Below are 144179 nucleotides of genomic sequence, written 5' to 3'. Positions count from 1 at the left end.
CGATCAATTGCAAATATTCTGTTTCAATTTTACAATTGATAGATCAAAGTTAGCTGTAGCAAATCAGATTAATCTTCTTGTTTAAAGGAGCAGATGAGCAATCAATCACATTTTGCAATTAACTACAAGACATATGATTGATTTAGGGACCAAAAATAGACTTGCAATTGATCGCAAGTTTCTTGCAACACCCCATTAGTCTCACAAATGTTGATCATTCATTTCTAGTCATCCATGACCAAGTCGAATGGGAAATTTCATAAAATATGTACGTCCGACCCCATGTATGTGAGACCATGAAATTTTCTGTCTATGATTTCTGGTTCTTTTGAGAAAAATGGGGGTCGGATGTACAAAAAGGTTGATTACTTTTCGGAACTGCCCTAATAATAACAGTCAAAATCAAGTTAAAGAGCAGACAAAGAATAAGCAAGCATCTGCATTAAAATGTGATGTCAACATTGAAATCCAGTTTACTTTCTTCTTAATGTTTGTAGTTTGCTTTGTGGAATGGAAGAAACTTGGTCATGGATAAGTCGTGGGAGAGGCAATTGCAATCTGCAATCACCCTGTCTGTGTTGTGGTTATGCAAGTCAGTGAAACTGTGCAACACAACATCTGGCACACACTCCAGATAGTCAAACAAATATCATTATTGTATACTATTAATCTCATTCTTTTATAATGCGTATTTTCATAAAATTTAATCTTATTTTTTTATTAATTGGCCTATTCAGGGGTGTTTGTTGTGAGTACAGTGAGTTCCCTATTCTCTTTTAAAAATTTTTCTTATTCAGATCTTCAGAATGAAATTGGTATTCTGAGATCACTTTTGAACTCGTAGATAAAGTTTCTTATTTTATCTGAGATTAATTTTTATCTTGTGCATCTAAACGTGATGTGGAGCAGAGCAGTGCCTGCGTAGACATATCCTGGCAAAATTAACCATTGCGATGCAGATGATGTACATGTATATTTGAATGCAAGCAGATGTGTGTTAATCACATATGTATACGTGTATGAATATTTACGTCTGGGACCAACATTTAATATCACAAAAGGAATAGCAGATGATAAGCTTGTGCCCATGTTACTTGAAGAAAAAAAAATTGAAATAGGATGGGGCTATTTTATCTCTGTGTCGTCAATTTTAGAAATATTTCTAGGTGAATTTGCTCCAGATGTTGGAATGAAAAATTATGTATTCACAGACATTTAAAACTCTAACGTAATTCCTGTAGAATGATGAAATATTTCAAAAGACTTTTGGTGACTAAAAAAAACAACAACAATTGCTTCTTTGCCCTGCCTCCTGGTGGGAAGGATTTTCATTGGTTGAATGATATGAGAGTGTTATTAATCAGCCTTTTTCACTAAAAATCTGTAATTTTTACTTTATGGTTATGAGGCCCTTTAGTGCTTGAAAGTAAAAAAAAAAATGAATCACACTGTTTTTGTCTCACCTGTGAAGCAGAGTGAGACTATAGGCACCACTTTTCCGATGGTGGTGTCGTCAACACCAAATGTTAACCGAAGGTTGAGTTTTTGAAATGACAGCATAACTTAGAAAATATATCTACCTAGTTCATGAAACTTGGACATAAGGTTAATCAAGTATTATTGAACACCCTGCCTGAGTTTCAGGTCACATGACCAAGGTCAAAGGTAATTTAGGGTCAATGAACTTTGGCCAAGTTGGGGGTATCTGTTGAATTACATGTACCATCATAACTTTGAATGTTTATAGATCTGATTCATGAAACTTGGACATAAGAGTAATCAAGTATCACTGAACATCCTGTGCGAGTTTCAAGTCACATGACCAAGGTCAAAGGTCAATGAACTTTGGCCATTTTGGGGGTATCTGTTGAATTACCATCATAACTTTGAAAGTTTATGGATCTGATTCATGAAACTTGGACATGAGAGTAATCAAGTATCACTGAACATCCTGTGGGAGTTTCAGGTCACATGACTAAGGTCATTTAAGGTCAATAAACTTTGGCCATGTTGGGGGTATTTGTTGAATTACCATCATAACTCTGTAAGTGTATTGGTCTAGTTCATAAAACTTGGACATTTATACCCCTTTCATAAACCCAATAAAACATATCCTCCAATTAGCCGCCTAAGAGTAATGCGGATAATTCAATAAAAATTGCGTTTACAAACTCCATAAATTATTTTTACGAGCGCCCGTCCTGAAAAAGGCGGATAATCGTCATGACAACTGGACACGCCCCCTCCAATGCGGTTGTGTTGGAAAAGGGTGACCTTGTGACCGCACCATGGCAATTATCCGCATTATTTGGAAATACGTTCATAAACTCAAAATCTTGTCCCGATGCCGCTATTATGCGGATAATAGCAGCATCAGAATAATGCGGATAACTCTTGTCCTCCTCTGATTTTACGACCAAATTATGCTGCTATTAGCCGCATAATTGTGTTTTATTGGGTTTATGAAAGGGGTATCAGAGTATTATAGTAATCAAGTACTGTGCAAGTTTCAGGTCACATGACCAAGGTCAATGGACTTTGGCCATGTTGGGGGTATTTGTTGAATAACCATCATAACTATGAAAGTGTATGGATCTACCGGGTAGTTTATAAAACTTGGACATAAGAGTAATCAAGTATCACTGAACATCTCATGCGAGTTTCAGGTCACATGACCAAAGTCAAAGGTAAGGTCATTGAACTTTGGCCATTTTGGAGGTAATTATTAGATTGCTGTCATAACTTTCAAAGTTTATAGACATTTAGTTTATAAAATGTGGATATAGGGGCAATGAAGTATCACTGACAAGTCTTAGGTCGCATGATCAAGGTCAAATGTCATTTATTGTCAATGGACGTAGTATTGTATCATTATATGAATGGTGTTTTTTTAAAATAATTATTTTATAACTAGTAGTTTTCAAAGTCAGCACTGCTGCTATATTGAATTGGGATGCAGGTGAGACTGCCAGAGGCGCTCCACTTGTTATATAACTTTAAAGGGAATAATAAGTCTTGGGCCAAGATGTATGATGAATTTAGGAACTGTTTGTGCCAAAAAGTCATATGAAGAAAAATATGCAAAAAATCACAAAATAAATTGTCCAAACATTGTCAGACAGACACATTTTTTTAGGTTCTTAAATATATAAAAAATACATCACTTTTTTTTACTGCAAGCAGTACAGGTGTACATGTAGTTTTCTTATATTCTGATACCACATTATGATGGGCTAAACCTATTTGATCTACCGGGTACTATCTATTGTATAGTCTAATTTCGGTTTACTAATCATTTTGCACTTCGTCAAATGGAAATTTGAATCATATACATTTAATTTAATAGTATAAAATTAGTGGTGTATATTTAATAGTCGAAATGGGTATAGCCTTTAAAATGAAGAATTGAAAAAAAAATGGTATACAATGTATAGCGGGATGGTATTTAGGTTTAACAGTAGTAGACAAAATGGTTGTAGAGGCACTAGGATAAGACAATAGGTGGTTTCAAACCGCCTCGATCACAAGAATCCCCGTTAAATTACGAGAACTTTTTTCAGGCAAGTAAATACCCGTTAATTATTCCCACATTCACACCCCCCCCGTAACATACCCTTCGGGATAAGTTCCTGAAGTTATGAGCATGCGCAGTATGGTCTGATAAGCAAGCGAGGCACGAGATTCAAAATCACTAGCTCAGCAGCCACCCAAGGGGCCCGCGCCCAACTACACGCTGGGCTAAAACTTCCTGTAAAAAATTGCTTTCACATTGCCAAAATACCTGCGACCTTGGAAAAATCCCTGCGAAAGTTCTCGTAATTTTGACAAGTACCTACTTTTTAGTGGGTATTTTCTTTCGGGGAGATTACGCGTAATTTGCTTTCACATTGCCAATATTACCTGGTATTTTCTGATCGGGGTAAATTTCCCGATCAGAAAATACCTGGAACTGACGAACTTCGAGGCAGTCTGAAACCACCTAATGTAGGACTAGACCAAACAGAAAGTACAGGAATGGGATTAGTGCTGTTGTCGATAGGCCTCATATCGACATTGATGTCGACATATGAAGGATTTTCAATGTTTCCGACATGTGGACATGCACGCACCCACATCGACATGTAAACATAAAATAAAAAGGGGTCTAGCCTAAAGTCACGAGTGTAAAGCTTACCTGAAAAGTTAGAAGCATTTATCCACAGATTGGCGCAATTAAAAGGTTCATTCAGCTTAGCAGCGCATTAAATTAAAAAAGAATACCTGCGAGCTGCGCGGCAGCAGAAATACGTCAGTGTGCGCGGGGACGGCCTGCCCTAGCCACCCTGACGATCGCTCAAGATCGATCTAGCTCTATATGCAGCGCGCTCGATCTATGTCTAGCACTATATATAGCGAGCGTAGCGTAGCAGCATTCACCGTACCCATCAACGGAAATGTGTACCCATCGCTATTCACTGTGCTTGATAATACGCTGCTCCTCAATGCATTACTTTTCACATGAACGTGAGCAGCAGCGAACACGTGTTTTTGTCAAAATTGTGACCGCCGTAATTGAGCGCTTACTTCATTTCACGAATTCACAGAAAACTTCCCGTCCTTCGTTTGGAGATCGTTGCACGGATCGCTGCGGAAGTGATACTGAAATTATCGATCGATTTTTATTTATTATTTTTTTCATATTATTATTGTCAATTTGAGGAGCTTGCGTTTGCAGCACATGTGTACCAGCGTATAATACGCAATGATCACTGTTGTAATTGGTGATTCTCAAATTGGCTCCGAGTGTTATTGCGCAATGCTTTCGAGACCGGATCATGGTACAAAAACTTGATTCTCCAGAAAAAAATGTGGATTAAATCTGTGATTTTGGAAGTGAATTCACTCTAGCTTAGTGAATATATGTTTTCCCGAAATTATATAAATCTAGATCTAGTGTGGGGATATCACTCGTGTCAAGGTGAATACATTTGATTGAGTGTTATGTGCCATGATCGAATTATTCTTTTTTATGTTAGGGAGCCTAGGCTAAATTACCGTCCCTTTTTCATGTCGACATTGTCGATGTCAGGATTGATTTTTAAGCGACATGTCGACATGGATTTTTGTTCCCGACAACAGCACTAAATGGGATTGTGGGCAAGTTAAAATTTACTTAAAATTCTTAAAATTGGAATGAAATTAATTGGTGTACATGTATTTGAACTTGGTACAAATACTACATTTATGTGAATGTACATGTATGTTACATTGAATGTGTATGGTAGGTAAAATGGCATTGTCCAAACATGGCTCACCGAAAGAAGTACTTTATAGCGCTGTCTATATTTGGCCAGCACTTGAACACTATAGCTGTCCTGTCAAAGCAGTGAAGGGAAAGGAACTTGTTGGTTAATTGTTTGAATTAACAGGAAGTAGGTTAGATCAAATAGACTTGACCTGAAAAAAGGATCGGAATAAACAGCACTTCCTTGGTCAGTATACACTTTCTTGTACTATTAATGTACAAATGATAGGCATCTGAGTGAGTCAAGAGTTAAAAGCAGCTTAATAAGATTAATCCTTGCTTAATTAGATTATGATGTTGAAACTTATGTCCAATTCTTTACAATGATTTTGGGGTAGGTAATATTCATGTAAACTACATGTAATGTTTCAAGGCACTAATTCTGCATGTTATGTGGGATGAATCAATCTGAATATGGTCATGTATTTAAAGAATTTATGTATCCCAATCTGGTAAAATAACCCCGATCTGATTATTATTTGTTCTCAACAGTTGAATTTATTTAAAGTAGAATGCAAGATCATATCATAAAACATATGTTGCTTAAAAGATGAGGTCTGAAATTGATTATTGATTATTGCAGTGTCCAAATAAAAAAGAATGGAATACCCATTATTTCGGTTTTATTTCAGTTATCAGGATACATTATACATACATGTACAGCTTCTTGAATATAAATGGCAGATTGAAAACATACATGTACATGTAAGTTTGAAAAAGGTCCTTCCACAAAAACCACATAATGTTACTGAGAGATGGCACGATTCATTTTACTGTCCAACTCAAATTTTCTCAATGAATTAGTAGATGAAAAAGGGATGTTACGTTTATTAAAGTTTGCCGATACTTTGAAGAGATTTGAATGGTGAAAAAGTAGCCCAGTATCATTCAAGCCTTGTTTTTAACACCTTTACTCTTGCAAAGTAGATTTCTCTAGCTCTTTCAATATTGCAACTGTGTCAAGTTGAAACTGTCTGATACTAGGCACAGGACTGAGCACTGCCAGGCAGGCAGGCACATAACACGTTAGCACATAGTTGACTGTCTTCCTCTGAAATTTCCTGCAACTCCCGGCAGGTTTCCTGCTTTCATATGATCACCTTGTGACCTCTCTGTCTGTAGAAGGTCCATCCCAGGTTTCTATTCCCTCCTCTCACTTTATAACCCTTCCATATATTGGGGGAAGATTAGGGTCTATTATTAAGGGATGGTACAGGCTGGAGATATTTATATCTCAATAAATAGAGTAAAATTCACAAAGTAAAATGCTGAAAATTTTATCAAAATTGGAAGTTATTGAATTTTAAAGATTTGCATAGTTCCGGTGAAACAGTTCTAGGCACGTCTTTATGAATATTAATGAGGTGGGCTGATGATGTCATATCCCCACTTGTTCTTTTGTATTTTATTATATAAAATTAGGTTTATTCAAATATTTTCTACCAAGAACTAGAAAAATTGGATTGACAACTGATTTAGTGCATTAGATATTCATTGCTGCAACTTATTTCATTATAAGGGAGCATATTATTCACACAAGTATGAAATAATGAAAAAATTATGATTTTATGTAATAACATAAGAAAACGGTAAGTGGAGATGTGACATCATCAGCCCGCCTAATGAATATTCATGACGACTGTTTTCACAAAATATTGCTAAACTTTAAACTTCAATAACTTTATTATTTGTTATCCGATTTTGATGAAATTTTCGGCATTTTGTTCAGTGAATTCGACTATGTATTAAGATATATTATAAATATTTTCAGCCCGGACCGTCCCTTTAAGCTGAATCTGATCTGGACTGGACTGTTGATGGTAGAAAGAGAGGTTTATTTCCAATTCGTCTAATGCCAATTCATCCAATTGCCAATTCGTCTACTATCATTTAGTCTCCCATCAGTTCGTCCACTCACCACATGGTCTACTTTCATTTAGTCTAATGCCATTCTGTCTAATAACCAGTTTGTCCAATAGCCATTTAGTCCATATACCATGTGGTCTAATTAGACTAGTGTTAATTGTGCAAAATGAATGAAAAGAAAATGGGTATTAGACCAACTGGTCATTAGACGAAATGATAATAGACGAGCTGGTGATTAGACGAAGTGATGATTGGACCAAATGGTTGTTTGACGAAATGTTGATGGACGGAATGACTTTAGACTATAAAATGAAGGTAGACCATGTGGTGAGTGGATGAGTTGGCAGTGGACGAATTGGCAATTTACCGAAAGAGATGGCTCTACATTCACGGACCAAACTGCTTGCAAAAAATCTGAAACTTGAGATGGGTTCCGGCATCTGCTGTCCAGGAGAAGTTGTTCTACGATTCTAATTCTGAAGATGCACTTTAAAAACATCACACTTGATATACATTACCACTATGTAAATTGTTAAGAGTACAAGTATGTGTAACAAAGGAGTAGGCAGTTTAGTTTGTCTGAGGATTCAAGTACATGCAATTTGTCTATTCATGTACTTGTAAAACTTCCTTTGAATTTATACACAAATACCAGAGTATTGTTATTGTGAAAGTGCTGGTGCTGCCAGTCTAATATGAGGAACTATGTGTGTAGGATACATTTTATAACTTCAGGTTCCTTTTTAGAGAGCACTATTTAAGTTCTACCACTATACATGTACATGTAGGCCTATTGGGAGTAAAATCTTTCTAGCTGTACTTCCTGATCAAGTATAAAACCGGTACAACACAAAATCATGGATCCTACTATTGAGGAAGTGTACTACATTGTATATAGGTTTGATTAAAAATATATGGATGTGTCGTGTAGGCCTTCTCATTGTTGTTCATGTACTATATGTACAGTATGTGCATGCCTACTGTAGGAAATCGGATATTTCATGAATGTTGGTTGATACATAAAATCTGGAGAGGACTGCACAGGCATTGTTAGAGTAGATGTATGCCTGCATACATGTACAGTATATGAAGATTATTATTGTACTTGTTCCGGTCAACATATTTAGGTTATACAACAAGTTCGTTTATGTGGAAAGTGGAAACCTACCATGCATTATATTGGGTGCCTTTACCTAAAGTTGTAGCATAATTAAGGTTTCAAAACATGTTTTAGGGTATTTTCCAGTTGTTGGACATCCATGTAAACATGTTTCGGAAAGGCTTTTTATAATAAAGCAGCATTTGTGTGATCCGTGACATGTTTCAGCTACATACAGAAACATCCATGTACATTCTGCAGGGGAGATGTTTTAATGGGATGCTCCGGGCTGAAAATAATGTGATTGAAACAGATAAAGAAAAATCAGACAAACAAAACACTGAAAATTTGATCAAAATCGGACAAGGAATAACAAGTTATGGCATTTTAGAGATTTGCATTATTCCGGTGAAACAGTTTGAGGCATATCTTCATAAATATTCAATGAGCAAATTGATGATGTCATACATGTATCCCCACTTGTTCTTTTGTATTTTGTCATATGAAGTTGAGTTTATTCAAATTTTTTCTACCAAGAACTTAAATTGGATTGAGAACTGATTTTACATTAGATATTCATTGCTGCAACTTATTTCAATATAAAGGAGACACATTATTCACGCATGTATGAAAAAGTGGGGTTGTGACATCATCAGCTCACCTAATGAATATTCATGATGATGTGCATATAACTATTTTCACAAAATATTTCTAGACTTTAAAATTCAGTATTAAAACTTTCTTATTTGTTATCTGATTTTTATGAAATTTTCAGCATTGTGCGCTGTGAATTTTACTTTATTTATTTAGATACAAATATTTTCAGCCCGGAGTACCCCTTTAAGCTCTAAGTTATTTTGAAAACATACTTGTACATCTTAAAGCTGGATACTCAGGCTTTTTGTCAGGGCCAGATGTAGCTAGCAGTATGCAGTGGAATTAATTTTAATGTGGCAGGGGGGAGGGGAGGGCTTGGCAGGGGCGGGCTGTCTAAACACCTACATGTAAAACCACAATTAATGGTTAATTTCAAGGTTTTGCAAGGTTACTGAGAAAATTTTTTTTGGGGGGCGTCCCACTTTCGTGACCTTTCGATATTATACTATTTTCTGAAACCAAAATGGGCTAAGCTTTACCCTGGGTAATTACTTAAAGGACAAGTCCACCTCAACAAAAAGTTGATTTGAAAAAGAGGAGAAAAATCCAACTAGCAAAACACTGAAAATTTCATCAAAATCGGATGTAAAATAAGAAAGTTATGACATTTTAAAGTTTCGCTTAATTTCACAAAACAGTTATATGCACATCCTGGTCGGTATGCGAATTGGCAGACTGATGACGTCACCCACTCACTATTTCTTTTGTATTTTATTATATGAAATGTGAAATATTATAATTTTCTCCTCCTTTTCAAGTGAAACAAACTATTATTTTTTCCCTGAACATGTGGAATTACCATTATTTTAACAGTTTATGGCTAAGTTAAGTTGGTGCTTATTGTCAAATCTGTAAAAATTGCAAAATTGTATTATTCAAACAATTTTAAAACAAAAGAAATAGTGAGTGATGGACATCATTGACTCTCTTACCCCTTTCATAAACCCAATAAAACCTATCCTCCAATTAGCCGCCTAAGAGTAATGCGGATAATTCAATAAAAATTGCGTTCACAAACTCAGAAAATTATCCGCATTATTTTTAAGAGCGCCCGTCCTGAAAAAGGCGGATAATCGTCATGACAACTGGACACGCCCCCTCCGATGCGGTTGTGTTGGAAAAGGGTGACCTTGTGACCGCACCATGGCAATTATCCGCATTATTTGGAAATACGTTCATGAACTCAAAATCTTGTCCCGATGCTGCTATTATGCGGATAAAAGCAGCATCAGAATAATGCGGATAACTCTTGTCCTCCTCTGATTTTACAACCAAATTATACTGCTTTTAGCCGCATAATTGGGTTTTATTGGGTTTATGAAAGGGGTATCTGTCTCTCATTTGCATATCGCTGAGTTGTGCATTTAACTGTTTTGTGAAAAATAAGCGAAACTTAAAAATGTCATAACTTTCTTATTTTACATCCGATTTCGATGAAATTTGCAACGTTATGTTTGTTTGATTATTCTCTATCGATTCAAATCAACAATTTTCTTGGGTGGACTTGACCTTTAAAGTATGGCTATTAAAGGAGTGTAGGAGACCAGACCATGTGCCTGGATTAAGGAAAATGAGAGTATAAATCTGAATAAGGTATTTAGAGAGGGTCGGCACCATATATATATGTACAAAAAGGAGACTTACATTATTTCAGACTTCTCAGCAGTACAGGGGGATGCTGGCTACATGTAGGCTACAGTACATGCTGTACATAGCTTGTTTTTGCCTGATTTGTCACAATTTGTTGTCCCAAGTTGTAGCGCGGTGAATTATAAAACAATCCCAAGCCAGGTACAGTACATGTAAAGCCTATGAGTCACCCTTAACTGAGGGAGTTTCTAGGAGGCCAATAGCAAGCTTGATTGCATGAATTATTTACTGATGAATGCCTTCTATCTGTACAATGATCCAAGGTTCTTCATCTTAGAATTCTCTTTCAAGAAAAAGAGTAGTGTACATGTAGATGATATGTAGGCTTTGATGAACATGTCGTCACTTGTTACCGTATAGAATCTACCACAGATAATATGCTTTTTTTATTCTTGAAGTGTGTTAAACTTGTTTGCAATAGATATTTTTTTTCAATAAAAATATGCCTAGAATGTACCCATGTGTATATTAAAATGTGAACTAGTCAACCCCTCAATCTGTGTTGTTGACGTCTTCTATGTAGTTGTGCAGTTTTTGCATCTCTTGCCTTTGTGTGTAAAAAGTATAGCCTTTATTATGACTTTTCTTTCTAATATCAAGTCTGGAGTTCAAGTGTATTGTGCATTTAATTCAATATATTTGGAATCTACAAGGGAGAGGGGGAGGATCTAATAGATGGGTTGAAAATGGAATTCCCTTCTGCAATGTAAAGTACAACGCTGTGCAAATACTTCTTTCATCAAACTAAAGGAGGGAGTCTGGATTCCAGATTACATTTCCCCTTCCTATCTTAAAATGGAAGTGTACAGTGTAATATGATTTCTCCAGAGGCATTCAATTTCTGCACTCCCATGAGTAACTAGTTCATGTATGAGGTCTAAAACTGTAAGTCTTCAAATCCATGAAATCCCACGAGGGAACTACATGCCTGGCAAGGTGAAATCTCATGTGAAGATGCTCACAAATTCTATTTTATTTCTAATTCCCTTTGGCAGCTCCACCCTTGTATACCGTAGTGTAAATGTAGTATTGGAAACAATTTGTCTGATTACCCTTTTCTAAATAGAGCACCGGTAGCAATATTACCCATCCCACCCTCATCTGCTTCTCACAGGAAAGGGGGTTTGACTGTAGATTTACCTTTTCTATTCGCTTCCCATGAACAGCCACACCCACATCAAAGTCAATGTACTGCTCAATCACTGCTTTTAAAAATGTTTCCTGACATTATTAAGGCCCTACAGTAATCACCTGGGCGTTCTGGCGTGCGCCTGTAATCCAAGCTATGTGGGGAAGTTACAAATTGATGCAGAGATTCGAGGTTTGATCCCTGGTCACGTCTTTCGGATGGTGACGTTAAAGGTCGGTCCCAGACGTAAATAATCATATCTGATTGATACACGTCTGACAAAACTCAAATACACACACCTGATTGAAACACGTCTGACAAAACTCAAATACACACACCTGCAACTTATCTGCCACAAGTGTTGAGCATGTTTAAAACTTTTCTGCGTGCAAATCAGACTTGCGTGCGCTTCTTCGGGCAAGTGTGTGCAAGATATGTGCGAGATACGGTCGAACTACAAGTGACCTGCAGTGTAAAAAATAGTCACCTGCAAGTTACATGCGAGCGTTGCACGGAACGATGTGACAGGGCCTTTACCTCCCTCCACCTTATCTCACAATTCTGGCAATGCCAAAGTTGTAGAAGTACAGTTTTTACAATCTTGGATTTTTTTTTCCCCTTCATGATATTGTTAGAATCAGTTCAAGGGTTAGAGTTAGATTTCAGGTACTGGGGTCTATGCTTGCTGTTATATAGATTTCCATAGGAGCAGTCGTTGCCAGAGAAAGATGAATCCTACATGTATACATGATATAAATGATTCACCCCAGTAACCCCACCCACATCATCATCCTATACATTGTAGATCAAAAAGGAGTCAGTTTGTTCCACATATCCCATCAACATTAGATCCTCACTGGGAAATCAATTACAGATGGCTGACTCTGCCCTGAATCTATCTTTAATGGAGTCTAGGCCCTAATGAAGACTAGTCTGCTGGATAATGAGCTTGGGATCTCTCTCTAATTACATGCCGAATCCAATTAAAAAACAAAGCCAGCTTGGAGCTGATTGGGGATTTGCTGTGCTAGCTGGACTCTATATTTGATGAGGATTTATTGAAGGGTCTTTTGAGGACTGTTGACATTGATATTATTGCTTTATTCATGCAATGGTATGAATACATTTAGGCATGAATGACAGTTCATTAACTTTTACAGACATAAATGTGACATTACTATACATGTAAAAGACACATAAAAACATTATTGAGGCCTTTAAATGTATATGTCAGCCTACATGCAAATGACATTCTTTGGGGGAGGGAAGTCAATAAACTAAGTAAAAAAAAATTTAAGGAACGAAGGTATTCTTATATTGGATTTTGTCATTATGATAATAAAGATGATTTATCAGTACAGTACAGTACATGTACCTTGTTTCATGAATTATGACTCATATGTGTACATGACCTAAAAAATGTACTTTATGATATTCAGTACTTGTACATGTACATGCTAAATGAAATAGTCCTCTCCATTCTGAAACGCCATTTGTAATGGTAATCATAGCATTTAGCCTTAAAAATGAAGAAAACATTAACTACATGTATGAATTCATGCATTTTAGAACTACAATGTACGTACACAGGACACACGGCAAGAGCACACAAAAGAAAAAGCAGTAATCCAATATCTTTATGACATGGAAGCTGCAGTGATATCATACCGATGATATGATTCAATCCGGCATATGTCCTGGTCTACCTACCACCTTTTGTTATCATATTTACCAATGCATCAATAGCTTCTCTCTATCATTGGGTGTATTAACACCAGCCCAATCAGGAATATAGTTGTGCAGTATGGGAATTGATCAGTTCATGACCTTAAGTACCAAAACAAGGGGTGCAATTAAAAAATCATAACTCAAATCAGGATTCAAATCATGATTCTGCAGAATCACGATTGTGTTTAGTCAGAAGTTAAAATAAACATCTTTCAAATCACAAACATGAAACACAGAAAATGGGGCGTTTTTCTGTAGAATCATGAATGAGAAAGGTCGTAGAAACGCAATCGTGATTGAATCACGTTTCTATGATGTCATTGTGTCGGGCTAGGGGCCTTTTCCCACGTGAATCTTGAATCATCATTGTAAAGAAGATTGCAATTCGTCTTTAGAGTCATCGGAACCTTTCACACGGAAAATTTGTACTGTAATTTGAGTGAAACTTAATTGGAATTCACCTCCAGAGTAGAATTTGAATTTGTGATTGTGACTAGTGTTCGTGATTCTAGTTTGGTTTCACACGTGCTTAAAATTCGTCATGAGCCTGATTTTTCACTGGAATCATCATTCAAATTACGATTTTTTTTACTGTGTGAAAGGGCGGCAGTTTTTGTTTGACTCTTGTGTTTTGAATCATGATTCTGGATTGAGTTCACATAAACCCAGCCCAAGTTTATTTTGCACATTTACACCATTCAGTTTTATGTATTTTATATTTCACAGTATTCACATTGTAGGCAACTTAGGCCCTATAGATATAAACAATACAATTTATTTTAGATAGACCCTACACTACATTATTCACACAATTGAATTCACACAATTTAATAATATCTATTATGTATGCAACTTTCCTAGAGCATTCCTCAGTCAAAGGATGCAAATCCATCTTGCCTCAAATGGTCTTTTGAATAATTTCCACACTAAATATTCAGTGACTTCAAGAATTCCATGCAAAATTTATTTTGATTTGGAAAAATAAGTACCTAATAATATGCAGGATTGTTATTTATGGAAATATTTTCGAGTACTTTGCTTCACATTTGCAAAATAAATATTTATAGTTTTTTGGCATGTGTGAAAGCCCCTATTGTTAGCCCTCCTGTGTGCCGTTTGTATGGCTTCTCATTGATGAGTAGTGTCCATCTGGACTGTTTTCATGTTGAAAGAAGCCGTGTGTAGATGGTTTGCATACTTTTCATTGATATAAAGATAAATGTATCCATGGAAATATTAATTATCTCCACAATGTAACATGATAGCACCTTTTGCCCTTCTCTCAAATTCAAATTATTTTTATTCTCATACAGTATAAATTTTAGTTTCTAAAATGTATGCACTTTTGTTGCATTGTACATGTACTGTAGGCCCTGCTTTTAAATATAGGCTGCAAAGATTATTGTGATGACAGGGGTGGGAGGTAGTCTGCTGTGCAAACCCCGTCACTCGAGTTAAGGGTCTGAATGTGCAGCCTACTCATACCTTGTGTACTGAAGGCCCTCTCGATGAAATAGCAAGTCTTGTATGTGCTAGTCTTTGCGTGGAGACACACTTGCTGATCAAAGTTTCAATTAGGGTCTGTGCCTGCAGACTAGATGGGAGGGTAGATTGCTTCCCATGCATAATATCTAGGCATTCATGTTTTCTGAATTATGAAATACACAATTTACGACATGTAGCCCACATGTAGGCCTCGGAGTAAACAAAAAAAAACCAAAACAATAAAATGAAAATGACAGCATTACACATTGGCTCTAAGTACACAATATTGTCAAGTGCTATATTTCAAAAAATGATTGCCATCAAAAATTAATTGTCAGCTTTTATCAGAGCACACACATGTAACTACATGTAGGTGTAACTAACCCCTTGTAAATCATGTACACTGTACGTACTAAGAGTCTGGATAGAGCCAATAAACCTGGGGGTGTTTCACATGACAGTGACACTCAAAGTCAAATACATGTAGTATTTAACGTGTAATCTCATTGATTGATACACAATAGTGCATGTCCCCTGAGCTTTATTTGACCAATGAGGTGATAGCTTTTATACCGGGTGCAACTGGGAATTTAAGTGCGACTTCAAGTCACATCTATTCTGAACCTTTGTTAAAGGACAAGTCCACCCCAACAACAAGTTGATTTGAATAAAAAGAGAAAAATCAAAGAAGCATAACGCTGAAAATTTCATCAAAATCGGATGTAAAATAAGAATGTTATGACATTTTAAAATTTTGCTTAATTTCACCAAACGGTTATATGCACATCCCGGTCGGTATGCAAATGAGGGAACTGATGACATCACATACTCACTATTTCTTTTGTAATGTATTATATGAAATATGCTAATTTTCTCCCCATTGTCCTGTGGAACAAAGTTTCATTTCTCCCTGAACATGAGGAATTACCATTGTTTAACATTTTATGGTTCAGTCAAGTTGGTCCTTATTGTCAAATCTGTAAAAAATGAAAGTTTGTATAAATCAAACAATAAAAAACGAAGGAAATAGTGAGTGAGTGACATCATCGATCCTCTCATTTGCATGTGACTAAATTGTGCATATATAACTATTTTAAGAAAAATAAGCGAAACTTTAAAGTGTAATAACTTTCTTATTTTACATCCAATTTTGATGAAATTTTCAGCATTTGTCTGATTTTTCTCTACTGATTCAAATCAACATTTTTCTGAGGTGGACTTGTCCTTTAAACAACCCCATGCTTTCCTTCTTTTAAGTGTTTCACATGAAATAGGCTCGTATCTCTTTACCATGTGCCATGCCCTTACCATGGTAGACTATGGAGCAATAGGAATTCATCGTTCCATTTGATTGCAAGGTTACTACAGCCTTTGATTTGCTTGTACACATGTAATTAACACTCTCCATATGTGAGATGACCTTGGTAATACCTATCAAATGTACCTCTAGCTGTGAAGTTGCCAATTTCATGACCTGTGTTCAAGTTCCCATTCACTGTCAAATATTTGTTTTAGGCTTGAACAATGCATTGAGCATGAGCCCGAGAATGGAAAATGAACAGGCCATCATGATCAAAAATTGAATTCATCATACGATGATGATTTTTTAAATTATCTTAATACTACACAGTATTGTTATTTTTTCTATTGCTCTTTATCATCAATATTATTATTATTATCATCATCACCATTATTATTATTATAATTATTATTATTGTTATATTGTTAATAATATTTATTAATATTTTTATTGATCTTACTATCATCATCGTCATCATCATCACCATCATCATCATCCTCATCACTATTATTATATCATTGCTTCATGTATACATGTATTACCACTATTTTTCAAACAACATAAGTGGTCGTATCAGCAGCAGTGCATTAAGAAAGCTTGATTACATAACATGTAGGCATCAATACATACATTGCAGAGAGGGCTGGGAGGTTGTAAATATTTGATGGCTTGTGCATTGTAGTACACTGTCCATGTATGTGCTAATTAGACCTGAATGTTGATTGGAAATTGCAACTAATAGGACCAAAATGGCAACTCTCATATCATGGACCTCCACGCTCATATAAAACATTGGTATCAATATAATCAAGAATTGCTTTCACACCTGCCTGATCAAAAAAAGATTTTTATGGGAAATAGCAACTAATAGGACCATACATGTAAATGTCAACTCTTATATCATGGACCTCCATGCTCATATCAAACATTGGTGTCAATATGATCAAGAATTGCTTTCACACCTCCCTGATAAAAAAGTGCTCCAAGTCACAAGACCTTGTATTAAAATTCATTCCTCAAAATACCTTATCTCATGCATTTACTCTTTCTGTTGGAACCAGATAAAGATCCCATAAGGTGGTGCTGCACCATCCCGAGTTTGCTCAATCTCGAGATTTTAGCCCGATCGGCCCACTTCGCGATTAATCTCGAGATTCAAGAAACCCCGTCTCCACCATCGCAAGAAGAGCGATTCCTGCTCGAGCGAGGCAACAAGCCCGATGTTACGAGCATGCGCACTTTCGGATCTTGGAGTTTCAACGGCCCGCGCTTTTGAATAACTTCCTGCGATATGCAAGCAATGTACTCCTTTCACCAGCACTTTCGCCGAATTCGACCGGTGTTATGCAACAATCCTCTCAGCTCAGCGAGTGAAGAAGTGATGTATTCTTCGTTAAATATGATGGCGGAGTAGGAGGCAACGACAGAGAGAGAGAGAGAGGGAGAGAAGGAGGAAAGAAATGCTATTTGCTCACATTTTGCGAAGGAATAAGACAACACTGCTGTCAGTGTTGTTATTGAATATGACCATCGTCGATGAGCGCCTCCCCCTTCGGTCTGGTCTCTCCCAAAATCCATTCACTGGTGGGACACCATCGTTGCTTATTAGGCAATTGATGAACGCTATTCGCATGTATAAAGTTGACTTTCGCACGTGTTTATGTTTTGACCAAGGCGGAAGTGGAACGCGAATTGCATTATGGACTGACGTCATGAATAAATTACCCCGAGTCCAATCTCGAGTGCGTCTGCACCGACGAATTAGCGGGATAATTCGTAAAATAGCGCGCTATTTTGCAAATAAACCCGAGTTGACTTGGGATTGCAATCTCGAGATTAATCCTACGAACCAGCGCGATAATTGCGTCTCCACCGCCAACTATCTCGAGATTTTTCAGATCGGGATAATTTGCCGGATCAGAAATAGCGCGCTAATTTGAAAACTCGGGATGGTGCAGACGGCCCTATATAGAAGTTTTCATTATCTTCTTTCATATCCCTACAAAGATCTCACAACTTGAAGTGTGCATGATTGTTTTCTGGTTTTCATCATAAAATACCTGGTACTTTGTGATCTGGGTAGAGTTCCCAATAAGGAAATGCCAGATATTTTTGTGACCAGGAGGGTGTAAAAGTATCTACAGTTGGATCAAGGATATTTTTACATGTACATCAGTCCTGTCGGCCTAACTTCTGCATTTGCACTGCTCGAAATTATGTACCGCTATATGGTGTTTTTGCTGCAGTATTTATTCATGTGCATTTGAAAATAAAAAATTGAAAATAAAGACATTTAGAATTAGTTTCATATGTTTACATAAGTGTAAAGTGAGCCTGGTAGTGAGAGTACAAACATGAAGGCTAAAGTTCTCTGCTAGCAATCAAATATGAGGCTGTTCTCACTACGTTCCTAAAACTAGTTTACTGGGAACCGGTTCAGAAAGCCAGTTTGGAAGATCGCTTTGCTAGCGTTCTCACTTGATCACACGAAAGTGGTTTTCAAAATCACTTCACGTAAAGCGCTCTTGTTGCTATGGAAATGCTCTCAGTGGGGTGACACGTTTCGCGCGAAATTCGAAACCGCAGCATAGGCATTCTACACCTGTCGTGTGGAGTAGCGCGCTCAAAATGTACGAAGATCGCTTCCCGAAGAACGGTTGTGTCCTCACTTACGCTAAAACCAGTTTAACGAGGCAAAGCGATCTTGAAAACTACATCGCGAGGTGGTTTTCCAAACTGGTTTGGAAGATCGCTTCCAAGACCGCTTTGACCGTTCTCACTACGCGTTAAACTAGTTTCCACTAAACTAGTTTCCAGTAAACTAGTTTTAGGAACGTAGTGAGAACAGCCTCTATGTTTCAAATAGCCTACATGGATTTATGAATAGTCAATGGGTTTAAAGTTGAGAATTTGATGAAGATTTATTATCCCGAAAGCTCTTTGTTCCTATAATAAAGTGCACATATTTAGAAAAGATATGGCAGACATTATTCTGCTGATCCATCTACATGAACATGTAGCTATCAATTTGGGTGTGTTTATGCTTCTATTGCGAAGACAGAATCAGCGTTTTCAAACGTTGTTTCAAAACACTGATTGTAAACGTGGTTCTGGGAATGCTGTTTATGCTTAACTTTTCAGAGGCGAAATCACGAACTCCAGCTGGCATCGCATCGTAATTCTCGTTGAGCAGGAAAGCGAGATCAAACTGGGCGCGCCCTTTTTCGAAAGTTTTTTTTCCGAGTGTTATTATGGGGAAGGTACATCGACTGTTATTTAAACATCGTATAATTTCTGAGTCATTGCATGGAGCTTCTTGACATAGCCATATAATTTCCACCATGGTGAGGATAATAGTGAGAAAAAAATAAAGAATATTTAAATATACATAATATAATAATAAAACATCTATTTGTTTATGCTACTGGCCGGGGCATCTGGCGATACGTCTCCTCATTATAACTAATGTTCCAGGTTTTTTTTGTGTAAATCCCTCAACATTCATCGTGGTGACAAATTGGAAGAGTATAGTGATAGTACTTTAATCAATTATCACACATGCAAATGTAACAAGGGAGATGAGAGGTTATTCCGTGGAGGTAACATGCGACCATGGAGCAATATGACTGTATTTGCCCGCGGATTTTCATCTCACCAGAAGCATGTACCAAATGACGTCATTTAAACACGTTTACGATCGTGGTTCTGTTTATACTTCCCCAGAAAGCCTGATTCTGGTCAAACGACGTTTACAAACGCACCTTTTTGTGAGTTTACGATCGGCGTTTTGAAACGTCGTTTAAATGAAAGTAAGCATGGACGCAACCGTGTTTTGGACTAATCACGTATGGAAACGCTTATTCTGGCCTGAAAAGTGGAAGCATAAACACGGCCTTTGATAGGTCACTTGGTGTAGAACCCATCTGTGTTTATACACTTTCCCCAAATCATGGTCTCAAATAACTGTACAGTGTTATCCATGCAAAAAGGGTACAATCAATTGACATTCAAAATGTTTCATGCTTATTTAGTTTGCAGATATCTTCTTTCTATGTTTGTAATCACTTCATTAATCTATTAGGCCTAATCCATTTAATCATTCTTTCAGGGAACATTCATGTTTTTCTTGATTTTTAATATGTTACAGTCATGTTAGGTCACATATACATGTATTACATGCACATGATTTCTTTTATGTAGAATTGTTGACAATTTACTATAACCCATCAGCCTACTGAATAATGTGTCATTGAAGCTCTTATTATTAAAAAGGCGTATGTATGTGCGTTGTGAAATATATAGATTTCAGTGGTTATGATGCCTTCTCTCTTCCATTTAAATGCTTCAATTATTGCACTACACTACAATGTGATCAGATAAAAAAACCCTAAGAAAATGCAAACAGCAAACAATAAGTGGATATTAAACTTGGTAATGGTACATGTGCATTAGAAACAGACTTATATCATTATCACTTGGTCCATAGATCTGATAAAACACACTTCGGGGTGTTGGTCAGGAGGGGGAGATAAATGGCAAGAATATAGCTTCCTTTCATGTGACATTAGGCAGAGCGTCACATAAATGATTTACGCTTCTCAGTCCCTCGCCCATCTCAGTCCCTTGCCTGGTATCTCGCGTTTATTACAGAGAGGATGAAAGAAATCATCAGCGGAGAGCTTTGTTTTCAACATCTACCGGTACTCTACCCATTCAAGCATGCAAAGGACAACCTATTTTGAAGAAATAGGTGGATAATAGCTCGGTATCATGATGATGGTCTGTCTTTGGAAAGCGAGATGGAAGATTTACCTTGTATTCCTTATTGTATAAGATTTGGGAAGTTATTGCAGCTCCTATGATCATTGATTATCAGGGTGTATTTATTTTTATTTTGTGTAATAATAATAATAATGACAATGGTGACAACAACAACAATGATAATAATAATAATGATAATAGTAATAGTGATAGTAATAGTACTAATAATAATAATAAAAGAAGTAATGATAAAGATAAATGTGACTTGTATAGTGCCAAATCCACTCTCTCGAGTGCTTAATTTTTGTAATTTCATTATAAATTAATGAACATGAATGTTTATAGGAATTAAGTCAATTTTGAATAAAATTTTGTTAAGTGAGGATCAGAAAATTGTAGAAAATTCTAAAAAGAAAGAAAGAAAGAATTCCTCTATTTAACAAGAGTTCAGGGGTCTGCTTCACAAAGGACATACAAAAAATACAAAATGTGGTAACTTTGCCATAATTGAAGTAGGGCTCAGGAGCCAATCAGGCTGCGTTTATGCGACCTCAAGCCAGAATCATGATTTGAATCATGATTTAAAACACAAACATGAATCACAATACCACAGAATCAGCGTTCAGACGACCTTCATTTTAAAGCTGTTTTTCCTCGGATTCGGACCGATCCAGTGCGCATCACAGTGCGCAGTTTGACAGAGGAAGTTGGGTCAACTTTTTCGCACGTGTTTTGGCTCTCGAAAAATCAATCCTGTACCTTCCGAATTCAGTCTATTATACCACAATTTGTTTACTTATTATTCTTCTTGTCGGTTTATCGAAAATTGTGTTCGGATGTAAATTTTAGCGTAGATCCAATTTCATATTGACACTTGTTAACTCAACAACAATTGATATCATCGTCTGTTCAGTTAGTTCATTTACTAGTTCACTTGAAGTTGAAGACATGACCAAAAAGAAGATGAAAAGAAGTGGACGATGCGATGCCCAACACAGAATGCATGCATATCATATTATGTATAAATACACTGAGCACAGCGCGTCTTAAGCTTGGCAAGAGTCAAACCTAAAGTAGCCCGACACAATGACGTCATAGAATCATGATTGTAATCACGATATCGTTTATTCGAACATTTTCGTATGTGATTCTGTAGAAACATCTTTCCAAACGCCCCTTTTTTCGTGTTTCATGTTTGTGATTCTAATCATGATTATATTCAATTTCGACTAAACGCAATCGTGATTCTGCAGAATCATGATTTGAATCATGATTCAGATCATGATTCTAGGGTAAAAAAGTGGCGGATAAACGCACCCTCAAAATGAAGGTTTCCGTGGTAGTTATCATAAATAAATCTTCATGAAACAGGCCTCTTTGTATAGGTACATGTATCAACAGCAAATAACAAGTAGCTTTTTTAGCAAATGTTGATCCTCATTTTATTATTGATAGCAATTTCATGAATGAAGGGACCTCGGGTGCATCAAGAGTCTTTCCAACTCTAAGGTGAAATCATTTCCATTGAAATGAAGATGAAAATAGTCTGTCCTGTTCCTCCATCTGTTAAAGTCATTGGATGTAAGCAACAACCTCCACCTGCTGACATTCACACTTTACTTGCTTTTATGAAGACCCCTCATTCAGACTAATAAAAATTATTGTATTGTGGTTGATTGGATCAACACAACTGCTGAGAAAGTGTAAACTTGATTTAGACTGACAGCTAGAATTCCTGTCAGAGGGACTTGGTAATGGTGGTAAATGCACTCACTTGGTTTCATATTGAAGACCGATGCTTTGTGATATGGTTTTAATGCTTTCATTCTGAGCCTTGTTAAAACCAATATCTTGTATTAGCTACAAGTACATGTACAAATAAATGATGAGTGTGTTCATGTGTATGAACATTTGATTAAAAAGCTTTATATTAGTATATTAAAATTGATAATGAACACCCCCATTTACATGTATGTGTGTGGATTGGATTATTAAAAGGCTTCTACTTGTTATCACAGTTGCTTTCAACAATGCTGGAGTAAAACCATGATAATGTTATTGGAGGAAAAATGAAATATTTGATATTTTCATATACATGTAGTCCTTATATTGTACAAATGAACAGGTAATAATGTGTTGTCATTGACCCTAGTGTGTACCACCAATTCGTGTTGTACATAATCATTGTGTTTTGAAACCTAATGAAACTGGATTCATTAATTTAAATTAAATGTGTTTCATTTTCCTTTCTGGAAATAATAAAATTTCTGTGTTATGCCTGTTTGATTATTCCCTTTTTGTAAAAATAATAAACTTACATGTATGTGGGTGGTTGTTTTGTAAAATACCTTGTCATCTGAACAGGCCATACTAGTTCACCACCAATGATCATCATCATCTTCTTCAATTCAAATGATGTCTTTACCAGCTGCAGGTATCGCCCACTTCAATTGAACTTGAATCTAGTCTTTCAGGTTTCAAGGAAGTGATTTGTCCCTGTGTTGTTGTCTCAGTACTTCATTCCAGGTGCTCGAACCTACATGTTTCATGTACATGTATATTGTTTAGAATGTATGATTACATAAAAACATGTACAATGTGGCAACAGAAATACTTGATAGTTTATTGAAAACTAGAACTAAATTTTGACTATACATTTTTCATGGTCTTTCCCTCAGACCACAAAATCAGACCACCCCAAAATAGAGAAAAGGCAAACAATCATACATGTAGCATTACATATTTCATAAAATTTGATGTTCATGTAAAAAGCACATTTATATAATATAGCATATTGATATTGATGGTATGATGTCTTTTTGAATGTGGCATTTCATGTGTTTTGAGCTACTCTCCCAATCCCAAAGGGCTTTGCATTATTAATGATCTGTCATGGAAGATTTGAGCTTTAGCGATCTGTATAATTTTTGTGAGCAAATGATGATATGCACCCACTGCACTAACTTGCAAACATCTATTTTCATGCAATCACAGTATCTTCTTCATTTGAACCTGGATTCATTATTAATGGATGCCGAGGCAGTCGCCTGTAAAGATCCACTGTAGATTTATATTGACAGATCTTCCTGTCTCATCTCAGCTCAGCCAGAGATAATTAGATAAAATATTCATGCTCCTTGCATGCAAAAAAGAATTAGGGCACAAATAGAGGGGTCATTCACTCACTATATATCAGGGGAAATTTACCTGGGGGGCTATATAAGGGCAACCCCCCTCTCAAATGCTATAGTGTCATCAAGGGTTTTAAATAGCCCCTGTAAATAATTATTGGAAACTTTTCTGCAAAGATGTAGAAAGAGCTCTCATTCAGAATTATTGTATATTATCTGTATCTGTATACCTTTTTTGAGAATTCGTTGTCCATCTGGGATGAATATCGGGATGGGGATGGAAATATCAAACAGTGCAAAGATTTTGCACAAGGTGAAATAGTCGACCTTCTATTCATTGAGGCAAAGCAGAATTGAATAGAAGTCAATGATTTTATTTCACCAAATCATGTTCCTTTGAAGCTCCTTTGCACTCTAAAAGACTGACCCGTATGTCGCAATGATTTATATTAAATTTGATTATAATATGACTATTTAAGTTCGTCTTGCATTTAACATTTTTTTTAGAATTAAAAAAAATATATCCCCTTGAGGAATTTGCTGAACTAGGCCTACATGTATGTGTATATGCAGAGGCAGGTCAGCAGAGGTGTAGTGCAGGGTCACCGGTATTAGTAATGACAATAGATTGCTTTTTAATTTATCTTTATTTAATCCTGGAATAGGGAAGTCTTCACTCAGGATTTGTACACAGTACAATACATAGGCATATCCAGTATACAACATTGCTGCATTAAACTCTTCTTTGATTGTTCACATTTCCTGGTTGTAAAACAAGGCAGGTTATTAGCAAGATAAATGACACCCTGAAACTGTATTCCGAAGTTTATTCTTTTTAATGCAGTATATTAAAAATGTGCCATTAGACTGACAGCTATCACATTCAATGACCTCTCATAATATGCTTTATATCTTGATAAAGATATTATAAATAATGTTTATTTTCCGACTTTGCCAGGAGGGATGTGCATGCACCATCCTGCTATAAACTTGGGTGACTTCTGAATTGTAGACAAAAAGAAATCAATGAATTATAATCTTGTGTGATATTAGTAGGAGGTAGAACTTGACCATTCTCATTATACATTCTAAAACTAGTTTACTGGAAAACGGTTCAGGAAACTAAGAAGATCACATTCAATGACCTCTCATCATATGCTTTATATCTTGACAAAGATATTGTAAATAATGTTTATTTTCCGACTTTGCCAGGAGGGATGTGCATGCACCATCCTGCTATAAACTTGGGTGACTTCTGAATTGTAGACAAAAAGAAATCAATGAATTATAATCTTGTGTGATATTAGTAGGAGGTAGAACTTGACCATTCTCATTATACATTCTAAAGCTAGTTTACTGGAAAACGGTTCAGGAAACTAAGAAGATGGCTTTGCCAGCGTTCCCATTTGATCATACGAAAGTGGTTTTCAAAACCATTTCACGTAAAGTGGCCTTGTTGCTATGGGAACGCTCTCAGTGGGGTGACATGTTTCGCGCAAAATTCGAAACCGCAGCGTAGACATTCTACTCATAGTTTGTGGAATAGCACGCTCAAAATGTGCGAAGATCCCTTCCTGAAGAATGGTTGTGTCCTCGCTTATGCTAAAACCTGTTTAACGAGGCGAAGCGATCATGAAAACTACATAGCAAGGTGGTTTTCAAACTGGTTTGGAAGATCGCTTCCAAGACCGCTTCCACCATTCTCATTACACGTTAAACTACATGTACATGTAGTTTCCAATATACAAGTTTTAGGGCGGTAATAAGAAGGGGGTCCTTGAGTAGTAATAGCAGTAAAAGGTGTCATTCGGGGAAAGTGGGATACACATTCTTGTACTTTTTCCAGAAGTGTATCCATTTATATTTCAAAATGCGATTCCCAATTACAAAGTACTGTACATGAAAGGTCTATTAAAAAATAATAGTAATATATTTTATATGTTTCTATTTTTCTTATCTTTGCAGACCCTGGACTCAGACAGGAGTGGGCTAAATAAGATGAGAAAAAGTATAAAGGCAATATACAATACAGGGAACAGTAAGTATAGTCCTAACACTTTGATATTAGAACAGGCTCTGGCCAGTTGTACAGCATACTTCTGTAATAAATCTCTTCAACCCTTTAAATCCCTGCAAAAAGTCCTTGTTATTTTGAAGTGTGCATGTATCTTCTAGCTTGTAGGTGTTGTCTTTTTTCAAGGGTTATTAAAAACATTTTCACTGGAATAAATTCCAATAATTTTTTCTTACGTTGTGGGTATGCAAGCACCAATTGTACCCGCTTTGCAAAAAACTGCCAGAAATCCTTCACGTCACCCACCCTTGTCAATTTACGCCCAAAAGGATGTTCATTACCATTTCTTTTCATTGTGTAAATTGATCATTGTCGTATCCCTGACTTGAATACCTTTTTCACTCTACTGCCATATGTATGGAGTGTGATTTTGATACCCGAGAAGCTTGCACATGACTTGCATTGCATACACTTGCATGAAGGCATAATATGTTACTTGAGATTCATCAGCTAAAATGGCATTGTTTACACATACAGTAAAGCAGTGCTTCTCACCCTTTTGAACTCGAGACCCACTTTCACACTTTACAAATTTCTGAATGATAGAACACTGACACAAGTGAGGGAGCGTAGCCACCAAATCGAAACATTATCCATTGCAGGCATGGAAGTTGAATGGTCTGGCCACACTTCAGTAGGACTTTTATATGAAATTTTCAAACAAAATGCATAAGAGAAAATATTGAGTTAAGGTTAGAGTTACAGTTTTTACATGTAGGCTTGCCGATCCTATGTGCGTCTGGCCATATTGAACTAAGCTGATTAATGTTTATTAGAGTACTAATGTCTACATGTGGGACATACATTGTATTGTATGTCATATTCTTACGAAGCCAACAAAAATCTGTCTTTCTTTACCTCATAACTTAACATAATGACATGAGAGATACATGTGCATTTAATACCAAGGGATAATCCAAGAAGAAACTTTTAGAGAAGGTTATTTTCCCCGCCAGTTCACCCCGTCCGCCTGTTTATTAAAAAGCATAATGGGTCATGGTGCTATGAACATATGGATGTGTAGGCCTATTAATATACTATCATTTTTATGCTCCAGAGCTTGCAATATTGTAATCCCCCATCTCTTGGTTGATTAAAATATAATTCATGTTATTTTCTGGGTATCTGGATGCAATTTTTTTTTCATACTTCACAACTACACAGTGTATGTAAAAAAGGAATTCCAACTTGCATACTGTTTGAAAAGAAAAATATTCAATCAGTGACAATGAAATGATTTTACTTTAAAGTACAACTAATTATCATTTGGAATTTTGAAAGATATCTTCATGTTTCTTTGAACACCATTGTTCTGAAAATCATTTTTAAAATTTGCTGAACAACTTTGAAAATGTGTTTTAAAAATCAAAGGAAAGAAAAAAAAGAGAAAGGAAGATACAATCTCTGAAACTGTCTGATTATGCAGTCACTAAATTTGTATTTTTAAGTGTTCAAAGGGCTTGTTTTGATTAAAAAAATTAAAAATGAAAATAAAAAAAGGCGTGACATCCTCAAATGCAAAATTCACAATTTCACAAAGAGGCAATGTCTATTCAGGGGATGAAAATATATTGAACAGTCATAACACTTAATTGATTGGAATGTTACTATAGGCCTACATAAAGATGATAATTAGCAAAATTCACATTATTGAGCCTTTACCATGTACATGTAGCTGTATGCAGGCTTTGCAGGAAATACTGCATTGTAAACTTTGTTGATGGTTGTAAGTTGTCATGACAACCCTTTTCATAATAATAAAAAAAGAACAGAGGAAGGAGTCTGTCTACATTGTTTTTATGTGAATGAATATTTGATCTTTTGTCAAGATCGTACTGACAAGTTTGATAAGTAAGATCTTATTATAAATCAAGATGAGTGTGCAATGTATTGGTCTTGTTTTTCCAGCACTTTCATGTAAAATTTTCACAGTAAAAAGTGTAACCTCAATAAATTCATCCTAATTTTAGGCATTGTACATGTAGGTTGCGTGAAAATCCAGACCAATATCCATGTATGCATTTACTTGTAGGCCTACCCTAAACATTTATAAATAAAAAAAAACATATAAACTTTTCCTGATTTTTTCCCCAACTGTAGAAACTTAGTCTTTAAGAACTGATTTTTTGTTCTTTTGACACAAGTTATAAAGATTGGTTTTTCACAAAATGTAAAAAATCGGCAGGTTCAAATCTTTATATTTTATTTGCCATAAGTGCCCCAAACATGTAAAACATGTGTTTAAGGTATAGAAGCTTTGCTAATTGTTAGGAGGAATCGCTTATCATTCACAAGTAGTTTTTACTATCCATTAAAGTCACTACAGAAAGAAATTATAAAATGCTTTCAATCCGCTAGCTTTCATCATGATTGGTATATATTCTTTCCCAGGGATGGAATATTATCTGAATATGGAGCCTCTTTTCACGTGATAACTTTCCAGTATTGATTTTTCTGTTGAAATTGCATTTGCGGTGAAGCATACCACGGATGGGGGCCCCTTTGAAATCAAAACAAAAGTGTGCTATCCAGGGCTAGGTGGCAAGAGAGATATGGGATTATTCATTATCCTTGCAAGCATGCATGCCTTGATGAAAGCCAAGAGAAGCAGGTCAAAGTCCATATTAGGGTTGATTTAATTTTTCATTATTTTAAAATCTTATTTCACATTTATGTTTTAAGAAAAAAAACATTACTGAGAGAGAGAGAGAGAGATTACCAAACATCCTTTAATATTAAATTATACAAAGAATCGACGGATGAAAAAATATTGAACGGTCATCTCATGTACCAATGCTTATGTAAATGAGTTTTAACAGATTGTCCCCCCAAAATGTAGTACTATTAATCAAACATTTTCTTTTCACTTTTCTGAAATTTTGAAAATTGTAATTGATTTTTAATACTAGCTTTGATATAGACAAATAATAATGATGATGTTAAAGGACAAGTCCACCCCAGCAAAAAGTTGATTTGGATAATAAAAGAAAAATCCAACACTCATAACACCGAAAATTTCATCAAAATCGGATGTAAAATAAGAAAGTTATGACATTTTAAAGTTTCGCTTAATTAAAAAAAACAGTTATATGCACATCCTGGTCGGTATGCAAATGAGGGGAATGATGACATCACTCACTCACTATTTCTTTTGTATTTTATTATATGAAATATGAATTATTCTAATTCTCTCCTCATTGTCCTGTGAGACAAAGTTTTATTCGTCCCTGAACATGTGGTATTGTTCTAACATCTTATGGTTCAGTCTAAGCCTGAGTCTTATCGATTATTTTGAAAACCGGTGTTCGACAGCTTTAATTCGATCGAACATCGACGCATCGAATTTTGAAGGCGCGGCGGGGAAAATCGAGTCAATTTGTTTTAGCTCCGGCCGTCGCGTCGTTGCGCTACGCACGTATTGTATGCACTGGCCGGGTGAGCGTTGCACAAGCAGATGACAGAGCAAAGTTTGTTTGTATTTTCCATGATCACAAAACAAAAAAGCCGGGGACCAATGCAGAATTCTTCCCCAAAATATCATCAACAATGATATTTGCAGATGACAACATATGAGTTTAAAATCAAACAATATCAAAGACATGAATCATGCAGAGTCGATCTGAACGATTTTCGGTCAACTAGCATTCATGGTCCAGACTCGCACACACCATCCCCGCCCGCAGCCCCGGCCTTACACTCACTCTCCCGAAACGACAGGCGTGCTTGCCAGCGCCAGCAAACAAGTGCAACCAGCGGGATCACTGTAACTTGCCTGAGATTGTGTAGTTGGATCCAAAATGAGCTCCAAATTGATGGGAATAAATACGTAATTTTCTCTGGATGGTCATTTGAATTGGTATTCAATGCTGATATAACGATTGTAAGGAAAGATCGTGGAATATGAGTTATGACAATGTTCGAAAATTAATCCTGATATGATAATCCAATTTTTTTAATTTTAGACACAAGACAAGAGCATGCGATCAAAATAAATATGAATGTCTCGGATCGAGCTCTAAATTCATATAAATTATTATTGGATGTTAAATAATAACGATTCATTAAGATTTTATGGCCATACTAAAAATATTGACGATGTCAGCAAAGTATGTCATGTTCATATGGAAGTATTAATAGTTTTATACTGGCATTATTTTTATTTTTATTCCATCTCTGGACGTCTCCTCCGAGCTCCGAGAAAAGAAGCACATTGCGCATGCGCGTTCGTTGACGTTGGCCATATTTTCCATTCATGAAATCAAAGCCCAAAGTTGGGCACAAACTAGCTTCAAATTGATGGGAAAAAAAAACAAACGCAATTTTCTCTGTTTTGTCATGTAAAATGTTATATGGTGATATTACGCTCCTGAAAAGAGTTTCTGCATGTTGACAATGTTCGAGAATCAATCCTGACGTGATAATTTTTTTTTAGACAAGTGCACTCACTCAAGTCGATTGTCATATATGATGTCCGTCGTTGAAAATTGAAATACAAACGTTTCACATCATTAATGATTATCATATGCAAATTATTGTTAAATATTACGATTAAATAATGTTCTATGGTCATGATATTAATATTGTTCATGATAGCAAGGTTTATTTTACGTTGATCGCGTCAATTTTCCAGCTATTTTCTGGTTTGATTAAAGCATAGTACTGCGCATGCGCGGCACGATCGATGACTTCCATTCATGAATTCATCGATCGTGCATAAATTATCTCGGCACGAGCAAACGAGTAAGACTCGAACTATGATCGAAATAACTTCAAATTAATGGTGAATAGGCATCATAATTACACAATCGGTTTCATTTTGGGGGACTACAAATCAAGTAAGTAGTAGTAAAGTTGGACATTACTGTTTATTTTGATGGTTGATTGTGTGAACCAAACGAATCGGCCGGCCGACGTATTTTTATTTATTTATTAATTTTTTCGATGCACCGATTTTGCAAAATCTGCACCGGCGCTCAATGACATCGATCGAACACCAATTTTAAAATCGATTCTACTCAGGCTTAGTTCAGTCAAGTTGGTCCTTGATGTCAAATTGGTGAAAATTGAAACATTGTATAATTCAAACAATGAAAAGCAAAAGAAATAGTGAGTGATGGACATCACTGTCTCTCTCATTTGCATGTCACTGAGTTGTGCATATAACTGTTTTCTAACAAATAAGTGAAACTTTAAAATGTCATAACTTTCTTATTTTACATCCAATTTCGATGAAATTTTCAGCATTATGCTTGTTAGATTTTTCTCTATTGATTCAAATCAACATTTTCTGGGGTGGACTTGACCTTTAAAAATATATAGTTCTTGGAAGTGCAGATCTCTATGTGCGTACAAAGGACTTGGATATTACCCAGGTAGTATTAAGCAGACAGCCTTTTACAACGCATAATCATTTCAAGGAAATAATTCTTGCCAGGTACCCATATCATGGACCTATGAAGAGATGGACATTCATCGCTTTGATAATGAATTCCTTAACAGGTGACTGTAATTGTCATCTGAATAGCATTCTCTTCATACTAGTCTTCTTTGGTCCTATGGTCGTCACCGTGAGAAGGGACTGAAGCAGTTCGTGATTAGACATTTATATTTCACAAATTGTATGCGCAGTTGATAACAAATCACTGAAATAATGGAAAATCGATGTGCAGTTTTTGTTTATCTTTGTTAATCTTAGTTCCATGTGTTTTATTTGGGGAAATGTCTGCATATTTTAATATAGAGGCAATATTGTGATTGATTTTTTACCATTTAAAATTCATTTTTCCTAAGTTTCTCCATAATATTCTAGATATATATGTGACACATAACATACATAGATCGTGTATCTCTCAATGTTAATGAGGTCCTTATATGTGAGCGGTAGTTAGCGGATCGAATAATATCATATTTTATATCATAAAAATTGTCTGCTTCTCAAGATTGCTGCTCCACATATGAGGCATATTGACTGAAAGGCACATGCTGAAACAGGGTATCAGCCAACAAAAATCAAGACCGGGAAACTGTTCTGTCTTTGAGTGATCAGATACCCTTGGTAGTCATGGTAATTGCTATTGTTACAACACCTGTATGTTCTCATTAAGATGCGCATAACCAGGTGACAGTGACTATCATTGGATCAAAGAAATGCTCGCGTTAATCGTCCATCTTTTCATAGGTCCATGCCCATATGTACCTCACTTGAGTTAAGTACAGCACAATGAGAATCAATTTCTTGCTGAAGGAAAATACTGTGTGGCTAGGATATGAACCCACAATCCTCTGTTTCTAAGTCCAGACATTAATCCACTTGGCCACAACGCTCCACATAAAATTATATTCCAAATACATCTTTTCAATTGTCACTAAACTTCGATGCAGAATGAATTGGACCTGTATTGTAACTAGAGGAAGAAAGCAAGAGCAAATTTGTGGTTTGGTGCATTCGGGTAAAAATCAATCTCGGTTCCTCATGAAAGTCAGATGAGGCTATTTATGTACAAAAAATATTGATGTAACTTTTCCATAGGGGACTCTCATGTAAGCCAATTTATTGTGATGTACTTCTGTTAGAGGGAATATTGAATACCATCCATAATGGATATGAACATTTTTAACCCAAGGGTAGTTCTGGAAGATCACGGATTTTTTTTTTCTGTACATAAATATTGAAAATTTGTTTTTCTCAAGGGATACATGTATTTTGGAATGTGTTTTATTTATTAAGGAAATGTTGAAGTGTATGAAATATGAAAGTTGTAGTTCATAATTTGTTGGGACACTGCAATTAAGTCCTAAAAACATGGGAACCAGCCTTCGATTTTTATTTCCATACAGTGAAGTCCAATTACATACATACATTTAACAAAAAATCAAACTTTACAGATTAGAACTACATGTATGTACAATATGTTCTAATATCTCCCCAAAGATGAATTCAGGCAAAAATACACCTCATCTCATTTATCTGCTGCTAACGTTACCTTTACTATAATACTACAGAGCTAATTCCAGCATATTTTGCCCTCGAGATTGATATGCTAATTGTTTTGAGACAAAGACACCGTTCTCATTACGCTTTCTAAAACTAGTTTACTGAAAACCGGTTCAGGAAACCAGTTCGGAAGATCGCTTTGCTAGCGTTTTCATTTGATGACACGAAAGTGGTTTTTAAAGTCACTTCACTTAAAGCGATCTTGTTGCTATGGAAACGCTCTCAGTGGGGTGACAAGTTTTGCGTCAAATTCAAAACCACAGCGTAGGCATTCTACACCTGTCGTGTGGAGAAGCACGCTCAAAATGTGCGAAGATCGCTTCCCGAAGAATGGTTGTGACCTTTACTTACGCTAAAACCAGTTTAACAAGGCAAAGCGATCTTAAAAACTACATCGCGAGGTGGTTTTCTTAACTGGTTTAGGAGATCGCTTCCAATATTGCTTCGACCATTGTCATTACACGTTAAACTACATGTAGTTTCCACTTAACTGGTTTCCAGTAAACTAGTTTTAGGAAGGTAGTGAGAACGGTGTCAAAATCACTATATCTTAAATTGTTTTCCTCCTGAAAATAGGGCAGGCATAAAGAGTGGTGATACATACAATATTGGTACATAATTGTGGAAATCTATGTATGGTATTTCATGTTTTTACATGGATTCCATTTTCTTGTTTGATAGACTTTTTACAGGTGCAGAACAATTTTTGAAAGATTCTTTGGAGCAATGTTGTGAGAATAATTTGAGTATATGGGCAATTCCATGGAAAATGTTCACTTTCGAGAAAAAATGAAGTTTCAGATTTCACTTAAGCAGTCAAATTTTCTTAAAAAGTAATCTATAAAGTTTCAATTTCCAATAGAAAAATCACAATATTGATAAAATTTTGTGGTTTTTTCCATCATCAAAAAAATAAAATAATAAATTGCAAAATCTAAAAAATGTGGCTATTTTTAAACAATTCAACTTTCCTGTCTCTACTAAAAGCAAATAAGGTCCCACAGGTCTCTTTTAACTTTTGTATAGATGATTAATGTTTAAATCAACAGAAAATCATTGTTATATTTCATGCCATTCATCAATTTTAGAGAAATCGATCTTCAGATTAATGTGATTTCTTTACCATTATCAGTGTCATGTCCGTTACGTTTTTCACTTAAAGTTTTCACAGCTTACAGGAAATTTGTCTGAAGGTACAGCAGATTCAGATTCTATGTTAGAATTAAACCCCCTACCATGTGTAGCAATCATTTTCTCATTTTCATAAAAATGGCGTAACGGACATGACAATTCGCGTAACGGACATGACACCTAATATATGACAAAGGCAGGATTCACAAAAACAAAATATTAGGCTCAGTGTCACAGACTGTGGTCAGTCTCAATTGCTTGAGGATAGCTGGATGTAATAACTCCTAGAATCTGCATGTCATTCTAGCTATTTTTAGAAGTTGGTAAATGATGAAAGTTCAGCTCTTGTTCTGGTATATTTTTCTGAGAATTAACGGTATGCCACATAATATTAGGATAAGATGCAGCTAAATCTGGCAACATACTCAGATCACAATCTGCATCATTTGTGTTTGAACAATAATTGATTATCTTAGGTGTTTGCACTACAGTTTGGAGCATGATAAAACTCCAACTTGTGAATTCATGAGATCTTTGATGACATTGCTTCAAAGTATCTGACTTTCACTAACCCTCAACTTCTTCACTGATGGCACTGGCTCACATTTAAAACAAGTTTGAAATTTTTCAGATATCTGTGTTACATGATCTAGCTCTATGAATCTACAGTGGCACTTCTTAATATCACAAAGCAAAGAGGCTGTGGAAGGAATGTGGCGCGATCAATAAATTATGTCATCATAGTATTTTGGTCAGCCATAATCATGATTTGAATGATGTATCTTCGTTTGTACACAAGCAGCGCAGACAATACAATGAAATTAGATACAGCCACATTTGTCAGCAAGCAAGATCGTAAGATTTAGTACATCCAAGATTTGATGAAAGGATGATTATACCCAGGATCTTTATTTTGAATGAAAAAAATCTCAGAAGCGATTTACAAACATTCCGATTACCTTATAACTCGTACATAATCGATAATGAAAGACTGGTTTCCAGGTACTGCTATTAAAATTTAAAATACTTTTTAATATCATTTTTTTAATCTTAAAATTGACATTAATACTAGTACATATTCTTTATGATCATAAAATACATTTTATAATACAGGTGTATGTTCATCTTGGATTTAATCAGGTCTGGTACATTTTGTTTTCTTCTCACAAAAAATCTGATTTGCTCTTCTCAGTGTGCCTATGGTACTATTAAAGCATTGTATTCTATATAAAATTATCATGTGGGCTATAGCTATTAAATTAATAATACCTGCCAAAAGTGCCAATAATATCTACATTTTTTTCTTAAGAATGTTAGTAAAGGTACTTTGCTGTTACATAATTACATTCATTATTCATATTTCTTTCATTTTGCAACTAAGAAGTGCTGATGAAGTTCACTTCGGAAGGGTGTCATGTCCGTTACGCTAGTGTATATTGTCAAATAGTAAGCCATGAATAAAAAATAATCTTTACTATCAACTTTTTCTCTTTTAATTAGATGTGGCGGATGGGAGTAACTGGAAAATAATCATTAACTGTTGTTAACTGGCGTAAAAGAAATTTTTCCAAATATTTTTTTGTTTTATAAATATTGTACGTAAAAGCCCCCCTCTCAAATTGCAAAATAATAGGAGATATTACAGATTACCAGTTATGATGTGTGTCTCTAACCTCTAGCCTTAACAAGTAACCAATTAGACTTGTACCATATCTTGTAATAAAATAATTATATTCGCTTACAAAAAGTGGACGAAACTGTCATGTCCGTTACGCTTCATGTGTCATGTCCGTTACGCTACATTTTGAGCTATGAATACAGAATGCACTGTAAAACTTTTGTTAAACACCATTTTATGGATAGAGCATGATCTTAAGGTTAAATTAACACCAGCGTCAGGTGCATGCAATCTAAGAATTCACAGGAATTTTGATAAGCAATAGGAGGTAAAAATGCTTCGTCCATTTCGTGTCATGTCCGTTACGCTGACAAAGAGTGCAATTTCTCCGCAACTGTTCAACGAAACGATTTGAAATTTCATGTGTATGTAACTGATACTTAAATGTGTCTGATAATCTCAGTAGCAATTATCAAAAGACTGCTAATTCTACTGTATAAACCTTTGAATTACAAAAATTTGTCTGAACGTCATGTCCGTTACGCTGGAATTGCCCATATACATGTATGTACATCATGCTCTGTTGGCATTGGCAGAAATGGCTTGCACAAACTGTACTTCTTTAAATTCTTTCACCAGACACTGTTGTTCATTCTTGCCAATTGTCTTGAAGTGATATCTAGGAGAGGAAATCACATGCTTATATATAGAAATACATTGGAACATGCAGACAAACAAAATGCCATGGACATAGATAAACTCCCAAGCCTTATGATCTGAGTGTCTAATCCCCTGTCATATCTCTGTGTTCATAGACAGGAAATGACAATTAATTAGCACTGCAACATTTTTTATGAAAGCATTTTATTGATTGTGACACTGCCAGACATTATGATATATTGGAAAATAACAAGTCTGCATTATAGTGTCATAATGTACAGGCATACATGTAGCAAAGGGCATCGCTTATGTTCTTTGCTGGTTTTAAATGTCAAGCCCACCCCAACAAAAAGTTGGATAAATAGAGAAAAATCAAGCAAACACAATGCTGAAAAATATCAATATGCGGATGTTAAATACGAAAGTTATGAAATTTCAAAATTTTTGGACAACTTGCAAATGAGGGAACCAATGACCAATGTCACCCATTCACTATCTCTTGTACCGGTATATTCTTCTGCATATTGTTTTACATTGTCATTTCATGATAAATGTAAGGCCTATTAACATAAGGAAAGAGCATCCATAATATTTGCTGGTGTGCATTTTATAATGAGCATTCATGATGAGGAGAGCTTTAATGAGCTGTTTGGGCTGACATGTATAATACCTCAGTCACATTTGCTCTACGGCTGACGTACGGCGAGTCGAAAACGGCCATTTTATTCATTTTTATTCAAACCACCTATACATGTAGCTATTACATAAAATGTTAAAACGGCTGTTTTTTTATCGCCGTACGGCCGCTGTAGAGCAAATGTGACTGAGGTATTAGAGTGCATTTAAATACAAAGTTAATTTATCAGTATGATCTTCATAACTATGTACTTTATAGTCCTAATTATGGATGTTTCTTTAAGATATATCTAAACAGGAGATTTGCTGATTGTAGCACAAATGCGTAATGTATACATGAAAATGCACATGTACATAAATATTGCGAGGCCTACTTTGTATAAAACAAAGACTGCTTTAAATAATGAAACTTGAAGTCTATTCCTTATGAGGCTGTTCTAACTACGTTCCTAAAACTAGTTTACTGGAAACTAGTTTAGTGGAAACTAGTTTAACGCGTAGTGAGAACGGTCGAAGCGGTCTTGGAAGCGATCTTCCAAACCAGTTTGGAAAACCACCTCGCGATGTAGTTTTCAAGATCGCTTTGCCTCGTTAAACTGGTTTTAGGGTAAGTGAGGACACAACCGTTCTTCGGGAAGAGATCTTTTCACATTTTGAGCGCGCTACTCCACACGACAGGTGTAGAGTGCCTATGCTGCGGTTTCGAATTTCGTGCGAAACGTGTCACCCCACTGAGAGCGTTTCCATAGCAACAAGAGCGCTTAACGTGAAGTGATTTTGAAAACCACTTTCGTGTGATCAAGTGGGAACGCTAGCAAAGCGATCTTCCAAAGTGGTTTCCTGAATCGGTTTCCAGTAAACTAGTTTTAGAAAGCGTAATGAGAACGGCCTCTTAGACTTCAAGAGAAAATATTGAGATTTCCATTTATGTAGCTCCTGTAATTTGAAGCACTCTAGCATAATCTCTTCTGGCAAGGCCAGAAGGTAGGCCTATTCAAAGCCTCAATCATTAAATCTCTATAGCATCAGTTGGGTAATAGTAATAACCTGTATTAAAACAAATTAGGTTTTCAATCAACTGGTAATCATGCAATATCATTTGAAATATTGATGTAAGCCAGGTATCATTTGAGATACTGTCAGATGTACAGGTATCAAAGCCGGATAATAATTTTATCCATTTCATCGTTAAAAGGGATCAACTCTGAGGGATTTCATGTGAAAAATTATTGCTTTTATGCTGATCATACATAGCTCATATTATTGAACGTGTGTTTACAAAGTGGAATAATGAAGGTTACAGTAGTTTAATTCTGAAGTAAACAATATTTATTTTCTTCTCATCGATTGCACGTATGGGTTGTTATTGAAATAGAACAAAAAATATTTTGCATACCAGTACATGTATTCAAGATTGAGTTACAAGTGAAATTGTGTTTAAGGAAATGAACTGGTAGAAAACTGAGCAAATCCGAATCGGCATGTTAAGTCACAGAGCTTTTTCTTGTTTTATTTAAGATCATTTTTAAAACAAATTCATACATTTTTTCCCTTCACACTTGTAATCTGAATTCCTCAAACTTGCACTACGCTCTACTAATTCTTATGAACTTAACTTATGTTTGGGGATAGGTAACAATTCAAGTTTTAATTTGTCTTTTCACATCTAAATACTGTAGACTCCAATTGATTATTCTCAAGTGTACCACTCATTCTCATTTGTGTTATGTTTTTGTTCTTGTAGCATATGTAGGAAACCTGCTGTCTTTCTCAGAGAATCTAGAGAAGCTAGGATCCAATTCCCTCACTCGGGAGGAGCCAGACCTGGGAGCTGCTTTCCTCAAGTTTTCTGTCGTCACCAAAGAGCTCGCAGCACTCCTCAAGAATCTTGTAAGCATATCAAATTTATGTCAGATTAACACTGTAAAAGAGGATGATGGTCCAGTGGGTATTGGTATCAAATGACTACAGTTTCTGTCTGCTATTACTTTGATCCCCACCTACAGATTTTTAAATGTGTGATTTTTATTTTTGGAAAAATTACAAAGAGTTTTAAATCCAAACTTTTTTGTAATAAATACATATATTATCAGACTTTGATGATTACTAAATTTCCATTTTGCAGAAGATTCTTGTCCTGAAATTCTGCTGTTGCTGTTCAGGCAAGCTGAACCCATCAATACTTATTAGATAAATTGTTGCTTTTGCAAAAGAAAGCACTTCGTATTATTTATAGTACATGTTTCGGTTCTCATACGGACCCACTTTTTCTAGAAAGTAAACTGTTGAAAGTCAAAGACCTGTATTTACTACAGTTCATGTATAGTTATAATAATAATGCACTTCCCCATATTTTTGATGCCATGTTCCCTAAAAATCAATTTTATCATAACTACCCCACGAGACACTCTGACGAGCTTCACATTCCACTTTACAGAACTTTACTGGCCAAAAATACATTCCTATTCAACGGTCCTAAATTCTGGAACTCACTAGCTAATAATATTAAAGACAGAGTCTCCTTAAATTCATTCAAACGTAAACTCAAACTTATCCTGCTTAATTCCTATAATTCTTCGCAACGGAACTAACACTTCATTATCTTGATTTAATCATTACATTTTTCACTTTTATTGTTTTATCTTTTTTCATCTGATATTGTCCAGTTATATCATCTTTTGTTATTTCACCAGATCAAGCTGGTTCGTGGTCAGCCCTTTCCCCATTCTTAGTTTTCCTCCTTTTATAAAGTAGTTATCTTGTCTTGTACTGTCCTGTCCTTTGTTTTGTCTTGTCTTCTATGTCTTGTCATCCCCTCTCTCTTTCTGTTTTTTTTCTTTCCTTTCTTCTGTCTTGCGCAGCACATCCTTTACTACGAAGACCTCTTTGTGTGAATAGCTTTGCATTTGTTCAGTAATCATATTTGCATCCGTATGATTTCTTTTGTTCTCTTTTTCTTTCCTGTAATACATATATGTACGCATATAAGAATAAGTCTACTATACTTTCTCCATTTCCAAGGGGGATCCACACTTTACAAGCTTTGCTTTTTAGTGGATCCCCTCATTTCCATTTATGCTCTATATTATACTGTTTTTTCTGGGTTTTTTTTTACGAAGTAAGAATGCCCTTCTGTAAAATTGTACTTGATTTGTATTACTTTATATTACTTTGTATTATGTTTTGAATGGAAATGAAATAAAAGAATAAAAAAAAGAATAAAAGCTATCCAAGATTAACCTCAAGATAATTTGTAAAAAGGAGACAATCAGTAGGCTACGATTTATGGGTTGGTTTACTTTTATTTCGAGATTACAATCAAGCCAGCTTTGGATTTTGGGGAAAAACGCCCTTTGGTACATTTTCTAGCTCATTCATTATAAAATGAAGATCACGCTCTCTTAAAAATTTAAATTCTTTGTGGAACCCATATTACACATGCTATGTATCTCACAGTCATACTCCAGACCCAGGCTTGATATTTTCCCGCTGGTTTTCTTGAATCTCAGGTTTAATCTTGAAGAGGGTTAACGTGGCTAAAATCTTATGATATTAGCAATCTTGGGTTGATGGATACCTAGTTCATGATGATACTGTTTTGTTTTGTCTTTTGCAGGTCCAGAATATCAATAACATCATCATGTTCCCATTGGACTCGCTCTTGAAGGGAGATTTAAAGGGGCAGAAAGGTGACCTCAAAAAACCTTTTGAGAAGGCTTGGAAAGACTATGAATCAAAGTAGTAAGTATCACTTCAATCTTTTATAAACTGCTTACCGGTATTAGCAATTGATGTCAAATTTGAATATGAATACAGCATATTTTCTTGTGTGAGAAGTTCACCAACAACCAGTTGCAAATTCTGGCTAATTACCATTACCCCCCCCCCAAAAAAAAAAAATCTTTGTGGGACATAAAATTTAATTGATTGAAAATTAAAAATTGAGAATTATTTCTTTTTCAACATCTTTAAATCAGATCACCTTGGGACTGATTCTTGATGCTGGAGGTAATTTTTTTTTTCAAATAAAATTAGACTGTATTTTATTGATCATTTGATTGTGGTAAAAAATATATTTCTTGTAAATGGTCAGATGATTGATTAAGTATCTTATGCACTGAAATGAATTTAAAATTCATTTTTAGAGACACAAAACATCCGAAGGGAAATCAAACTGTATTTTGACTCATTGGAGAAAGAAAATTGAGATGTGATACATGGACTTTGCAATAATTTTGACCAATGATACCTTAACATGATTTGTATGTTCCAGGAGTGTTTTATCTTCTCAAGTCTCATTTCAAAATCAATTTTAGGTTTCAATTTTTGTTGAATTTTATTTTCTTCCACCTAGCCACAAAAATAATGTAGGGTAGTTACAGTGGTGGTAAAAAGCAAGTGAACCCCACCAGAAAATGCACTCCTTCATGCTGAGTGTTGAATGGAGCCCAGAGAAATAAACTTTACAATGTATTAGTATTTTACCACCTGACTTCACAATTGAATATAAATCATGACAACACTTGGAACACTTAAAATATGTTAATTTTCTGGTGGGGTTCACTAACTTTTTAGCACCATTGTATGTGAACAGCTGCAGTGAATTAATGTTTTTTTGTTGTTGAGGAATTAAAAAAATTTAGGTTCAAATCAAAGAAAAGTATTAAACATAACTGTCAATATTATCTGTGCATATCTGATTACACTTAGGCCTAAACATTTCATATGTGCTGTATATACATTACTTGTAGATGGATTTAGGATTCTCGATAGGTCTGTAACTTACTATCTGTAAAATTCCCACATGTATGAAATATCAGGGGGTATGAAGATTGGAGAATAGGTTAATTGTAAACAATGCTGAAATATTGAATGAGATCAATCATGGGAGAATAACTAGTTGTTTACAACTGTATTTAGATACAGCATGGTTTGTTTACTCCACAGTGTAATCTTCATTTTTATGGATTGCTTTATTCATAAATCTAGTATGGAAAGGATTGTAGATTGATTTCCCCCATTCATACACACTAAATCGGATCTCGGGCATGATGGAGATATCTTGATAAAAAACCTCTGTGCTATCAGTTGGACCCCGAGGCGCAATTATTTATCTGTCATTCTAATGCTGCCATAAATTATTTTGTGCTGCGTTTCGGCCAGTGCAAGGGACCCCAAAAAGGGGGAAATACAGAGAAAGGCACATATATTTATATGCCGTATATCTACCCCTTTTTGGACATGGAAGATTATGACTCATCTTACTGCTATTATTACAGTAGTGTTCACACTGTTCATGTTTTTTAGACAGAAATTCAATTCAATCTCAGATCTTGCAAATTACTATAGAATAAAATGAGATTTGTCAAATTGCTCCTAGCAGAAAATGAAATTCTGTTAAAAGCTGAACATTTACATTATTTGCAATTAAAATTGGTTAAATATCACCCTAAATGGATTTCTTTTTATTGTGAAGAGTAAAATGAAATAAATAGCCCATTGAAAGTATCAAAAAAAGGATGGATCTTTGAATTTGAAAATATAAAAAAATGAATTGGCATTTCTGTGACTTAATACTATCTATATGAAGATTTGCAAGCTCCCATCCTATTTCCTGAGCACTATGAAATATTTTCTTTTTGATTTCCTATTTATGCAGTGATTTATAATTGTATATTATTTTTTAAATGTTTTATTTTTTAACTTTTTTATTTGAGAAATGAAAGAGTAAATTTTTTCCACATTGACAATGAAAAATATTTTATAGAAAGAGTGAATATAATTTTTTGTCAAATATATTTGCCTTTTGTTTGGTGCAGCTTTTCTCTTGTATATCTGCATTGACAGTGTATGTAACAATTTTCCTGACATTGCAGTCATAGCCAAATAAAAGTATGGTTTAGAGGCGAGTAATGTAGGTGTAAAGCTGCCGAGTGTTTGATAGAGAACTAGGTATTTCCTATTATATTTCCCCTTGCAAATCATTTTAAAAGAATTTGTTAATATGGAAAACAAGAAATAATTTTTTCTTCATAAATTCTGTTCACCATTGTAAAGATGGCATCAATAAAATTGAATACCAGCATGTTTATAGTAGCACAGTAAAGTCCATTTTGAAATATGTGAAAGTAATGTTTCTGAAAGAAGTACTCACCTGGCAAGCTGTTAAATGCATTAATCTTGTAAATTTATATTTTGTAGATTCCATTAAAGTGTAAATTGTCAATGAAACAATCTCTCAATGTTTCAAATATTTGTACAAGTATGTGAAACGGGGGAGCCGTTTCAGAAAGGGTCAAGTGTGTCTTGAAGTCATGCCAAAGTCCCAATGTCTCATCATGATTATTTAGGACGAGTCCACTGAGCATTATCTGACCAATGCAGTGATTTATAAATGCACATGGGAATTGAAGTGTGACTTAAAGACATAATCTGTGAAATAAAACTTTATTTCCAAGGAATTCAAAAAGTAAGCATGTAGATTCCCCACAAATATTCCATGCAAGGCAACCATTGGTAATGTCTTGTACATGAAAATTCTTACATACTTGGTGGGAAAAGCCTACTTTAATTTACATTTGGGCAGTTTCACAGTTACGGAGTGACATTCAGAAACAGGTTTTTAGCATTCAAACAAAGATATCTCACATATTTAAGTAGTTATTTGCAAAGAAATGGTACCTGACAGTAGTTGCTGAAACCCACTTTTCAAAATAATAACATTTTTTATTTTGATCCACTGAATTAATGAGATATGAATATTCATAAACTTGGTTACGGAGTGACGTAAAATGGACATGCATATTTGAGGAGAAAACATATTACTCAAACTCTGTGAACTTTAAATGGCTGTGAGTTATTGATTGGATTCTATGTTCTAGCTTTAATATGCTGCATTACATTAAAAAATTTGTGTATTTTTTCATTAATTACAACTCAAAACATAAACCCATACCTGGTTACGGAGTGACATTTGAAATATTCACACACAGGCAACGTAAAATGAACTTATATAAAAATACATTTTCTTTTGATATGATGTAAAAGGATGACCTTCAGATTATCCAAAAGAAAATTTTACAAAACAAGCAACAGTTTTCTGTTAAATTGAAATTAAGTAAAAAACAATATATATGTAGTCCCATGTATAGAATTTTTTGTATGGTATTGATTCTCCTATAAGGAGATGCGTAAGAAAAAAAAGTGGCTAATTATGTTCCCCTTTTGTATTTATGAAATCACATATGAGTTTTTATAGAAAAAAATTATCCAGATTTGAAATAGAGCCAATATAAATTTTTGGAAAATGTCCACTTTTGCTTGGAATTGCCCATTTACGGTATCAATAACAAATTGGAATTACACTGTACACTAATCCCTCCGGCTGTAATATCAGTCAATTTTATCATAACGAGTGCACATAATTGTGCCTAAGTTTCATGTGTAAAATAAATTACTGAAATGGTGACTATTTATAAATTGCGAAACCTCCCGGAACATGATGAATGTGTTATGGTTGTAATGAATATAGCTAGTGATAGTGGAGTCATTGGGATGTCTTTATATGGTCGTTACCAATCACATGTGAAGTAATGGTCTTTCTTCCATGGAAAAGATTTTTGTTGTCCCCAGTCAGATTAATTTGAACATATCAGCAGCCTGGCAAGCTAGTAACAACATCTAAAAGTTTATGATGAAGATAAAATGGTATAAAAATCCCTGCTGTGGTTGAACTTTGCCGAGTTTGATCTCCACTGCAGAATCATTGTGAAGACTTTTTGACTGATCTTGATTGATCAATAAAGCACTGATCTTGTAAGAAAGGCTAGATGCAGCCATGTTTTGATGCTGGATGATGAAAATGTGATGAATGGACTGTCAAAGTAATACAACTCAAGCGTGGGAGGAAACTAACTGAGAAGCACTTTTATTTAAGTATGTGGGGCTGTGAAAACAAGGGCAATGTTCTGTGTAATGTGAAAAATGTCCCGTTTTGGGGAAACAAAATTGTGGCTGAAAATGCGTTCCAAATGCATTGATTGGATATTAAATGCCTGTCCATAGCACAAAATAAAAATATTAAAGACTTTGAAAATATGCTGTTTTGATAACATTGAGAATCATTCAAAGATATTTCTAGATTCTTCCTTAAAAATTTGTGGCTTACATATATATATCTCATTTCTTTTCAGCTCAAAAATTGAAAGGGAGAAGAAACAGCAAGCTCGAGATGCTGGTCTCATCAGACAAGTTGTGTCTGGGCCAGAGGTAAGAATAAAATCATTTTGTCTTTTTTCACAGTTTTCTTCTGGAGAGCCATTATTATTCATTGAATGTTCAGCCCATAGTTGCTTATTAACATTGATAAAACAGAGAGTTAATCATTCTTACTTTGAGAACAAATCATAATTTTCCATTCCAAGCTCTTCTACATCCTGTTTTCTTCATAATTTAAATTGATGTTACATTTATATTTAACTAAATCATCTCTATGTTTGCTGTTGGAAATGATGGGAGGTCTGATGGTAAAATTTTGACTGATGTTGATGTAGAAATACCCAGCAAAATTGTATTAAATGAAAATAGGGAAAAGTTTAATATATTTTCATTGTTCTTAAAATTCCAATGAATGGGATCCCTTTGTCAGCACCTAGTGCGTATAAAATAGTAATGATCATCTTTAAATTCTAGCATTTGAATGGAATTCAGTCAGATTTCCAGCCCAAGACGAATGTTTTCTTAAAAGTCTGCTGGCTTCGTGATAGTCCTGTACATGCAGGAATGGGGATTCCATAAATTGGTGTGTGGTGCAAGCTCACGTTGGTGATACGTCTATCAGTGCTAGCCCTCAGACTTGACTATTTAAACACGGAAAGTGAGTCAGTGGAAAGGAGTTCCAAGGGAAGACTGTTGATATTAATAGCAACATGACAGGTTATCATCAGATTGCTGCAATGCAAGACTGTTCGTGGTCCACGTAGCCCACAAGTAAACCAAGTATATTGTCTATGATGAGAAAGTAATATTTGTTAGTAACGCCCTTCTTGCTGGTACAATACAGTAGTTGATATCATATTTGAGAGTCAGAAGGATATCGACTGGCTCACTTTGTAAAAAAATTTGCCACGAATGGTACCTTTGGTAAATGCCAAGGTAATGCATGTTTTGCTTAAGATGATCTAATCAACAAAATGGTTATATGGAATTTGAAGTTGTTGTAGCAGTTTTGACTCCAGCTTTGTAATCAGAGGGCCATGTGTTACAAATCCTGCAGAGGCACTCAAATCCTTTGGCAAGGCCTCAATTTACACTTGGCCTCCCTCTACCATTTGTCAAGTGGGTACCCTGTAGGATGCGAACGGAAATGATGGGGTTTCACAATTTAAGCTACTTGACAGCTTATTACTTGAATATTACTCCCCAGGTAATGGAGGTTGTGCATACACTGTAGGCCGGCAAGCCCAAATCAAATGTTTACATACAATTTTTTTCTATAAGACATTGTAGAGATGTACTATCTAAAAGTGGAATGTTATAATTATTATGTAGCATATGAGATCTTCAGTAGATGTTATAGCCCAGCCATGATTTGTAGGTGATCAATATATTGGAAGGATTTATTCATTTTAGTGAAGGTTTCAGGGTCAGTTCTTCAACCAAGTGGGCATGGCCAGGTGAAATGTTGGTTAAGTTGAAGTTGACTTTATTTTTTCAAGAGCACAAGAGCAGCATGATATTGTGAGCTTGAATCGTCTCAGGTGAATGCGAACGTATCAATGTACGTCCCACTATATAGATTGGCCATATGATGAAGCTATTTCACAAATTACCTGCTTTTCGCAGGATCATGAGCCTCATTAATTTCTCAGTTGGCATTGCATCTGTGGCACACATGGTTCATTCCTCATTATCCAGCTGTCTGCCTGTTCTTCAAAGTTTACTTTCCCAGATGATCGCCTGGTGAGATGTGTATAAAATGATGATGACCTCTTTCCAACCTTCAACCTGGATATATGCACTTTTGGGGAGAACTCTCTCAAAAAGATATCCAATTTATACTCATTCATGGTTGAAGGATGGCTTTCTTTTCCTTTTATTGAGGTTTGAAAATTATTGAAGTTAGAAATTAAATTGGTTATTAGTGATGAGAAGACAGTTTCTATCACAAATGCCTCCATATTACACCCAAGTAGATTTGATCTGTACAGGCACCTTCTCCTTCATGTATCCCAAATTTAAAGGTATTGTTTAACCTTGTGAGCAGCCGATTAAAAAAATTCTCAAACCAAGATGAAACATGTGTACAAGTGCATGTATTAGAACTAAGAAACCCTGAAAACAACCATTATTGAGAATGAAAAGCTAAAACTACAAGGCAAACTCCAATTTTGTAAATAGGCGTCTTATAGACGCCTAAATAGTACACATAAGTGTATGGGATGAAATTAAGATGGTGTTTTCGGTCACTTTATATTTCAATTTTTGAAGCACTAAATAATTATTTTCGAATGCAATTTTTTCTGGGCTTCATTTTTGTAACATATCACAGACACAGGTGACAAGTGTGACCTTCTAGCTCAGATTTTTAAAAAGTCAAATCAATGTTAACCAATCACTTTAACCCTGGCCCTGGCTTTTTTGAAGATTTTTCTTTCAAGGGTCTCTATCTGTCCAAGAGTTGGGAACATTTCTTACTTGATCATTTTGATATCTGTTTTATAAATTTTGTTATAACCTTAGTTACAAACTTAATTATTTTCTAAATAATATAAATTTGATGGATCCAGTCAAGCTGACAATGTTTAATCTCTGTTTCATGATTCTGGTAGTCACTCTGAGTGGCTCTCCTCATACACTATTTCGCTTTCTATTCCGAGTGATTCATTCTGTAATAGAGCAACAGTTAAGTTGTATATGAAAGTCCATGGTGTCTTAATTTTTTATAGGAACTGTCAAAGTCCATGCGTATCACACCCCAATCGTACAACACATAGAGCTAGCGAGATAGGAAGGAAATGAGTGCTGGATAGAGGGTTATTTCCTGAATGAAAAAAAAAAAATAATAATAATTTTTCTCTCGGTAAAGAGTATAGATACAAATATTATTCCATTTGAGGAGAGTTTAGCTGCACTGATTTGATTAATGGAAATATTACACCTATTATTAAGTGTGTGTAACCTTTTTCTGAGCTTTTGTTTTACTACAATATTTACTGTAACTGCCATCACCACGAGCAACAACATCATAAACAAAAAAGAAGTACATGCTGACATCAATAGCAGTACAGGAAATTCTATGCTTTATAATTTGTTGCAGCATATAGGCATGTGCAAGGTCATATACAGGACATGTACTTTTACAGCGTGCACATATTAACCCCTCGACTACTGAATTCTGTATACCCCACAGCCTTAAAACAGAGACCAACCAGTTCCAGAGTCACAGGATACAAAGTAATTTTAAAACCTGAAGGAATTTTTTTTGTAGGTTTATTGTGTCCCCATAAATCTAGATGGTGGTTGTGTCGACTGCATAGAATAATACCTTTAAAATTGTTGTTAACCTTTCAAGAAGTAGGTTGATTGTCTGGTAATGCGGACATGGTATTTAGAACGATAGGTCTCATAGAAATTTGGGCTATTACGTTGCAATGATCAGGAATTATTACCTGTATGTAGGACTTCTCCCCCATTACTATTAGTGATATGATATCTACCAGTCCTTCACGTTTATGATTTCGTGGAGCTCAATAAATCGCTCTCCTTATTTTTTGAGGAGCTCAATTGAGCTCCTCAGAATCGCTCTCCTTGAGGAGCTCAAATCAATTCAATACAATACATGTATGATAAATTGTAGATGTTTCTTAACATCGTATATGCAATACCTGTGTAGCTATTAATTAATCTGTGGTGAAACTAGACCTGGGTCAATACGTTTACAAAATATCGCGCTCCTGCTAAAAAAAAAAAAATACTTTACAAATAAATTGCTAAAATTTCACATTTTACATCTTTAAATCCATGAAATGGCCATCTATTTTCCATAATTCCTTGAAATTATTTTGATTAGTTGAAAACTATCAGAAAAATGAAGAATATTCACCTCTTTCCCGACTCTGATTTGAATTTACGTTGCCATGGAAGTCTACATGTGGGACTACAATATTTACCGAGTTTAAAATCAAATCAGAGTCGGGAAAGAGGTGAATATTCTTCATTTTTTCGGTAGTTTCCAACTAAATCAAAATAATTTCAAGGAATTATGGAAAACAGATGCCTATTTCTTGAATATAAAGATGTAAAATATGAAATTTCAGCAACTTTTTGTGAAGGCTTTTTTTTTTTTTTTTTAGGAGCGCGGTAGGGGCGCGATCGCGCTCCTCAAAAATGAAGGTCTGATCTACATGTATTTTGATAGAGAATTAAAGGGGGAAAAATCAGCAACCATCATGTTATCTACTATCTAGCTATTTCCTCGTATGAAGTTTTAAGTTTAAAGTGGCGAATGACTGGATCCGGAATTCTTTCATTCCTTTTAGAATAGAAAATACAGTCCCAATTTACAGGTGTACTGTACAAATTTTAGACTGCTATATTATATTTTTATTTTTCATTATTAAGTCATTTAGTCAGACATTCAAGTTGAAGAGAATATAGAAGGAAAGTGAAGTGTAGTTTGATAGCAGATAATCGAATTATGTTTTAAGAAATGACATTATGAATAATCGTTTTGTGTGAATTTAAGCATAAAAAATTGATTAATGAATTCATCCATTTTCTCATTTGCTCATCTGTCCATTCAGTCGTTTGTTAATTTATTCATCTATTCATTCATTCTCCCATCCATCCATCCATTCGTTCATCCGTCTGTTCATTCATCCACAAATTTATATGGATTGAATTGATTATCCAGCAACTGGGGTACATGAAGTTATCAATTAATCAATCTGTTTTGTTTCTAGGAAGGGGGAGGGGCAGGGGTAATAATCTTCCATCATGCATTCATGTTCTTCCCTTCACTGTCAACACCTCCCCCGATACTATGTGTACTTCATGCTATGCGACTGAAGAGGTTACATCAGTATAGACCGCAGGCCGTCTGCTTACCTGAGCCAGGGAGTTGACAATCAGGGGGATTCCTATACCCTGCCTGAATCCAAGATTACCTCGTGCGGTCAATTCTTCCATGAAATATTCGGGAGTATCCTGGCAATGTAACCTGTATAGAGGAATCTCGGTGTAACCTTACACGCATAGTTAATGCCGCACTTCCCCCCGGGCAAGGAAACATGTTATTAAAGCGGAGTTACCCGGTCAATTAATTAAAAAGTCAGTCGGTGACATGAAGGGTGTATTAATGTTGGGCTTAAGTCAAATAGAGAGGAGCAGAGGAAAGAGGGAGGGAGGATGTAGAGAATGGCTTTGGAAGAATATTCCTGTTTTAAGGTATCACTGCTTGGCAGTAAACCCTTTGTATCTATGTTCTACGATCTTATCTACAAAGATGTAGTGAAGGTCTTGATGAATGTCATCTTGGAGAGTGCAATTTAACTTTTACGATAGTAAAAAGATGCTCCTATCATATAACACTTTATTCAAAAGAATGGGATGTCTTAGCACTGGCTTCAAATTTTTTTGTCAAGAGAACTTGGTGTCTGACAGGAAATATGACTTTTTCATGTTTCAAAATATAGAGAACTCAAGAAATAAGGATAAGAAGTGGCAATTAATGGACAGTAGGGGGTAATGGCTCAGTGTGAATTTATTCTGCAGTGATGTCATTTACCTACCTCTAACAATTTGAAAGCTATACTGGTGACTGGTGGGGATGTAAAATTGTTTTCCCCACAATTTTTCAGCCTTTTTGTCTTTCCGTACCACATAAAAAGCCATTTTGGAGTCAATAGTTAGGCTACAAGACTTTGTCTAGTATTTTCAAAGTATTGCCTTAATCCTTATAAAATAGAGGATAAATTTAATGTGCTTCTTCTTTGCTAAAAAAAAAATTGTGCAAAGTTCCTGTGGGATAGATTTGACAATGATGGATTTCCATATAGTCAAGGTTGATCGGATCAATCTAAACTCTTTGTAAGATGGGACCCTTAACTAGGATTTGATTAATTTAGCATTCTTTGTTGACTGACTGCTATTAAATAGCCATTTTAGTTTGATTGAACAAACATGATATGAAACCTAAAACATGGGTATTATCATAACAGGATAGGTCAAGTGATATACCATTTGAATTTTTCCAAGGCCAAATATACAATGGCAATGATTTATTGCTGCACTGTGATACTGTTCGTAATTGCCTGAACATTGATCATGTTGGGCATGTTTTTTGTTATTATTAATCAGAAACCAAGATGTTGTTCTGTTTATTATATATCATCTGCACTGAATACATGTATAGTCAAAGATCATTGTTCATATTGTTCACAAGGAGCTCACATGGACTTACAATCAATCTTCATTTTATTGTAAGTTAGGTGTAATTAGTTTTACGTAAAGTCCATTCATTTGGGTTTGAAGTGCTCTTGATGTCATTTCGGGCCCTCATCAGTATCCAAAAGATATCAAAGCGATGAGAGCGTGTGTCTAATTATTGCTCATTAAACTTGATTCCAGGTATAACTTTTTCATGTTTCAAAACCACATCACATTTTTTTTGTGATGGTATCGATATTATTTTACATATTGATTCTTTTTATATACCATACATAGAATCTGGAAATCACTGTGAATATAATGGTTGCTATTGATTTTTATGGAAAAAAAGCTTTGCTAATATATTTCTATTGCTGATACTTTGCCCCATCACAAAAATCAAGGTGATCGATAGTAGAAATATCAACAAGTTATTATATCAACCTTCACGTACGATGAATGATTAATCAATGGCAATGTTCTGTGTTACAGCCCCTGGTTGCATCTTCATAGCAGGTGCATTTTATGTCTCTTATTTCTGTTTTTTATTGTTTTTTGTAGAATTGTTATGACTGATTAATGATTTTTTTTTGTCATTCCAGGTTGCAGAGGAGATGGAGAAGGAAAGGAGAATGTTTCAGCTACAAATGTGTGAGGTAAGGGAAACATAATATGTTAAACATTCACTTTGATCATATTGGCGCAATATTTTGCGATGGATCACAAAGTTCAATGTTACTGTGTAGTTTATAAGAAATCTGATCCCAAGCTTTTGAATAATGTATAGCTTGTCAAAAATTGTGTACGATAACCCATAGGAGTACTCGATTCATTGTACAAGAATTTCAGGGAGAGATTCGCAAAACGAGGTTTAAAGTTTGAGGTTCGTTCCAGCATTAGATGTGTGTAAAGTGCAAAATCTACGTCTCTGAGTAGTCTAGAAAGAAATATTCTTAATATTGCCCATAGTTATTACAATGTCATAATTCTCGTTGCCCTGCCTCTTTGGAGTGGGAATGATTTCAATTTGATTCAGTTTCAGTCTTCTCAGTTATTTCAAAGTAAAAGTACTGACAACTGATCCCAGATCAGGTAATACCTGTACCTGTGTGTCTTTGAAAAAATGCACTTCTCAGATTTTATTTGATAACATTTTAGTTATTTTTATCATCATTATGACTCAGTATGGATGTGCATTATAAATTTGGTTTTGATGGGGTATAAATTTCCATTGAATTTGAGAATCTGTCTCTTTGTGAAATGGATGACTGGATAGACGTTGGAAGTTTCAGGAACCAAAACCCCAGTTATGATTCTGCAACTTCCTCTTGACTGTTGCACTGTTAACATTGTCATGAATGCAATTACAGACAGTCATGCCCAGCTTTTCAAGGAATTTCATTTTCAAACAGATAATGCCTTTCCTTCTATATAAAAATCTGCCTTATCTCTCATGCCTTCCTTTTTTTCATAAGAGGGGGGGGGGGGGGGGGGGGTGGGGAGTTGGTGAAATTGTTAGGTTTTATAAAACATGAGTGTCAAGGTATACACTTTGGCATTTATTGTCAGCATGTGGATCTTGATAGCATTATCAAGTTACTACGTACCAGGATGTTTTGTTTAGCACCTGGGAAAAACCCCAGAAGAAAAATGTCCTTTTCTTGGATGATGCTCTTCCTTCAACATGGCAAACGGTCGTCATCAACACTCTTCTCTGTTTGGTCCTTATTCAATTTACTATTATTATTATTATAACTGAATAATTGATACGTATGCTGAAAGAGTAAAGCTGAAAAAAACTTGCCTGTTTTATTTGCAGCATAACACACACACAATACAGGCTCTTAAATTGCTAATACGATTTGGAGAAATTTTCTTACTTGCTTTTTATTATTTATTGTATCATTTCAATATACTCACAAAATAAAGATAATGCAAATGGTAATGAAATTCATGTCTTGTTACTGCTTATTTGATATATATGTATCTTCATAGTTTTATTGTACTTACTCAGGTGAAAATTATGCATTGTATTTTGGTATAAGAAGGATGTTTATTGAATGATAGTGATAGAGGCAGTAATTTACCCTTAAATTGTTGTGTGTGCAAGACAAAAAGAGATGTAAAGTACAAACAAATATTAACATAACAAATAAATAGCATTACAAAATAATTAGCATTGTGCTTATACATGTATTATTGAAATGGCATTGATACTTTTACCTGAGTAAGTCAATTGTAGTCCCATGGAATGAATTGACAACAACTTTAGAACTAATATAGTGGAAGTGACTAGTCTGATATTAACTAGCTATTTTTATTGACCTTTACTTTCTAGTACTTATTCAAAGTGAATGAGATCAAGGCAAAGAAAGGAGCTGAGCTTGTACAGCATCTAGTGGAGTACTACAGAGCAGAAAATAAGTGAGTTTCTATTACATGTATATGTTGCATATGGGCAATTCCATAAAGTGATCAACATTTTTGTGCATCCGACCGCCGTTTTTCTCAAGTTTTACTTCACTTCATAACCTGACCAAGTCATGGTCATTTGACAGCATTACAGAGTGTCAAAAGAACCAGAAATCAGAGACAGAAAATTTCATGAAGGTCCCAAACTTAGGGGGCCGGACGTACATATTTTATCGAATTGCCCATATGTAACTTGAAGACTTAAGTTGATCTTTACTTTTGTGGAAACCTCATGCTCTGTGAATTGTGAAATAATTTGATTTGGGTGATTTGAAAGTTGCTTACTATGAACGTATAAGATGAGAAAACTCAACTAAGTTCATTTTTTTTCCAAAATGATGGTGTATCAATGAAATGCAGGTAGCACCGTAAGCTTCACAATTAAATTCCAAAAATTAATGAGATACATGTATTATGCTCAGGGGAGCATCATATTAAACAATTTGTCATTACCTTTCCACTGACAACTGTTATAAGCTACTGAAATCTATACCAGATTGGCCGAGAGCAAATTAATCAGGAACAATCACTGAAGTTGAATGAAATGCTCCACAGGAACTTTTGGGAACTTTTAATATGCTAACTTGCATGGTCAGGAAAAAAATACTTGCATATTATGAAATACATTTAGGTACCATAATCATATTTATATCCTGATAGATAAAAAATACATCATTCATTTAATTTCTTGATCTTCATTTTATCCTCTTCAATTTTCCTTTTATTGCGTACAGCTACTTTCGAGATGGTTTGAAGACTGTGGATCATTTTCAGTCATACATCGATGAGCTTTCTTCACATGTCTCTCAAATCAAAGCACGACAGGATGAAGAGAGAAAAAAGCTTTTCGAGCTCAAACTCACCCTCAAGAATAGCTTGAATATAGAAAAAGAGGTAAGAATGTAGCTAATATTTTCTGAATACTTTAAATCGTTGCGAAGTATGCTGATTGATCTCCCTGACATACCTAGCCATTCGAGATTTACAAGTGGGCGATTTGAAAAGAGAGAGAAAGAAAAAAAAAATCACCATTTGATATTCCTGAATAATGATGACGGTAATGATATTCTGCTTTTATATAACTCTCAACTACGTTTCTAAGTGCTTTACAGAATTATCATTACCTCGGTCATAGGATCATGGCTTGCTCATATACAATGTATGCACTATCTCCACTCCCTGGGGACTGCTTTTTAAAGAGTTTTCATACTCCGTTGCTAGCCATACTACATACTAGGCATTTGCGACCTACCGGATATCCATTTCACTCCTGGGTAGAGAGTGACAGAGTGTGGCTTGACACCTTGCCAAAGGATGCTAGGTCGCGGTTGGATAAGAACACATGACCCTCTAATTACCAGGCGAGAGTCAGAACTGCTACACCACAATGCTACTGAATAACCAAATCTGTGGATTGAACATTGATGAAAAATAAAGTCAGCATTATTTATGTGTGATTTAGTCATCAAAGGGTTATTGTAGCTTGTTGAATGAATAATCCATTAATTTGTTAGGTTTGAGGCAAATGATTATGTGCTCAGATTGGTAAGATAGAGCATGTGGGGTATGAAGAGTTCAAAATAAATAATTATGCTATCAAGATAAATGACTGAATATTGTCATTCATTAAATGCTTTAGTAGTATCGTCTGTATAACATCCCATTTTATGAAGGAAAACCCCAGTTTGCAATTCTAGTTACTTACATTTTTGTTTCATTTGAAGTAGATGATGATACTTTAACATGCATTTTTCAGAGCTTCATGGTTATATCTTACAAAGACCAAAGTTCTGTAAAACAAGTCCAATCTCCTATCTCCTCTAGACCCCACCAGAGAAGCAAGGTTACAGCTTACATCAGCTGGAGACTAACAATGCTGTTGGAACAGAGAAGAGCGGTTACCTCCATAAACGCACAGAAGGACTGCGCAAGGTGTATCAGAAGCGAAAGTGTGATGTCTGCGATGGCTACCTCCATATATCACATTCCACGCCGAGCCGTGCCCCAGCGAAGCTCAACCTTCTGACCTGCCAGGTCAAACCATCTCCAGAAGAGTCCAGCCGCAAGTACTTTGACCTCGTTGCGCGTAAGATATCATGAGTCCTTACTTTGATAGACAATAAGGCTTGTTCTGTCATGGTGTGGCAAGGCTTTATAGTTACATAGCTCAGCATCAGTTTGTGTGCAAACCTTTTGACGAATCACATTCTGAAGAAGTCTGTGAAAACTTAGTTTTGTCCAAACTTGACTTGACCTAACAAGCCATAACATAGCTTTGACTGATGAAATCATTATCCTTGTGATGCCAAAACTGTCTCTTTGGTTTGTGGGTGATTTGTCTCTCAGTGTCCGCAAGCACGCTATAAAAAATGCTGTTGAGCTCTGCTATGCTATGTATGAACAAGTCTTTGGTTTTATTTATGTTTGATATAACTTTGTTCTGGTAACCCGACATTTGAAACTTTGAAAAAGTTAACTACTGCTTGTGCCTTGATATCTGTGAAAATATAGGGGTAAGGCTGTAATTGTGATATTTTTTTGAAAGGTGTCAAGTATAGTGTGAGTCTTATGATTAGGTTTTGGTCTGAGGTTAAGTTTAATGTATAAAGAATTGTGCATATATCAAATAGGAGTGATGATTTCTATCTAATATTATTGAACCATTTGCATTTTTAGTCCTTACATAGATCATCCTCTAAATGTTTCTTTATGCTGTGATGTAAATTATTCTCTCTTTCTCAATTGCAGAGGATAGAACGTACCACTTTATGGCTGAAACAGAGGATGAAGCAGAAGAGTGGATATCTGTTCTTAACAACAGTAAGAAGTTTGCCCTAGAAGCCGTCTTTAACGAAGGGTCTTCCCCTTCAGAACTCACCAATAGAGGGCTTCAGGATCTCACACAGAGTATTGTTCAAGAGGTCAAGAGGTTACCTGGTAACAACATTTGTTGTGATTGCACTGCAGCAGGTAAACTATGTTCAGTAACTAATAAGGTAGAGAGTGAATAGTGGCCTGTTTCATTAAACTTGTTTTAATAAAAAACTTGCAATGACAGTTCAAATCTACTGAAATCCTGCAATTGGATGAGCTGATAGTAAATTTGTTAAAGAAATTATGCATTTGTTATTATAACAAATCTTTGCGAAACAGGACCTGGACCATAGATATCTTTGGCAGAGGTTTGGTTATAAATTACCCAGAATATTCACAGTGATAAACCACTGCTGCTTCAACAAAAGCTTGTATCTCAGAAAAGTTGGATGTTCAGGAAAGAGAATTTAAAAATGGTTGCCACCGTAATGTATCCAATGCAAATTTATCTTTTTTGCCATAGTTTAATTGCTTAATCACTTCATGGATTGTGTAGCCATTGATACAAAAAGTGGTTTTCCTTCATATATGACATACAGTGGCTTCTTTGAAATAAATGTGATCAAGATTTAACAAGATATTAATTTTGGTTTATTAAATACGAAACCTACACAGTGTTGTAGTTAAGAGACTAACAGTGCAGTGTTTACATAAAATATTTGAGATAACATAATATGATCATCATAACACTATAAATTAGTATCCAAATTTTATCCAGTATGGAATAAGCACTGCTTTGCTAATGATACTCAAGGCTCTTATGTTATTCTTTACGCACCATATTTCTTTGTTACGTAGTGTTACGTTTCATTGTTGTTTGCAGATCCACAGTGGTTGTCTACTAATCTAGGTATCCTAACGTGTATAGAATGTTCAGGTGTACATAGAGAGATGGGTGTCCACATATCTAGAGTACAGTCATTAGAACTTGATAGGCTTAGCACGGCACAATTACTGGTAAGTTCAGTCATGAGACATCAGGGGAGCTTTTAATGAAAGGACCGATCTGACAAAGTCTGTTTTATACGACGTTTATCATAGACCATTGTAATAGTCAAGACACTTGTCGCTCTCAGCCTATCACTTTTTTATTTCAAAGGAAGTTTCTCAAGGCCGGACAACTTGCTTGATGACAAATGTTGATGAAACACTTGCCAAAAAGATGAATAACCTACGAGATATCTTATAAATTTGTATGTAAAGCAATAAACAAATTTGAAGTGAATTACTAGGTGTATTGCTCAATCATATTTATGCATCCACCCACTGTAAGTGGTTGCCAGAGGCAAAATATTATTGGGTCGTTCATCTATTCATCCAAATATCCAACATGATCAAGTAGTTATAAATGGAGCAAAACATTACGTGGTGTATGTCCATTTTCCTGTCATGACTGTATTTCTATTTGCTTATGGTACATTTTGTAATGTTTCATATGTTTCCCCCCCCCATATTTCTTCATTTTTCTCTCTCTCTCTTTTCTCTCTGCAGCTTGCAATAACTGTAGGGAATGAAGATTTTAATGAGGTTTATGAAGCCAAATTAGAAGGGAACAAACCCACTCATACCAGTTCCATGTAAGTCCAAATCTTTTCACCCCTTACATCGTGATGTAACAAATGTAGAAGCAGCATAGGAGGATGCAGCACAGAGTTGTGCATCAATGCTGTTGTGCACATAGGATTGATAATATTGTTGATTCAAACAATGTGTAGATCAATGTGTGGGTGCGTCATGGTCTAGTGGTTACGACTCATGTCTTTCAGTCAGAGGGACGTGGGTTCGAATCCCGGCTATGGCGTGTTTTCCTTCAGCAAGAAATTTACCCAGATTGTGCTGCACTCGACACAGGTGAGGTGAATGGGTACCCGGTAGGATTTATTCCTTGACTGCTTTAGCGCCTATATGGCGGCTCAGCTACAGCTGGGGTAATAATATGATACCAAGCATCAAGCGTAATGCGCAATTATAGTAGCAGCGATATGTAAATGGGCCATATTATTATTATCATTATTATCTGTTATCTTCTGCATTAAAAATTATGTCTTTGTTGAGAGTAGTTTTTCGATGAAATACCAAATTTGTTATATAATGTCTGGTGATATTCTCTTTTGTCCTCTTACGACCTTCCTAACCTCTGACCTATGCCCTTTGACCTGCAGGGATGCAAGGAAAGAGTTCATCAGAGCAAAGTATGAGAAGAAGAAATTTGTTCTTAAGACTGCTGCACAGCCCAGTCAGCTGTTGTTTGACCTTCGGCAGGCTGTTCTTCTCTCTGAGATCATCCAGGTTTTAAGGGTCTTTGCGGAAGGTGTGGATCTTGTTGCACCCCTTCCAAATACGGTTAGTTAATGTTTTTTTTATTATACTGTTTGATAAAAATGCAATTTATTTTGTATTTGAATACTTTGTCTTTGGGAAATTCATAGAAATATTAGGTTGATGGCTGAAAATACAAGCATGATTTATCAATACAGAAATGTTTAGTAGTCGTAATACCGAAATTCACATCTTCTTGTTTGATGTTTGTTGATGATGTTGTTAACTCAGGGAGTCATCCTTAAAGTATGCCGAATCAATTTCATTTTCTATGTTTCATATCCCATCAAGGCTGGTAATAAGACTGCCTTACATCTAGCGGTCGAGCAGCAGGATGATGTTAACCTCCACATAGTAGATTTTATCATCCAGAACACGACTGTGATTGACCAGCAGATGACCGATGGTAACACCCCTCTTCACTTGGCTGCTAAGTATGACAAGGTGGAGTGTGTGAAGTTACTGCTAAGAGGAAGTGCAAATATAGAAATATGTGAGTGTGGAGATACCTCTTACCATTAGCCTTGACAAAAAATATCCTATCTATTTTGTGTTTTCAAAGCTTTTCTTTTGTGTATGTCTCAAAATGGATTTTCTCCAGAATGATTTTCCATCCCTTTTTAGATCCTCAGACAGACTATGCTATGAACTTTAAAATCTTTCTTTTTCTCCAAATATTGATTTAAAACATTGTTCGGAACACACTCCTTTCCCTAATTTTATTTCTAGAGACTTGTATACATTTGCTATTGACAGACGTTCAGCTAGCTTTTTTGTTGTCAATTATTGAAGATTAAAAAAAAAAGTAAAAAAATGGAGACAATGCATTAATATATATGAGATTGGGGATATTTGTCTCTACTGTGTAGGTTGTCTGGATAAGAAGTAAATGTGATTTGTCCTCTCATTGCAACAAAGCTGTCATTGATATAAAACAAATTTTAAGATGTTTTATCTTATGTCAAATTGTAATTGATTTGTTTTGCTTTGAACTTCAGTAAATAAAACAAAGGAGTCGGCCTTAGACATTGCGATAAATAATGGCAACACCCAGTGTGAGGACTTACTACGTGCTGCTAAGTCAGGCAAGGTCACACAGTGTGAACATGTGGAGTTCTGCTGGGGCATGATGGGCAATGAGGATGGCGTAGACTTCAGTGACGACGATCTGGATGATCGGGAGAAGAGGCCATTACAGGTTTGATAAATGGAATATGAACCATAATTTTGAATAATAAAGCTGTTTGTATATCTTTATGTTCTTAATATGGTAGTTTGGCAATCAGCATTTAGGATTTATTCCTTTGTAATGTACATTAACACAGTTGATTACTAATATATCTGATTAGAATTAGTAATTCATTGTGATTGATGTGATATGGAAGAATGTCAATGTAAAATGATTATTCAATGAATAAAATGATGAAAATAATCAAAATCCCTCATTTCAGTGCTGGATACAAGATTATGTTAGGAAGGCATATTCAAGAAATAAAAAAGACGATTCCAGTTGAATAACAGTCCACTTATCTATCTGATTTTCAAAGTACATAAGAATGACTCTTATCTACCGTTGGTCTTTGTGCTGAATTTCTAACAGGCTTATGTTAATAATGGTACATGATATACACCTGTTGAAAAAACAAAATGCCTAATACAGATTTCATATACACAGCTTGCGGAATTCGTCCTCTTAGTGGCCATGCCTCCCAAAAAGTTTCAGTGACAATACACTGTGATACTTTAACATCACAGTCGCAATAACAGTTTACATTGACAATGTATGTGATAGCTGGCCATTGACGGGTGGCCATTTTGTACCAAGGAGGCCGAGTCCCCCTGTACTTATGGTATGTGTGCAATTACTATGTTATTATTAATTTCCTCTTAGTGGCCATGCCTCCCAAAAAGTTTCAGTGACAATACACTGTGATACTTTAACATCACAGTCGCAATAACAGTTTACATTGACAATGTATGTGATAGCTGGCCATTGACGGGTGGCCATTTTGTACCAAGGAGGCCGAGTCCCCCTGTACTTATGGTATGTGTGCAATTACTATGTTATTATTAATTTCCTTCTTTGTACTATATATTTTTTTGTTGTATTTTGTTTATGAGTTTCACACAATGCTGCCCAATGAATTTCCTAACTGAAGAATCAAATTAATCATCCTAATATTTCTTCTCTCCTATTTGCTACCTGCTAGAGTCCAAGAAGACCCAATAGCAGACCGCAGACGTTGCCAAATTCACCTGTTAGCTCAATGTCGAAGTCGTCAAGAGATCGCTTCTCAGACATGCTGATGGCTAATGTAAACAAAGGGGACCAAAGCTCGACAGATAAACTTAGAATGCCGCCCCCTCCAGTCCCACCTAGGAGAAGTGAGTATTATTGAGTAAAGGAAAAACTATCTCATATTTATGAACGACAAATTATTATTTTTAATTTTTTTCATGGGTTTTCCCCCTAAATTTGTATTAAAAAAAATTCAAATTCATTCTCTTATTCAGTTAATCTACAGATGATTTACCGTTTATCCCATTATTGATAGTAACTTTATGTTGTATGAAAATGCTCGTCATTGAAATCGAAATGATATATTGAGATGTGTGTTCCATGTTCTTGTGAACTGTCTATTAAATAAAACAACTATCACAATTTTTGTTGATAATGATATTTCCAAATTTGATCTTGTCTTTTTTTACGATTAAAACTTGTTTATTCATCTATCTATTCTACCAATTCAGTTAAATCTCTCCCTGTGCCTAAGGTCACGGGTAAGAACATAATTGGGAGAGGTAAATTTTGGAATCAGATAAATCGCTTTGTGAAAGTGTTTTGAACAAAAGCTCAAGCCTCAAGTTTGATTTAAATTTTATTGGGATTATGGCATTTATGCAAAGATAATATTTTGTATGCTAAGATAACAAGTGTGTTGATATACTTTATAAACGAAGTACTTTTGAGCTTCCATCGGTAATTGATATCATTCCTAACCAATGAGTTGTGCAATTTACAAAACATTCCCATATGTTTGCTTGTTTGTTTTTGTTTACGTTTTGAACAAATTGTTTATTTCAGGCCTAGCTTGTTTTGCTGCTGATTAAATTACAAAATAATCACCACCATAAAAATGTGTTCTTAAGCTAAATGCTTCTGTAATGCACTTTATCTTTATTTGCAGCTTTCATTTGTGTTTTTCCTTTAATAAGTGTTTGTAAACATCTCCAAAATATTAATATCAATATGAGGGATGTTGTTTCTTTAATTATAACTTATTTTTAATGAAACTAAACTAATTTTAAGTGAAAATGCACTTCAGTACACATTATTAGAAAAAAAAAACAAAGGAAAGAGGGCATAAAAATGTGCTTATTTTCACAATTTTTTGTAAAAGAAAAAAAAACTTTGTTGATAGATTAGCAGAATGGAATGCAATATGCACATTTATGCATCGTTTGTATTATGGGAATAAGAATTCCTCTTGAGAGGTTTAGCCAACAATAAATGTCTTTTTGGTTAGTAATTATTAAAGTAAATCCCTCACTAACAATTCTTTACTATTTCCTTAAGACGTTGATTGAAAGTTGTGTCATGATGAGGTGGAAGATATTGTCATTGCTAGTTTGGTGTTATGAACTATTGAAAGCCTTTGCTAAAGTTTCAGAATGATATTTTGTGCAATTTTTGCTTCTCAGTGATGTTTTGTCTTCCGTTTGGTCATCACCATCATTGGTCTTACTCCGGTATGATTTCTGCTGCTGTTGCTATGCAAGGCATTCAAGTTATCTTGCTTTCCCTTTAGTTAGCCTGAAAGTGAACCAATCCATGTTTCTCTATAATTTAGCCCGACCAAGGGGTGTGTTTCATAAGGACAGAAGGGTTCGAAATCTCCCTGAAGTATAGCCAACCATGCATGCCCTTGGTTGCTGTCATATTTAACCTCAGTTGTGGCAAAGTTGGAGTCATTTATATGCTGAATTATTGTAACACAAGACAAAAAGAACACCTAAGATTAGAATTAGAGTACAGATTTTTCATTTATTTTGTGACCATGATTTCAAGGAATTGAGAGACTAATCTTTAGCTGTAATGTCTTCTTAATGTGAAAATGGATTTCACTTCATTTGAACTTCTTGGGCACCTTGGTATATGATTGAACCCATTCAAGCCCTTTATGTTTTACCCTTTCTCCCATATTGGGGCAAGAGTTTAAATCTTTTTTTTTTTCGGGGGGGGGGGGGGGGGATTTGGCGAAAAGGGATATAGGAACCTTTAACACAAACTTTACTTGACTATTTCAAGTCATCATAAATTGGGTGTAATAGGAACACAAGCACTCCTCAGTGTCTTTGTACTACAATTACAGGGCAGATTGTTAGGTCTCCACCCCCCCCCCCCCCCGAATATACCAGTTCAGAAATATTTGAACTTGCATGATTTTTCCTTTGGTTCACTTTCAATTCTAGCGTATTAGTTATTTTTATTAATTTTTTTAGATACCTCATTTGTCTTGTTTGCTTGATTTGTTTGCCAATGATCTTTCCCCCCTATTTTCATCTACGCATACAAAAAAGGAAATTTAATCTGTCCTCTCCGTTGAAGTAAACTGCCAAACTTTAAAAAGATTTGGATATGAGTGGCTGCCAACCAGTGTGTCTACAAGGTTATGGTAAATTGTAGCTAACAAAAATTATAAGCTACAATTTCTCACATGCTACTGTAATAGACCTTATGCATTGACATCATTGCGCAGTCATCTTTTTAGAGGCTGAAGTCATTGCCTTGCATGCGCTGGTGATCTGCAGCTGGTGCATCTTTGACAAATCTATTTATGTGTATTCCTATATCCTCTGAGGGAGGGCGCTATGAGATTATGATGTCATATAAGGTCTATACTAAAAGTGTAACTTACTTTTGAGGAAGGAATATAATTTGTTTTTCAGTAAACATTCAATATTGTTTGCTTGAGGGCCCATAGAAAAATTGTTTCTATTTGTTTATATGGAACGTGATTTATATAATAATCTATGAGGTAGCAAAATAATGGAAACAAAGAAACTTTTTTAAAAGAATGAATGGCAAAGAATGATAAAAGGCCAGTTTCTGCCACCACTAAACTATTGCGATTTGAATTTAAGATAAAATTTGCATTGTTTTCCTTTGCATGTTTGTTTGTAGCATGACTCATCCCTTCCATATTGAAGTTAGGATCTGATGTGAAAAAAGTTGCACCTTGATTCAGATTGCATGGCATATCAAAGCAAGCTGTATTAAAGAAAAAAAACAAAATATGAGTTATAGTGAAATTAACATTTTCATTTCGAGAGGTAGCTCTTGAAATTATGAATAGTTCAGAGATTCACCATATTCGGTGGGATAGTCTTTCTTTTGAAATCACTTGGTGATTTTATATTTTGAGATAGAGAAAGTTTAGATTTACATGACTTAATGCAAAACCTACTAGGTACTTCATCTAGTCATTATTCAAGGTGAGGAGGCAGTATTTCCTAAATAATGAGATATGAGGTTTTGTCATTTGAGCAAGGATGTATCATAGGCACTATCATAAAACAATGATTTAGTTTTATTTCTGTTCATATTAAATCCAGGCTTGTAATGTCTGTTTAAATTCTCTTCTTTCCGAGATTAGTGTCGTCTTGAAAAGAATACTGATTTAAAAATTCCTTGAGTACAGATTGATATATTTAATGTGTATTTTAATTAAATGCTGTTAATAAAGTAATAAACCCGAGACTTCCGCCCTACCTCATTTATTGAAATTTCTGTCAAACATTCAGATGGGGAATTCCCTCCAAGTTGTTTTTTGAATGCACTGTGCATGAACGTATTTTAAATATAAAAAGTTTATTTAATTTGCATGCTTTCTGTTTCAGTGATATTGAGCATTGAGATTATTTTGTTGATGGTAATAGACAATCACACAACTGAAACTACACTGGTTTTCCTTCAGTTCCTATTACTATAATTTGACTTATTGAATAAGAAAACAAATGGTTTTATAATGCAAATCATAGCAGAAAAGGGAAGTGTAATTTGTGAGTTTGATCAATTTATTTTGTTTTTTTGTGAGTCATTTGTTCTCTTTATATTTATTTATTTGAAGTTTTCTTGTAGGGGAGGGGGTGTAAGTTGGACTGAATCACTTTCCTGTGATGAAAGAGGAAAGTGGTGATATTCAGCTACTGTGGAATTTATTGTAGTGCTATGTAATTAATATTTTTTTTAGTTTTATTCTATGCAGAGTTCAATATCTAGTATCTGATACATTTACAAACAAACAGTCTTTTGCCTGTTTTAATTCTGTGTGTTGATCATTTTCATTTATAACGTTCTTTATTTCATTGACATTGCTTTTTATTGCTACTTTAAGCTACTTCGGATAAATCACACAGGACTATATTCAATTCAATATGGAGATACTGAGGCCTTTCAGGCATGGCATAGCAACACTTCTATTGAGACCTGATATTCATATCGATCCACTTGTTGTTGATAAAGTTGTCCAAAATGTGGCTCATGGTGTCTTGATTGTGTTGTGATTTCATATGATGTCATGAGTCACTTCATATGATAAGATGAGATAGTTGTGCAGCTTCGGAGCTGGACAAAAATGAATTGTATCATCACATTGATTTTGTGAACAAATTTGTGCTTAGCTTTGTTGGGCCATGTCTGAATGAGACCTAAGAATGCTGTTTTCTTTGCATTTTTCCAATTGACGTACTGAGCTATGTATTATTTGAAAAGTGAGAATTACTAATGTGAATTGAATATGTGTCCAGATTACTGTGAAGTTTTTCATGCTCTAGCAGTTTGTTTGCAATTCCTTTACTCAGGCCAGAAATCTTCCATGCTTTGCATTCATGTGCCACCATGTTTTGTTTTTCTTCCCACAAAAATTTCTTTTTGTGTTTGCCATGCGAAGGAAGCCATAGGAGAGGCAGGAGAGGTGAAGCGCTTATTTCAGTTTAATCTGCATGGTCCAGTACTTGTTCTCTTTGTTTGTGTCTCTTATATCATTTTGAAATGCTTAAAATATATGATTTCAGGCATGAAAATATTTTTAGTCATAGATACAATCTACAGGTGGAACATTTTGGTTGGTTTAATTATAGCAGAATTGTTTTTTGTTCACATATGCAACTTACCCACAGCCTACAGTCAATTATAGTTTACCTAGTATAAAAGTAATTTGATGGCTAACCTCAAATGTTGATGTTCCCATTACCCAACCCTTCTTAATGTAGATGTTTTCTCTATTCATTACCTTTGAAGTAACCCTAATTGAAAAACTGATTTGAAAAGATGAGTCTTCTTCATTTTTCCTGTTGTATAAAACATGGATGTATTCCCCCCCCCCTATTCATGGGTTTAAGTAACCCTTTCTCATGGACATCATGACACTAGTTTATTCTTCTGTTTTTTAGGAGTAGTTTCTTTTATATATATTTGTTTATTTTCATTTTAATTGGGAAACTTCAGAATCTGTATTGCATGCTATAGTAGTGACCCCTTTAATAGTTTATTCAGTGGGAATTAGTTGGTATAAATTCATATTTTTAGATCAGAAAATCTGATCCTTGATAAAGTTGACTCACACTGTCAAAATGATCACTTTTTTGTGGATATTATTTAAATTTCTATTTTTTATTTCTCTACTTGCATGTATCTCTATGATTTAATAGTTGCACTCAATTTGTTTAGAAAGGGTTAAAAAAATTTACACATACCAAAATTTCCTTTTTAATTTTTTTTTACCAGTTATAATAGGAATTAGCTCTCTGTGAAGTTATTCCATTCTATCAAGCAAAAGCAAAATAGCATTTTATCTATCTTGAGTTAACCAGATAATTTAGGTTTTACTTTTTATTTGGTTTGTTTTTCTATACTTTCATTTACTTGAACATATTTACACTGGATACATGATCAGCAAAAGCTGTTTTACATTATGTCATGATATGGACATGAAACATCAAAATTATCAAATTTCAACATTGATATGATTTTAAGGTACTGTACATTGAACTTCACTACATCATCTGGAGCAGAAACAATTATGTGAATATACAAAAGCAGAAATTTAGGTGGGAGATATCTGTTATTATTCAAATGCATAAATTGATTCCTACATTTTATAAATACTTGTTGATTTCAGGATATTTGATAGTCTTCCTGCTAATCCTTAGGCTGTAATTGTGTGGAAATTATAATTGTAAAGTGCTTTGAGCAGTCCTAGATTGATAAAATGCTATATAAAAGCCAATTATAATAATAATAATTATTATTATTAAATAATTAATCCACATATGGATAATAGCTTAGATTTCCTTGCAAAAGTGTTATGGCCTCTGTTGAAGTGGTCAAGGCGTAACATGATTTAAAAATTCTCAAATAATGGATTTATGGCATCCCTATCCCTATTCTTTTAAAAGTGATAAATTAGTGTTAAGAAATTAGGTATTTGTTGAAATCTTATTTGAAAAAGCATGCATCCTGAATGGATCTGTGATATAAGTGCTGTATTGTGATTGTTTCTTCAGTAACTTTTAGGAGATGAGATTGCATTTGAGTGGTTTAGATCTAGACTGTGTAAGAGCGCATTTTGACCCCCCCATCCATGGTTTGAAATCAACGCATGTTGCATATCCCTCTCCCTCGTGCTTCTCCCACCTTTCCATGTTTTAAAACTTTGCCTGACCCTTTCTTTGACCTGGAGGTAGTTCACTCACATGCCTTCTTGCCCCATCCAATAATCCTCCATGAGTTTTAATATGAGTATTCTTTAACATTGTCATAATGATTATTTTGGTATAACAGGTTTCATGACTTTGTTGATTCATATAATAATTTGTTCTTATTCATTCATACTTATCCCGATATATCATTGTTCTTTTCTCCCCATTCTCTTACTCCATACCCTGTTTTGTTTTGTCTTTTTTATTTCCCTTTTTTATTTTGTTTGTTTGTGGTGATCTGTCTGACCCTTTGTTTCTCCATCCTTTTTCAATGTAACCTGTGTTTCTCATGCATTCACAATCTTTAATACCATTTTTACTCTATTGTATTTCCTATGTGTTAATCTACTATTGCTTTTTGTTATCATTTTCATTGGAATTTATATATTCTTCATTTATTGTCTTTCATTTTCTATGATTGACATAATACAACATTACTCTGTATTTATGTATGTTCTTCATTTTCCTATCATCATCTAATGATTTCTTTTATTAATTTACAATTCTCTTTGAATTTGTCTTCTCCAACCTTTCCTACTAAACCATCGTTGCTTTATCTCATGTTCCATACACTCTTAAAATGGATAATTTTTCATGTTTGATGCGTCACTTTGTGATATCCTTTATTAACATATTACATTTGCATATAATGTTTAAAAAAAATTGTACTCCTCCCCCTTGTTATTCCTGACCCCACTTTCTATACCACCCAACCCTCATGGTGCATCCACCCCACTCCCATCTGTTATCCCTCCCTACCTCCCTCCCTCATCCCTCTTTATACATGTTATTCCCTTCTCCCAACTCATTTGTGGTCATTCATATGTGTGTGTACGTGTGTGTGTGTATAATACAGCGGCGAGTGTCAAGAAAAAAGCGCCCCCTCCCCCTATGGATTTAGGCCACAAGAGAACTTCGTCCGACCCTCATGCTTTCAATAGCACGCCCCCTAAGCCACCTGAAAGGATCACATCTATTCGTGACCAGGGTACGTCAACCAGATTTGTTTCTTTCTCTCTCTGTTTCTATGCATGGGTATTTTGCACTCTGGATTGTGCGTGTTGTCTCCTCGCATCTTGTGTTTTAATCACAAAAAAAGTGCCAATAAGTGAAATTGCAGATTAGAAACTGCATTCTTTTTGGGAGTAGCCCTTTGAAGGACTTTTGACATTGCATGTGTAGTATATGCTGACTGATAATAATTTGAAACAGGCATGGCTGCTATTCTGTATAAATTTCTGATAATCAAATCATCTTTGACAATCGTGCTGTCTGTTATGTAATTATGAGATGACCAATTTAGTAACTTTGAAACAAAGTGCATAGCTTCAAATTCTTAATTTCCATCAAATTGTCTTCAATATGACACTCTGTTTACTATATAATTATAATTTATATGGGAATGAACAATTTAGGAGATACAAGATGAAAAAAGCTTATTCCTCCAAAATTATTGTGATTGCAGTTTTAGTCATTTCACATCACAATCCCCTCGATGAAACTGAAATGAATTGAAGAGATTTGGTGTTACGGGCAATACTGATTGAAATAAACGTAAGTGAATTATATGAAATTAATGAAATTTCACTGAATCAGTCACAAAAACTTCATGCAGAACAATTTTTTTCAGCAGGCATGCACCCAAGCTATTAGTAAAGGAATGAATAAATGAGAGGCTATTATCAACTTTATTGCATACATGTACCTTCAGTACTTGATAAAGAAAGATTAAAAAATATACTAATATTGATAATAATTGATAATTAAGAAAGCAATTATATATATTTATGAAAAGAGATAGAATAAATAGGAAATAAAGCAATATTTGCAATTGAACAGAAAAGAAAAATCAACTTGAAATTCATTTGTAATAAATAAAAACAATGAGGTGGTAATGTGAATTTATTTGTTTCCAAAAAAAAATTGATAAATGAGGAAGTAATGGAATTTTAGAAATTAGTCAGACAAAATTAGCAACTCTGACCTATGTTGTGTTTCAATATTTTGAGTCAAACTGTAATATATATATTCTTTTAGTTTTATTGTAAATTTGTATGCTTAGAACAGCTGTATGACAAAGATGTCATATGTCATCAACACCCCACCCCCCCAAAAAAAAAAGAAAAGCAAACAAAAATTCCTTTTATTCTAGTGCTCCAATTAAAAACTAGTTCAATATCTGGGATTCTGAGTATAATCTTCATTTTATTTGTGACTACATGAGTAGATGAGAAAAAAAAATGTGCATGTAATTCCCACAAGTATTTTTGTCTTTACGGGTTGGTTTGTTGCCCTAACAAAATCTTGCATGGCGTGTTTGGTTTATAGTGAACGCTTGTGCCATAATATAATTATTGTGTTTTCATTATAGACTGTCATATTTCTATTTTGTAGTGAAGCAAATTAATTAATGTCCTTTAGTTTAAAACTGCCAAAGACGAACAGGAACAAGAGGGGAGAAAACATTACCCAATATGATCAATCACAAGTATCCTATTTGTGTTCTTCTTTTGAAAGTTTCAGTTCAAACTCAGTAAATCATATTAAAGTTGATGGAAAAATTGTGTTAAAGTTACATACTTTTTCTCTCTGAAATAATGTATTTTGCAAGGATGAACAAATATAGATGAAGATGAAGAATAAATGTATAAATCGTTTTACATTCAAACAAGAGGCAAAATAGATCATGGAAATGAATATTCATAGTATTCTGAATTCACCTCAATCAAGTACAGACTATTTTCGAGAGTTTCAGTCAAAAAGTGATTTCAGCTTTTATCCTTATAAATAATTCACTTAACTATACCGTGGTATATTTGTAAAGTCTTTATTGAACAAGAGGGTCATTGTTGGAGGAAAGGGAAGGAAGATTCTGAGTATTTTTAATTTGGAATGGGTGAAAATTCAGGGATTATATTCAATAATACAAATTTGTTTGTTTCCTTTATATAGAAAAACCCCATAAAAACCCTTTTAATTGTTGAGGTGGGCTGGAAATTGCAAATGATGTTTTGGCACTTATGATGCTTGATAAAAATCTAGAATTAGTCTTTGTAGCTGTTGTGTGTGATCACTACATGTATATTGCATTCTTCTGTTTGGATGATATAGACATAAACAAACTTCAGTGAAGGGTAAGTTGTGGCATGCTGGCTTCATCAAAGCATCATGTCATTTGCAGTGAAAAAATGTTGAAGATTTGCAAAGTGCATTTCACATGAAGATAAAGCTTTTCTATTTGTTTTGGAAATGCTTTAGAAGTGGTTACAGTGGGCTTAAGGTGTGTTATGATCAAAATGTGCACTTTATGGAGTGATTCATGACAGTATTTGTAAAGAAATTTAATATCACTTCATGAATGGCTCAGATTTTCAAGAGCCGAACAAGAATTGTGGCCATAGGGTTCAATAGGTTTATCATAATACATACATGTAAATGTATCACATTCAATTTCAACAGATGCGATTACTATTAATTCAGGATCATATTTGCCTTTACATATTCATGTTTCTAAAATCATTCATAAACGTAAGTTTGCGAACAGCTGTATGACCCCTCAATTTATTTGTTGAGAGGATTTTTTTTTCCTTTCAGGTAAACTTCGTTTTGTCAAAAAGTGACATACTAGCTTTTCTAGAACTGATTGATGTTGAATTCAATGTGATTTAGCACTGTAATGTGTTCCACATGCCAAAGGGTACACAACAGGACTGTAAACCAAGACATAATGAAATCAATCATATGAAACCATAAATTCTGTACAATTTCCAATCTTATTGTCATATTCATCTTCATATTCCTCATTCATGATAATATTCACATTTTTAACACATGTACATGGATACATTCTATAATTAATGTCAGATTGGCCACTGTTGGTAGATATCATGACTGCATACCATCTCCACTTTAATCGATACAGGAAACAAAGCATCTTCACTTTCCAGTTTTCTCATTATCTAGTCCTTAAATCATTCATGATAACTCAAAACCACTTTTTTTGCAGTATTTGATACATTTGCAGCAAAAGAACATCTTTAATGCGCACATTACAACAAGCTACCAAAATGCTAATCACATTTACATTTAAACAATTTGACATCGTTAGATTCGTTCTGTTGCAAATGTATGTATTCATTGTAATGTCCCTATTTGTTTTACATACTATCATTTATGTCCTCTTCAGATTTCTTGCAACGTTGGTCTTCTTGGATAGAACCCTCAGGTCTGATTGTATTTTTTGCTTACCTTGCAATCAAATCTGCAAACTCACATTGAAAGTGACAGATTTAAAGGCACCATCTTATGCATTACTCACTGCAATTACCATGTTAATTGCATCATTGCTCAGATCACAGACAACATGTATTCCATCTATACTCTACATGGAGCTAACCTATCATGTGAACCACAGGCAGATTCATTTCTTATGTTTATAATGATATTTCATGGAGCACAAAAATATCTGATACGGAACATGAACTAGACAGCCAGATTAACATATCCTCAGACCTCACTTTCAGCTATTCAATCTGCAGTCAACCAACATGTTTTCAAAAACTTAGTAAATGAGGCTTATTTATCGAGCATTTTTCCAGCAAAGCCTCTGAGGAATTACTGGTGTTACTATAAAAGCATGACACGCCGGAGGTTTAAGTTGCTCCCTTAATAATTTTTTCCCCAGATATTACTGTGAACAAAGTTTTGTCAAAGAGACATGATTAGAACAAAATTTCAGTATTTGGGACATTTATTTTGTTCTTATGCACAGTTCTCGTAATTTCTAAGGAGATCATCAACCCACCTCTATATGGTACCACAAGATTGATTACAAAAACCTTTATATGGTATGATATAAGAGTTGATTCGAGCATGAATATAAATGTTCATGAGTGCGCTCCTGGAGTTGGTGTGTGTCAACTTGTATATATCACAAAATTTATTATTATTTATAAATTACCAATCTGTATTGATTTCCAATCAATCTCATTTGTCAATTTTTCCCCAACTGGAATCATTCAACCAATCAGGACAGTAAATCAAATAATCCATATTTCTTTTGAGATATTAAGCAGTCAGGATTGATATATCATCCAGTAGTAGTTGGGAACGAAGTTTCAGATGTGATGATTACAATAAAATAGATGGCAGCTTTGAGAAAAAAAATCTAGAGTTATAGGTTGTCACAACAAGACTGACCTTGCAGAGACCACTTATAAAACCTTTATTGAATATCAACAGTCTGCAATGAATTAGGTCACAGCACAGTCACAACACAGTTGAAACACAGTCACAACACAGTCACATCACTTGCATCATTGTTACAACTCACTCAAAACACAGACTAGTTCAACACAGTCACATCACTTGCATCATTGTTATAACACAGTCACAACACACAGAATAGTTCAACACAGTCACAACATTCATAACACTGAACAGTATTAAACACTTGCACCATTGTTACAACACAGTCACAGCGTAGTCACAACACAGTCAAACACAGTCACAACACACCCAACACAGAACAGTCGCAACACAGTCCCAACGCTATGTAATACATTACCAATATGACGTATCTTTGTAAAAATTACCCTGTTCAGATATGGCAATATTACCAATATATATCCTATCTGATCAGTACCTGAAAGTAATTTCCAAAATCTTTCTGCAAATACAGCTCAAAATATTCTGTAAATGCTGTAATATTGGAGTATTTGAGTCAAAATGAATAAGGGCCTGCCAAATATACATGTACCAATTAGCATAAGGTTATTCAGCTACATCATAAATGGATAATCTTTCAACTAATTAATGGTAAAATATTTTTCTAGTGAGTGGGTATAACACATCTGCAAAATAAATCTGCAGCATTTGTGTTTTTTCTGATGCATCTCATAGGTCCTTCATTTCTGTCTCAAATCCTACTCACAAAATAGCTGTAAAATAAGCCTTTGAAAGGAAGAAACAAAGTACATTTAAATCCATTGACCCCATGTGTATATACACCATTGAAATATGCATATCTCTAAAATTGCTGCAACATTTTTTTTTTTACTTTTTGCATATAGCTGGTGTGTATGAAGACGATTACATTGTACTGAAATACAGTTCTTTAGAGTTGCCTCTTGTCAGTTTAAATAGCAAATATTTATGTCACAATTTTCAAATCCACTCAACTGACCAATCAGGAATGTGATATAAATATTGCAACCAAACAGCTCACTACAATGAAGAGCCAATGTTCACTGTTACAATCTAATTTAAAAAAAAATGCATTTCTAAGTTTGTGCATCACATGCACTTGATTTAAATATCATATATCTATTGCAATCAACAAAGCTTTTTCGAAGTCACAAACTGAAAATTTACAACAAGGAGCTTGTTACATGTACATGCATCCATATTAATCTATGGCATACTCTTGTCCTGCAATATACCAAACGTTTCTCATAATCTATTGAGATTCGACTATTTAACATGCAAAATACATATTCAGTAAAGTTTATTCACCACTTGCAGATTTTGGTTTCATTCATATTTTTTTGCCACCCCCCCCCCCCATAATCATGGCCCACCCTTTAAACATGTTTTACAATAAAATAAAAAAATGATGTTTTAATGACCATTAATTAAATTTCTGCCTATTAACTATTTTTTAACCAGTTTTATTTTGTTTTACACATTTTGTTCCCCTTTATGAATTTGACATAAATTCATGACTCCATTTTGTAGCTAACTACATGTAAATTTCAATTTATGGATTTTTCAAGCATATTTACTTCATTATTACAGCTTTAATATAAATGTACTTGAAACGATACATTGCATTTTATTCATATGATATGGCTGATAGAACTTGTTTTGATGAATATATTTTTAATACCTTTTTTTCTTTGTTTTCTTATTTCATTTTTATCATTTTTTCATCAATGATCTATTTTTTTTATTATTGAAGACCTTTGCAGTTTTAAATTCAATTCAACCCATGTGAACTAATGATCATTACAGGATTGAAGCAAACTTTCATGTCATATGTATTTTTTATATTTTATTTGCCTTTTTCCAGCAACCTTAGGTACTGAAGTACCAGAAGCAGGTAGAAAATGAGGTTCTTCATTTGCTTTATTGGGAATTTTTTTTTTTAATGGCATTCATCAATTCAATCATCTTTCTTGATATATATTCTTTGTTGCATTTTCTTTTCAAATAATGGCTTGGATATCTTTTAAAAAAAATTAATGATAATGGGCAATTGATAAAAAAAGGAAATCAATAAGAGGCTCAGGTGAAATAACCATTCTAAACACAAGGGCCTATTTGAAATCAGATTGAATTCAAACTCTGGTCCAAATTGGGGTTTGGCCGTGTATAAACAAATGTGAAGCAAATATCTGTTGGAGATTCATTTATCAGTATATTTCTTCTCCACTCATTATTTATTGTCTGGCAATGATATCTGAAATAGCATGAGGTAACAGAATTGTGCAATGTAAACAAAGTTCTTACCTTTGGCTTCTGGAAATTATTAGCACAAGAGTAAGACCATTGTCTTAAAAACTGAAAATGAAACTGCTCCTCATACTATGAACAATGCTATTTTTGCGAAATTTTCCTTTTTTTTTTTCCTTTTTCAAGAAGCGAATAAATAATACAAGTGCAATATAACATAACATTTATTCTTTTGTTGATAATAATGTTTTGATTATTACATGCTTTCAAAAATCTGCATCATGTTAGCGTTAACTCTTAGTTACTTTTATAGCTATTTGATTAAATGAAATCAACTGCTTTCATACTTGTAAATATAAAGTGGAGAGGGTACAATAATCTTTGCATTTAACTTATATCTTTAGCTCAGCCGCATAGTTGCAGGAATTTTGATAATTTGGATTTATAAAGCATTTTTTTTTATTTGCCCCTTTGATATTGATTAGAATTGTCAAAATAACTCCAATACCATCACTAATAATTTGTATTTTATATCTCTTTTGAAGTAGGGCCATAGACCTATCAAATTCAAACCAAATATAATTTTTGAAACTTTGCAAATATATTACCCTTATTGGTACACAGTTCATTTTTTCAGTAGTATCAGAGGTGATTTTCATTTTACTATTTAGGGTACTTTTAAAATTTATCATTGGTGTGATTCGTTGGGTTTTCAAAGGGTTTTCAGATAAGTTTACAGGTATTCAGATTCTCTTTTCGAGAAAGGTTGTAAAGACTTACAAGAAACCAAATTAAAGGAAAATACGTGTTGAAGTATAATTTACACATGATATCGCTTATGTATAATATTTCTGAAATGTTTGCAAGTGAACCATAGGTTGGTATACTTTTAGAATCAAAGGCTTATATTAGAGGTTTGGATCTCTCATCAAACTTTCTAAATTAATTTATAATGGTTCCTTATAAGTTATTCATAGATATGTAAATCTTTTAAAGGTAGTCCACCCCAGAAAAATGTAGATTTTAATAAATAGATAAAAATCAAACTGGGAAAACGCTGACAATTTCGTCAAAATCGGATGTAAAATAAGAAAGTTATGACATTTTGAAGTTTTGCTTATTTTCCACAAAAACAGTTATATGCATAACTCTGACATGCAAATGAGACAGTTGATGATGTCCCTTACTATTTCTTTTGTTTTTTATTGTTTGAATTATACAATATTTTATTTTACAGATTTGACAATAAGGACCAACTTTAGTGAACCATGTAGTATTAAAACAATGCTAATTCCTAATGTTCAGGGAGGATTTAGTCTTTTTTTACTTCACGATTAGGAGAAATTAGAATATTTTATATAATAAAATACAAAAGAAATAGTGAGTGGATGACGTCATCAGTCTCCTCATTTGCATACAGACCAGGATGTGCATATAACTCATTTATGAAATTAAAAAGCGAAACTTTAATATGTCAAAACTTTTCTATTTTACATCCGATTTTGGTGAAATTTCTACTGTTATACTTGTTGGAATTTTCTCTTTTTATAATTCAAATCAACTCTAGGTTTGGGTGCATAAAACTTTTTAGCAGTGTATGATAAGGCTCTTCATGTATTCCTTTATTTCATTTTGTGCTTTTTATTTCTTATCAATCTGTTTTTGCAATGTATGGGCAAAGTACACATTTTTGTTAAGCTTTTCATTTTGACTATGTATATGTGTTGTTATTAAGATTATGTAGCCATAAACAATATCAATTATGTAATCTCTATAGCTAAGCAAACATTTTTTTGGGGAGGTAGTTATATGATTTGGTGTGACACTCAGGTAAGTACTTGTTACACAAATGCAGATCTATGCTGATTAAGACTTAACATTTTGACATGCTTCAAGCTGTATTGAAATAAGACTATCATCTCTTGTCTTTTCCATGCATGATACATTATTCGTGTATGAAGAGCAAATGTAATTGTATTTTTAAATTCAATTTTCTTACAGCTAAATCTTCAGATTCCTCTTCCTCTTCATCATCTTCCGCTCCGCCTCCGATTCCAAAGTCAAATAGTCAGGTTGAGCAGATGAAACAATTCCTTGCGTGAGTATTCTTTTCTCTTTCACTTTTTGCTTTCTCATTTTTCATTGTTTTTTTTCCATCATCATTTTTTTTCTTTTTCTTCTTATTTTTGTTTTCTACTTCTTTCTTCTTCTTTCTCCTTATTCTTCATCTTTCTCCCCCTTCTTTGATTGATTTCTTCTCGTCTTCTTTTTCTTGTCAGTTTTTGGTAGTCTCCTAATTTTCTTCTCAATTGTTTTTAGCTTGTAATTGTCTTCTCTTTCTCGTTTTTGTTGCTGTAACTTCGTACTTCTTTTTCTTGTTTATGTGCCCCGTCCCCTTTGTTTCTCCATTTCTTCATTATTAGCTTCGTTCAATTTTCCCATTGAGAAATTGTGTTTCTCTTCAAAAGTTTCATTCTTTATTTTCTACCCTATCACAATTTTTTCTTTTCTTCTGTGATAGATATTTTTCTCTCTCTCTTTGTACCCTTTTTCTTCTTTCTTCATTTCTATCCATGTTTTTGCATCCTTCATATACTTTCCCTTGTTATTTCTTTATTGTATATTCACTTCTCTTTATATGAATTGTATTTTCTACTTTACTGTCTGTATCATATGAATATCCATATTTTTCTGCATTCTGTTTCTAATCCATCCATCTGATAAAGGCTCATTCATGAATGTAATTATCCATCAAGCCAATCAGAGCTGACCATCAAGCAAATATTCAATTTTAATATCTAATTGATTTGATACTGACCTAGCTCTTATGATAAGAAGAAACATATACATGTATTTACTTTCTAAAATTTTAGTCAAGTCCATTTGTATATTTGTATTCATATAATCATTTTCATTATATTTAATACGCGAAACTTAAAAAAGCGGATGAATTCTTTTATACATCTAACTAAGGCAGTGCATACTTAACTATGTAATTTGCTCAATACATCTAACAATTGTGCTGTAGATATCAGAGGAATGATTAAAAAAGAAAGATAACCATTATTTAGCATGATCAAATAAATTTAGCATCGTAGATTAGGCGTGGAAAAAAAGAGCTTTAATAGTATAATTCATTTAATTGGCTTACATGAATGTTAACAATATTGGAACTTGGGTAAATTTAATGTTTATAAATGCAGGGATCTCATTTGTCTTCCAATTGCACCAATGTCAAGTGTATTTTGTAATCACAAATACGCATCCCATGTACGTTCAACACATGTGTGTGTGGAATGTAAATATGGTGTTCATACTGCATGACATGGCATCACAACATCTTATCACCTTGACCAGATTTTAATGTTGACTTTTGATAATGGATCATTCTTTGAACAAAATTGCTTGAGGTTCTTACACTTCTACATGTGTATTCAAAATATTTTATTTTGAAAAGATTTACATTTGTTTATTCAATTAGAATTATTATTTTTTTCATCTTCAGCTGAAAAATTGAATTAAAATTAAATTTTCAAGATCAGTTTGCAAGGTTGATACAGTTCTTGCCAAAGGTGATGATGTACAGGTAGCCCATTGTATGTACCAATCCTTTTTCCATGACAATGACCCCCATGATCCCTAATCATCCTCCCTCCTCCTCCAACTTCATGTCTCGACAAACAGCTGGGAAAATAGACGAGCTTCATACTCCCACTCCTACGGCCGCTGGTAATCACTGCATCCGTATTTGATCTATTGGCTCATTCCATAAAAGAAAAGTTACAATTCATTTTTCCAACCATCTTTTGGCATACAGCTTCAGTATCATGCATGATTTCCACAACGTCGACTTGAAATGATACAAGAGCAGATCATGAAAGAAAGTGTTATTGATTTTAAACTCCATATCGTACTCATTTGTAATATGTGTCTTGCCAACCCAGCACAGTTGCAGTGTGCAGCTTACTGTCGTCATGAAATGGCATATGATAGACATCGTGCACAAGTGTTTAGCTGTAGGCCTGAAGAGGGTTTAGACATGGCTTTTTAATGAATTGTAACTTTGTTAGAATGACCTTCTGTCTTGCACAGAGATTTTAAATTCCAAACCGCTGAATGACGCTATTTTCTTGTAAAGTAAAGCCTTGAAAAAGCTTTTAAATATGATTTTGCTACAGCAAAGTTTTATTTTTATTTTGCACCTTTTGAAGCAGTGAAGAACTTGGATGTGTTACAAGTAAATTGTTTCCTTCGTGCCAGGTGTTGCTTTTATATGTTAAAGGGATGGTCCGGGCTGAAAGTATTTATAGCTTAATAAATAGAGTAGAATTCACTGAGCAAAATGCCAAAAACTTCATCAAAATCGAATAATAAATAAAGTTATTGAATTTTAAAGTTAAGCTATATTTTGTGAAAAGAGTTGTCATGAATATTCATTAGGTGGGCTGATGATGTCACATCCCCACTTGTTCCTTTGTATTTTATTATATGAAATTAGGTTTATTCAAATTTTTTCCTCCAAGAACTAGAAAATTTGAATTGACAACTGATTTAGTGCATTAGATATTTATTGCTGCAACTTATTTCATTATAAGGAGACATATTATTCACACAAGTATGAAATAATGAAAAAATTATGATTTTATGTAATAACATAAGAAAACGGAAAGTGGAGATTTGACATCATCAGCCCACCTAATGAATATTCATGACGACTGTTTTCACAAAATATTGCTAAACTTTAAACTTCAATAACTTTATTATTTGTTATCCGATTTTGATGAAATTTTCGGCATTTTGCTCAGTGAATTCTACTCTATGTACATGTATTCAGATATAAATATTTTCAGCCCGGACCATCCCTTTGATTAAAATAATGGTGTGACAATCTATTTTCATTATTATGCATACATTTATATCTGAATATGCCAAAGGTACAAAGTGGCACCTCATAATATTTAAATCGTAAATCCCAAAGCGTTGCAATTATTTTGCCATGTTAGAGTTATGCCTACTAGATTATGTAATTACATAGGCTTTGTACAGGGACAATGCACTTCTAACTGACAACTGGTTAATTTGGTGTCCATTTGAAACCAGCTATAAGCAAATTATCAAGACATACACTTTTCTCAAATGCAGATGTAAAAAATAACAATGCCTTATATAATATGTAATGTTCTTACATGTGCAGTCATCATCCCAATTTTTTTTAAAACCGGTTTGAAATGCATTTCATGCAGATGATTAGAAGTAATTAAGTAGGGCCTCAAAAATAAACGGTTAACAGCTCTAATGAAGACACACTTTCAAGAAACCATAATTCTGATTTCCACACTACAAGCTGCAAAAAAAGTGAAGGCATGAATAATTTGATTATTTTTCTGTTTAGACTTCTTTATTTTCAGCTTTCTTGTGCATGTTGCTACTTTCTTTTGCTCAAAAACATTTCAGAATCCCAGTTGATGATCGTACGCATCACGTTCTCTGCTCTATATGCTTGTTAATGTTTTGTAAAAGCCAACGTTTAGTTTTACATTTCAAAATTTGATTTCCTTGTCAGTTAAAAAGAAAGATTGTATTATTTTATAAAACGTTTGGTTTGTGAAAGTTCTTTATATAGATTACAGGTTTTGTTAAAGTTTACTCAACAAAAATAAACAAATCAGGTTTCCAATAGTTCATTTGTCTTGATAAACATCTCTTCACAAGAATGGAATTAGAACCAAATTTTAGGGATATAAATTCTCTTTTTCTTATTTTAGCATTCTGATAAATTAACTACAATCTATTTATTAAGAGGAAGCGTTACTCAGAGAGGCTGCAAAATCAGATTTAACAGTCCTACTATTTTTTGCAAAGAATCAATGAAAATGAAATAATGGTAATATACCTTTGCTTTTCTAACAGCTTAATACTGCAGTATTTTTCACTTCTAAAATAATTTCATTGTTTGTTGCATTTTGATGCCTAATACTAATATCTAATATTGGCTTCATTTGCGTTTCAGATGTTTGTACTTTTCAATGTTTTCCTTTTTATGTAAAAATAGAAGATTTTAGATTAGTACATTATTCAGTCTATTGAACGGATGGAATTATCATTTTTGTAAACCATTTCCTTCTTTGCACTTACACTTGTTCAGAAGAAATAATTCTTAAAGCTTTAATGACGAATAATGTGGTACTTGTAGTTCTGTGACAAGTATTGTGACTTCAAATTTCAATTGAAAATGTGAGTCAATTATGCATGTATAGGTGTGCACAAAGAAATATCATTTTAAACCATGTCCACTATTCAATATCTCTCGGTTAAATATTGAACAAGGTTCATTGTAAGTCTGCCAGGAAACTTTCCTAAACTTCAATAGGATACAAAACGTAATGTAAAAGCTAAGAATGCTAAATACAAATACCAATTATTCAATTCAACCCAAGCCTGAGTAAAATACTTTTTTTTGAAAGATAATAGTAGCATTGAATACCATTCCTAAAGCAATCTCAAACCAAAGCAAATCAATATATATTACAAGTGCTAAGATTATATTAATCAAATGAAATGTGTGTTGAATATTGTCTTTTTAATAACAGCTCAAGACCAGAGTTATTACCACGGCCACCAAGTGTTGACAGCCCTCCAGCAAGTAGGTCTTACTTTATATGTCATCAGTTGTTGTTTCAAAGGGAATTAATTCTTTATAGAAACAATTGTCTATTATCAGACTATAATGTTGGAGCCAAGAAGATATCAAGATTTTAATTATAAATCAGAGTTGGTAACCATGATATCGTGCACTATTTTTGTCCCATTTTTTAAAAATGATTAGAATTTGAATATTTTGGTAATGCAGTTGAGATATTTCACTATTTTGAAATTCAGTCATATACATTTTATTTGTCAACAATACATGTACTTTAACAGTTGATGGAATACATGTTTGAAGTTGTATGTAAAAGCTATTATTTGAAGGAACAAAAATAAAATAACGTTACTTAAAAAAAAAACAGAAGAAAGAAACAAAATTAAAGAACCCCTCCCCCCAAAAAAGAGATAATAAATAAATGAATAAAAAAAAAAATATATATGAAAAACAGTTGGTCTCTGAAATCTCATAAATGTGACTGATATGGTATTGAAACAATTATCTGCTTCAATGTCTTGTAAAATATAACTGAAGAAATTGGCAAGAGATAACTATCCATTACATCACTTTCTCCTTTTACCATTCATGTAGTTCCACCAAAGAAATTCCAGACAACTGACAGCAACGGGACGTTGGGTGCAAGTAGTAGACCCAGTTCCCAGGCCAGCTTCCATTCTAATAGTAGACCAAACAGTCAGCAAGATCTACCGACAACACCCAGTAGTAGGTCACAGAGTCGTCATGGTAGTTCTACCGACGATGCATCCAGTAGTAAGAGTAGTAGCAGCGGTCCACCAACTCCAGCCCCAAGGGTTCCAAAGACGGTGAGAATTGGGTGCTTTTCTTGGGCATGGAAATTCTTTAGCTGTGAATGTTACCTATGGTGATGGTGAACAGTGTGGTTGTTATACACCTACTTCAGTTGAAATGGATCGGTTCGGTGTGAATTGTTTCAAGTTTATTAGATTAGAATTGATTTTTTCAATTCTTTAATCTGATTTGATTTGAATGTTTCCTCTGAGTTGATTTGATTTGATTAGATTTGACTTTGATTTGAATTTACTTTATATTTGATATAAAGTTTGGACTTGTTTCGATATGATACTATCACATTGTTTGGTTCCTTTCTGATTTAGAGACCAAAATCAGTTAGGTCATGATGCGGTCGTGAAGCATATTACCAAGTGAAATTCAAAATTGAATTAATTTTAATTGATTTCAATTTGACATGATGTCCTTACCCTTCCTGTTAAAGAAACCGTAGAGAGTAAGGATACTATAATTGTCAAGCAAATTATCAAGATGAACTCACATTTGCCAAGGTCAGATTCGATGTCCTTTTCCTTTTCTCTATTCTTGTTTTTAGAGACCGAAGAGAGTGCGGGCGCTGTATGATTGTCAAGCTGATTATCAAGATGAACTCACGTTTGAAGAAGGCGAGACTATAGTAGTGACAGGGGAGGCTGATGCAGAGTGGTGGGTGAGTAATCACAAGGAGAATCACAGGCAAGAATGAAATGAGGAAAGAAAGATAAACAATGAAAGAAGGAGATGAAGTAGGTAGTAGGTAGGACTAGGAGGTGGAAAAAGGTCATGAGAAGAGAACAAAAGAGGAGGATAAGAGAAAGGGGGTAGATGGGAAGAGTAAAAAGGAGGATACGTAGGAGAAGGAGGTTCAGAATAATGTGGTGAAGAAGAAGTGAGAGAATTAGAGGAGGATACCTCCCCCCAAAAAATAATATAAAAAATATGTGAATGAATGAATGAATAAATAAGTAAATAAATAAATAAATGAATAAATAAATAAATAAATGAATGAATAAATAATTAAGTAACTAAATAAATAAATGAGTAAATATGAATAAGTAAATAAATAGGAGGAAAAAACAAGCAGGAAGAAGAGAATGATGAAAAAGGAGAATAAGAAGGAGGTAAAGACAAAAAAAAAAGCAAAGGCGATGGAGAATGATACTTAATTACTTAATTTCAAGAAGAGAGAATGAGAATAAAACAAATATTCACTGACACCATTTGCATCTGTATCTTCCTATTTTCCAGATTGGAGAGATAGAAGGCAAACCATCACGGAGAGGGGTGTTTCCTGTGTGCTTTGTTCATGTTCTTGAATGACGAATGCTTGCCACTTCCAGTCCCATGCACTCCAATCTGTGTAGTCTTCTTCCTTCACATTGGTCCCACCCACTACATTTGATGTCATATATTGCATAGTATACATACAGCATTACCTGAACTCGGTAGACTAATTTAATATGCATTCTATGTAGAAGAGAGTAAGATTCAAAATTTAATCTTGTCACATCACAACTCTCAAATTGTGTATTTTCCTAGATCTAAATGTAGTGGAGAATCTGTGACTGTCATGAATGAGTGCTAGAAACTTACATGTCTAGAATTTGAATCGGTAATATTTGTATACACAATATATTTTTGGACTAGAAAATATCTTTCACATGGAGATGACTGTAGAGCCTTTTTTTTCATATTTTGGAAATGTGTTCCAACCAAATCTTTCACCAGTACCAAAAATATGACATTCTATTCTATGTTTTTTTTTTTTAATCGCAATCATGTAGTTTTATTTTTATTGGGCTACTAGTCCCTCTTATCCATAATCATGTTTGAACTAATGTGTTCTATGTAGAATTCATCAAGTTGGACTTTCAAACTGCTCTTTGAGTGATGACTGGAATTTGTTTGTTAGTATATATGTTTAATATTTGGGTCTCGTCCCTTTATTAAGAAATCATGAGATCGGCCATATTGATATGATTGTAATATAATATCTTCAATATTTGTGTCTCATGAGTCTATTGATGCCGGTGCCATCAGTTTTTCGTGTTTGAAATCAAACCAATATTGTCTTTATTTCTCTTGATAAATGGTTACAATGTATTTCTTTTAAAATCCCCTCCATTTTCCATGAAAATGAAAGGAATGCCTTTGATTGTGGAAAAACTGTAATAATAATACTAATAGTAATGACAATGATGATAGCACTAATAATAACAAGGATGGATATAATGATAGTAATAGAATAGTATTATTGGTAATTATAATGATGATAATACTAGTAATAATGTTAATAATAACGATAGTAATAATAATGATAATCATTATTATAAAGATGCCTGTGTCATGTGTTTTTACCCCATACCAGCTTAGTATTTGCTTCAGAAATAATCAATATGCGAGTCTTGAAATTAAGCTTTATTGCACTTCTCACTGACTGGTATTCTGTATTGCCATGTTATTCATGTATGTGAACAAATTTTGTGGTTATGTACATTGGTATACAGAAAAGCTCAATTAATTCTTGCTTGCCGGGTGAGAAATTTTTAAAAACAATCTACTTGAAAAAATATCAAACAGAATATTCAGTGCTGAATACTAGAAGTTTTAGACCACATTTTTGTGAATTGTTCTGCCAACACTGTTTACATGCAATTTGAATGCATACCCAAAGGTTGAAAGCTATGCCAAAGCGACTATTGAAAATTGGCCCAATATATGCTCTAGACCTTTTGGTTTCCTCAGTTTCAGGAAGTAATAATTTGAAAATTGTTTTTGAAATTTAGAATTTATGATTTGGAAAACAAAATCAGTATTCAAACTTTTTTTTATACCAACACATCATGGGTGAATCTTGACTCGATTCACCTATGATGACATCATAGAAGTCAGGCCATTAAGAAGCTCTATAAAGCCTTTTTTCCAGGCTAGCAAATTAAGAAATATATACTCAGCCGAAATCCAGTGGAAATACATGATACTTGTTTTCTCCTTGTTCTTGCCTGTGTTCTGTTGTTCAGGCTTCCTCGATGGTCTTTATTAAAGAAAGATTGAATTCTTTATATCAGATCTTCATTGTGTAAGATGCAATATGAGAAAGTTAGTCATTGGAGATGTCTATGAATGACAACTTGTAGAGAATGCGATTAATACATATGCCAACTGTACAAGTTACGTGTCATGGGGCCACGTACATGTATATGTGGAGGTTTTTTTTTTCTGTTAGCATTATGTGAAGGGCATTTATGTGTGGTGGCGTCATGGTCTAGTGGTCATGACTCTCGTCTTTCAATCTGAGGGGTGTTGGTTCGATTCCCAGCCATGGCATGTATTCTTTCAGCAAGAAATCTACCGAAATTGTTCTGCACTCAACCCAGGTGAGATGAATGGGTACCCGGTGGGAAAAATTTCCTCGAATGCTTGAGCGCCTGTAGCCAGCACAGTTAAAGCTGGGGTAATAATAATAATAACATTGTAATGAGCAGTTGAGTATATACCTATAGATATTGTGAAACATAAATATACAACAATTATTATTATTATTATTAGCTACAGCCAGTGTAAAAAAATAACAGGATACCATTCAGTGCATTAGTACATGTATATAATTCATATAATGTATGCTCTCAAGTTAAATTTTCCATAATGTATTGATAGATTTTTAGAATTTCTCAAGTGGATGATTTGTTATTGAGGCCACAGGCCAATATGAGACATAATTCATGAGAAATTTCATAGCTATGAATGCACATTTGATTGTATTTTTTTACAACATAAGGCAATGTGCTAAAGTGTTATCGTTAAAATCACAGAAACCTAACAAATTGTTAAGATTGGAACATACATTGCAGTCATACAGTGCAGCATAGTTGCATTACAAAGGCAGTTCAAAAAATGTATGCAAAGTAGGAGGGAAATTAATGCAAAGTGGGTGGGAAGTTAATGCATGCTGATTGTCATTACTATTTTAACTAACTTCATGTGCATCATTGACTTTGTTCCCCCTTTCCCCTCAGAAATACAGAAATTATAACTAGATCCAATGGTCATCCCATAGAAAATTGTGTTAAAAGACAGTCAAAATGAAGATGATTTGAGATTTTGTGTATCAATCAACTTGTCAAGATCAAACCATCATTGAAACTATACTTTCAAATGCATTTCATGGCTTTCAAGATTAGCAAGAATGGATTTATCAATGCTCTAAAAGGGACAAAGGAACATCTAAAAATACCTATCTGTCCATGTCGTCAGATTTTACAATGAAAGATGACCTCAGAAAGAATTTCCTTGGGCAGTCAAGAGCCGTGCTGCTTCATTGAAAATTATCTTCAAATATATTTTTTTTAGTATTATTGGGAATAGATATTCATTATTGGTATGTACATGGAAATATTGACCAGCAGCACAGGCTGAACGTGTCAATTTAAAAGTGAGAGAAATACAATCCGATTACAAAGCAAAATCACATATAAATACAGTATATTTAATTTTGGTTTGTAATCAGATTGTATCTTAGAGTAACATTATGGAATGATCTCTCATGTAAGATCATTTTTCGGTGCACAGCTCTCAATATTGCATGCTAATAAAGGGGAGGGGGGGGGGGGGGAATTTGCAAAGAAGTCTTTCCTATTTGTGGGATTGTATATGTAATTTTCCATCTGTTGATGAGAAAACTCACAATCTTATTGCTATTAGGCAAATGTAAGATAACCGATGTGTGCTTTATATTTTTGTTAATTATTCATTTTTAAAAGAGGATTGAAAAAAGAAAGACGGATTCTTTTTTTTTCTTCCATAGTCTGGAAGAAGGAGTTATAGTCATATTGATAATCCTGATTACGTACACGCTGTATGTTGCATGATGCTGCATCTTTACAGATATTACCACGCTTTTTGATGGACTTAGTCTTTTGCAAGGTGCACCAACTCCACTTCATGGGAATATCCTTACTAAATCATTACTGTAAAGCCATGTGGCAGATACTAACAAAAGTTTTGTCGTACCAAGTCGCTCTCCCTCTCTGCGGTATGAAATGGTGATTTAAAATGAACCTGTTGCCTTCTCAAACTGGTTGGTCCCTGTACAAGCTAGCATGAGAATTACAGAATTCAGCAGTTCACCGACAAATCATGTTGGATATCTAGCAAGTTATTTTCATGTCCATTTTCAAGTGTGCTAAAATACTTTAGTTACAGCACCTCAGAATGTGGATATGCCTTTTACCTTTCTGTAGTATGCTTAGGTCACATTTGACTGTTGGGTGCCATATAATGAGTTTAAATGCAATTTCAACAACAATTTTTGGTCATCATACATGTATGCAGTCTATGATGTTTTATGTGCACAATATCTGTATACATATATTTTGTAAGGACCCTAGGCTGTACAGAGGCTGTCTGGAGATCATACAGATATTGTGCAGCATCAGCGCAGTTACACTGTAGTCATTTTAGCCTCAAATATGTCGGAGATCATACGATTTGTGTTCAGACGCTGCATCCACAGGGTGGTCATGCAGTGGTGGCAGAATCTCCATTTTAAATAATTGGAGGCTTTTTGTCTACCCTAACAAGTGTACAGTCACTGCACAATAGACCATTTTGGAGTAACCTCATGTGCATATCTATTCAAATGCCCTGTCTTTTCTTTCGTTAGGATCGGCAAATTCAAAAGCAAGATATTATGTAAGCATGCCTGACATGGCAGGATGCAGAAATTGCATAGACCAGGTGACTAGAAAAGCACATCAATGAACTCTTTATGAGAGTATTTGTTGCACTTCAACTTTGAATGCATTAACATATTGCTATTACAATGTACTTGGCCAACTGTTAAATACCAGTCGCTAATGGACGCATTGTCGCTTTCCATTAAAGCATGTATTAATAATCAAGACATTAAAGTTGGTATTTTGCTAATCTCATTGAGTTCAAATGACCATCTATTGATCATGGTAGAGTGGAACTACTAACTGGTCTATTAGGGCAGCTTCTCTCTAGTGCCCTTGTTGGAATAGTGTCATTCCTTCTTTGAAATATGTATGGGCTTTTTAAAGATTTCTTTGAAAGTATATCTATCAAATTTAACACTTCATAAAATTGTACTGGTGGTGATGCCTGTAAGGGGCGATGACATCCTTTAAAAAATCTTGCGTCCTTATTGTGATGTCAACCTCATTCGCATGGATCACGAGAGATTGATCAACCCCAGTGTACTCAACAGCATGCATTAATTACAGTTTTCCTCTTTCATAGTGATTACAAACAGGGGCAGATCCAGGTTTTTTGGATAGGGGGGACACCTTTTGCCAAGGAAAATTTTGACAAACAAATGAATGGTATTTTGTCCACAAAAAAATATTTTGTCCACGAAAAAATTTGGCAAGCAAAAAAAAAAAGTCTTCACTTAAAAAATAGGGGGGGGGGGGGCACAGTTATGTTTTCTACATTACAAATTTTAATTGTGCCTCTTAAAAGGGGGGAGCATGGGCTGGCTTTGCCCCCCCCCCCCTGGATCTGCCAGTGATTACAAACTTCATTTTAACACAACAGTTTTCCTGGGATCTCACTTGAGGTTGTACTCATCAATCCTTGTTCTTCCCTGCACTTGGGATTCATGGTTCACGTAGATTAAATTTTATCTTCTCACTCTTGGCCTGTGCTGTCTTCACACACACCTTACGACTTGTCCACAATCCGATTTTGGAAAAAAATGCATTGATTTTGCTTATTTTCTGAAAATGTGAATGAAAAATATCTTTATTTCAGGGGAGCGTTTCATCAACATTTTCGTCCGACAAGTTGTCAGGTCTGACAACTTTCCTTGGTAATGATTGGATAAGAGTCACTGTTACCATAGTAACTGTCGGATAAAACAGTACTTGTCGGATAAAAAGTCTGACAAGTCCTTTCATGAAACGCTCCCCTGGTTCAAATTAACTGTAAAAATACTAGTATAACAATTTTAGATAATTGTGTGAGCCTTTCTTTTGGAATAAAGGACAAATCGATTTCCAATGGAGGCCAATCGTACAATTTCCATGACGTCATTACAACTAAATATTCAATTCACTTTTTTTATAATAACGATGATAGCTTAGTCCCAGATTTAAACATAAGTATTGGTATGATGTTTTAGAACTTTACTCAGTAAGATGTTTCATGTCTCTGCATTCAAATAAAATTTTATGTTTAATTCCAAATTCAGGTCTCAGACCAAATGTAGGGTGTGTGGTGCCTTTAGCGAAACAAAATGGTCGACCCACAAAACTTATAATTAACGTTGGTAGGATGTGTTACGAAGTGCACAAATTGAACAGAATTTCTCTTTGAGTTTGAAGCTACTTTGAAAGCTCCATAAGCCAAATGTGACCTAGGCATTACTTTGCTCTGAACAAATTTATTCAGCGTTGCATCTAATCAAAAGTTCAAGCTTCAAACTTGGCTGAAAGTAGACCTGTCAGGTGTATTTGAAATGGCACCTAAAAAAAAAAAAAATAGTACACCTATAAAGGATGTACTACATTGAAATGGTAATTTGTGCAATTTATTAAAGAAAAATATTTTGAATAAGATGTGGAGTAAAAAAAAGAGGGTTTAGTTGAATTTCTTATACACATGACATTCATGAAAGTGCTCTTCAATATGTTCTTTTTTTTGTAATCATGTACTTTTGATAAGCTTTTCTACTTGTGTTTTACATATATTGTTTATGCTTCTTTTGATATACATTTTGATTATGTTGTAATCATTCAGTTCTTTCTTCTCAAATTTAATATTTTTTGTACATAATGATTTCATGTTTGAGGAACTGTTAATTGAGAAATAAAAAGCATACAAGCAACCATAAAATCATGCTAAGAGTTTGCTAGGAAAGTCATCATATTGGTCTTTATAGACTAGGACACAATATACTTGTCTAGACAACAATGAAAAAAAAAGTTAATTGAAATGATAGAAAAAAAAAGTGCCAAGATGAAACATCATAGTAATTTAAACCTAGTAGGCATGCTTCATGAATGAAGTTTATTTTCAAAATGATATCATATTTCCCTCTCTCATCCATAATCTTGCACTTTATATATGTATATCTAATCATGTCGGTTAAGCGATACATGGAAATGGATTGAGGAATCAAATATGGAATAGAAGCCTTGAACAGAAATTTAATTACTTTTTTAGATGTGATAAAGTGGTATTATAAAGTCCTAGAAATTCCTTTCATGAAGACTCTTTCAAATCGAAACTATGTTTATGTCTTGAATCAGGGCATGAATTTTGTCACTTAAAATGGGAATCAAATATTTGGAACAATTGTGAGATAAAATAGATACTAGAAAATTTTTAGATATGTAGCTGAAGTCTGAAGCTAAATTTGAATCATGGATATGCGTTTTCATTACAGAAAATTTGAATTTACGAGACTTACTCAATAGAATATTGATATTATCCACATATATTTGGTAACTGATCGATTAAATTCCATTTATAAACCCCCTTGTAGGTACATGTGTAACTGGTTTTGAATATGAATATATTGTGTAACATGTATAATAAAATGTCTCGAGTATCATGTAAGATGCTCTATTATAGAGTTTTGAAACATAATATATAGGAAGAATATGATTATAACACGTTATAATGTACATGTGTAAACAAAATCTTGTATCTTTACATAGAATTTCAAAGTAATTGTGAATGTTGGTTTACATGTAAATATTTTTTTGTTAATTTGTATTGTTTCTGTCAATGAACTATTTATGAACATATGGATATACAAAAATATCAGTTTTCAATTGGAAATTGAAACAAGAAAACAATAAAATATCTTGTTTGTGCAACTTACTCGATCTCTTCTCTTTGTGAATTTTTCTATTCTTTGTATGGAAGATTTTAACACACTATCGAAAGACTGGATGTTTTGTCTTAACAAACCTTTTTTTTTTGAAAAATGATTCATATAATATTGTTTTTATATTCCATGAAGCTTGTAAGTATCATGTACAGTATCAACCGATATGTTACAAAAAATTTCAGGTAATTTGATGGAAGTCAAAGGTCATTTCAGGTCAGAAATTCAACTAAAAATTCATATATTTCAATCTCAGTCAATAATTTTGCTCTAATTGAATTGTGTATTCAGGGGAGACAACCAGAGTCATTCCCCTTGTTTGAAAAATATGCAATTTTACAGGGGTTTTTTTTCTAAAAAAAAAAATGAATGTATTACAGTCAAGATGAACAATATTAACCAATTTGTAGGGTGTTGAGGAATATTTCAGAAACTCAAGAACATTGTCGATCGTTTGTACAAATTGGCATGGGGGTAGCTCATGATTAAAAAAAATATATTGTGTCCAATATTTAGCAAAAAACTGATTGTCCCGATGTATCACAAGAGTCCTCTATTCGCTCTCTCCATCCCTACCTCATCACTCTTTCACCACTCTCCATCCCTACCTCATCACTCTTTCACCACTCTCCATCCCTACCTCATCACTCTTTCACCACTCTCCATCCCTACCTCATCACTCTTTCACCACTCTCCATCCCTACCTCATCACTCTTTCACCACTCTCCATCCCTACCTCATCACTCTTTCACCACTCTCCATCCCTACCTCATCACTCTTTCACCACTCTCCATCCCTACCTCATCACTCTTTCACCACTCTCCATCCCTACCTCATCACTCTTTCACCACTCTCCATCCCTACCTCATCACTCTTTTACCACTCTCCATCCCTACCTCATCACTCTTTCACCACTCTCCATCCCTACCTCATCACTCTTTCACCACTCTCCATCCCTACCTCATCACTCTTTCACCACTCTCCATCCCTACCTCATCACTCTTTCACCACTCTCCATCCCTACCTCATCACTCTTTCACCACTCTCCATCCCTACCTCATCACTCTTTCACCACTCTCCATCCCTACCTCATCACTCTTTCACCACTCTCCATCCCTACCTCATCACTCTTTCACCACTCTCCATCCCTACCTCATCACTCTTTCACCACTCTCCATCCCTACCTCATCACTCTTTCACCACTCTCCATCCCTACCTCATCACTCTTTCACCACTCTCCATCCCTACCTCATCACTCTTTCACCACTCTCCATCCCTACCTCATCACTCTTTCACCACTCTCCATCCCTACCTCATCACTCTTTCACCACTCTCCATCCCTACCTCATCACTCTTTCACCACTCTCCATCCCTACCTCATCACTCTTTCACCACTCTCCATCCCTACCTCATCACTCTTTCACCACTCTCCATCCCTACCTCATCACTCTTTTACCACTCTCCATGGATCCTTCCCCTCTCATAAAAGAAAAAGCAAGAGAAAGGATATTTTGGACCATTATCTCTATTGCTATCTGTTTTTACCCCAAAAGTGTTCTACGTCTTTCCTCTCTCCCTACTTCTTCTTGCTCTCTTCTGAAATATTTAAGGCATCAAACAAAAAAAGTATTATACGCATCACCATAAGTGTATCCAAAAGTGTGTTTATTGACTTAGGAAGTCAACGTTTAAGTAGAAAATACAAATGGACTTAAGAAAATATTCATTTGTTTGCACAAGTGAGCAAGTATATCATATTATACCTGTTATTTTATGTGCTTCCATCAGAATTGATGATTAGGGGGAGAAAAAGATGTCATTCACACACATGCTTTCTCTCTTCAAAAGCCCTTGATCTATACCTACAGTGAATGGAATTCCAATTTGAATGTTTTATGAAGTATCTCAAGTTTTCCTTTGATAATATATATAAATTGAAAATATGTAACTTAAGTTCATTGCTGTTGTTCAAGAAATCATAGCCTAAATTAAATCATTATGCTTGAACCCAACTCCTAAAAATGTCTATTGGAGTATTTGTTTCCCTGTTCCTAGCAATTCCTCTTCACCATTCACATTGGTTGCTAAAGACATTTCGTTGAAAAATAAAGGTTTATGACAGCGATTTACCCTTTCATCATTACCCCCTAAAAATACTTTTTTTGGCTTTAATTTGTGCCATATGATAGATGCATTAATAAAGTACAATTACAACTTCACTTCACATTATACCTGTAATATTATAAATCCCAACCACCAACTACATTAGAATACATTAGAAACAACCCAAGAAATTGTTGGGCCAGTTGATGTAATTAGACCCGTGTGCAATATTTCATGGGGACTCTATGAAATACACAATGCAAGGCCTCTTTAAACACAGATTTCTCTTAAAAGAATGCTACTATAACACATCCCATTACACGCGTTTGATTTCCTACATCATATAATTCTTAAAATATTTTTTCCACCACCAAATACGTGTAATATCCAATGTATACAGAGTAAATTTATTACATAAGGGTATATTAGAAGAGATTACAGTAGAATGCAAAATATAGAATAGGGAATCAATATATTTCATTTTGATATAAATCCATTATAAAAAAATGTACTTAGCCTATCTAACTGGGATGAAAACACATGTACAATAATAAAACCTTTTGATAGTGATATCACTTGGATAATAAAATAAATGTAAAATAAATGAATTTCCATTAAACAGAAAAAAAAAGACCCACAGATTATCAGGAAAAGTGATCAATTAGGTCTCTGCCGAACTTCGTTCAGGCAAAAGCCCTTGAATGGAATTCCAATTTGAATGTTTTATGAAGTATCTCAAGTTTTCCTTTGATAATCTTGATATATAAATTGAAAATATGTAACTTAAGTTCATTGCTGTTGTTCAAGAAATCATAGCCTAAATTAAATCATTATGCTTGAACACAACTCCTAAAAATGTCTATTGGAGTATTTGTTTCCCCTCTTTCTAGCAATTACTCTTCACCATTCACATTGGTTGCTAAAGACATTTTGTTGCAAAATAAAGGTTTATGACAGCGATTTACCCTTTCATCATTACCCTCTCAAATTTTTTTTTTTTGCTTTGATTTGTGCCATATGATATATGCATTAATAAAGTACACTGTACAATAACAACTTCACTTCACATTATACCTGTAATATTATAAATCCCAACCACCAACTACATTAGAATACATTAGAAACAACCCAAGATATTGTTGGGCCAGTTGATGTAATTAGACCTGAGTGCAATATTTCATGGGGACTATGAAATACACAATGCAAGGCCTCTTTAAACACAGATTTCTCTTAAAAGAATGCTACTATAATACTTCCCATTACATGCGTTTGATTTCCTACATCATATAATTCTTAAAATATTTTTTTCCACCACCAAATACACACATGTGAATATCCAATGTATAGAGAGTAAATTTATTACATAAGGGTATATTAGAAGAGATTACAGTAGAATGCAAAATATAGAATAAGGAATCAATATATTTCATTTTGATATAAATCCATTATAAAAAAAAATGTGCGTAGCCTTTGTAACTGGGATGAAAACATGTATGTACAATAATAAAACCTGTTGATTGTGATATCTCTTGGATAATAAAATAATTGTAAAATAAATGAATTTCCATTAAACAAAAAAAAAAAACCAACAGACCCACAGATAAACAAGGAATAGTGATCACTAGGTCTCTGCCGAACTTCGTTCAGGTAAGACAAAAATTAGAGAATGATGTAAGAGCAATTAGCCTTCCATCCTGAATCACTTGTTAGGTTTTCGTCTAGTAATTGAATTCTCGAAAAAGCCTCTGCTTCATATCATCCACCTAGATGTATTAGGAGAAAATGAAAGATATAAATAAAATGTATCACGAAAATGTCTATGAAAATGAGAATTACCAGACCCCATACATAGAAGAAACAAGTGGAACGCCTCTGGCAGTCTCGCCTGCATTACGCGATTCGATATAGCAGCAGTGCTTCCTTTGAAAAACAGCTAATGAATAATTATTCACAGAAGAAAACATTAGTAAGATAATAAAATATTATGTCCATTGACCCAAAATGACCTTTGACCATGATCATGTGACCTAAGGATTGTGCAAAACTATCATTCATATTTGATTACCCTTATGTCGATGTTTCATAAGCAAGTACCATAAACTTCCTAAGTTATGATGCCAATTCAACTCATACTCCCAACACGGCCAGAGTTCATTGACCTTTGACCTTGGCCATGTTCCTGAAACACACACAGGGTATTCAGGGACACATTGCTGCTCTTATGTCCAAGTTTCATGAACTAAATCCATAGACTTTTAAAGTTATGATGACAATTCCAAAAATACCCCCAACATTACCAAAGTTTGTTGACCCTAAATGACCTTTGACCTTGATCATGTGACCTGAAATTCACACGAGATGTTCAAGGATAATTGATTGCTCTTATGTCCAAGTTTCATGAACTAGATCCATAAAATTTCGAAGTTATGATGACAATTCCTCAAATACCCCTAATATGTCCAAAGTTTGTTGACCCTAAGTGACCTTTGACCTTAATCATGTGACGTGAAACTCAGGCAGGATATTCAGTGATACACTATTACCCTTATGTGTAAGTTTTATGAACTAGGTCCATATACTTATGAAGTTATGACATTTCAAAAGCTTTGACCTTGGTTAAGATTTCGATATTTATTCCCCCAACATGGTCTAAGTTCATTGACCCTAAATGACCTTTGACCTTGGTCATGTGACCTGAATCTCAGGCAGCATGTTAAGTAACACTTGATTACCCTAATGTCCAAGTTTCATGAACTAGGTCCATATATACTTTTTAAGTTACGATGACATTTCAAAAACTTAACCTTGGTTTAATAAGATTTCAATGTTGACGACGCCGCCGTCGGAAAAGCGGCGCCTATAGTCTCACTCTGCTATGCAGGTGAGACAAAAACTATCCCTTCCATTCCTCATTCATTGTTTCATTAATCTGTAGAGGCTTATTCAAAATACTTTGTTACATTCGTTATTTGGCATGCATGAACAATCCACTTCATAATGCTTGATCACAAATTAAAGAGAATTGATTGACTCTTTCCATTAGTGATAAGTGTGTAATGAAAAATATACATGAGGGTTGTGATAGTTGTCTGTATAACCATATTTTGGAGGACATATATAAAAAGTAAAGAAAAAGTATAACGACATACCCTTTCCGGCATATCATCACGCTGGTGATGGCGTCCCTCATGATCTCTACGGCTACGCCGACCACGTGGAAGACGATCCTAAGTTTTTATGAAACAAAATGTTTTGTTAGTTTAGAAAAGTTATAATTACTACAATAGTTTTCTTGTACACAAATTTTGCTTATATACAAACTTAACTTCTGACAGAATACAGCACCCTATTGGTATTTGACTGAGAACTTGACATTTTCCAGTGCTGGTAAATGTGTATACAGAAAAACCTCAATCTACTTCAATCGATATTGATCACTGAAATAAATTGACAAACATGTAAATTTATTTCGAATGTGCTAATGTGCAAAGCGCAATCTACCCTAACAAGTTGGTTTTTAATAATATGACATCAATCACATAAGAACCTTGAAAATATCAATTCGATTTATTAAAATGGAATGAGAAAGGAACGTGATGAATATTTTGGAAACCAAGAAATTAGCCTTCAGATGATAAAATGAACTCACTTGAAGCATATCTTGGAAGCGATTCCTGCGAGAGGTCTCTCGACGAGGTTGTGCGTAAGGCTCTACATGTAGATAGTCGTGCTGAAATTGTGGGCCGAGTGTGACTGGTCGAGGGATTTGGAGCTGGGGTGGAGGTTCGATGGCAAGTGGAAAAGGCGGAGGAGGGCGGTAATCATCCCCATTATGAATGAAGTGTGGTCCGTCATAGCCCTCTTCCATTTCGGTGATTATTGGACCAGGACGATCCATGATTGGAGGTGGAGGATAAATGAAGTCATCCTAGAAGATAATAAAGATATCATACAGTTATGGCTCTTGAAAAGTTTGGATAACGGACATCAGTTCCATATGAGATATATATATATAAACTATATATATATATAAAGTATGGAAATATGAATTTGATCGATAATTCCTCCTAGGTTTTAGTGAATATCAATGTGTGATTGATACCAATTAATATATCATTTAATTGTCTTTAAAATGATACCCTACATGATGAGGAGGTGCAGTGCCTTGAAATGTAGGGCAAGGTCAAAATTCAAGTTGCTAAATTATTGAACGTCACTGTTTTTTTTTTCCTTGGTGATGCGTGAGTTTCTCAGCGGTTTCTTTTGTTTTCATGCACCTTAACATGGAATCAAACACGCCTCTGCACAAGCAAGCTCATAAAAACAAACAAACATGCATGGGTATTTCAAACCACGACTCAAACCATGTTATCTCATAGAATCTTCACTACATAAACCACAACAAAATATAAAAAAATGAAAAAGCAGGGGCTTTTTGAATTGATTTTCATCTCTATTGACACAGACAAAAGAATCGTGTTCTTTATTGGCCCTTCATGACTATTTCTGCTCGTTTTGCAGCTTTTCAATTCAGACCTCATCCAACACTTTTGAATTCTGCTCTTTTTGTGATGGCATGATCATAACAAGCATGGTATCATTTTAAAGAGAATTAAATTATCTTTTGAATGATATCAAATATGCGTTGTGTAAATTTGGGAATTGGGAGAAATTAATGGCCGAATTCAGATTTCCAAACTTTATTTGAGGGGGTTTATATATTTATATATATATATATATATATATATATATATGTATATATGTATATATATATATATATATATATATATGTATATATGTATATATGTATATATATATATATATACATATACATATATATATACATATATATATAAGTATATATATATATACATATCTACTTATATATTTACTGTCCAGGCCCACAAGGCCTCAAGCTGTGCTTATCTTAACAGAGCACTGGCAAGGTTCCTCTAGATAAAAATATACTATTTCATGTATTTGTACAATTCTTCCAGAACTGAATTAATAAACAGATAAAAGAAGTGATCTATGAAGGGGAGGCAGTGGATGGGGTATTGATGTTAATTAGGATAGGATCTAGGTCAGCATGTGTGTATTATTCCACACATATTGCCCTGTGGATTTCTATGATTACCATATACCCATACTATTGATATTATTATATATACTCTCTTTACTACTACTACGACTACTTCTACTACTACTACTACTACTACCACTTATACCTCATACCAGTATACTATCAATTCTACTTTTCCACTATTACACTGCTTATGCCACTACTACTATATTGCTTCATCTACTAGTGCTATCAATATCAACATGGCGACTATTATTAAATTCTTACCCTTGGCATGAGCATTAGTGGAGCTGCTTTACGACCATACTCGGGATCCTCGTATTTTCTTGGTCCAGATAAGATGAAGAAGCAGCAGCAGCATACGAAGAGGAGAAGAATGAGGAAAGCAACTACCCCTGCAACAATTCCTATGATCACTTCCCTGCTTAGAACAACTGAGGTAGAATGAGGACAATCATTATCAAACTTTCAAACAGATCATGGGTAAATTATTGAAGTGTTTCGGCCCTGTGGAATAATTAAGTGTACACACACCAACATTCGCATACACACACCTCTCTCAGTGTGTCACAAACAACCTCTTGTATACCCACACACACCTTCACACACGCCCTTAATTATTATCAAACTTTCAAACATGTCATATATTGTTCTATGTAGAATTTTTAAGCATGTCTGCCTTGTGGAAATATTAAACCTACCCAATGTGTGTACACATGCGCACACACACTCACATCAACAAACACACCCACACCCTCACATCCTGCGGTGGAAAACTATGAATGGGCACACACCCTCACATCAACAAACACACCCACACCCTCACATCTTGCGGTGGAAAACTATGAATGGGCACACACCCTCACATCAACAAACACACCCACACCCTCACATCCTGCGGTGGAAAACTATGAATGGGCACACACCCTCACATCAACAAACACACCCACACCCTCACATCCTGCAGTGGAAAACTATGAATGGGCACACACCCTCACATCAACAAACACACCCACACCCTCACATCCTGCGGTGGAAAACTATGAATGGGCACACACCCTCACATCAACAAACACACCCACACCCTCACATCCTGCGGTGGAAAACTATGAATGGGCACACACCCTCACATCAACAAACACACCCACACCCTCACATCCTGCGGTGGAAAACTATGAATGGGCACACACCCTCACATCAACAAACACACCCACACCCTCACATCCTGCGGTGGAAAACTATGAATGGGCACACACCCTCACATCAACAAACACACCCACACCCTCACATCCTGCGGTGGAAAACTATGAATGGGCACACACCCTCACATCAACAAACACACCCACACCCTCACATCCTGCGGTGGAAAACTATGAACTGAATCTCTATAGTTTTTATAATTAGGATAAACTGCATAAAGTTAATAAAGCTTAGGTGAACTACAGTGATTCCATGTTTACACATCGATATTATTTTTGTGTGTACGGTGATTGGTTTTTTATAGGAGTTCCCATATAATATTCAATAAAGTAACCATGTAAACATAGCTTAGACATACTTCCAGCTTTCTACACCCTTGTTTTCCCCTTTATCACTTAAGTTGATTTTACTTCTGAATGCTGATTATGATATTTAGTGACAGTTTCATGGTCTACGGAAATCATAAGACATACTTGAGTTATATATGATTATTTGATAGTCGTGATTTGGCAGACTGTTAACGACAGGCCCATATGACGAGAATAATGACCAGAATAATTTATTAATTTATCAGAACACAAACATCCCATAGTTGCTAAAATATGAATTATGATTTTTTAAACACTCCTTTGTATTGCACGATTATTGGGCAAGGGTGCAAGTAAAATTGTTGGTATATAAAGATAGATTACCTTGTGTATTTTCACAAGTATCTCCTGATGTCCCAGAGGGGCAGCTGAAAAAAGGAAGAATCAAAGTGTATTAATTATTACAAGTTTTCATTATGGCAAAAAGAAGCTGCTGAAAACTGCTTATCTAATAAAAGAGAGCCAATGGAGTAAATTAGAAAGTCAAAAGGGGCCTAAGCTTTCGATCCTAGCAGAATCTTCGTCGGAGGCAAAAAAGTTTTCATTATGGGAAATTTTGTAATAAACAAAATCTGTATATTCCTTGCAAAAGGCTTGTAGCCTAGCCTGTCACGCTAGGCTACAAGCCTTTAGCAAGGAATATACAACAATACAACTAATGGAATGACAGCATAATGCTTGTAGATGTAGATAATAGTTGTTATCTACTTTTCATTTATGAGAGGTCGACTTTTCGTCTGACGAATTATCTGTTATATTGACCTCTTGAAGTTATAATGCTTAAGTATATCTATATTAAAAACATATAATAATACATGCATAACTTCAAAATGTTAATGACAATAGTTCTTGTGAAAAAATAATAAACACAAGTGTGAACACCAAACACACACACACCCTCATATACATAGCAACATAAAACAGTGATAGGGGTTTTAACAGACAAACCTGCATTCGTGATCGTAAACAAAAGTCGAATTTAAGACAGTACAAGTTCCTCCGTTTGAACAGATAAATGATAATGGGCAGACCTCTGAGATGGAAAAATAAATGAGTTAATTATTACATGATCGAAATACAAAACACTGTCCTGTACAATGCACATTTATTCCTTATGTTTCATTATTTAGCACTTAACAAAATTATAACATTCAAGCAAAATTGCCATTTTAACATATTCATTTTTCAAGTACCTATTCCCATTGTTTGAATTAAACCATGCAAGGTTTTTAAATACGGACAGAATGGCACTGAATCATGTTTTGTAATTGTCTGAGGAATGTAAAATTTTCTGAAGCTTTCCTAAGCTAATAAAAACTTGGTGAAGAAAAATAATCAGTTTCTTGCAATAACTCACACAGAAAGAATTAATTCAATAACTAAACATCGATGTAAAAGGTGATCATTTAATTTAACCAGAAATATTCTATAGGTCTTGTGATATGACTTCCAACAAATGTGTGACTGAAACCTTAGTAGCTGTTCATAGATCTAGCAGGGGGAATATGATATGCTCTTTAAGTATATGTTTGATAGTTGATCTAGAAATTGGCAAGGACTTATTGGAAATGAGATGTGATAAGATTTACTCCAAAGAAAGTCAAGTTTTATCGAAATCAACTGGAGATAACATCAGATGTCCAAAGTAATGAGGCCAGTCAGGCCACTACAGTGCGTCCCAAAAAAAACTATACACTTTTGAAATGGCTGCCAAATAAAAAATGTAGCACTTTGGGGGAAAAGACTTATAGATATGGAAAGCCAATAAAGCCAACTTTCAAATGACACCAAAAAGTTGGAAAACTATTCATGCTTGAGCGAGCACTGCCCACTGAAACAAAGGGTATGAAAATTAGGGTGGGCCGGAATTAGCCTTCCAATTTCTTTCAGGTTTTTTTGTTTGGCACTTAAATGTTGAGGGTTATTTGGTGAATTAAAGATCATTTGTGATCAGTTTGTTGTTTGTGAAAATTTAATGCGTTATCAAATTGAAATTTAATGCATGAGTGATCATGAATTGCAATTTTTAGTGCAGCATTTTGTCTTTATCATGTGGATCTCAACAATGTGTTCATGAGAGTCAGGAGAAGAGGGGGTAATATGACTTAGGTAGGTGAAGTATGTTGATGGGATAAAGGTCAACAGAACATTTAAGCAACCCCTCTCTCCATCTCAACCCCCACCCCCCCCCACTTCTCTCCTGAGAGATTAAGCTCGGCTAGACTGAGCAGGAATTAGCCTTACAGTTTTTTGGAGTGGTTAGTCCTTTGGAACTTGCTAAGCTAAGGGTGTTAAGCTAAATTGATGAGTAAGATAAGTTTTGGTTTCTTAGGCAAATTCCACGAGTTACTAAATTAAAATTTAATGCATGAGTGAACCGGAGTTGTAATTTTAGTGTAGCATATTCATCTTGTGGACCTCAGAAGTGTGTTCGTGAGAGTCAGAGTAATGTGATGGTACCTGTTACAAGCAAGAGGGCGAGATATGCTAAGACTTTGTTAAAAGGGCATTCCTCTTCTTTTTGTCCTTTTTACAAATTAATAGTCAAATGTACCATCCCTTCTCCACCTCCATTTCCCAGCCCCCCCCCTCTCTCTCTCTGTCTCTTTTCCTGGATTGTAGCCTATTCAAAACTTAACTGCCAAGTGACCGGTGGCTGATGGTCATTTTTTTTATTGAATCATTACCAAGAAATTTAATGATTATGATGATTAATGAAATAATTTATTGAAAAAAAAATGAATGTTTGATTGATCACATTGCACATTGAATGAGTTGATTTACTAATAAATTGTTGATTCAATGATTGATAGGAAAAAGTTGATGCCCCAATTCAGAATTTATCATTAAATCGACATTCTGCTCTGGACTTCACGCATACATGACAATAGCCATCAGTCTCACAACAGGAGGGGAGGATGGGAAAGAGGGAGGGGGAGGGTGGGAAAGAGGGAGGGGGCGGGGACTCAATGTTCTGTTGACCCTTATTCCATCAACCTGCTTCTCCCACTTAAATCCTATCTCACCCCCTATCCTCCAGACTCCCATGAACACATTGCTGAGATCCACATGATAAAGTTGAAATGCTGCCAAAAAAAGAGATCCAAATGATAAAGTTGAAATGCTGCCCCAAAAGTATAATTTATGCTCACTAATGCATTAAAGTTCAATTTAATAATTTATGAAATTTGCTTATGCAACCAAAACTGGTCATGGTTGATCATTAATTTATCACAACGCCCTTAACTTTGCAAGTTTAAAAGGATTTGCCTCTTAAAAACTGACACAAATTGGAAGGCTAATTCCAGCCCACCGTAATTTTCATACCCTTTGTTTCAGTGGGCAGTGCTCGCTCAAGCATGAATAGTTTTCCAACTTTTTGGTGTCATTTGAAAGTTGACTTTATTGGCTTTCCATATATGTAAGTTTTTTTCAGCAAAGTGCTCCATTTATTATTTGGCAGCCATTTCAAAAGTGTATAGTTTTTTTTGGGACGCACTGTAGAGAAAGCATTATATTTTCACATAGACCTCGTGCTTATACCTAAAACTGAGAGCAGGTCTAAGCTCTTCTGCACGTGGCCTCAACTCATTCCATTTCGGGATATTCCTTCCTATCTGGATAGAATTCATTAACATCGAATTACAACACATCTGGATATAAAGTGTCGTTACTTTTAATAAGTTGTTGTGCTTCCTTTTCTACGAAATAATGGTTATGAGCGACATCGACCAAAAAAAGAAATATCGCCTTGCCTGTGATAGGAATGAGGTCAGGTGATGATAGGCCTGAGAGGAACAGGCCTGATGACAGTCCACCTGGCATCCACTCCAGGGAAGTTTCATCAACAGAATTGTCGAGGAAAGTATCGGCATGTGCAGTGGTTGCTGTTGAACCCCCCTGAGTGCCCAATGTGATTGTGTAAGGTACAATGACACTTCCAGCTCTAAACCGTAAGGCTTTAACCATCTTGAAGTTCACCAACCGGGAAAAGGTTGTCCATAGCTACATAAATTAAATCATGTGGTTTCACGTACAAATGAATTAGTAAATGAAGGTTTCACCTTTCACATTCATGTGGTCATATTTGAAAATTAGCATGGAAGACCTCAAAGTTTTTCAGGTCATTTCTTAACCTGATCTCTGTCCCATAACACAAAGGTAAACGATTGATCGTACGCTTAATTCTCACGATTGATTGTACATTGTAGTCAATGCAATCAATCGTAGAAAGATATTTTACGATCATTGCTAAGCTATGTGTTATGGGCCTCAGAGTATGATTCAGATTAAAGTAGAAAATCTAAAATATGAAGATATATGGACTTTTGTTACAATAACCAAAATTCAAACTCACTCCCGGGTTTACTTTGTCTTCCAAATCAGTATATGAAGAGCTTGATGGATTGTTACAGCATGTAAAGAAATCCACTTCATTCGGAGAGGATGACACAATCCTAAACAAGGTAATATGGCCGCGAAATTCTCTCACATCTTTAAGGAAACAGACAACAAAATAATCAAGAAATTAAATTGAATACAAGTTCCCAAGAATAATCGAATAATGCATATCTGATTGCAGTAATGTGTAATTAATTTAGTCACTATATCCTATATTCACATTGTATTTCCAGGAAATATATTATCACCTCGTTTATGAAGATTATCGACTTTTATCTTAAAAGAAAATAGCAATGCAATGAATTTAGCGTGATTTTATAAGTAGGAGAAAAGTTAATGTGGGTGCGAGTAGGTTATTAGGCATATATGTTGAGGGGATGTATTAGTCGAGGTGTGTTTGTGCTTGCGAAGGAGGATGGAAATTTTGAAAAGTGGAGAAATATAAACACATGTTCATAAATTAATTATACAATATTTGTATCAATGCTAACATGAATTGAAAACAGATATACGTACTGAGATCAAACGACCCTGGTACATATGTATTTGTCGTGGCGAAGTCTCTTCCACCAGTGAGAGCTGATTCAAAAGCTTGCTTTACTTCTTCTTCATTGTAGTACGACGGGTTTTTGAGATGTAAACGGAATTGGGCCAGTAAGTTATTCGAGACGTCAAATGTTGATACTTGGATTTCAATACCAACAAATTGTGGAGCTAAGCTGGAGGAGATTCTGAAGAGATCATCAAGCTGAAGGAAAAACGAGAGAAAGAAGACATTGTATTAGATTTTTTGAAAAAAAGTAGCACCCGTGGTTGATCCAAAAAGTAAGATCAATGGAAAATATTCATGAAAAGGGTTCCAACTTCTAAATCACATGTTTAGTTTGAAAATATATATTCTTAAAGATGGTCAGGAACATTTTTCTTTGCTCTCATTTGAGTTGTTCATTCAATGCTTTGTAATGTTCACAACAATTATTTCTTTAGTGTACATCCTCTTAGAAATATTTTCAAGCCCAACTTTGTTTTTCTCTCTCTCATTTACCATATTACATATTTTTGTATGTGTATTCTGAACACAATCACTAATGATTCAACCAGCACTTCTTACTCGTACAAGAAACAAAAACAAAAAACATCTTTAAACCTCATTTGCAACTATCCTTCATCCATTTAGTTCATTCCAGGTTTATCATGTTTATTAACCGATTTTAAATTCTTAAACGAATTGTATCATATCTTATATCTATATACAACTAAGATTTTTTTTCATTAAGAATACTATAACCGTTGTATTATATAATGTATTTATCAATCATCTTCTTTTGAAGCAAATCTACTTCAGACTTATTTTCACAACGTTTTACATGCTTCAGTAACACGATACCACCTCTTTATAATTTCCAATGATTTTCTGTTAAACGTTAGGTTATACTCGAAAGTCAAAACTCAAAGTCCTTCTTCCAAGTATAACGTCCCACCTAACGTTTAATTGTTTTCTTTGAAGTACTTCATTTTTATTATAAAGGATCTTATATCCTACCATGCTGAGTAGTCTCAATCAACTTGTGTATGCTATTTCATGGGAGTGCCGTTTTATCAAGAATGTTTCGAACATGGCGTAAAAACACTTAATTCAGCCATGGACCTAATAGGTCCATGATTCAGCTTACGTCATTTCTGAGGAACTCTAGTCGCGTTGTTGTCAGGCTGAACTGTCCATCAATCCCACGTACAACATCAAGGAGAAGTGATCCATCCAGTTCAATGGTATCTGTAAAATAAATTGTACACGAATAATGACAGCACATGAGTTCATGACGCAATATATCCGCATTCGAGTTGAGGCTCTGTTCAATCTATTACACGAAGTCGTTAGGCTGAGTGCAATGGGTTAAGCAAAGCCTCAACGATAGTGACAGTGAATAGATCGTATAATGGACGAATTCATGAAAGCATGCATCTATTGTTTTATAAAATACTTCCAGATCTAGTCATTTGACAATATAGAAGGAAAAACATACACACACACACACACACACACACACCCTCACACACACACATATATATATATATATGTATGTATTGTATATAAATGTATGTATAGATTTATTGGGGTAAAAGGCGTACCTGTCTCTACTACGACCTCAACAGTAAATGAACAGGTTGAGGCGGTATTTCCCGCGTCATCCATAGCTATATATTCAATTCGATGGATACCAGCAGACAGTCGAGATCCTGGAGCAGGGCTGCTGGGTGACCGTGTTGCTGTTGCTGAACCCTGAATCGAGTTGTCCGTAAATGTTGGTTCTTCCCATGTAACAATGACATCAGGCTGTGAGGCCATTATGAATACTTCAATATTATCGGGACATCCATTAAATCCTGGGGCATCACCATCTGAAAGAAGAATGTCGCACAATGTAACTTGCTTTAAACGCGTATATTCTGTTATTAATCAGTATTTATACAGAAGACCCCAAAAATGAATAAGGGAAAAAGCACTCATATCAAAGTAAAATATTGGACTTGCAAAATGCGATAATTATAGCATTTTAGTGTATTGAATAATATCACAAAACTTTGAAATTCATAAAATTGTGCCCATTATGAAGTCACTATATTCCCAACGTGTAAACACGAGAAGGAAATATTGGGAAATACTTTCAAATATGCTACATGTATATAATTCTGAGTAACTACAGCTGCTCTGCAATTAAAATATAACTGTCATTACTCACCAACTACCTGAACGGTGAATCTACAGTATCCTATATTGCCATGGATATCTATGGCTTGGTACTCAATATTATAGGAACCGATTTCAAGACGTTGATTCCTTGCAAAGTTCGATGTTATTGTAGGGTTTCCAGAGTCGTCTGTAGCAAGGATCTCACCCCAGTCAACCACGACCGAATTGCTGTTTGGCTCAGAGTTTACTCGAAGATCAGCCAATGGACAATTGGAAAATACAGGTACATCATCGTCAACTAAAAGATCAAAATATATTTAATGAAAAAAATGTAATATCCAGTATTAAGAAGTACAAAGGCATCGAAAAGAATTTTAGCCAACACATAGCCAACACCATGCATGGCAAATCTGTATAGTACTTTATCGAAGTCCCGATGTTCCTTTGCTTATCAAGCAATCTGATATTTTGGATGTTACAAGGTGTAGTATTGATTGAATTTCTTTTATATTATGCATCACTCAATATAAATGACTTATCTTGTGCATATAAAGTGTATTAAAAGAGGAACTGGCCCTTATCATCAATAAAACAATTCTGAAATGGTAAAGACATGATTGAAGCTTTTCGAGTATTGCACATTTTTTTAAAGCTCTCAAAAGAGTGCCGTGACATATCTTGTGACAGTTTTTCACAGTTTGCTCATTTCTGTCTGCTTCAGTTGTCCTCTGTTTGGTGTACCTTAATGTTCACTCTTACCATTTCTTTCTTAAAGTGAAAGTTAAAAAAAATAATAACAGCGTCCGTGCTAAGTGCTTTTTTTTAGGACTTTAAGGGACAAATCATTAAAAATATAAAGACAGATAAAATCTTCTTATAATTATGTTCCTCCATTTGTAATAGATTGGATTACTGTAATTCAACTTGATATCAAACAATAATAACAAAATGGATTCTATCTAAGCATATTTTGCACTGATAGTCAGATATGACACAGAAATTGAAAGCAAAATGCACTAATAGTCGGATATGTCAAAGACAAAGAAATTGAAAGCAAATTGTACTAATAGTCAGATATGTCAAAGACAAAGAAATTGGAACTGTGGAAACATACCGGTGACAGTGACAAAGAATTCGCAAGTTCCAACATTGCCAGAATCATCGGTAGCTGTGTAGACCAAAGGCCAAGTACCCCCAGAGAAGAGCTGGGAAGATCGCGGATTATTACTCCTGATTGGATCATTTCCCGAGTTATCGGTGACAGTTGGCTGTGTCCAAGACACATTCTGGAAGTTTGTTCCAACAATAGCCATTACTGTCATGTTGCTGGGACACGATGACCACACTGGTTTCTCATCGTCTGTATTGAGAAAATTCGATGAAGTCGGCAAACATAGTGAAAGACTGATAGCATTATCATGGAAGGTCACTCTTTGTTTCTTTTTCTTATTTATTTTTCCTTTTTTTAAATACTAATTTGCAAAAAGATTTTGCACGAGATTTTCGCTAAAAAAAACCCCTTTGACCTTGATCATGTGACCTACAACTCGAAAAAGAAGATCCATGATACTTCATTACATTTTTCCCAGTTTCATGAAATAGGCTCTTATGTACTAGGCTTATACTCCCTTCATGTAAGTTATGTCATTTCAAATAATCTTGCTTAAGATTTCAGTATGGATACCCCAACATTGTTAAAGATCATTGACCCTAAATGACCTTTTACCTTGATAATTTGACCTGAAACTAATCTAAGATGATTAGTGATTCCGGTCCTTGATTACTCTTATGTCCAACTTTCATTAACTCAGTCCATATACTTAATTATCATGGCAATTAAAACACCATCGATAAAGCGGCACCTAAAGGCAGCAGAATAAGTAAATGCAATCGGAGACACCATATTGTTAAGGAAACACTATATTCTGGTCTTTCTTGAAAAATTAATTGTTTCGTACTAACCTACAACATCAACTAAGAACGAACATGTTCCTATGTTACCACGTTCATCTTCAGCTGTTATTGTGACGGTTACTGGGTCATCAGCATACGCCATGTTGGTTATCATTGTTCCGTGTGATCTAGTGATCTGTGGGGAAAAAATATCATCAATATCTATGAAAAAACTTTTACAAATTCAAGCCTATTTCTAAAGGATTTCTAGAGAATATATATCATTCTTTAAACTTTAAACATTGACATGCCAAATTTGCATATATGCAATGATAAAACATTGACTGCACATAGACAGGTACTGTGAGAGAAATGGAATGAAATGATAATGCGAACAGAAAATTATGATGAAGGCATATATTAGATCCTTCTCGCAAGTTGTAGACAAAATGTTCTTTTTTTTACTAAGTGGCAAACTGGCTCAAAAGAAATTATGCTTTGCAGTGGCGTAATGAGCCCAAAAAGTTTATGGGGGTCAGACATGACGTATGGGATAAAATGAAAATACAAATAAAAATCGTGAAAATTTTTTTTTTTCATGGATTAAAAAAATAATTCTTGATCGTCGATATCTAAGGGATCCATGGCCTTCGACCCCATCTGTAAGCCAGTGGTGTTGCCATGACAATTACTTTTCGGTCTCATAACATGGGCAGTATATGTTGCTCACTTTTCCAGGGGCGAAGGGACAAATTATTGAAATACATTTGTAAATTGCTCGGCAAGTAGTCTCAACAATGACACTTAACATCACTGATGAATATTTCTCACAAAGTTTAGTCTGTTGGAAGCATATAAAATATATAAAAAGTCAAATTTAAGGGTTTTTTCAATATTGAAGCAGTATTACAATATCTAGCGCAATGTCGGTCCACAATACGGCTTTGGTCTATATTTTGTCATGTGAATAATATTCAGGTATTTTATTTGAATAAAGAATGAAATATTCCCAGTGATCTATTTTTAACATAGATCACCTCTTCCATTAAATTGGCGGCATCACGCGTCGCCATCAAAGATACACAGTGCCCCTATTTATTTATTTGTACTTTTATTCTGTTTTTACAAATGGAAAGCTGCATTTGTTGTTCGTTATGATTCCATCGTTAGAAACTTCATGGTTTTAACGATTGGTGCAACATATTTGGCAAAAGAAATCTGTCAAATTTTACAACTTGAGTGTTCCGTTTTGCGGAATCTTTCAGTCATACTTCGCAGGTATATGTCAACATAGAACTGAAATGAAAGTGGTTTTGCAAGTTGATTTGGTATAATAACAGTGACGCATTTTGGTAAGTCTATGGCGAAATCTCGAGAAGATATGAACATGCAGAAACAAAGATAAATAAAACTCCTCAAAAAAGTTTGGAAATCTAACTTTGATCGATAATCCCTCCTCAGTTTTAGTGAATATTAATAGGTGATTAATATGAACAAATCATTTAATTTTCTTTAAAATGATACCCTACATGATATACTTATGGTTCACATGGAGGTGCAGTGCCTTGAAATGTGGGGCAAGGTCAAAATTCAAAAGTTGCAAAATGGCACAATATTGAAAGTCACTGTTCTTTTTTCCATGGTGATGAGCGAGTTTCTCAGCGGTTTCTTTTGTTTTCATGCACCTTAATATCAACATTAACATGTAATCAAACATACCTCTGCAGAAGCAAACATATAACAAACAAACAAACATGCATGGGTATTTCAAACCACAACTCAAACCATCTCACAGAATCATCACTACATAAACCAGAAAAAAAAGGAAGAAGCAGGGGCTTGATTTGAATAGATTTTCATCTTTATTGACTCAGACAAATAATCATGTACTTTATTGTCCCTTTGTGACCATTTCTGCTCGTTTTGCAGCTTTTCAATTTAGATCTCATCCAACACTTTTGAATCCTGCTCTTTTCGCATGATCATAACAAGTATGGCATCATTTTAAAGAGAATTAAATGATCCTTTTAATGAAATCGAATTTACATTGTGTAAAATAGGGAGTTGGGAGGAATTAATGGCCAAACTCAGATTTCTAAAAAACGTTTTGAGTGATTTATATGCAAATGTTCATCAAAAAGCAACAGAAAGGGAATGTACAACAAAATTGGAGTTGAAGTTATCTGGTTTTGGTACTGAAAAAGCAACAAGGAAAAAAAAAGACAAGATAACCGTTATGGACGAGAGAGAAACGGTACCAGCAGAGCTGCCAACCAGAGCCAGAACATCTCAATAATTTAAAAGTATTTTGGTGAGGAAATAAATATTTTCAAAGAAATACCACAGGACAACACATGAAAATGAAACTTTAGAAATCAGTATTTTGCATGAAATCATTTTGTTGTAATGGTAATCGAAAATGGAAACATAAGTTTAATGAAAATTTTAGTAATGATAATAATACAGAAATGGAAGTAAATACGATGCTATTAATGAAAGCATTATTGATTAATATAAATGAGATGTTAATGAATATGGAAACGACATAAATTTAATAAGAAAGGAAAGAGAATACTATGAAATTGGGAGTCAGCTAGGTGTGCGATGGAAACCAAATTAAAATTGTTGTGCAATCAACACACAGGAAAATTAAAATAATGATCTCACCATGAGCGCTGAAACATTTGTATAGTCATCGGTAATAACTACATCTGGCCACGTGACTGTTGCTGTCCTTAGACCATCGTCGGTGTTCACAGTGACATCGGGACAAGTTAGGACTGGACTAACATCATCTAAGCAACAACAACAAAAAAGGAGATAATAATATCGACTTTTCTAAACTGTACTGCATAGCGCTGTTGATAGGCAGTTGAACTATGAAGCACAAGGTCCGGGGATCTTGGCAATATTTTCATCTACATCAGGAATTTTACAGCCAGGTATACATGGGCATCGAAAAAAAAAATGTATATCGTGAATGCTATGGGCGCTCATAAAAGCTCCCTGTGGGCGTCCAGAAAAAAGGCGTCGAAAAGAGTCTCGTTTCAGGTACATAGTCGAGGTATTTTAGAAAGAAGGATTGTAATTTTTTAAGCACTATTCGCCAGTAATCGCCGCTAAGGGTAGCGTTCCCTCACTCGTCACGCCTTTTGGGATTGAAATACTAATCAAACATCGTATGTTGCCCACATGGTTTCTAGTTTTGCAGGTAGTGATGCTTAACATTCTTGTATAACGATATGAAAACCAGTACATCATTTATCGCCACTATGGGCCTGCCCATGTTGCCATTAGGTAGAAATTCTAGTCGAAAAAGACACTTCGTCGGTCAATAATTATTAAATAAGCTTTAAAAAAATGGTGGAAATTCAAGAGATTTTGATTTTCCTCAGTTGAGTCATCTACAACATTATGGAGTGGGACTGAGACTGGTCATAATAAGATTTAAATGTCTTGAGTGCGCATGGACAGGTTGAATTAAGTGGCAGTATAAAGAATTTGTTTTATCAAACTTACGAAGAACTTTCACAAGAAAGGTACAGGTATCAATATTTCCGTAGGCGTCAACAGCCGTGACAGTCACAGGCGCTGACACCGACGGAGTAAATGTTGAGCCAGATAGTGGGCTTGTGGTTACGGTGACATCACCAGAGTTGTCATTTGCAAGTGGAATCGACCATGTTACATCTTGACTTGTAATATCAGGAGTCACAATAATGGTAATATTATCCGGACATTGAATCACAGGTTTCTCACTATCCTCTGCAAGAAATTCAACACGTGATTTTATATTAAAGTAAAGCCCACTTCACTAGTTTCATGGACTGATTTCAAATGATGTAACACAATGTAAGACTTTTAAAAGATGTTAATAGGCTGAAATTTATTTCCCAGTGCGTGATCCAAAGAACCAGCCGATCATATTCATACCGGATTCATGCACTATAATGAACGTAGATTTATATTCTCGATTAGGTCATTCTAAACCGTCGATTTCATCTTTTTCTTTTGCGAATATCCGCAAAGAATTATAAACGAATGATCCATGTCGGTTAGTAGGGCCTATTAGCATTTTTTTGTTGTTGAAAGATTGAACCATCAAGATAATCTCTTGAAAAGGTAATATATATTTTATTCGATACGAATACTTGCAGATAGGACTCTTTTAGTGCAAAATTGAGTCGCCAAAATTCAACCGCTAATGATTTATTTCTAAGGTGACACCTTTGACTTCATATTACAAATCTAAAAATAATCATTTTCTCCGATTAATTGAGACGAGATGTATCATGTTTAACTAACCTGTGACAGATACAGTAAAGATACAAGATGCAACATTATTGTTAACATCTGTAGCAGTGTAGGACACGACAGTGTCAGTTCCAACTGTAAATGAATCTCCTGGTTCAGGAGAAACTTGAACGGTGAAATTAGAATTGTCCGTGATATTTGGGGCTATCCAAGAAACGGTGGCCATCGACTCCCCAGCAGGTACCCAATGTGTAAAGTTGTCAGGACAACCAGTGATATTAGGTGAATCATTGTCTTTCATCACTGCAGAAAGAAAATTGTTAAGGACAAGTCCACCCCAACAGAGAGTAGATTTGAATAAAAAGAGAAAAATCCAACAAGCATAACACTGAAAATTTCATCAAAATCGGATGTAAAATAAGAAAGTTATGACATTTTAAAGTTTCGCTTAGTTTTACAAAACGGTTATGCACGTTCTGGCTGGTATGCAAATGAGGAGACTATGACGTCGTCCACTCACTATTTCTTTTGTATTTTAATATATAAAATATGAAATATTCTTATTTTATCCTCATTGTCAAGTGATACAACGATTATTTCCTCCCTGAACATGTGTAATTAGCATTGTTTAATGCTATATGGTTCAGTCAAGTTGGTCCTTATTGTCAAATCTATAAAAATGAAATACTGTATAATTCAAACAATAAAAAACAAAAGAAATAGTGAGTGATGGACATCATCGACAGACTCACCTAGTTGTGCATATCACTGTTTTTGTGAAAAATAAGCGAAACTTTAAAATGTCATAACTTTCTTATTTTACATCAAATTTTGATTAAATTTTCATTTTCTCTATTTATTCACGTCAGCATTTTCCTTGGGTGGACTTGACCTTTATTAAGCCAATCACTCAGATTATATTACGTTAAAACTAATATTATTTTTGTTTGTTTATATGGAATCATTCCGTATATATACATTCTAGAGCATCAATTAAAATGGCAACGTAACTTGGTAGATATATATCTTACGGAGATTGGGGATAGCGGAGTCACTACCACTGGCTATATCCTAGATCTCTGTCTTGAAATACAAGATGAATGACATTGAGGTCTTTCGTGTTTGGTCATAGATTTCTGACAAATCATCTATCAAAAATTGTGCGAACGGCGTGGCAATAATTATATCTACATTGACTTTTCCCGAGAAGAGATTTGGCTTGTGTTTCCATAAATATAGTTCAAGATGCACACAACTTTACGTAAGAAATAATGATAACATATTCTCGTTTGCTAAATCAGATCTTGAATCATAACATAGGACCGATTTTCTTATACAAACTTATAAAAAAAACTCACAAATGATATTTTCTGGACTGGTGTAAATCCACCCCGACAAATTGTTTATTTGTATAATTTCATCAAAATTGGATGCAAAACAAGAGTTATTTTCCCCATTTTCACGGTCATTCAGAGCACAATGACATGCATTTGGAAGAGTTGATGACGTCACTTACTATTTCGTCCTTGTTTCATTGTGTGAATTTTACAATATTTCAATTTGTGCAGATTTGATAATAAGGGGACTCTTCATCAAATCACAATAGGTTACAATGAAATGCCAAATGTCCAGGGAGGAATCATTTGTAATTACAATAATTTTTTAGTATTTCATATTTCATGATTATGAAAGAAATAGTGAGTGGCTGACGTCATCAGTCCCCCATTTACACACCAAACTAAGTGCATATAGCTTTTCTGTGAAGCGAGACTATAATATATCATACCATTTTTTTACCTTCCCATGGATCTAGAAACAAAAGACTAAAACTACTGATTCAATTCTAGAAGGAAAAAAATTCAATCAATTGGAAGAAATAGAAATTGCAGTAGAATACAATATAAGAATATAGTAAATCCTAATATTTGACCATCTTCCATCCTCTAATATTGATTATTAAAAGGCCTATTAGTTTAATTCCAAAATGACACGTATGATAAAAATCACAGTAAAATGTCAGGCGAGTCTCATTTTTACATGGTGGTTATTTTGAAGTGTAGAGTCAAAGGGAAATAATTTTGGACCTTTTAATGAGTTAATCAGAAGTAAGTCCAACAACAGATTTCAATTTGAAATATTATGAGTCAATCAAACCCTTCTTTACAGAAAATTAAGCAAGCTATGAAAGGTCAGAATTATTGGGTCAAGTGTCGCGTCACGAGATTAACATTAAAAAGGGGTGAATTATCTTGAGCAAGGGTGTATGCCATTTTCTTTTTCAAGAACCTTCGAGCTTAATTAATAAGCTGATTGAAATATTCATGAAAATTAAAACTGAAAAATCTATTTTCTTCTATTGATGAATCTTATATAATTGACATTTGGAATAAAAAAGGAAATGAATGGCTCTATACTTTATTTGCATCCTCTATGAAATACTTACAGTTTATAGTCACGTTAAACATACAGTACGCTGCATTGAAGTTGCCATCCATGGCAGAATAGAAGACCTCGGTTGAACCAACAGGGAATTTTGATCCAGATTGCTTAGACTGTTGGATGAAGAGTTCGGTACCACTAACGGCATCGTTGAAGACGGGCTCATCCCAAGTTACCGAAACCTCTACTGTTCCAGCAGGCTCAGTCTTACTTATATCTTCAGGACAAGATACAATATCTGGTGGTGATCCATCAGGGGTGACTGATCAACAAAAGCAGAAAAAAAAGTTTTGTAGAGAATTATGTTTATGTTTCTTTTCATGGTTACTCCCGTCTTGTGGTATGATAACAATGACGAGGACCACGAAGAAACGATCAACAGCAATAATGATAATAATGATGATAACAATGATGATGTTAATAACAATGACAACAACAATAATGATGATAAAAATAATGATAATAATAATGATAACAGTGATGATAATAATAATGCGATAATAATGATAATGATAACAAGAATGATAATGATGATTATTTTGACGATAATAATAACAAGAAGAAGAAGAAGAAGAAGAAGAAGAAAAAAAAAAAAAAAAAAGAAGAAGAAGAAGATGATGAAGAAGAAGAAAAAGACGAAGAAGAAAGGGGAGAAGAAGAGAAGTTATTGAAATTTGAAAGAGCACTTTCAGACATATCATCACACAAGAAACAAGTGCAAATAAACAATACGGATAAAATTTGGCAAGCTAAAGATAGTGCTAAACTCCTAATTGTAAATGCTTCTGAATGTTTATATTTCTAATATTGTTCGGAAACCTGTTCCGTTTAATTTGAATTACATGTCAGAGCCTGCCATTAGTTTGGATAAATTCCCCTAAAATGTCACTATCCCATTTCATTACCAGGGACCCATAACACAAAGGTTAACGATTGATTATACGCTTGATTTTCATGATTGATTGTACATTGTAGTCAATGGAATCAAACGTAGAAAAATGTTCTACGATCATTGCTAAGTTTTGTGTTACGGGCCACATATGATATTAACCTTATCCAGCCCGAGGGAGGGGGGGGGGGGGTGGGGGTGGGGGGGGGGGAGACAGTCTCCCTCTATGTTTTATTTAATGATAAACTTGTAACACGAAATGATCGCACCGCGACGTTTCATGACATTTTACCATCAAGTCTGGCGCAACTTAAGACCAAATCGGCGACGCGGGGGTACGCGGTTCTGAAGTTAAGTGTCATTTTGTAAGTGCATGTCAGACCCAAAATTAATCAAAAACGTGATTTCATGAACAAATCAAATATGTATCATTATTTTACTGAATAAAAACAATAGATTTCATGTAATTTATGACTGAACTAGTTTCCATCGAAAAAACAAAGAAATACATAAGAAATTTTTAATAACAATAGAAAACATAACAAAAAAATGACATGCCATTATTAAAACATACATTTGATAATTATCTTAAGAAGATTGCCCAAACAAAAGTCTAGAAGCTTTTGGGCTTTGTTTCAAGATTTGCAACCAAATTATTATTTTATGCATTTATTAGCGTAATTAATAAATTTGAATAATGTTGGTACAATTGACAATTTAATTGTGGATATTATGTCATGGGTGACATGCGTGCCAATTTTCGTCGCGAACGGCCGAGATCTGGGGAGGAGGGGAGGGGGGGGGGCTGTTTTATGCCCCCACCCCCGGCTATGCAATTTCAAAATAGCACGGGCTATGTAGGGTTAAAGCATGTACCAGAAAATGGTTTTGGCGTGGAGGATAAAAACGACAAATGTTTTTAATTTGATATATTTACTGATTTTACATGAGAATTTAATTCGATAATATTCCTGATCAAAATAGAATATCTACGATTTTTTTTTACTTATATGAAACACTTTCTCAAGCATGACATTGGCTGAAAATTTAAGGATATAACCTTTGTATTAACCAATCACTAAATATATAAAGCAAGTGTTAAAACGGTTTTGAAATGAAAATAATAAAACAAAATATTATCAAGAGGATGCTACATTTGGATTTAAATACTTACCACCGGAAAATGTCATGTTGAAATTCCAATGGGTAAAAATAGTAGTAAATACTACTAAGCTTTTGTAATAGTGTAATATTCAATGACAGTCAGGTATAGTTATAGTTGCCCCTTTACCAACGCTAAAGACAGACTTTAAGGTTATGGTCCGATTTGAATAATGAATGGCTCGGCAAATCAGAATCAGTCGAGTGGTAGAAAATCGTGATTTCCCCTTTTTCTGTCGTGGTGTTTTACGCATATTACGAGCAAAAATATAATTCATTAACAATTTGACATGCGCCAATGTGTTTGTTGTTTAATAATCGTGTTGTAAATTATGTGATATCGATACTTAATTGTGATCGGCCTCTTGGCCGCGACGATCTCAATAAACCACACGTAACCTTGTACTCCGCTTGATTGTTGCCTTTAATTCATTATTATTGTCTTGGCGTGGTGGCAGCGGTGGGATCTGAGCAAGCCAGTCCCTTAAATGGTCCAATAAACCTAATCCAGACTCTAGGTAACTTAACCCCATTACTAGGGATCAGGCGTTCCGTGTTCTATCGGTGATAGGTCTAGGTTTCTTAAATATTTTTAGTGTGTGTTGTAGTCCCATCAATTGGTATATAAGTTGTACAGTAACAATTGCATGAAGATACATAGGTACGCCGTATCGGCCGCGGCCAAGAGCACCGGCCCTCGCGAAGGGATCCGGTTAGTGCAGAGCCGCTACAGTGCTCTGGTAGTTATGACTCGAGAAAGAAGTAAACTCCTTATTTTTATGCATATGTAAGACATGATGAAAGAAGAGTGAAGGTAGAGGTGAGGAGTGGTAATCAGGTTAATATGACCAGTGAGGAGATTGCAGATGATTTGGAGCTGGAGATAGTGATTGATGATTATGCTTTATATGATTTGTATGATTATGGTATTGATGCTGCCTTCGAATACAATGTTATTGCTTACACAGAGTTCAGCCTCTTTACCAAAGAGGGTGTTGAGATGGAGTTTCTCGGAGTGGTTGTAAGTGACAAAGATGTCGGTGTTGTTGCTGGTGCACCGTATATGGAATGTAATGATATAATGGTGCGACCATCCAGACATGAAGTTATCTTCCATGGTGATTCATTCTTTGTATATGACCCTGAGATTGTTGACTCTAGTTCACTGGTGTGTGAGGAAAATCTGTTGGCAGTTCAGCCAGCCCATGCTGGTGGGTCTGGTGATGTTGAACAACGGCATGTAATGTCCAGGCCGACACCCATTGCCATTGTTACGGAACAACGATCTTGTGTACCCATTTGTGGGACTCAGCCTCGTCCTGAAGAGTGCGAGCCGTGCTCTTCAGATCTTGTATCCAAGAATGAATATGAGTTGAATGTTGATGTTTCCCATGATAATGTGTCTGCTTGGGATGACAACTTGCATTGGCAGTCTAATTCTCCTTCAAGTGTCACTGTTAGTGATAGTGCGAACGCGCTTTGCTCGAAAGAAAACACATCCAAGTCTTTAGATGTAGAACTAGATTCTTCTGATCAATGCCGCTCATTCGATATCTCGGACAAACGCCACACATCCCAATTGCTGGACAAATCGTTTACGGTTGAGTTGTCTAACGATCTCATCCTGCTCGATACGACGACCGGTTCGCATGACACACCACACATGCAACAATCGGTTGACAAGTTGCTATTGCCCGAGTCGTCTAACAAATGTTACTCCGTTGATCCGACGTCCGAGTCGCATGATACACTGCGCATGCAACGATCGGTTGACAAGTTGCTATTTCCCGAGTCGTCTGTCAAACGTTGCTCGCCAGAGTTGTCGTCAGAGTCGTCTGACACACGTTGCTCTCTCTATTCGTTGTCCAATTCGATATACCGTTCGATGACCGATTCGTGTTACACAATGCGTATGCAACATCCTGTCGACAAGTTGATGTTGCTTGAGTCACCTGACGAATGTTGCTCACTTGATTCAGTGTCCGATTCAGTATCCAATTCCACATGCGATTCAATGTCAGATTCGCCCGACACACTGCGCATGCCTGAACCGACCGTCAATATGAATCCACCTACCCCAATCGGTAACTTGGGTAGCTCACTCAGTTCTCACAGAAGTTCGAGCTCAGTCAGTTTCTTTGATGATACACAGTTGTTAGATAGTAGGCCAAGAATTGACAACTACTTCAGTCAGTTGGAAACCTCCACACAACACACCCAAATAGTGTCATACAAGTACAACACCCAATGACATTAAACAATCTCTCATGTCCACACAGGTATCTACATTACAGTCACCTACCAACACTCATCCTCAAGCCATTGACGGCTCATCACCAACCAACATTCATCCACAGGCCATTAACAGCTCTACGTCTCAGGTACATCTAGCTATTGAGATGATCCCCATCCTATCTCTTGGCCACCCACCAGCTACCAAAGATGATATTGACCCCCAGATGATCGATATTTATTTTGATGGACTTGGACCTCAACCAGCCATAGCTTGTGGTGCCCATGACCACAGTAACCCCCCAGACGCAGCTTCCGGTGCCCATGAGTCCAGCCCCCATATCGCAGCCACTGGTTCCAATGACCCCTCTCCGATGACAGCCTACAGCCCACTTGATCCCTATACTGAAGATGGCGTTTCACAGCTGACTCCTATTCCACATGCCGCTCGTTTTGGCCCCCCTCCGACTAACTGTTCAACTGTCCCCCGGACATTGATGTGAGCTATCATAGGCCCGTTTCCCAGTCCCACAGAGATGATAGTGCCCCTCCCTTTGCATGCCCTGATCATCCCCAGTTTGTAGACTCCCACTGTCGTGCAGCAATCCCTTACCCAACCAGGGGAGCGTTTCATGAAAGGATTTAATCCGACAAGTCTTGTTTTATCCGACAATTACCATAGCAACAGTACCTCTCGGCCAATCAGAATCGGGGAAAGTTGTCAGATCTGACAACTTGTCGGACATAAATGTTGATGAAACGCCCCCCAGGTTTGCCCACCTTCCTGAGGCTGTGAGTTACATCTCCCAGATTTTGACACACCCTAGCATAGCGCTGAGTCTTCCCCCAAATGTAATCTTGTTTTTAGTTGGGGTACTCTGGACTGTACACCTGACTCTCAGCACCCCCCATGCTATCTACCTCCCTATAGTTTGTAGCCCATAAGCCCACATTGCTTGTGTATTGACTTTTTATGCACCACTTTTTGCAGGATTGTCAGGATTGTTTTATTTTTATATGATTGTATTTTAGGTATACCTTATGTTTTTTTTAACACAGGTTTATCTGCTTGCAGTACCTAGCTGTGTGTACATTTGTTCGAAGGTTTTTTTTTAACTTGACATTTTTTGTTGTTTCGGGGTTAGGCATTGGACATAGAAATTTGGTTTTTATACACTGTTTGTTTTTATGGAACATGTTTTATCCCGTGTATTGTAATGAGGCTATCTGTGTTATGGTTGTGACATATTACATGATGAATGATGTTTGTTTTTATGATTATGATATTGATTATTGTTTGAAGGACTGCTTACATAGCTGCATCAGATGACTGCGGTGTGTGTTGAATTTGATTGCTTATTTCCATACATGATCATGGTTCCTTTTCTACTAAGCTACTTGTATGGAATGTGTTTTTATGCCTAATTTCTTTTAAATAATGCTCAATGTGTATGGTTTATCTAGCTGTTGACAAACTATTAGATATTATAATTGTTTAGATGCCATTTTACCTATTTGCTTGATTTTTTTTTAGACATAGGAAGAGTTATGACCTGTGATTGTTACTTTGCTTACCACACGTTTTATTAATGTTCCTTTTTTGGGGTGATGTTCCTTACAGGTTTAGTGATTTTTGCTGCTGATTTTACCTAGATTTATATATGTCTCCCTTTTTAATGCTACAGTGAAGTAGTGAAGCTGCTTTTGTATTTGATATTAGTTTCAATACTCAGCTTACCCTGTTTTGTTGAAGGGCTAGGAATTTTTGTTGAGAGAATATTTGCTTTTTAGCATTTTTGTTGTTTTGTGGGAAAAGGTGAATGAGCATAGGAATGTACAATTTACTGATGATTTATTTTGTACCGTATATTTACAGACTTGAGACACTTGAATGTGTGGAGTTTAATGTGGTTGTTAGGTTTTGGTACTGGAAGACATTGCTAGTGATTTATGTGTTTCTTTAGCAAGTTTCCATGATTGATAATAGTGTTGATATAATTAATGTTCTTTTAAAGTAATGTGTATTTGATATTGTGATGTAACTCTCAATGGCTGATGAGAGTGATAGAAGTGATGATGATGATATATGTAGGTTTAAAGTATTTGATGTGTCGATGATTGATGATAAGACTGATACAAATGACGATTATACAATGTATACTATAATGGATGCATTTAACTGCTTCAGATGTTATACGGTGCATTTGCCCATTAAGTTTTTGCAATGCCCTTTATAAATAGTGATAAGATTGTGTTGAATGAGGCCTACATATATGTAAATGATGCCACTGGCATATTTCCCGTGTTTGAAGATGTTAATAAGCATTTTTTTCATTTTTGTTTACTTTACATATCATCGTTTAGGAAATGATAGTGTTTTATAGGTTGATTTTAAGAGACAGTTGAAAAGTATAATTTACAATGCATTTGATTCTAGGAAGGAGAGAAGAAAATAGGTCACGCCAATGTGTTTGTTGTTTAATAATCGGGTTGTAAATTATGTGATATCGATACTTAATTGTGATCGGCCTCTTGGCCGCGACGATCTCAATAAACCACACGTAACCTTGTACTCCGCTTGATTGTTGCCTTTAATTCATTATTATTGTCTTGGCGATGAGTGTGTTCAAAATGGTAAAATATGGGACAAACGGCGTCCTGGACAGAATGATACCGGACGCGGGACAAATTGATGATATACGGGACTGTCCCTTGAAATTCGGGAAGTCTGGTCACCCTGATCAGAACCCTAAAGCAAATACTAGACCATCTGATCTATGTTTTTCCTAAACCATGATGTGACCCAAAATTGCATTGCATTCAAGTACCCATTTGTTTAATACCAAAGTACTTCCTATATTTTTGTATGCTACAGACGACTGGCTCTTCTGTTTAAGCAACAAAATCGCATTGAGAAGGATTAAGAACGGAAGGGAAGGGGATGTGCCCCCTCGACTTTCGAAATGTGTTAGACAGCCTCGGGAGACGGTTGTCTGGTCCCCTTAAGAGAAACAAAAAAATCTTATGAAATCGCAGCACATGCCCATATCTTTACATTATTTGTAGAATGTCATGAAATGGGCAAAAGTGAACGATAATGGAAATGATGAGAATAATGATGAAAACAATAAAATGATGATGATGATGATGACGACGATGATGATGACGACGATGATGATAACAAAGATGCCAATGCACAGTTTAGTATTTTGGTATAGAGATGCAATATATTTGCAATATATAAATTTAGTATTATTACAATTCATTGTTATTAATACTAACACTGATAATGATATTTTTTTTAACTGTTTAAAGTTAACAATAACAATTATATTGGTAAAGACTAAAGTTTGTTTCACATTAGAAATGAATAAACTGAACACTTCATTAAGTGTTGAGTAGGACGATTGGCCCTACAAAAAGTTCTCGTAAAAAATAGAATACTGACTTGAACAAAAACTTTTTAAGAACATACTTATGATTCTAATGGTGAAAAAGCATTTGGAGCTCCTGCCAGCATCATCTATGGACTTGTAGATGACTTTGGTGGTGCCTTCGTTGAACAAATGATTAGGATCATAGTCGCTTGTAGTTGTAATGGATCCTTGTCCTGTCACAGAAGGTATAGACCATGTTGCTGCATAAGGTACCTGAGACGGTGCGACGTTGTGTGTCTGATTCCCAGGACAATCCGTTGTTTCAGGTGAGCCGTCAGCTAATCACATCAATGATAGTGAATAACAGTAAAACAAATAAACCAAAGTCTTTATCAGATGGAGATTGCAGGATTGTATAAATGATAGTGGAGAAGCGGGGGGGGGGGGGGGGGGCTGTGGTAAGACTAAGGAGAATGTTCCAAGACTGGGCGTTGTGGCGTGCGCCTGTAATCCAAGCTATGTGGGGAAGTTACAAATTGATGCAGAGGTTCGAGCCCTGGTCATGTCTTTCGGATGGTGACATTAAAGGTCGGTCCCAGACGTAAATAATCATATCTGATTGATACACGTCAGACAAAACTCAAATACACACACATACAAGACCATTGTGTTAGCGATGGATGGGCGATTGACATGGGAGATTGACTTGATCACTCAGGTGGATTTTCCACACAACCCGCTACAAAGGACACTGCTCCCGAATGAGTTATGTTTCAATCATTTATCAAGTATTCAAGCGATCTCTTATACCCCCGGGATATCATAATATTATTTCTCTGAATTATCCCAAATTTAATTTACATTTGTTCTCCACAGATGTACTTTATAAACGTTATTGCATATATTTGGATCTTATGAGTACTGTAGAGAAAGATTTCGATCAATGATTAAGACTGGGGTTGGGTTGGGATATTTTAGCATTAAATTCGACTTATATCACGATTGAAACAAGTACACATTATGATATTCAAAATTTATTGTTATGCTCAAAATAAAAAGAGTAACCGATAGTAATGATATTTGGGCGAAACCTTAGCAATGCTATGTTTGACGGAGGTCATACTGCGTGCGATTAGGAAATTAATACCTCAGTCACATTCAGGGGCCGCGGAAGAGGGGGAGGGGGCTCCAACCCCACCCCCCACTTTTTTCCAAAACTGTATGCAAAAACGTAAAATGACCAAATGATTGTGATTTTTTGCATGGTCAGCCCCTCCCCACTTCTGGCTCAGCCCCCCCCCCCACTTTGAAAACTGTTCCGAGGCCCCTGGGCTCTACGGCGGCAGTACGGTGTGTAAAAATACATGTTTTATTCATTCTTATTTAAACCACCTATACGTAGCTGATACAAAAATGTCAAAACGGTTTTTTTCGACTCGGCGTACGGCCGCTGTAGAGAAAATGTGACTGGGGCATAAATGGTACTTTAAGTAAAAATCCTTAATAGTTGGACTTACAAGTAACTTTGACTATAAAGGTCTCCGTAGATGTTAGCATCGCATTATCGGTGGCTGTAACAGTCACTGTCGTTTCGCCAAGAGGAAAATACGACCCAAGGCTGGGTGAATATGTCAGAGTTACAAATCCTGAGTTGTCACTAGCAGTTAATATCCAATTTGGTGTTTCGGAATTGTTAAACGGCAAAACAGTCAGATTGTCTGAAAAGGTTGGTGGTGTCAAATCCTCTACAATGAAACAAAATAAAATACAGCTAATGATGGAAGGAAACTTTATTAATTTGGTGTGCTCAATGACCATGAGTTTGTAAACGGAATTTAAAGTCATATCGAGCGTTTCATTTTTGAAACATCTTTTTGTTATCTTGATTATGAAACCTAAATATCTGAAAGGCCAGTAGGAGCATCACTTTAAAATGACATTGTTCAATTCAGGCAGACGTAATATGTTTCTTTGTAAATATAAACCTTATTTAAACTATAAGAAATATTCTCAATAACTTACCAACTACAGTTACAGTGAATGAACAGTTGATGTTTGGGTAATCTGTGAGATATGCAGTGACGATATGGTCTCCGAGAGAGAACGAAGTGCCATTCTCTGGAGAGTACAAGATTGGGTAGTCATCACTGTGTTGTGAAGTGGCAGATGCCCATGTTGCATTACCTGATGATACTCCGGGGTCACTCTCTACTATGATATTCGCAGGACATTCAGGTGGTGTAAGTTCTGTTGTAGTGAATTGAATTGAATGTATTTTTAAACTTCACAAGATAACAAAATAATACATTTGATTACATTAAATGAGAAATAATATTTTATTGAATAAAACAAATGCTTTTAGTCAATTTAATGAAAGGCTATCCTTAGCCAGCTATTTAAGCTCGTGCCAGGCAACTGGTACACCATCATCTCTGACACAAAAACGATCAACTTTTTATACATTTGCTCTTATCCCACAATCTGACAACAGGTCTTTACTATTTAGTTGGTTATAATACACAAGCAAGTGTATTGTAATCTTGGTTGATTTTTTGTTTGAAACCACACACTTTTATCCATTTTGTCATTATTTGTTAACAGATACACATGAAAACCCCTACAAATTACAATTATGTTCTGGAGGTAGACACAAACAATATCTTGCTTTCTAAATCATTTAGGGTAACTTGGGACACTTGGTGCAACTTCACACCCTACATGACTACATTTTGTGTGTATCTGGAAAAGTAATATTTTTCTGTCATCATCTATTGATAACGTATTTAAAATAAATATCATGTTTATTCAAATGAAGTGGTTGAGTCTTATCTGTCAAGTTCTTTTTTGCTGACCAAATTTTGTAACAAGGAAATGTATAACAAATATGGAGAAATGCAATTTCCTTTTTTAAGCCATCAAAATAATGTAAAATGTTGAATTACAAACGGCCCAAAAGTTTCGTTCAATATTGTCTAACTTAGTATTGATCTTAGCGTATATTTACAAGAAAATTGGTTGCAAGCCTTATTTTTTATAGAGCTAATGCTTTTGAGATAATATCCAACATTGATATTAGATATTTTATAGATGCGATGTGGCTTAGGGGTGTCTCCACACTTTGACAGTTTGAATCACAATTAGGCAATGGGTTCAATTCCCCGCCGGAGCACTATTGTCCTTAGGCAAGAAGCGAATAAAATTAATATTTGCTACACTTGACCCAGTTGAGGTAAATAGGTAGGCCTTACTACACTGTAAACGCTGTTTGAAATTTCATTTAGGCCCGTCTCTCTCACAACTATTATTTAAAACTTCTTCTAAAAGTTGTTTTAAAAGTTTAAACAGTAATTGTTAATTTTTTAAACATTGTTATATTGACCGGCTATGACATTTTATACAGAGTTTTTACAGTGTAGCAAAAATTAATTCAATGAAATAATTGCGCATTGTATAAAGACTTATATACAGGACTTATGCCAGAGTAAAAATAACCAAAGTCGTTTGGAATTGCATAGAGAAATAACATGATAACATGGTTCGCTATACAAGACCTAATTATTTTTGTTATATTATTGTGAGATTTTAACATGTTTTAATAGTTTATTCCCACTTCTCATTGACGGTCCCTCTTCACACCTATTACAATCCCAACTTATCCGCACATTGCTCCAAGTCGCTAAATAAACCTTTTTTTCATGATACTGTAATAACTAAAATACCAAATTTCGTCACTTATCATATTTTGTAGCATATTGTTTTTATTTATAATACAAGAATTAATTAGCTATGAAAGGGATGAAAAAAAAATAACAAGAACATGAATTTCTTCCACTTCAGTCTGCTATCATTATCATTTAACACAAAAGTTTAATATTATCATTTACTAAAAATAGAACAGCGAAATCTGTTTTTATCTACTTTTTAACAAGTTATTCCCGTTGACAGAGTTAACGCGATTATAAAAAAAAATTTGTCAGGTCATTATGCCCACAAAAATAGTAGGATTTATGCTTGCAAGAAAAGTCACATGGCCCATTTTTATGTCAGTATGTCAATTAAACTGAGTTCGCGCTAAGCGCTCGGATTATCGATTTCTACAAGTATTTAATCGTGTACGTAATAATAAAGTTTAAAAAATGATTCAACACCTCCATTCTTTAACCAACCCGCTATACTTGCGCAGCCTCACGGGGGAAAGGTGGATATCCCCACCCCCTTTGTCGGACAATGCTCGATCCAGCTGTTTTACATAATAATATGTCTATGTCTAAGGTCTATCCTATGAAAATGTTACGCAGATATGCAACTGCATGGCTGCATCCAGCATTGGTGTGGGAAGAGGTTAGTGTGAATACCTACATTATTTTGCAGAAAAATGTTATCAAATTCACCGAAATTTGTGCATGAAAACTTCCATTTTATTAATTGAATACATCTTACCATATGATGAGCTCGTTTCCTTCGCTCACTCAATTTCTAAATTATTTTAAAGATATGGAACCCTATACGGCCCATTTTGCCTTAAAATTGGGCATGAGCCCACGGAGATGCTTGCCCCCCCCCCACCCATCCTCTAGCATTGCTTCCGGAGCGTCCACTAACAAGAGCTTTGGATTATCAAAATTTGATAAACAAAGGAAAGTCCTATTTAATTATAGGCCCTACAGGACTTTCCTTTGTTTATGCGTAGGCGCGGAGGGAGCGTGATACTTACCAATTATAATTATATCAAAAGTACAATTCATGTTTATTCCGTCGTGACCACTAAAATAGTCAACATTTACTGTTGTATTCTCGCTGAATGTTGAATTTGTAGGCGGATCGGCAGACAAGATGCTATCGTTTCCCAACAACGTGAATACGTAGTCTACAATTGGCGGCATAGAAGGATCGATGTAGACAGTCATACTCGAAGATAGACATGGCGGGTCATCTGTATATTCAGTAGAATAAAGAGAAAATTAATTTAATGGGTTGCAGGGTTACATGGAATCTGGACATACCTCTATTAGAAGGTTAATTGTCCCCTTACACAAGGATTGAAAGTTCAAGTGCTAAGTAACTTGGCAGCACTATCTACAATGTTTTTTTGTTTTTTTTAAACAAACAAGTGCACACCTAGTTACCAATAATGCAAATAGCATTTCCATTTATTTGAAAGCAGAATAAAAGAGCATTATATATTAAATGCCTTGTTCGGGGATCGAACCCCGGACTTTCCATGTATAGCCAGGCGCCTTAGACCACTCGGCCACTGCAACTCACAATGATCGTAGACATGAAGCGATCATCAAAGACGCAATTCTTGTGCCGGATTAAAAGTGTGTATTTTTGGATTGTGTTCAGCTCGGTCTGCAACCGTCGGTTTCACGTTTTCGGTGATCTAATCTACAGTGAGACTGATGATTTGACAACTTGAGTCTGCGTCAAATCATGAGTCTACCTGAAGATTGCCGAACGCGTGAAACTGAGGTTGCAGACCGAGCTGACCAAGGCATGCATATAATATATATATAAATATATATAAACCCCTCAAAAAAGTTTGGAAATCTGAATTTGATCGATAATCCCTCCTCGGTTTAAGTGAATATTAATGTATGATTGATACTAATAAATAGATCATTTAATCTTCTTTAAAATGATACCCTACATGATATACTTATGGTTCACATGGAGGTGCAGTGCCTTGACATGTAGGGCAAGGTCAAAATTCAAAAGTTGCAAAATGACACAATATTGAAATTCACTGTTCTTTTCTTTTGTGTTGATAAGTGAGTTTCTCAGCGGTTTCTTTTTTTTTTCATGCACCTTAACATCAACATTAACATGGAGATCTGTGAGATAACATGATTTGAGTCGTGGTTTGAAATACCCATGCATGTTTGTTTGTTTGTTATGTGTTTGCTTGTGCAGAGGTGTGTTCGATTCCATGTTAATGTCGATGTAAACGTGCATGAACTCTTCTTCAAACTACTTAAAATCCACCTTTTATGACAGTTTATCAAAAAATTTGGCTCGCGACTTGCGCTTGCATTAATTGTAAAACATATATCAAACCATGAATCCTTTTCATAATTACAAAAGTGCTTAAAATATCAAGTTTTCAGGCCTCAATGTCAACAAATTTCACGGACTCACTAGGCTTATTAGATTAATAAATATGATAATATAATTTTTAGGAATTCCTAATAATAAATTGTCCCTTTTTCAGAAAGCAATATCGACAAGTTTCATATCGTTCTTTTAGGGAAAGGAATTGGAAGATAGTCATCATTTTCATATGATGACAAAATGTCCTTATATAGGCCTAGAATTTCCCCGTCCTAGGTCAAAATAATATTAAAAATATCAGCTCGCGCTTCGCGCTCGCATCACTTATTATAAGCACTATCCACATCCACTTCACAATTTCCCTACATAGTGCTTAAATTGACCCTTTTCATACCGGAATATCTAATATTTTCAGCTTGCGCTTCGCGCTCTCATTGATTTTCATGATGAAAAATTAAATGTATTGCTCAGATTCTGTCTAACTCTAAAACACGCGCACGCATGTTTATTGAGATACGCAGCTTGGTCTTATCAAAAATGTTCTGCTCGCGCTTTGCGCTCGCATTTTTAATGAAGGAAGATACCAAATTACCCATCCTTTTTCATGACTTATAAAACATGAATAGAGTGTCCCGTTTTTAGGTCTGAAATCTCATTTGTTCAGCTCGCGCTTCGTGCTCGCATCAATTGTTTGGTTATATACCTATACCGTTAATGATAACAAAAAGTGCTAAGAATTTTCATTTTTTTTAGGTCGGACTGTCAAAATTTTGAGCTCGCGCTTAGCGCTCGCATTATTTAATCGTCAAAATATGTATCGTCTTAATGGCTTACTGCAAAACGTCCTTACAGCTCCCTTTTCGATCAGGCCAGAACGCATATTGAAAATTTCTGCTCGCGCTTCGCGCTCGCAGTAATCATTGCATGCGCATCTTGTTCATGTTCACATCTTTTTTAATTTTCAGGACAAATAAATGAAATTCCAAAAAATCTCAAGAAATGACTGTAAGGACATAGGCGTTTTGCCCCCCCTCCAAATTTTCACGACCAACAAAAAAAGAAAAAAAATAAAGGGATAAGGGTAAAATATGAAATTATTTTCCAAATGTTGTCAAAATCTATCACAAACTTGGATTTTTGTAATAAAAATGTCGATATTTTTGCTTGCTCGCTTCGCTCGCTCGCAATTTCTTATTAATTTTACGCAATACGTTATATCGAGTCCCCATTTTTTTTGGGGCTCATTACGCCACAGGGACAACCCCGTCAATGAAACAAACAAAGATCAACTTTAAGTGGCCGATCGGGGAAAATACGGGTGAAAAAAATTGTTGCCCCTCCCCCATTGGCGGAAGCTCGATCCGCCCCTGAATGTATATATATATATATCGTAACGAAATGAAAGGTTTATTTAATTATCACAATTTTTTCAGAACGGTGAAGAGCGTATAATAATTCTTAATCCATGTTTATCATTGTATAGCGAAAGTCAGTAATCGTTTGTAATCGATTATGTAGGGATTTTCTTTAAAAATGTAATTAAGCCTTCTTGCTGAGAAATTACGATGTTTACAGCAGTATAATTATGTTAGATTTGTATCCTTAATTTTTCTACACTGTTCGGGTATCAATAGTAGTGACAATTATCATTTCTGTTGTTAAAAAGATTTATTTTTTATGACCTTTACTGTTTTTAAAAGAAGATTACATTTTAAGGCCTGACAATCTCCCTCAATAGTCGTTGAGCGTAATAAAAAAAAAAAAAGTGCACACCTAGTTACCAATAATGCATATAGCATTTCATTTATTTGAAAGCAGGATAAAAGAGCATTGTATATCAAATGCCTTGTTCACGGGCATAGGTGCCGCGGCCGGGTATCGAACCCCGGACTTTCCATGTATAACCAGGCGCCTTAGACCACTCGGCCACGGCACCTCCACGAGCTCCATGCTCGATTATGAGCCATGCAATATGCTTGGCAGCAAGAGGTTTCTGAACGAAACTCTTAAATTTTTATTGGAACCTGCTACAACAGGATGAGCATGATTTCCTCTGTAAAGGTATAAGAACTGAATGCCTTGCTTCCTGCTTGTCGTTATTTTGTTGTATGGAGCTACAAGTATACATGGTCGGAGAAACAGAAGTACTTCTTCTTCTTGCCGGGTCACTACACAAGCCCTGTCCAGTGGAGGGTACAATATCTTCGGCAGTGCACGGCTCTGGTAGGAGGGGGCAGACCAGAAGGTGTTGCATCATCTGTTCCTCCCCACACTCGCAAGCAGTGTCCCCATCTATGTTGTAGCCCCATTTCTGCATAAGGACTTTGCCCCGTCCTGTTCCAGACCGTAGTCGATTGAGACATAGCCAGGTTGGCCATTCCTCACTTGAACCAGGGGGAGTGACTCGCTAGGTCTATATAAAAGCTTGTGCGTCACAGACTGGAGGTGGTTGGACCATAAGTTGACCCTTTGATTGTGAGCAGAGCCATCGAGGGGTTCAGTCGAGTGAAGGAAATTATGTCTTGATTTGAGTCTCTCTTTGGCGGGTTCATAGTTGTAGAGTGGATGAAGAGGATTATCTTCTTGTTTATTTTTTTCCCCCTGTGCTGCAACCTCTCTTCTGATGTGTGGAGGGGCAATGCAACACAGTAGATAAAGATCATCTACTCTTGTTGGTCGCAGGCAGCCAGTAATTGCTCTGCAGGCAGCATTCAGTGCTGGATCAATCTTTGCAGCATGGGATGACCTACACCAGACAGGAGCAGCATACTCAGCAGTTGAGTAGCATAGAGCAAGAGCTGTTGTACGGATGCTTTTGACATCTGTTCCCCCATTTTGTGTTGGCAAGCTTCTTCAGGATGCTGTTCCTTGCTCTAACTTTAGCCTTAGTCTTGGCAACATGTTCTCTGTATGTTAGGGAACGGTCAAGGGTGACACTGAGGTAGATAGGCTTGCTGGTGTGTACCAACCATTTTCCATACCATTTAACCCTCAGTCTCCGGTCTGCATCTCTGTTCTTAAGGTGGAAAGCACTGAGTTGGGTTCTCTCTGGATTTGCCCGGAGATGATTTGCTGCATATAGTAAGGGGTCAGACCTACCAGTGCATCACTGAGTGCTTTTTCCCCCTCTTCAAAGGACTGCTTCTGCGAAGCAATACAAAGGTCATCAGCTTACAGGTAGCTCTTAGTACTTGGGTGGATTGGTTGGTCGTTCGTGTAAATGTTGAAGAGGAGTGGGACGAGGACGCTTCCTTGTGGGATACCATTTTTCTGCCTCCGCCATCTGCTGCTGAAACCACCAAGATTCACAAAGAAACGTCGGTTTGAGAGCATGTTCTGCATCAGCTGTGTCAGCTTAAGGTCCTTCGTTATCTCAAAGACTTTTCTCGTGAGTATCCGATGATTTACCGTGTCATAGGCTGCAGAGGTCAACAAAGGATGCTTCAGTTATCAGCCCTTTCTCAAAACCATCTTCGATGCACTGTGTCAGATTCAGCATTTGACTAGTACAAGACCTTCCTGGCCTAAATCCTACTTGTTCTGGAATAAGAAGCTCATCAACAAATGGAGCAATGCGATTGAGAAGGAGACTTTCAAAGAGCTTGTATGTGTGACAGAGCAGAGATATGGGTCTGTCGCTTTTTGGACTGGCTGGGACTTTGCCTGGTTTAAGTAAAGCGACTACCCTTGATTTTCTCCATATTTTTGGCATTGTATTTTCACTAATGCAGTAGTTTAGCATGTCAAGCAGCAATTGGAGGGTAACAGGTCCGAGATGTTTAATCTGCTAACAGAGGACATCATCCAATCCAGCAGCCTTGTCGTTCTTCATTGCTTTGACGGCGTTGCACAAGTCATACATGCTGAAAGGCATTGTGGATTCAGATGGATCGTGGGAAGCTTTCCCTGCACTTTGAAGGAGGTTGGCTCTCCGCGGGCGATGACCAGGGTTTCCTTGGCTGTTCACATGAAGCTGGTGGGCCACTTGGTCAGAAGTAACTTGGGGCCTAGGCTGAGTATCGGAATTGTTTCCAGGCTTTTCTACTGATGTGAGTCATATCTGTCGATTCAATGAAAGCATGCCAATTTCTTTTCCTACTATCCATGATGGCAGCAGTCAAGTTTTCCCCACATTCTAGTGTATCGGCACCAAAGGGATCATTCTCAAAGCGCCTAACATATTCATTGTACAGCACCTTAGATTCATCCGTCAAGCCCGGAGTATAGCTTGTGCGGCATCCTCGTGGAATATTCTCCCTTGGTGATTTCTTCAGGAACTTCACAAAGCCTTCGTAATGGGTAGGGAGTGCAGGGAGATCCTGCAGATATGTGTCCAGATCTATGGCAAATTGCTCCCAGTTTGCTTTTTTCAGGTTCAGTTTAGTTCAACTTTATTCAATTCCAATATTAAAAACATTTAACAACACATTAGATAAAAAACATGCATTTCAAGATAAAATAAAGTAATTTAAATAGTATGTACATGCATATTGTTATAGAAAAATTATTGAAATTAGGTATAGCTGTAAAAAACCATAAAGGTCTTGTCAAGACAGCTCCCTTAATAACATAAGATTTGATCAATTAATAAAAGCGGAGAACAAATTCAGTAAATATTCAGTAAATAGAAATGAATTGCGTCTTGCACCAAGACAAACCCAGAACAAACATACATGTAAAGGGTAGGAGAGAATGAAAAGCAGAGGGGAGGGGAGGGGGGGGGGGGGTGAGAGTAGAAAGAAGAAAAAAATCATTTAAAATTCAACGAGAGTCACGTTTGATCAAATATAGCTTTACATTGTGCTTAAATCTGTTATAAAATGAAATTGAGGTAATACATGTAGGGAGTAAATTCCAGATTCTAGGACCATGATGCCTACATGAATATAAAGCAAATTCTGTATTCACATTCCATCTGTGTTATTGATTCCTGTTCTAGTTTTATAAGTATGAATTAAACTGTTCTTTACAAACATATCCAATATGTATTTAGGAAGGTGAGTGTTTACATGTTTAAATATGAGAATTGCACACATATAGTCATTTAACTAGTATAATATATTGAGTTGTTTAAATAGTGGGCTAGAATGGGCTTGATAATGAGAAAGTGTAATTATTCTGACAACCCTCTTTTGCAGGAGGTATAAACATTTGAGTTTGGTTGGATGAGTATTTGCCCAAACAATATTGCAGTAACTGAGATGCGGTAAAATAAGAGTATTGTATAACATTAGAAAAACGGATTAAGGCAAGACATGGCGAAGTTTGCCGATGACACCAACATACCAAGATATTGTTTTGTTAATTTGAGCTATATGAGTTTTTTTTTTATAAAGATTTTCGTCAATAGTAATACCCAGGAATTTGGTTGAGGTATTACGTTTGATATAGTTTCCTGACATTTCCAATTGAAATGAATCGAGGATATCACCTGATAAATGTCGATATTGGGAACAAAAGTATATGAAGTAAGAATTATCAGCATTTATTACCAATTTATTACATTTAAACCAGTTCGAAACTTTCAATAATTCAATAATTCAATGTTTAATAAGTCATATAAAGAAGTAATGTCATTTGAAGTAAATAAAATATTGGTGTCATCAGTAAATAAAATGAATATCAATTTATCAGAACAAAAAGGCAGGTCATTACTGGGGCATGCCGCATGAAATCTCTAATGGGTTGGACAAAATATTGTTAAAAGAAAGATACTGAATTATATTGTACAAATAACTTTGAAACCACTGAAGAGGTAATCCTCTTATTCCATAACTATTAAGTTTTGATATAAGCACTGAAAAGTTAATGGTGTCGAAAGCTTTGCTTAAGTCTAAGAATACTCCAATAGAATAAAGTTTTTTATTGAAAACATTAATTAAATATTCGTGTAAATCAATGACAGCCGCTTCGGTTGATACATTCTTTAGGAAACAATATTGACATTCATTTAAAATTTAATTTGTACATAAAATATCATTGAGTCGATAGCCTTTCCGAAATTTTTGAAAAATAAGGAAGTATGGAAATTGGTCGATAATTAAAAATATCATGAACATCACTTTTCTTATGAACAGGTATAACTTTTGCAATCTTCAATTTGAAAGGTACAATACCAGTCAAAATAGACAAATTAAAGATAAAACATTATGGTTTGACTACAATATACAACATTCTTTATAACTCGAGGATTAAAATTATCAATGCCACAACTATTTGTACAGTTAAGCTTTTTAACACATCAGTGATGTCGTTCTCAGAAACAGATTTGAAATAAAGAGAATTTGAATTTTGCATGGGCAAGAATATGGTAAAATTATCAGAGATGTTTGAAGTCAGAGATATTGAATTGTTTAAAGATAAACCAATGTTGACAAAATAATTATAAAAAAAATCAGCTATCTCTTTAAAATCTGTGATTCGCCTCCCATCAGCATTGATATAATTCGGTAATTTATTTTTTGTTTTATGTAATATATCATTGATGAGCTGCCAAGTTTGTTTCATATTTCCCTTCATTGCAAAAACTAAGTTTTGTAATATTCTTTACGAGCATACATTAATAACCTATTTATATGGTTTCTTGCTTTAACATACTTTTTCCTGTTGCTTTCACAAGGGTTTAATATATATGATTTATAAATTCTATTCTTATCTTTTATTTTCTTATAAAGATCAGAGAAATCCATGGCTTTTTAATTTTTTTACGAGTGGATTTACATGTATATGATCTTGTTACAAAAACTTTATTGTATAAAAGGTTGAAACGTCTCCGGATGGGAACTGTGCGAGGGGTGATAGCTGCATTCACATTTAGCCCAATTGGTCGATGTTGAGTATGTGGGGTAGGGTCAAGCACAACCTTCTCACATTGTTGGGCGATGCAGTTTGATACAAATCAGGGTTGTAACCGCGTCTTCATCTGCAGCTGTTGGAGGAGGAGGGAAGTTTCGCATCATGAATGAGCGACATCCGATTTGCATCTGACCAGTTCTCTACAAGTTCTCCATCTTCGTTGGTTTCTCCGTACCCCCAGACCATGCTGTGACTGTTGAAATAGTCACATTTACTTGGCCAGAGGTGGCTTCTTGAGTTAGGGAGAATTTCTGGTTAGGCGGTTTATAGACAGAACTTACAGAAATTTCCATAAGCTCAATGGTTATAACTTCAATGTTGTCTGAATCTGAAGCAGAAGATTTGTCCACAATCAGCCCGTTGCGTACAAATATCGCACTGCCATACTGATCATGGGGTATTTCCGCGATGAGGGCCATACCGGTGATGCGTGGATGAAAACCTGTTGGCCCACGATGTGTCTCCTGCCTACAAAGGTTGTCACAATTGTTTTTCACACACAGGTCAGCCAGAAGATCTTGCTTAGTGCCTGTGAGACCTTCAATGTTAGATGAGACGATACTCAGGGCCGATCCTGACAAGGACCCGTGTTTATGACGCTGGTGCTCATCAACAGATTGGTCATCGGTAGCCATGATGACTTGGTAGAGCTGTAACTCTCTAATAGTAGTAGAAATTGTGTAGTGTGGTAGAAGGATGAATTCCTGACAGGGACCGCGACGTGAACGCTCCTTCTTTGGCCCCCAGCAGAAGAACTGACTCGAGAAGGAGTGACAGTATTGAGTCAGAAGAGCCAGAAAGTAAAAAAGACGGACTCTACACCAACTGGTTGTAGTATGATAAGGATTATTTCACAATAATCAGATTATGAAGCCTGTCTTATGATATTTGTGGGCAGTCATGCACGATGAAAAGAACAAAATGATCGCAATTCAGTCATCAGTTCAGCCATTTGTTTATCTAGATCTAAACCTTCTTTCCTTTTTATTCCCTCAGCTCAGCTAATTGTTAATAATCTTTGTGATGAAATACAAAGAAATATCCACTACATGATATCCACTACATGATATTGCTTCGTTATTCTTTCTCTGAATAAAGTAAAAATCTTAGAAATAACCACGCTTTTGGCACGCTTCCAGGGCAAAATATAGCCCCTACTGTTGACGTCACAATCATGAACGGGCCCTTTCTCCGTGAGTGAAAGTGCGTTTCCAGCTCTCAGATTTAGGTGGCGTTTCGTTGGTTAAATTTGTTTGTCTTTTCGTTTTGTTACTTGGATGGAGCTCGATACTATTATAGGAGTTGAAATCTTCTATTGATGTGAAAATCTCAGTTTTTGTGATCTTCTTATTTCTACTTTAAGTTAAACTGAAGTTATCGCGTTTATAAGGACTGCAGAATGGTAAGATGAAAACATGCTACTGTGACCTTGACCTTTGAACTTTTGATCTCAAAATCAATAGACTTTCTGGGATTCATGCTGGTATCATACACACCAAATATGAGCCTAGGTTAAGTCAAACTGAAGTTATTGCGTTTATACAAGGACTGCAGAAGGGTAATATGAAAACGTGTCACTGTGACCTTGGCCTTTGACCTTTTGACCTAAAAATCAATATACTTCCTGGAGTTCACGCTAGTATCATACACACCAAATTATATGAGCGTAGGTTAAGACAAACTGAAGGTATCATGTTTACAAGGAACAGTTAACGGACGGACGGAAAGACAGACGGACGGGCACCAAGCGTGATACCATAATACGGGTGTATAAAAAACACATAGCAAATAAGGAAAGTACTAGTATTGGGAAAAAGAAGGTGAACCCCGCAAAAAGCAGGGTTTGTAAGGTTACGGTCTCATTTGTGCGAATTAAATGACTGAATATATAAAATAGAATTAAAAACAACTATAAGACTCAAAACAACAATAATAATACATTGCTTGAATGTACAATTATCAAATGTACAAATAATAATTAAAGAGTAATAAACAAACAACAATATAATTAAGTGATATATAATGGGGTAAGTTTAGATTACATGACATCAAAGAAAGGACGAAGGATAAGAATCAATAATAGTAATGATAATAAGATGTGACAAAGGTAAGAATACAAAAAGGAAAAATATTGGCTGACTCTCTGCGAAATATCCAGTTAGACAAGATACCAGTTTATTGGTGAACAGAATATATCATAACATTCTACAGTGATGATCTATTGTGTCACCCCCCCCCCCATTTTAATAGTGTAACGTCACAGATTTACGCTAGTGTATATATTGCAATTTTTAATGTAGAGCAACTCACATATAACAAGAAGGGAACCTTTAAGTACACGCTGAAAAGTATAAATGCTTACTGATTTCTTCATGTTTGAACGGGGAGAGATCTAGAACCTAGGTTCAGTACTCACAACTGTATTAAAGCAAAGCTTGTACGTAATTTGTGTAAGTTAAATGCAGAAGCATTCCGTGTACAATGATTGTGTACATCACTGTTTTTCATGAACATTGTAAGCACTAAGCAGGACTGGTGGCATGATGCCAGGATTGCATGCATACATTGGAACACCAAGTTGTAAAAATCATAGATATTTTGCAATTTCAAAATTCTATGCTTATAAAAAGTGGGGTAGTCAACATTACAAACAAATTATTCAAACTCCTTTTTTAAACTAAAGACACCATTTCAAGGTTAGTTTTAAGATAATTACCCAATGCATGAACACCGTAATAAAGATACGGGAGAATTACTGTTGAATACATCATACAAAGAATAGGATTAGAGAAAAGACATTACAATTTGTATATTGCGCCACTATCTTTCATAATGTCTTATAAAGATGATTTATATGGGTTTTCCAAGTCAGTTTTTCATCTTTGTGCAACCCCAGAAACTTTGTCGTCTTTATATATTAAACATTATCATCAAATGTAACACCATCTGGAACTTTTTGAATTAAACTGCTAAACAGCATATTCTTTCATTTCTGCAGATTTAAAGGTAACTCATTGGCTTGAATCAGATGACTTTCCTCAGTTCACTATACAGCTTTTAAAAGGGTCTGAGGATTTATGTGCGAAAAAAATACAAAATTGAATCATCAGCAAATAAAATGAACGATAACGTATCTTAGGAGTAATGAAAATCATTAATATACACAAGAAATAATAACGGACCAAGGAGAGATGCCTGGGGAACACCACATGTGACATTCTGTAAACCTGGCTCAACCCCCGTTATCGAGACAAATTGTTCTTGTCAGCTAAGTACCTCTTGAACAAGTCCAATGATGTACTCCTGATACCATAATGTGATAACTTGCCAATCCAAACATCGTGATCTTCTGTGTCAAAAGCTTTAGAATAATCAATAAATATGCCGATTGTGTGCATCTTTTTGTCTAGAAATTGTGATAATTTATCAATAAATGTAACAAGGCATTGGTGGTGGTATGTTTCTCGCGAAAGCCAAACTGAAATTAAGAAAATACATTACAGTTGTTGAAAAATGTCACTGTTCTAACATTGATCAGTCAATAGAGAAATGGGTCTGTAATTCGTAAAGCACTGGTGTCTTTTTTCTTAAAGATAGTACGACCTTAGCAATTTCATGTCAGCAGGAATTTCCCACGTGACATAAATAGATTAACATGATTTAAGGGTTGAATAAATCCCCCAAGATAATTTTTTTGCATTAAGTTGGTAGCGACTTCATCATAACCAGGACTTTTCCCGAGAATTCACAATGGTAAGCAATTCTTCCCGAACTATAAGTAAGCAAAATAAGCTATTGCCATTCTGTTCTTTCAGAAAGTCTCTGTAGGACTGCTGAGGTGGCACTGTCCGTGAAAGGTTTGGGCCAATACTGCAAAAGTAATCATTGAAATCGTCTACTACAATATTCTTTTCTTTCACCAAACGACCGTTAGTTTCAATACTCTTTAGATGAAACTTTTCTTTGATTTTTTAAAATCACTTTCCAAGTTCCCTTGATATCGTTTTCATGGTTTTAGTTGCTTGAAATTGGATGCGATAATATGACTTTGCAGTACATAAGCGTATTTTTATATCTTACATTACGTTTACTCGATGATTCAGTACCACACCTTATACGAATAATACAACTTAGTCCAAAATAATTTTTTTTTTCATTCCTGGAAAATTTGTTAAGAACAAGGTTTTTTTTGTGAATTGTGTTCTAGATAGGCACTGAAGTGATTTCAGCTTGGTTGTCACCTTGCCAACCTTGAGCGATTATTTTAATTAGCGTAATTAGTATAAACATTTAACATGTTTAATTAGCGTGTATACAATATGCTACTACTCTTAAATCAGAAGGGTTCTAAGAGTTCCTCTGACGAGGAATCGAATCATGACAACAGTTTTAATTTTAGGTAACGCAATCATCATCATCATCAGTGGCGTACCGTGGGTCACAGCAAAAATGTTGAGTCACATAGTGCATGGGCGCGCGAAGCGCGCTAAATTCCAAGGTATACTGACCTAATAGAGACATTTTAAGGACTGTGCCATTAAACTCAATCAAATCTCACTGATCAAATGATGCGAGCGCAAAGTGCGAGATAAATCTTTTTCATATTCAGTCCTGAAAACGGTTATCATTAGCGAATTCATTTTGTAATCATGATACATACCTGTCTCACTAAACAAACGATGCAAGCGCGCAGCGCGAGCTGAATTTTTTGATATATTGACCCAAAACAGGAATATTTTAAGGACGTTTTCAAGGAATTCATGAAGAGCATACTGTTAGAAAATTTATCTTTAAAATAAAAGAAGTCCCTGCAGCAGAGTCTCGAGAACACCTGTAATCTTACCAGATTGCGTAATCTTACATTATATCATGTAAAATTACAGGAAATTGGTATTTGGTGTATGGAGCCTTATACATATTTCCTTGAATAAAACACCCTTTTCACCTTTTTAAACAGTCCTGTTCTGTTAAATTGCAGAAAACTTCCTGTTTTATGAATTTACAGAATGATTCTTTTATTGCTTTCTGCAAAATCTTGTTTTTTTCTGTAAAATCGGGGTTTTTTAACAGTGCATACATATCTCACCATAGTGAAGATTTTGCGAGCGTTAACACCTTAACACACAAAGCATTTTTTGTAGAAATTGTAATCATGAACATGAGTATCTCACTAATCAAATATTGCGAGCGTGAAGCAAGAGCTGAAAATTTTTGAAATTTAGACATGAAGAGGGGCATTCTAAGGCTTGTTTGTAAGAATTCACTAAGACCATACGTATTTCACTGAACCAAATGATGCGAGCGCGAAGCGCGAGCTGAAATTTTTTGATATTCAGACCAGAAAAAGGGACTGTTTCACGAATTCATAAAGAGCAGACATATCTCACCAATCTACGAATCCAAACGTAAGTACGGACTGGAAATGTTTAATATTAACTCCTTAAAAGGGTGCAATCACTTTTAATAGTCATGAAAAAGAAGCATATGTCACTACAAATAACTGGAAGTGAGAAGAAATAAATTTGGCGTATATTGACTTGAAATCGGGATGTTTTACAACAGGATTATATATCTCATTAAACAGACAATGCGAGCACCAGGAATGATAAACACATGGGTCCTAAGCAAAGTTCAAGTTCAATTATTTTATTTCTCACCAATATAAAAAAAACAATCTAGAATATGTACAAGAATGAAAATTACATGTAAAAGAGAAAAAAGGAAAACTACTGAAAAGTTCATAAGAACTTGTGAGTTGTAGCTCTCAGTAAAACAAGAAAAAATACATATGGAAATCAAATTAAAAATATACACACAGCATCAGCAATCACCAGCATACATACAAGGGGGATGGGGACAATCGGGGTAAGTGTAGAATTAGGCAGAAAAAAAAATATTTTGAATATTCACTTATATACACGTTTTTTAACTTGGCTTTAAATTAAGTTAATGTAGTTGAACACTTGATATTATAAGAAAGATTATTCCATATACGAGGGCCATGATGCCTTAATGAATTAAGTAGAATTTGGGTTTTAAATTGGGGATAATGAAATTTATTACTTGACCAAGTATTATGAGAATGAATTGAACGTTTAATGAGAAACATTTGGAAGATGTTAGAAGGGATTATGTTGCTAACTGTTCGGAACATCACAGATGCAATCTGAAATTTATGAATGTCATATATATTTAAAGTTTTAAGACGGAAAAATTAAGGTCGTGAATGAAATCTAAAAGGTGAATTCGTACATATTCTTAGAATTTTCTTTTGCAATTTATGAAAGGGTTCCAATTGTGTTGTTCAAGTATGTGCCCAAACCATATTGCAATATTGGAGATAAGTTAAGGTAAGACTATTATAAATAAACAACTCTTTCTGTGGCAGAAATCTACTTAGTTTAAAAAGAATACAAACGTTTTTTTGAAATTTTATTGGATATAATAGAACGATGGTTGTTATAGGATAATGAATCATCTAACGTAATTCCAAGAAAGTTAGTAGTTTTTGAAGTAGTCAAAGGGATTCCATTCATGAATATATTAACATCTGAAATACAATGTTTAATATGATCTTTACTAAAATACATAAAGGTTTACTTATTATAATTCATTACTAATTCATTGGCTTGGAACCAATTCGTAATCTTAATTAATTCTTCTTTTTTATTTTTCACAAGTATATCAAAATCAAAATTGGAAGCAATTAAGTTTGTGTCATCTGCAAAGAGGACCAAATGAAAACAAATTAGTAACATTGCACAAATCATTAATATATATTTTAAAAAAAACAAGAGAGGGCCCAGTGTGGAGCCCTGGGTCACTCCACACTGGACCCTCTTACTACGAGATACAGCACTATTATATACAGTATAATTGAAACGATCAGATAAATAATCCTTAAACCACTTAAACGCAACACCGCAATACCAAAATGATAAAGTTTAGAAAGTAAAATATTATTATTAATTACATCAAACGCCTTACTAAGATCAAGAAATATACCAAATGAATGTAAGTTTTTATCCATATTATTAAGTAGGTGATCGTGGAGGTCAATAAGTGCCATATCACAAGATGAATTTAATCTGAAACCGTATTGGGAATCGTTCAAAAGGTTGTTTTTATTAATATGACTTACAAGTCTAATATACATTAAATTTTCTAAAATCTTGGAAAAACAAGAGAGTAATGTTATTGGCCTGTAATAAGAAAATGTGTGAGGGTCTCCTTTTTTTGAAGATCGGAATAATCTTGCCAATTTTCATGTCTTTGGGAAATTTACCAGTAGAAAATGAAAGATTTATTATATGTACAAGAGGCTTTGTAATGTAATGTATGATATGTTTAATTACAGACTG

The 144179-nt window shown here is 35.1% G+C and overlaps 2 protein-coding genes across 8 annotated transcripts; one reads left to right on the top strand and one right to left on the bottom strand.

Annotated features, from left to right (window-relative positions):
• Positions 1-38621: 38621 nt before the first annotated feature.
• On the top strand, positions 38622-92469 carry LOC129258765 (arf-GAP with SH3 domain, ANK repeat and PH domain-containing protein 2-like). Of its 7 annotated transcripts, XM_064097555.1 has the most exons (23): positions 38622-39093; positions 40820-40944; positions 45396-45471; positions 52233-52286; positions 53969-54054; positions 54837-54996; positions 55927-56188; positions 56851-57072; positions 57800-57933; positions 58468-58553; positions 59139-59319; positions 59587-59788; positions 60294-60493; positions 61506-61680; positions 62998-63045; positions 66249-66272; positions 68915-69046; positions 75128-75157; positions 77512-77608; positions 82101-82153; positions 82745-82977; positions 83520-83633; positions 84212-92469. In XM_064097555.1, the coding sequence occupies exons 2-23, from the start codon at positions 40844-40846 to the stop codon at positions 84281-84283; spliced, it is 2742 nt and encodes a 913-aa protein (XP_063953625.1). In that variant the 5' UTR covers positions 38622-39093; positions 40820-40843; the 3' UTR covers positions 84284-92469. The 7 variants fall into 7 exon arrangements, with proteins under 7 accessions (XP_063953625.1, XP_063953635.1, XP_063953645.1 ...); XM_064097565.1 differs by lacking the exon at positions 62998-63045; XM_064097575.1 differs by lacking the exon at positions 68915-69046.
• Positions 92470-93464: 995 nt separating this feature from the next.
• On the bottom strand, positions 93465-128847 carry LOC129264266 (hyalin-like). Its single transcript, XM_054902117.2, has 22 exons — positions 128627-128847; positions 125935-126159; positions 125430-125657; positions 124011-124250; positions 116258-116515; positions 113866-114117; positions 113080-113325; positions 112228-112355; positions 109630-109756; positions 108782-109027; positions 107717-107965; positions 107106-107375; positions 106649-106749; positions 105492-105723; positions 104932-105068; positions 104330-104579; positions 101523-101607; positions 100899-100942; positions 99274-99440; positions 97573-97851; positions 97073-97150; positions 93465-95686 (listed from the first exon to the last, which is right to left on the bottom strand). The coding sequence occupies exons 1-22, from the start codon at positions 128817-128819 to the stop codon at positions 95642-95644; spliced, it is 4080 nt and encodes a 1359-aa protein (XP_054758092.2). The 5' UTR covers positions 128820-128847; the 3' UTR covers positions 93465-95641.
• Positions 128848-144179: the final 15332 nt, after the last annotated feature.

This window comes from Lytechinus pictus, chromosome 1 (assembly GCF_037042905.1).
Source record: "Lytechinus pictus isolate F3 Inbred chromosome 1, Lp3.0, whole genome shotgun sequence".
Taxonomy (NCBI): domain Eukaryota; kingdom Metazoa; phylum Echinodermata; class Echinoidea; order Temnopleuroida; family Toxopneustidae; genus Lytechinus; species Lytechinus pictus.
The sequence above is the reverse complement of the archived record's forward strand: the minus strand, read 5'-3'. Positions and strand labels throughout refer to the sequence as shown.

Coding starts and splice junctions, on each gene's coding strand:
- LOC129258765 (XM_064097555.1), top strand. CDS start 40,844: ATGTTCCCATTGGACTCGCTCTTGAAGGGAGATTTAAAGGGGCAGAAA. Junction 82,154..82,744: donor TGTTGACAGCCCTCCAGCAA/GTAGGTCTTACT, acceptor CCATTCATGTAG/TTCCACCAAAGAAATTCCAG. Junction 82,978..83,519: donor CCCCAAGGGTTCCAAAGACG/GTGAGAATTGGG, acceptor TCTTGTTTTTAG/AGACCGAAGAGAGTGCGGGC.
- LOC129264266 (XM_054902117.2), bottom strand. CDS start 128,819: ATGACTGTCTACATCGATCCTTCTATGCCGCCAATTGTAGACTACGTA. Junction 112,356..113,079: donor CTTTCTTGTGAAAGTTCTTC/GTAAGTTTGATA, acceptor GTTGTTGCTTAG/ATGATGTTAGTCCAGTCCTA. Junction 100,943..101,522: donor GTTTACGATCACGAATGCAG/GTTTGTCTGTTA, acceptor TCCTTTTTTCAG/CTGCCCCTCTGGGACATCAG.